Source organism: Vipera berus (assembly GCF_964194415.1).
Source record: "Vipera berus genome assembly, chromosome: 1".
Lineage (NCBI taxonomy): Eukaryota > Metazoa > Chordata > Lepidosauria > Squamata > Viperidae > Vipera > Vipera berus.
In genome coordinates this window covers 33,814,408-33,939,873 of record NC_138202.1, presented here as the reverse complement: position 1 = coordinate 33,939,873, position 125,466 = coordinate 33,814,408, and the positions used below count along the sequence as shown (strand labels likewise).

The window sequence follows — 125,466 nt, the reverse complement described above, 5'->3', positions numbered from 1 at the left end:
ACTCCGTCTCATGCACACTGCATGATTTTAGACTACTGCTTTTTAACCTGCACAACTGTATGGAGATTAACTCTCAGAATTCTGCAGCCAGCATGCTGGCTGGAGTGAAGGGCACATATCTTCATGTTACTCAGATTGAGACCAAGCACTCTCAGCCCAATCTACTTTACAGGATTATGGCATTTTTGGAACTAAACATTGCAATAAACAATTTTGGGGAATTTGCCGCCACCTGGTGGACACTGTAAGAGCAGACCCATGTTTGTTTATGGTAGCCAAAAAGTAGAGAATTTGGTATTTTTTTTACCCATCTTTATTAGTTTTATAAATAACCCAAGGCAATAACATACTCCTTTCTCCTATTTTTCCAACAACAATCCATGAGGTGGGTTGACCTAAGATTTTATGTCTGACAGATTGTATTATAAGTCCTTGTAATTTATTAGAAATAGTATAGGGTGTCAACGCTGCTAACATCGAATGTTCTTGCTTGACAAGAGATGAAGTAGCTATTTCATATGTTAAACTTGTGTATTGCTTTAAGAGATAGGGTTAAGGCTGGGAGGAGAGAGGAGGAAATTGTACCTCAAGGCCATATGAAATTAAAGAAGATAAGAACTTGGGTTGTCTAACAGAAGGGAAACCAATTCTTTAAATTAATTGGAGAATATGATTAATGACAAAATTAGAAAGGTGGAGAATTGTGTTTAATATATTGTGCAAGGGGATGGAGATTCCAGCTTCCTTCGAGCAAGCATTTGCCAGTGTATTAGGTTAAATAAAGGACTTTTAAGGTAAACAATGCCTCAGAGTCACTTGAAAAGCCCATACGTCGGAAACTCGACATAGGGTTTCCTGCCTGAGCAGGGGGTAGGACTAATGACCTCCAAGATCCCTTCCAACTTTATTATTATTAAATATTTTTTAATCTTAAAAGATGTTACCAGACTTTTTACTATACATGCGTATTCTTGTATTTACAATAATGCTCAAAAATATAATAACATGTGCTTCAACATTATTTTAAGGCATGTACTCTGATTTTTATTGCTGATGAACCACAGAGCAAAATTTGGAGTAGTTCATATGAGACATTTTGGTTTATATACTTGTTTGGGGGTATAAAATTGAGCAAATACACTGAAATGCACACTACACACATTTCTGTTTTACTCTTATTAAAATCTTTCATTCCTTTACAGGTAATATTGTGTTCAGTTCTAGCTGTATTTTTTAAAGAGGGATACTGATTACTACTAGTAGTATGCTTAGATAAGACATCCAGGTTGATAACTGATGTCTGGAAATCAATGCCTCCGAAGGACTGTTAAAACTGCTGGATGACTTTTGCCCGTCAAAGAGAATAATAAGGAGAAACCTTATTATCCAGAAATACGTTGGGCTGCTTGGAGAGCAGCATGCAAATTGTAATCCCAGATATTTGCAGCATGCCACGTTGGGGTGGTCAACATGACTGATGGCGCTGACTTTTTCTCTCACTTGAGAGAACTGGGGCTGAAGTACCAAAGTGGCAGTTGCAGGGAACCTGTTTTCAGGCTAAATATTTATGTCAAATTGCCAGTTTGTAAGAACTGTATGTTATAAAATCCTCTTATCTAAAGGTTGATATGTGCTATATAAATTAGATAGTCATTTGTTAAGGATGCTGTAGTTATGTTCTACAACCCCTGTTCTTATTTGAATAGATCACCTCCAGTGATCTTCTAAACCAGGCATGTCAAACTGCCTGTTGTGATTCAGGGCCAGCCTGTGGGTCCGGCAGCCGGCTCGGATGTCTCGGATGACTCAGACGAGGGGGAGGAGGGTGTTGAAGACGAACTTGCTGATGATGGCTTGGAGGCTTCGCAGAGCCCCCAGCCAGGGCCCTCTTCTCAGCTGCGCGAGCCCGACAGTGCGGATGATGATGACCCACAGCTGGCCCTGTTTAAGGACACTCGACGCAGGAGGCAGTCAAGCAGGAACAAGCAGAGAAAGGCTGTGGGACTCCTCGGAAGGAGGCACAGGGAGGCCACGCCCTGAACTCTAATAAAGGGAGTGTTTGGGGAAGGGCTGGTTGCTGAAAGCAACCGCTCCGTTTGAGGATCACAGTTCCGGTGTTTTGTTTCTTGTTCTGTTGTTTTGCTTGTGAATTAAACTTGGCAGACGCCTTCCAGCCTCAGTTGTTTTCCAGTCTCTACCGTTTGTACAGGGGTTGCCTTTCTGCAAGGCCGGTAGCAGGCTGGTACAGAACACTGCCAGCCCATGGGCCGGATGCGTCACGCTGAAACTGTGCCCACCCCATTGCCAGCAATGGGAAAAAAGTCAAGCTGTGTCACGTGACTGTTCTAAACTCTAGGAGGTGTTTGTTTTTTTAAGGTTAGAAATGTCCATCCTCACAATTATTCCAATGAGCTCTTTCATATCTAAGAAGTTATTTATTTGTCCTCGCTCTTCTGCCAAGAGAGGAACAGGCTGTGTTGCTTCTGTTCCGCCATTTAGAGGTATGTTGAACTTTCAAGGAAGTGCTGGAAGAATATTTTCAGTACTGCAATGCTAGAGGCTAGCGAGTCCAGCAAACCCAGTGGGTGCTGCCTCCTCCTCCTCCTCCTCTATGACTGTTGACAGGTCATTAACTTTAATGGTTTAAACTTAAACATTTACTTTTGTGTCTCTCTGTTGATTTTGTTGTACTCTGCCCAGAGTTCATTAGAACTGGAATAGGTAATACATTTTGTAAAATAAATTTCAAACAACTGCTTCCAGTCCCGAGGCCTTGAGGCAGTTTTGAAACATACCATGTTTGACAGACTGAGAGGTCTAGAATCATCAAGAAGGGCATACTTCTCTCACTCAGTTCCAAACAAGGTCGTGTGTTGGAATGACCAGTGCTGTTTCTATTTCATGTTTCAGTAAAGTAAAGGTAAAGGTTCCCCCGCACATGCGTGCTAGTCGTTTCTGACTCTAGGGGCCGGTGCTCATCTCCATTTCAAAGCCGAAGAGCCAGCACTCGTCCGAGGACGTCTCCATGGTCATGTGGCCGGCATGTCTAGACGCCAAAGGCGCACGGAGCGCTGTTACTTTCCCACTGTAGTGGTCCCTATTTTTCTACTTGCATTTTTACGTGCTTTCGAACTGCTAGGTTGGCAGAAGCTGGGACGAGTTAACAGGCGCTCACTCTGTTACGCGGCACTCGGGGTTCAAATATTCTGTATTTTCTAGGTTGCTTTCACAGATCCACCAACACCATTTGAACCACTTTCTCCAGAAAGGGAAAAACAGAGACTGCAACAGTTACCAAAATTAACTGGATAACTATTGCAGAATCTCCAGTATTCCCTTTCTAGAGAAAATTGCTGAAATTAACCAGATCCAAGGAAATGCTGTGCCACTGTTCCTTTGAAGGCTACCACAAACCCTTCTCCCAAAGTAAGGTGAGGCTAACTTTGAGATGACCATGTCCTCCTTGCCCTCCAAGAGAGTATTGGATTGAGCTTATGGGGCAGAAGGCTAAAAAGGGACACAGATGACATAGTCAGACTTTGTCCCAGTTTCCACATATAGCTGCTCATTAAAATCTGACTAAGTAATGGTAAAGTGCAGTACAAATTGTTCACAGTATGGCAGATAAACAAGGCTATTGGAGAGCGGCGTGCTGTTCCAGTAAGAGGAAAAGTAGCAGTGCTTCACCCTTGTGACCATTATACGGAGTCCTCAACTTAAAACCAATTGTTTAGCAACTGTTCAAAGTTAAAACGGCACTGAAAAACGTGACCTGATCGGTCCTTGTGCTTACGATTGTCATTAGCATCCCCATGGTTATGTGATCAAAATTCAGATGCTTGGCAACTGTCATATATATACAGTGATTACAGCATCCTGCGGTCATGTGATCACTATTTGCGACTTTCCCAGCCTGCTCCCAACAAGAAAAGTCAAAGGGGGAAGTTGGATCTGCTCAATGATCATGTGATTCACTTAGCAACCATGGCAACAAAAAGGTGTAAAATCAGATACAACTCTTAAACAACTACCTTGTTTAACAAACTAACCAAAGAGAGAAGCAACTTAGAACTAAAGAGAAATTTCTGACGGTCAGAACAATTAACCAGTGGAACAACCTGCCTCCAGAAGCGGTGAATGCTCCAACACTGGAAGTTTTTAAGAGACTGCACAGCCATTTGTCTGAAATGGTGTAGGGTTTCCTGCCTGAGCAGGGGTTTGGACTAGATGATCTCCAAGGTGCCTTCCAACTACTACTACTACTACTACTACTACTTATTATTATTATTATCATTATCATCAACATCATCATCATCATTATCACAACATTCTGGTCCCAGTTGTGGCTGTAACAACTACCTGTATATATAATTCAAATTGGCTTTTAATCTTGCCTGGCACTATATCAGAGAACCCTTTAACCACCAGGGACCGGTTGCATGGAGAGAGGTTTTTTCGTGGACCGGAGGGGGTGAGGTTTTGTGTGCTGCCTGTATCCTGAGGATGGGGCTTCGCTTGTTTGCACGGACCAATTTCTTGCATGCCGTGAACTGGTGCTGGTCCATGGGCCAAGGGTTGGGGACCCCTGCTCTAGATATTAGTTCTACAATTTCATCTGGAATTTTTTTTGTAAAATAAACAAAGGAGCCATCCAGGCTCAAGTCACCAAAAATTACATGGTTTGGGGCAGCTGGAACCGTTCTGCCTCTTCATAAGCACCTAAGAGCATGACAAGAAGTAATAGATGGAAGCTAGTCCAAGATCCAACCTTGAACTAAGGAGAAACTTCTTGATAATTAGAACAATTAGTCAATGGAACAGCTGGCCTGGAGCTGTGTGCTTCAACCCTAGTGGTTTTCATTTGTCCAAGGTAGAATAAGGACTACTGCCTTAGCAGGGAGTTGGACTAGAAGACCTCTAAGATCCCTTCCGGTTCTGATTCTATGATTCTATAATATTCCAGAAAAAATGGTCCAAGCCTCTAGGGAGCAATTGTGGCAAATGAAAACAAAAATGAAAGCAAACTAAAAGCCTTTCCAACAAAGATGGCAAGTTCACTTAATACTGATAAACGTGAAAGTCAGTTGTAGGAGAATTTTTCCTACCCTAGAGAAATCTGAGGAGATTATTCCTTGTCCATTTGCTCACATGCTGTCCGGAGCCACTTTGAGTTGGGCAGCCCTATAAATCTTATTAGGTACTTAAACGTAGCTAGAGTACAGTACATATATCCCACCTCAGGCACTGAAACATCTCAAATTGTTCCCTGAAAAAAATACGGAAGTGAAAAAGACAAAAGGTGTACAAACCATGGTTATTCTGTAGTTATTCCAAAGGAACGGTAGGTCAAGAGGTGGCTCTATTATGGAAAAGAAAACAACACCCCAGAGCGGAAGGAAGAGCTCTTATAAAAAATTACAAAAGTAATGATATATGTTTTGAGTGTTACTGGAACATATGGACTACTAGGTCTTCCTCTGTTAAAAGAACAACAAAATCCCAGAGCCCTTTAGAGAGCCAAATGCATTTTTTATTTTGATGCAGGCAACACGATACATTTGGATTTGAATGATGAATTTCAACGTGCTGTGATAATTGGGAAATTACTTTTCCGTTATTAGAAGATCAGACTCTTTAATTAAGGCATTTAAGAGGTCGCCATAAATGTTCACTGAATTTTTATATGCTGTTCATCAATATAAGAGCACGTAAGAGCCAAGCGCGGAGGTTTTCACACGCGCCCTTCAGAAAAGCTCTGGCTTTGCGGCATCTCTTCTGTCCTCGTCCAAACAAGAGATGTTGAACTTGGCAGTGGCGTAGCGTGGGTTGTCAGCACCCGGGGCAAGGCAAGTAATTTGCACCCCCTAACCCGTGGATTTTAGCACTCGAGTCTCTTCCACTAGATTAGTTAAAGAAACCCTTTCCCCCTAAGCACATGTATTGTTTGTTATGAAAATACTGATGTAATTAAAGTAAAATGCATCTAATGCGCCCCCCCAGATGTTGCGCCCGGTGCGGCCGGCCCCCCCTGCACCCCCCCACGCTACGGCCACTGGAACTCGGTATCGTTCTCTTGGTCTGACCCAGCAAGATACTTCTCCTTTCCCTTTGCTTTGAACTTCTTCATCCCTTTATGTTGATTTCGAAAACGTTAATAATTGAAACATCGACCAAAACTAAACAAAACAAAAAACAAAGAACCCCCAAGCGGGTGTTTGTCTTTGAGGCGGCTCAGGAAAGTTTTAAAGAGAGAGACCAGCTATCTGGCGCCTCTGCTGGTTTCGCGGGGCGGTGGGGGGGGGACCCCCCACTTTGTTTTCGATTCTTAGAGAAAAGTCGTACTTCGCCGGAGGGAGGTGGAACCGCCGGAGGGCAATGCAACCTCCCCAGGTCGGGCTGAATAAGACCTGCCCTCTCTGGGCACCGCCGCGCAACAAGCGGCTCAACGGGAGGAAGCTGGAGAGGGTCGTCCAGGTCTCTCTCCCCCCGCCATAGGGAGGTAGGACGAGGCCTGGCCAATGGGAGAGGGCGAGCCCGGAAAGGGGCGGCGCTAAGAGCCGGTATTTGGATGCCCAGCTTGCCCGAGTGGGGCATCCCTACCGCCGGCCCTTTATCTCCTACCGGCGAAGCCTCATGGCAGAGGAGGAGAAGCTGGGCAGAGCTCTCTCGTGCACCGAGCCGGCTCCGGCCCTGGACATTGGGTGCAGACCCATGGCCGAAGTGTGGGTGCTGGTGATCAACACCGGCGGGACTATCGGGATGGTGACCCAGTCCGAGGGTGAGTGAGTAAGAAGGCGATTGGTCAGGCTGAGTAACGAGCCGAGCACCTGAAAGAGAGGAGCGATCTTCCCTCTCCCACGGATCCTCCCTTGCCGCGCGCCTCTCGGGCGGGCAGAAATTCTACTCCCCCCCCGCACTCCCCCCCCGGATAAAGCGCTTATTGAATTCTAGCCCGATTGAGGCAGTCCTATACAACGGGGGTCCAATCTGGTGCTCTTCAAATGTGCTAGAGCAGTGTTTCCCAACCTTAGGAACTTGAAGATGCGTGGACTTCAACTCCCAGAATTCCCCAGCCAGCATAGCTGGCTGGGGAATTCTGGGAGTTGAAGTCCACGCATCTTCAAGTTCCTAAGGTTGTGCTAGAGTGCAGCCACCTATTGGCCAAAAGTAGTTTGGGAGGGATTTGTAATTCGGCGCTTGCTTGACCTCATTGGAAAAGGCACCTCAAGAGTTTTGATCTCATTTATTGAATGTCTTCTACCTGACTCTTCCTTGAGATCTTAGCCGATGGCTGCCACCCTGAAGCTGATCTTAGCTTAATTAGGTACATTCATAGGGAAATAGGTTTCATGAGTTCATTGGGTGAAGAAGGGGGAGGGGGCTAAGCATGATTGGGATTGTCGAAAGGTGAAGCCACCAGGAGTTGAACATGATTTGAAGGAGGTTTTTAATTCTTTGTTGGAACAGAATACTGTAATGTAAAGGAGACGGAGACTCCAGCATCTGTCAGCAAGATAATTCTAAATAAAGTTTGATTTAATGGGACAAAAGCAACAAAAGAAGGACCAGGTCTACAAATGGGCGGGGTCTAAGATGAGGCAATGGAGAAATTCTTTTCCCAAAATATTCTCCAAGGTATTCCTATGGGAGAAGCACTTGCACATTGGCTCAGAATGTTGCTGATATTTCTATTCTAAGCCTACCATGGGCTTCCTTTAGGGTCACATGATCCAGGGGTTGGAAATCTCCACTCCTCCATCCTTCCCAAATGCAGGACCCAGAGCTGAGGGAATGCAGCCTGCCTCATACTTTGCATACATAGACATAAGTGCAAAACAAGAGAGCAGACATATTTTTATTTATTTCCTACCTTTATTATTTTTATAAATAACTCAAGGTGGTGAACATACCTAATATTTCTTTCTCCTCCTATTTTCACCATATCAACAACCCTGTAAGGTGAGTTGGGCTGAGAGACAATGACAGACCCAAAATCAGCTGGCTGGCTTTCATGCCTAACGTAGAAGTAGAACTCATGGCCTCCTGACTCTTGAGGTCTTAACCACATTATACTTAGAAGTAATTTATATGTACTCGTCTCAATAGACCCTTTGCACATACACAGATAGTTATAACTGTTATGCAGAATTAACTGTTATAACACAAAGAGATAACTGTAAAACTGAAGTTTCCTGTAGCCAAAGCTATTAAAAAGTTTGGAAAGAACGCCAGAAACCATTCCCTACTTTTCCCTGACTTGTTATGCTCAGGATTGTTCCATACTAGTTGGAAGTAAATAACACCAAAATAAGTCCCTTTTCAGCATGAACCTTTGATATACATTCACATTACTTCACCCTCCGTGAATAACTTTGGATGCTTATGTGCTTTTGCCTAGGGATGTGTGTCAATTATTAATACACAATTTTCTTCTTGATCCAACTTTCATTTTCTCTCCTGACTTTTTGGAAATACAGGGCAGCTTGCAGAAGCATTCTTTGGCTCAAGTATCAGATACATCCAAATAAAATGATAACAAGAAATCTTAGTTGATGTTTTAGATTTTTTTTTCTTTCTTATAGACACAAGGAAGAAAACTTGGAGATTTAACTCTGGAAGTTTTAGTGTTGCTCTGCAGTTTGGCTAATTTATTGCAACAATGCAATTCGGTTAGCCTATTGCAACAGCTGCCTGAGTAATAGTGAAAGGGAGCCCTATTCTCAGTGAGTAATGTGTTCCTGAACATGACAAGCTCATCATGTAAAGGGCACTGCCTCCGTGGAAAGGACTAAAATGGAAAAATGTTTATTCTTGATATACTCGCATACCTGAAAACCTAATTTTTGAAACAAGATTTGTTCTATATAATATTGCAATGTTTTATTTCATTTAAACAGGGCTAATTTTTTAGGGGACGCGGTGGCTCAAAGGGGATGCAGTGGCTCAGTGGGTTAGGACGCTGAGCTTGTCGATCAGAAGGTCAGCAGTTTGGCGGGTTGAATCCCGAGTGCCGCATAACAGAGTGAGCGCCTGTTACTCATCCCAGCTTCTGCCAACCTAGCAGTTCGAAAGCACATAAAAATGCAAGTAGAAAAATAGGGACCACTACGGTGGGAAGGTAACAGCATTCCGTGCACCTTTGGCGTCTAGTCATGCCGGCCACATGACCACGGAGACGTCCTCGGACAAGCGCTGGCTCTTCGGCTTTGAAACAGAGATGAGCATCGGCCCCTAGAGTTGGAAACAACTAGCATGCATGTGCGGGGGAACCTTTACCTTTACCGTTACTTTAATTTTTTAGGAACTGGAAGACCTAGTTTCTTTTTCTGATTGTATGGCAAATTAAAACTGTTTAAGAGCAAGATTGGTAGTCCTATATTTATCACTGACCCCTCAAAAGGGACTTATGACAGAGTTTTGAAATTCCAATGTCATTCTCCCCACATGGTCACATGACTGCAACCAGCCCATAATTTAGGCCATTTCTAGCAGCCCATGGTCATATAGATGTAATTTATAGTGTTTTACTGCGGTATTTGCTTAATGACTACCACAAAAAAAGGTCACAAAAACAGGTCTGGTCATATGGTGACCCACTTTGCAACTTTCGTGACTTATGACCGTAATTGCCAAGCTCAATAATGATCGTAACTCGAGGACTACTTGTATTAATCTGGGCCATACTGTCAACAAGGAATGTGCATTAGATTAAACTGAAAGCTCACAGTAATCTGACAATGAAATGGGCTGATTCTAAACATTTCGGAATTCTTCTGATGTAATTTTAAATATGAGCCTGACTCTCTGTTGATTCAGTTGGGAGGGACCAAAGGTACAGGAACGGCATTCACATGTTGCACTAAGCAATAATGTGACGATGTAAAGTCTGTCACAGGCGATAGCCTTCCCTGTTTTATTTCACTTCTTGCCTGTTTTGAGTGTTAGACAAGCAGAATGCATTGCAGAGTTTTATGATTTCAGATACCAGTTTATGTGGAACAGCATAGTAAACCTTTGCAATTGATCCACTTTTGCTTATTATCATTGGAATGATAATTCAGGGTTTTAGGCAAGAATATGTTTAGCTTTAACTGGAGATGCAAGGAATGAACCTGGAATTCTCTTCATGCAAACCATGTTTCTACTACTGATCTACATCTCACTCTCAAAGTTCAGATAAACAGTCAGAGAACATTGTTTTATTCATGATTTCTTTTGTTTCTCAGGTCTTGTCCCTGAAGCCAAAAAGCTTGCAGAGGCGCTGAAGAAGATGACCATACTTCATGATGCAACATATGCCAAGGAAACCCAACTATATAATCGCCTTGGAGTTGACACTTTGGTACTTCCGTATGTATTTGGAATACTGGAATATTGTTGCTTAATGACCTTTTGAATTTCCTGTGAAGCATCCTGGATATTTTTTTAAAAAATATTTAAGATTGTGTCCAGAATAATGCTTGCCAGTCTGGGACTCTCCTGATCTATTGGGATTGGCTGCCCAAATCCTCAGCTAATCCCCTTGCAGTTCGAAAAAAATAAAATTGCAATTATCTAAATTAATTAAAATTAAATTGAATTGAATACTTTATTTGACCAAGTGTGATTAGACACCCAAGGAATTTGTCTCCATACATAAGCACTCAGGGTACACGCAAAGCAACATAATAATATTACCAATAAAAGGGGGCGTAAGGAAGATAATAAGAATAAATAATACTACAGCATACTACATGGGGTAGCAGACATTAGATGTTAGACAGAGAATTAAGTGTTCAGCAGAATGATAGCATGAGGATAAAAATTGCCCCCGTGTCTAGTTGTTTTGTCATACAATGCCCTATACTGTAATGCTGTCCTGAGGGAAGTTGTTGAAACAGTTTACGATCAGGATATGACATCTACCCAGTCCTTCTTCTGACCTGCTCAACGTACAGGCCTTCTATGGAAGGTAGGCTGGTTGCAGTTGTTCTATCTGTTGGAATTTGTACCTGTCCTGTTTGGTTGCTGTACCAAACCAGACAGTTATAGAATAGATAACTCTCAAATAGATGGAAAATGGTTGAATTTGTTTATATTAGTGCTGATTTTTATAAGGAAAACCTCACTATTTTTAGTACCCAAGCACTTTTTTTAAAAAAAAAGTTGGTACCTTGTGCACTTTGAGCAAAAGAAGATTTAGAGCTTTCTATTTTGTGGAGTTGGTAAAGCTGGAGGTTAAGGATGGGTGCAGAGAACTAAAAGATACCAGAATAATGTGTAGTAATGGAGAGTGAGGGAAAATAAATTTGCAGTGACAGAATAGTAGAGGTATGGGGGTTTAATTTAATTTTATTTATTTATTCAGTTTTGGTGCTGCCCAACTTCAGAGTGACTGTGGGTGTTGATGCTTACTTGCATCTGTATCATGTCAACCCCTCACAAGTTGCCAGGAATATCTTGCATGAAAGCCATTCTATTTGTAGATTTTCTCCTCAACTATAACTTGATACCTTTGTCCAGAGTGATCTGAAAAGCAGTATTGTTAAAACAAAATGTTCTTTTTATGACAGTTCTTCCAACCAGAATAAAAGAATTATCTACACCATCCTGGAACTTTCTCCTCTATTAGATTCTTCAAATATGACACCATCTGAATGGGACAAAATTGCCAGGTGCCTTGAGGTAATTTTTAAAGATAAATAATATGTTATTGGTCACCGATACATAATCACTCTGTGATCAGTAACTCAGCTATTATTTCTGATCAGTTGCCTAATATAGGACCAAAACTTCAGTTCTTTCAAATCCTCAGTTTATTTTAACTGAGATGATTACATAGTCACAACCAACCAATTATCTTAATTGGCAAGTTGTGTGATTCACATGGCTGCCTATTAAACTCATACTAATATATGCCATTTTCCCTATTTCCTTCATTACTGATTTCTTTTTTGAGAAATGACTTGGAGAAAACTAATGAGAATATCATTGGAACAACAATAGTGATGGCCCAGCATCTCTTAAACAATCCTTTTTTATATACAAATGTTCTTCTAAAAACTAGGATCCCGCTTCTAAGATTGTTTTAGTACAGTGTTACTTAAACGGTTTGTTCTGGGGACGCCTTCCCACTTCTAAAAATTATAGAGGACCAACCGCAAAAAAGCTGTGGTCTGTATGGGTTATATTAATCTAATTAAAAATTAAAATGGATGCATTTGTAGAATACTGAATCATTTAAAATAACATTATTAAACCCATTAGATATTGATTTAAATACAATATTTTTCATGAAAAAACTTTATTTTAACAGATTAAAAATAATGATAAGGAATAACATTGAGTTACGTGCAGGCAGTCCTCAAGTTACGACCACAATTGAACCCAAAATTTATGTTGCTAAGTGAAACAGTTAAGTGAGTTTGCTCCTTTTATGAGTTTTTTGTCACAGTTGTTAAGTGAATCATTGCATTTGTTAAGTTAGTAACATCGTTATTAAGTGAATCTGCATTCCCCATTGAGTTTACTTGTCAGAAGGTCACAAAAGCTAATCACATGACCCTGCAACACTGCAATCGTCACAAATATGAGTCAGTTGCCAAGCATCTGAATTTTGATCATATGACCATGGGATGCTGCAATGGTAATATGTGTGGAAAATGGTCATAAATCACTTTTTCAGTGCTGTTGTAACTTTGAATGGTCACTAAATGAATAGTTGTAAGTTGAGGACTACCTATATCTCCAATAACTGGCAAAAATGGTGATTTCATGGACCCGTGGAAGGGTCTTAGACTAGGACCTCCAGGATTACACTTAAGAAACACTGTTCTAGGAAAAGGAATGAGGAGAATGAAAGCTGATGTAACTTTAAGTGACTTCCAGTTTTATAATTCTATAATTCTATGACTCACTTAAAACATCAGTGCCTGCCTTGCATTTCCTGGACACATCCATTTTTTAAAAACCTTTCTGCTAAAATTCATATGACCACAAGATGGTGGTATATTGCTGCTTTTTGCTCTGCAAAATTTACAGATGGTATGCCAGGGAGAATTTGCAGAAGAATAAGCAATTTACAGAGCAATCTGGCATTATTGAAACACAATGACATTTTAAAAATAGAATTCAGTGAAAGGATGAGTGTCATACTCCATAACTTTGTTGATAAAGAACTTGTTCTCTGGACACAAAAGTATTTAATCACCGAAGTTTCTGTTCAATGGAGTTAATAGTAGCAGGTTTTGGAAAAAAGTTCTAAGGATTGGTAACTGCTTTGTTAGGATTGTTGCTTCCAGAATTCCCAGCCAGTTTGGTTCTATCTGAATTGTATAAGGCAGGGGTGTCAAACAGCTGGCGTCACGAGGAAACCGCGTTCACCCCATTGCTGGCAATGGGGAAAAGCTCTGATACATTGCGTGATGTCATGTGATGTCTCGAGTTTGATATGTCTGGTATAAGGTGTATAAAAGTGTTGTATTGAGCTGCATGGTTATTAGTTCTGCACTGCCGTTTCTGTTCTCTGGTATATGTTCAAGCTTCCAGAAGCTAGTATATTAGTGGCTTAGAAAAAGTCATTTTCATTTGTTACTGGAAATCAAAGATCTGTTATGCAGTAGTACAGTTTTGATGCATTGGTTAGGTATCATCAAGTTGCTATAAATTCTTAGTGACTACATAGATAGTTTTCCTCCATAACAGTCTGTTCTTAACGTGGTCTTTGGATCTTCAATAGTGACTCATTGTCTAGTAGCTGAGACTACCCATCTTTTGTTTGGTTGTCTTCTTCTTCCCTTTCCTTCCACCCTTTACAAGCACTAGAGTGTTCTTCAGAGAGGTCTGCTTTGCATAAGATATCTGAAGGTTAATTTCAGCCTAGTCATTTGTGCCTCAAGTGAGAACTTTGGGTTGATTTGTTCAATGATCTATTGGTTTGTTTTCTTGGCTGTCCGAGATGTTCTTAGGAGTCTTCTCCAACATCTTATTTCAAAAGCATCAACAAGGTAATTTTAAATACTGGATTTCATAATTATCTGGAAGCTCACTATTTATTTACTGTTGCATTTGAGGACAGTCCCCAAAAGTCCAACATGTGGGATCCTGGGTTTTTGTCTCCCAAGTCCTGACTCTCTACTCCTCTGGGGCCTCACTATGTTCCCTTTGCAAGAATGGTCCTTCCCTATGGCAGATTTTTTACGTGACTTTCTCTCAACTGCCCACACTTGAAATGTTGTACAATGTCACAAATCTCAATAGACTTGGTGCATAAGAAAGCAGACTTGTATGATAAATAAATGATCATTCACTTATTTATTTGATGATTAGCATCAGTGAAAGTGATAAAGGGCACTGGAGAGAAATTAAATATTAAAGGTTACAAAGACAAAGTGTGGCCATTGGGTATTCAGTGGGTCAGTGCTCCTTTCCTTTGTTCTGATTTTTCTCTCTCAACTAAAAGGGCTTTATTCCCAACTACATAGGATCATTCTATCAATCTGGCATTTACAAATTCCTGTGTAGATGTCTAGTTGCAGGTCCGGTAAGTTTTAATTCTTAGTCTGGACCCGTGCTGAAGGTGCGTGAAAACACCTCAGTTTTAAGAGACCACAGTAGGTCTAGAGAAGACGGCCATTGTGAACAATTGGTTTATGATTTCCATGTTTGAAATTGTTGTTTGATTAGTAAATGCCATGTGATATTTTATATTTATAAAATAAGGTAAGCTTCAATATATTTATATTATTTGGGCTTACGTACTGCTCCAATCATCCACTCACTCTGAGTGATTTACAATCCTATATGGACATACATGTTTAAAACAACAATAGAAAACAATAGAATATATACATACACATACAGTATAAATAAAATATTTGTATGAGAATCCTAACCCTAACTATAAATATATCCCTAATCATAAATATAACCCTAATTATAAATGGTCTAGTGATTAAGACACTAGACTAAAAACCAGGAGGCTGTGAATTCCAGTCCTGCCTTAGGCATGAGAGACACTAGGTAATTTTGAGACCATCATAGTCTCATCTCCCTCTCTCCCTCTCTCTCTCCCTCCCTCCCTCCCCCCCTCTCTCGGCTAAAACATATAAAAAGACTAAAACATATAAAGAACGGTTGCAGAGGAGGACCAACACCTTGAATTGGACCCAGGAGTGAACACCATTCAGTGCAGCTTGTGTATATAGTGAAATAATATGGGCCATCCTAGTGGTCCCAAGAACTGCATGCACACCTACATTCTGCACCAGCTGAAACAGAATTACAGAGTTGGAAGGGACCTTGTAGATCTTCTAGTCCAACTCCCTGCTCAGTCAGGAAACTCTATACAATTTCAAACAATCTCTTCTTAAAACTTACAATGTTAGAGCATTCACAACTTCTGGAGGCAAGTTGTTCCACTGATTAATTGTTTTCTCAGGATATTTCTCCTTTGTTCTAGGTTGATTTTTTCTGTTATGTACTGTGCTTGTGGTGATACACCATGTGCGTTGCTGGAGCAGCCAACGGCTCTCCAGCAACCCAGACTGGCTGTCTCCGGTCCTGCAATTGGCTAGCCCCAGGCGGCAAGAGTGGGTTCAAACCCATTGGCTGCCACCTAGGGGCTAGACTATATATTGTGGCTGGTTGCAGCCCAAGTTTCAGTACAGTTCCAGCAAGAATAAAGTATGAGTTATCCTGTACTCAGCCTCGTGTCGTCATTCCTGCACCCAAGAGCCCACGACTTAACATTTTCCTTGATTAGTTTCCATCTATTGCTTCTTGTCCTGCCTTCAGGTACTTTGGAGAATAGCTTGACTCCCTCTTCCTAGTCCTTCTTTTCATTAAACTAGACATACGCAATTCCAGCAACCATTTTTTATATATTATACAAAGATCATCTTACTCTTGGACTACTGCAATGCACTTTTCATTGGGCTATCCTTGAAAGTATCTAGAAGTTACTCTTATATTTAATATACTTTTATATAAAATTCTATAATAATATATATGATATAAGAGTAACTTCCAGATACTACTGCATTGCAGTAGTCCAAGTGTGAGATGATCAGTGCTTGAGTGACTGAGGACTGTTTGGGATAATGCAACACCCTCCAGAACTAAACATGTTAAAATCCTCCCTCCCTCCCTTCCCAATTTCAGTTTGCTCACTTTTAATTCAAAATCATGCTTGAACCAGTGAGTTACATTTTGGACGGGTTCCTTAAAGGATTGTTGATTCTGATTCTTTCTCAATGCAGAGTGGTATAAGCAAACTCCAATGGGAGCTAAATGCATAATAGTTACTCCTGGAGGTAAAATCATACCCAAGAGATTAGGTCAACAGAATGTCACAAATTATTACATTATAATGTATACAGACTGGCTGAGTTCACACATCCTGCTAAGCCATCGTGTGGGCTGTCTCATTTAGGCTGTGTAATGTATGAACGCAACCAGCGGTGGCTTATTCAGGAAGCCAAATATAAGTAAACTAATGGCTAATTGGGATGTGTGATTCCAATTACTGAATTAAATAAATTAGTCCATAGATCTGTACAAAGGCCTACTTGAAGGATACCATTTAATACTTACATTTTACAATAGAGGAACACTGAGAAAATTAAGCAATTAATGCCAGATAGTTAATGCAGATGGTTCTTTTTTAAAAAATAATAATTATACTGGTTATGACTTTTTAGCTAACTTTTGCTATATTAATGTTTCTGACTTTTGACTGCATGATTTTGTAATCTGCCCAGAGAACTCTGATTGTTGGACAGATAAAAAAATAGCAAATTAATATTTGCAAATATACTTGCCATTGTAAGCCAGAAATCCTTCTAATTTGAAAGTCTTCTGCAATTTGTTTTACTTTTGATCTACTTTCCTTTGCTTTATTGAAAATTTAATTATTTCAGGCATAAAAACAAAGATTGTTGCCAGTTCTACCTCAGAAAAAAATAATTAGATATAAACAATGTTGTCTTCCACATTATGGGAGGTCAGATATCGTAGTACAATGGCAATGGACATGACATCTCTAATTTAAAAGAAGTCAGGTGATGAGAAGGGTTTGCTTGAAATCTTAGAAACCTATTGCCTGTCAGACAATTAGTCTTGGACCAAAAAAAATAAAAATCAATGATCTGATTCTGCATACCACTAATTGTATTATTTTAAGATTGACAAATGATAGCTTAGAATTTACCATTAGCCATCTGGGAGATAAAGTATATCCAAGTGTATATTCATTCTTTGACAATGTAAATTTCTAATTTTATTTAAAGAAAACATTGTGGGTATGTGTGCGTCTGTCTATTTTCTGTACTGTCTTATGAACAGACGAGGGCAGTCTTCCGTTAGCATTTGGCACATTTGGTGTCTGGTAAGGATGGCATTTTTTCTGTATCCACTATTACAATAGCTCCAGTTTGCTTAGTCTGCTCCCATAAATGGTATAATCCCCAAAGTAAAAGCAAGAACAAGGAATCAGACCATATGATTCATTTACATATGTTAACATTCCTGTTTTAAAGCTACTGCTAAGCTTTTCTTAATTAGCAGTCTTCCTCTGGTTAAGGACATATCATTAATATTTATACACCAAAGAACAAGTCTTTGAATGTTGTCATAATTAGTGACTGAAAAAAAACCTCTCACTAGATTTTATGTTGTCTGTATTCTTTAAGAATTAATTATTTTCTTAGAAGCTAGACAGGCATACTCAAATAAATAAGGGATTATTGATCATATTTTCTTGTATTGGTCAGACATAAGGGCTGTCCTCTGCTGGGGCTTTTCAAGTCCTTCCTTTGTTTTTATTTTTCAGTCTACGTTTTACCATCCATTTGTGTGAGGACAGGGAAAAAAATCTTTATCTATTCTGCAGGAACAGGCAGACCTGGCTGATAGAGATCAGATCATAAGTCTCCAACATTCAGTCATTCCTCCATCTTGAATGTTCTCTAACTCAGACATGTCAAACTCGCGATGTCACGTGATGTCGCACAACGTATCGGAGCTTTTTCTCCATTGTCGGCAATGGGGTGGGTGTGGCTTTCACGTGACGCATCCGGCCTATGGGCTGGCAGTTTGAACACCCCTGCTCTAACTGATGTGGACTCCTTTAGTCCCAGGCAACACATCCAACTCATCTAGTGGATGCCATGTTGGAATGTTTTGCCATGATAACTTTTTAAATGTACATTTGGAGAGACATTTTTTTCCTCTCTACCTGCTTTTTAGAGATCAGACAAACAAATTCTAATATCATCTGCACTGAAAGAACCTCTCTACTATAAATGAGAGGTCAGTTTTATTTTGTTGTGGTATTGAAAGCAAACTAAATTACATTGGTTTTAAATTACCTTGCCCTCTGCTATTTAATTCTAAATTAATAACTTTTTGCTTGGTTGGTGTTGATTTTATTGATATAAATGCAACAAGCATGACCTCTGTCCATCACCATTTTATATCCCACAATTCTCAAAAAGTCTGTATTATTTAAAAACTGATTATTTTGTCCCTTTGACTGTTTCTCTCACCACAATCAATTTGTTTTCAATTTGCAGGCAAACTATGAGAAGTATGATGGATTTGTGATTCTCCATGGCACAGATACAATGGCTTATACATCTTCAGCATTGTCCTTCATGTGTGAGAATCTGGGTAAAACCGTAATCTTGACAGGATCTCAGGTAAGAAATTTTCAGTTAAACAATATATTTGTATTGAAAAATATGTTTTGACTATAGAAGACATTTTTTAAATTCTTATTCATTACAATTTTTCCACCCCTATTTGCACATGGAATATAGTGATTGAGAAATGATGTGGACAATTCATAACCTTATATGGCTGTTGTGGCGAACCTATGGCATGCATGCCACAAATGGCACGCAGAGCCCTCTCTGTGGGCACGCGTGCTGTCACCCCAGTCCTAGGCCTTCAGCTGGATTTTATAAAACCTTTTCGGTTTAGGCCTCCACTGCCATGTGCAAAAAAAGGTTCAATCAATCATCAATTTCAACTTCTGGTGGGGAAAAAAAGATCTCGCAAAGTTGGAATTGATTGATTGAACTTTTTAATTCCCACCCAGTTTGCCATTAACACCACAGCCATGCCCACCCAGTGGGCCACACCCACTGATTGGGCCATGCCCATCTGGCACCTGACAATACAAAAATGGGTTTTGGGTTGAAGTTTGGGCACTCAGTCTCTAAAAGGTTCGCCATCAGTGTTATGTGGTGATCTTTTTTAAATTGGAAATATCCTGAAAAACAGCTAGTTTGATTGAGATATTGGTAATGCTGAAGGTTTGTTTTATTTTTTAATCTTCTCCCTTTTCCTGATTCAAATTGTTCCTCCTTACCCTTGGCATTATTATTGCTGGACCTTGCAACAGTTTTAAAAGGATTATTTCTATCAGGGAACAATGTTTTTGGGAAGAAGTAATGAATCCCTTCCATTTAATCACCACTGCAAATCATCTTAGCTCTTTACGGTGGTTTTGCGAAGAAAGGACAATTAAAAGGGGATCCAGTAAAATACCTTACTTTTACAGACCATTTGCTATTTAATTGCTTGCTACAAGACTGTTCATGATTGTCATGAACCATTGGTGGAAATTTGACTTTTGCATTAGCTAAAGCTTTAAAATAAAATGCAAAGAAATAGGCTAAATTTTGGGGAGGATTGTAGTGATCCCTCTTCCACTTTGAATTATTTCCTCTCCCACCCCAACATGGAGAGTATGGTAAAATTCAAGGATAACTTCATGAGGTGTGGGAGAAAGTATTTTACATTCCAAACGAGAAATTCCACCATCTGCCATAGTTGAGATGAAGAAATACAACCATGTTCCAATAAATCATACATTAAGAGAATGCTTCATAAATAATGCATGGCTTTACACTCACTTTGTATTGTGTCGACTGGAGTTGCTCTCTCTCTTGTTGCTGAGTGCCTATGATTTCTTTTTTAACAGCAATTGGCTATCATTTCTCTCTTTTCTAGATACCAATATATGAACTGAGGAATGATGGCAGAGCCAACCTGTTGGGGGCGTTGTTGATTGCTGGACAGTTTGTAATTCCTGAGGTCTGTTCCTCCTTTTTTAAAAAAAATGCTTTTAGACTCTTTGTTCCCTGTAAGGGCTGCATTGTAGATCATGACTGGGGTGGTGGGCAGGTTGTTTCAGAAATATTTTGATTTATAAAAATAATATCAGAGCATGCAAACAGCAACAAAAGAGCAATTACACAGAACTTTAATTTATATATATATATATATATATATATATATATATATATATATATATATATATATATATATATATATATATATATATATATATATATATAATTTAAAAATACTTGATTCACTATTGATTCAATATTACTATATGGCAAGAAAAACTACACAGGTACAGAACAGGCAGTACCTGGCTCAGCAAAAGTAGTACCAGTGAGAGGAATTCAGGCCCTAGTTTGGGGGCAAGGTGCACCCCTAAAAATCAGGCTAGGGTGGGGCTGGGGGAGTGGAGTTGCCCCACGCGCCCCACACCTGCTATCATTGCAACCAGGCCTCCCATGAATCGACACCTGCCTCGCCTTGCTGGCCCACTTCTGCGGCGCCCCACGGCCTGCATTTTGCTGTCAATCTGTAGCTAGGTTCTCGGCTGCAGAGGCCTTTCCAGAAGGTCTCTGATGGCAAAATGGAGAATACCGTGCATGTCAATCCGGAGCGCCATTCTCAGCTGCAGAGGCATTTCTTTCTGCCACAGAAGAACTGGGCTGGCTGAGTGGGGCTGTCAGTGCCGCCGCTGTAAGGTGAGACTGTGGAAAAGACCCCCCCCAAAATAAGTTCCGGTGCCTCTTTTGGAGGCAAAAAAGAAAGAAAAAAAGAAAGACCGTGACTTATTCTTGGGGAAACACGGTAGTTGCCAAAAAGACCAATGTAGTCTTAGGCTGCATCATCACAGGGATAGCATCAAGATCACAGGAATTGATAGTACCACTCTATATTGCACTAGTAAGGTCACACCTGGTATACTGCATCCAGTTCTGCTTACCATGATACAAAAAAGAGGCTGAAGTTCTAAAGAGAGTACAGAGAAGAGCAACAAAGATAAGTGGTCCAGAGGCTAAACTGTATGAAGAATGACTAAGGGAACTAGATATGTTTAGTTTAGCCTAATGAAGAGAAGGCTTAGCATAATAGCAGTCTTCCAATACTTGAAGCGCTGCCACAGGGAAGAGGAGGTTGACTTATTCTCCAAAGCAGCTGAGAGCAGAACAAGAAGCAATGTGGGGAAGCTCATCAGAGGGCATCCAACCTGGAACTAAGGAGAAATTTCCTGACAGTGAAAACAGTTAGTGAAGCAGCTTGTCTCCTGGAGTTGTGGACACTCTGTTGCTGCTTTTTCTAGGAAAAGATTGATCCATGGTGGAATAAGGACTCCAAGGTCCTTCCAGCCCTATGATTCTACAAAAAAAGGATTCCCTGTAGACTTTACTCTGCTAGTTGTTGTTGACTGCAGGGGATGGTGCTCATCTCTGTTTCTATTGAGCCAGCATTGTCTGAAGACATTTCTGCAGTCATGTGGCCAGCATGACATCACGGAGCACTGTTACTTTCCCACCAAAGTGGTACCTATTTATCTATTTGCATTTTGCATGCTTTCAAACTGCTGGGTTGGCAGGAGCTAGAGTGAAAATGGGGGCTCACCCGATCGCATGGCGCTCAGGTCTCAGACCTGGACTGATGTCTTTCCAACCAACAAACCCAGCTTTTAAACCACTGAGCCACCACCCATTCTATATGACTGCTAAAAAGAGAAATGCACTTTTAGGCAGCCTCAATAGAGCTGGACTTTTCAAATCATGGGAAGTAATTGATTATGTGCCATCAAATTGGTCTTGACTCTTAATGACCATATACATAGATTTTATCCATGATTCTCTGTCCCCAACCTGATCCTTCATGTTTTCCAACAGTGCTGTAAAGTGCTGTAATTGAATCCATCCACCTTGCTATTTGTTATCTTCCTTCTTTTTATCTTTCCCATCAATAAAGCTTCTTCTGAAAGTTAGCACTTACATAATATGTTTAGAGTATGATAATCTAAGCCTGGTCATTTGTGCCTTCAGTGAGAACCCTGGGTTGATTTGTTCAGTGATCCATTTGTTCATTTTCTTAGCTATCAATGATCTCTCTGAAATCTCCAACACTAAAGTTCATAAGCATCAATATTTGTTATTTCACTTTTATAGAATGTCACGAAAATTTTTAATATATCAACATCAGGATATATTTTCCAAGACCTTCATTGCTACTCTACAACATTCAGCAGAGTGTTTTTTATAGAAAATTTTATTAAATGTACATTTAAAAACAAAAGTGGACATGATTCAACTTCCCTGGCTACAACACTACTATTAGTATTACCTTATGTTACAGAAAGAAATAACAAAAACTTAAAATACATTCTATGACAGGACAGAGTATAACAAACTGTACATATAACATCTGTAAATTTTTTAGTAAACTGTCTTTCAGTCGTCAGCATTATATTTACATATCTTTTCAGTTGTGTCCTGATATAGGTGCTAATAAGAAATCCTTACATTATCAACTAATCAAACAATAGTCATCTCAGCGATCCTCCTTATCTCTAACCAATTGTACAAATTTTGCCAAATTTCCTAATACTCCGTTTCAGTCTTATTTTTGATCTCTAGGGTTAACCTGTCCATTTCGGCACAGGATAAAATTTGATCTATTATTTCTTCTTCGGTGGGTGTTTCCTTTCTTTTCCATTTTTGGGCATATGCCAGTCTTATTCAGCAGAGTGTTTTGACTGCTGATTCTTTTACTGTTGATAAAGGTAAAGGTAAAGGTTCCCCCGCACATGGGTGCTAGTCGTTTCCAACTCTAGGGGCCGGTGCTCATCTCCGTTTCAAAGCCGAAGAGCCAGCGCTTGTCCGAGGACATCTCCGTGGTCATGTGGCCGGCATGACTAGACGCCAAAGGCGCACGGAACGCTGTTACCTTCCCACCAGAGTGGTTCCTATTTTTCTACTTGCATTTTTACATGCTTTCGAACTGCTAGGTTGGCAGAAGCTGGGACGAGTAACAGGCGCTCACTCTGTTACGCGGCACTCGGGATTCGACCCGCCAAACTGCCGACCTTCTGATCGACAAGCTCAGCGTCCTAACCCACTGAGCCTAAAAGGCAAACGCTATTCACCAGTTCAGTATCTTCATTGCCAATTTTAATGGGAAATAATAGCTTATCTATGTTTTGCATTGGTGAAGTTCCTACTTCTGTTGCCCAGAGGTATTGTCTAGGTCTTGGCACCACACTTTAAGAAACACTTAAAGAAATTACAGGAAAGCAGATTCTGCTTGAATGTTAGAGCTGATGAGTTCCAATATTACAAATAGTAGTTTCCTGCAGTACACATAAGAATATTGGATTTCCCAATCATTTTAATGGTTATATAGGTACTGCCTATTCTCGCAGTTAGTTTTTTTAAAAAAACAAAAGTTACTACTATAAGGTCCTTCTACTTCAGTGTGACATTGCTTAATATACAGCCTCAAACAATAAATGGCTGTCAAAAATCAACTTCATAAGGTTTGAAATTTACCAATTATTGGAATTAAATATGATTGGAAAATGCATAGATTATTTCAGATGTGATGAATCTATGGCCTTCCACATGTGTCTAGTATACAGCTTTTAGTATTCATCAACATTGACTCTGGTCTAGAGTGATTGGAAAATTACTTAGTAAAAAAAGGTTTCCCACTCTGAATTTCCATGGGGATTAATCTGTAGTGGCATAACAACCAATAGGCTGTGACAATCTGGACACAGGGAAACCCAGAAACCTGACTGATATCTAGGTAAACTCATTTTCTACTTGCCTTTCTAGTAACTCAATGTTGTCTGCTCTGTCAAGAATATCAACACTTCTGGAGGGACTTTGCACATTATTAAAAGCCCATTCCACCCCCTTTAAAAATAACTTCAGAGATCCATCACAAATCTTGAGAGCTGCCAAACCTGTTCTTGGAAGGAAATCTCACAAGGAGTTTACTTGTATTTTGTTGTCAAAATTCAAGAAAGACACAGCACTTTTCAAAGCAGCCAAGAGATAAAAACCCTCCTACATAATCTTAATTATATTTATAACTCTCTCTAAAGTAGTTTTCATTGTATAGAAAGAAAAGACAACTTTATGTGTGTGTATGTTTTAATCTGCTGGATATTTTAATTACAAGGCTTGCACACTGACATACTTCTTTTCTCATCCTTGTAGGTGTGCCTGTACTTTGATAATAAACTGTACAGGGGAAACCGGGTGACTAAGATGGATGCAGGGAGTTTCAGTGCCTTTTCCTCACCTAACCTGCCTCCGCTTGCAAATGCTGAGGTTGATATTATAAGTAAGGAATGATGTGATTTCAATTTTCAGGCTGTAGTTAATCTGTAACCCTTTCCTGGAGTGTGGCCACATGAGACCAGGTTGTTCAAGCATCTTTATCTTTTATTTATGAGGTTATCTTCATTTATTTGTTTGTTTGCCAGTACTAAAATAAGCACCTGAATTCTCTCTTTATTCATTACAGACATGATATGAAACCAGTGGTGGGATTCAAATATGTGAACAACCGGGTATCTGTGTGGATGCCACTTCCGGAAGTCTGTTCTGGGCCTGGGCAACAAAAAATTACTACCGGTTCTGCTGAAGTGGTGCGAATCGGCTGAATCCCACCACTGTATGAAACCTATTTCATATATGGATCCCTTTTGAATGATATGATTGACATAACTTATAGTTTATCGTACTTGCAACTGCTTGTCCAATTATTCCTCCTTATTGTCTCTTCAAATGTCCCTCTAAAAACACCATTGTCAAGGAATTTTTGACTCACTGGTTTTCAATTTCACTTGCTGGCAACCAGACAAACAAACCTGAAGCAATGTCTGGTTAATGAAAGTAGAAGTTGAAGGCAGGTGATAATGTCTGGTTAATGAAAGTAGAAGTTGAAGGCAGGCAACCTCAAGTGAGGTTGTTGGAGAGCAGTGTTTTCAGTACCTTGTGAGTTCTGCTTGTAACAGAGTACCGTATATAATCCCTGAAGAAGGATTGACTAATGTTCATTTTTGTTGACAAAATGCATACTTCTGTTGGTTAGAATAGGACATAACATATTCCCAAGGCCCTTGGAGAATAAAAGCACAACTGAATTCCACTTCAGTTAAAGTTATTTAAAACTGAACTGAATTCATATCTCCATGCCTCAATAACAGGGTTCACTAGCAGTTCTTGGTAATTCTGTATTGATGCCATGGTCCTTCTTCATCCAAGGAATACGATTAGGTAGCACATACAGTAAAGTGACATGCATGAAATTTACATTTTAAGTCTAAATGATTTATTGCATTAAAAGATTTTATAACCAAAGTGCTTAAATCTAGCAGTGAATATTTAGAAATTAAATGTCCAATAGAAGGGTAAACATTTTACCTGTCCTGTTCTCCTGGCAAAAATGCTCCTTGATTTTAAATAAGTGCTAATGATTCATTAGAGGGAGGACAAACATATCATTTTCACATATTGGACTAAAACAAGTCTGACTTGTTTAGTTTTGACTGACAGTGATAGCATAGATATAGATATAAACTTTACTTGTATTTAAGCATATATGGACCAACTTATTCAATGAGCCAGGTTTAGAACAAATATGACTTAGTGCAATGCTAAGTCCATATCACCTAGCTTAAGTTAAAGTCTCTGTTGATTTATTTTGACTTTTGGTAGCTGCTCAAAAATATCCATCTAGCTTTCTTGGCATCAATACAAAGTGGTTTGCTATCATTTTTTCTAGGATGATTTCTTAACTTCCCAGTTAGTCCCTGGAGATCTCCAATCCAAATATTACCAGGCCAATTCTGCTTGGGAGCCCAAACCAAGCAAGGGCAGTCAGATGCTGCCACTTGCTGAGACAGTTGGCAGAGATTTCATTAAAGCAGAAAGAGAATAACTTTCTTGGTAAAGAGAACATTGAGATTCCCAGAGCGAGAACTAACCCTATGTTCAATATGCCAAATATAAGTGCAAATTTGAATCCTGCTTGCTAGATGTTCTCTGTTGGAACAGTTATCTTTTGGCAGAAGCTGGACATCCCATCTGTGAGAGATGCTAGCTTTGCTACATAGAACAGTCTGGATGACCTTAAAGAAACCATTTAATATTCAGCTGCTGTAGGGAATACTATGTTGTCTTGCATGATAGTAAATCTAGATTTATGAGGCAGTAACAGGATGTGATAAACAAGGTGAAGTCCCATCCCTTTTTTATGTATCACATAAAAAAAGCAAAAGTTTGATCGCAGCATTGTGGCCCAGCACCCTGACTTTTTTAACCACACAACTTATTAGAGAGTTGTGACCAGTCTGAATTCACTGTTTAACATTCTTCTATAATTTACATATTTGTTTCATTAAACAACATAAATTTTTAAAAATCCAACTCAGAACCATTAAACTAGAATTTTTATGAACCAGTTCTAGGCAGTCCTATTCAGCTTAAATATCTCGAGCCCCTTGTGAACAGATAAGCAATGGGTATTTCCACCCCTGCCCAATAAATACAAGCATATTTATACATAACTATTGTTTGGATGGATTAGGCTACCTTTGCCTTTAAGAACTTGTGTCTATTATTTTCAGTAATAGCACATATATAATTTTGTTCTGGCCAGGAGAAGGTGGCTATATTTGTCTTGTATGTGTCCTCTCTTGTATGTTTCTTTGTCTTGTATTATTTGTATGTGTCTTGCCTTGCCAGTTCAGAACTTCCACTATTGGCTGTTCAGAGTTTTCTAGCTCCTTGTTGCCTCTCTGTACTAGGAATGAACATGCAAAGTTATGTAATTGAGGTTAAACTACTTTCAGCCTAGCAGGGGAAGGGATGAAAAAACAGTGTCAGGTCTTCCCAGCAGATTGGAACTAGCTGAAAGTTGCATTTCAGGTTTGATTTTGCAGATGGATTCCCCACTCCCTCCCTCTTAGGGAGGGGTCACTTTTCAAAGCTATTGTACTCCTTTAAAGGAAAGAATTCAAACCTGTATGGCAGCATGAATCCAGCTTTACTGCTTTCTAGAATACTGTATGAGTAGATTAGTTTGGTCTCTTCAGCTCTCAGATATGGTTTCTTTTATCGCATGCGACCTTGCTGGCAATACTTTATAGCGTGCTGGGTTTTCGCAGCTTGTCTGCTTGATCTCAGTAAGAGAGACCTGCTTCTTCTTGTTCTGTGTGTTTTGAAATGAAAGTCTTTCCAGATACTGAATAATGGAAGGCAGCCAGCATAAGTGCTTCTGCTTTTTTAAACCTCTCAAGTATACACTCCCAAGGACTGCAAAAGCCACCTAACTCGATTATGTAACCTGATGGGTAATATATCTTCACCACCTAGAGTGGGAGGAAATGAAGCAAGTGAAATTTTCCTCATCACTTTTTCTTCATCCCAGTACATGTTTAATTATTATACATGCTTAATTATTGCACATCAGACTGCTGTTAAAGGATTAGGAGCTCAGCCAAATCTACAAACGTGCATTTGGATGCCATCATTAATAGGGTGCACCTGCTGGTTATCTTGGACTTATGTTTTCTTGTAGTAGTCAAGGGATGGGCAACCTGTGGGCCAGGAAAAAAAGGGGGGTTATAACATTCTTCCCAGACACAGAAGATATAGATAGCACCCTTAGGGCTGCTCTTAGGTTACCAAGATTCAGTAGTCAAACAGGTTGGCTCACACATCTCCTGATTTAATTGCTGAATGCCAGATTAGTTCACAATAAAAGTATTTTATATCCATGATCTTCTTGTGGATCATCAGGCTGGTCTGGTTGTGTTGTAGTAGAGACCAGGATAGGAGAGATGTGTGGCCTGAATTTAACCTATATAAGCCTGCCTGGAGATGTTGTACAACATCAAGGTAGATTGTGTGGTAGAATTACAGTCATCTATAGGGAATACATTCCCTCTCCATTAATCAGATTCCTCAGAGACTATGTACTTTGTGGTAGGTTGAGGGAATAGAGTGCTTTGTTGCTAGTCCAACAGCTCATTGATTATGCTGGTGCTCTTCAATAGGGTCCTTAGAATCTTAGGATTTAGTGCTTGTGGATCTCAATGCCCATGCTGTTGATCCTGGAAATGGACTAACTGAGAACTTCATGGCCATTAAAAATACAACAGAAGCCAGATACACTATGCAGCAGTTGATCTGTTTTTTTTCTTTTGAGTTGCTGGAAAGTGAAGTGATAGTTAAAGAGGGAAAGTTACTCCTTTGTCATGATTGGATCACTTCCTGTTATGATTTAGATAGATTGCCATTCCTATCTTCAGGAGTAAGGATCTACTATGCTTCCTAAGACTTATGAAATTGTTTCAGTTCCTGAAAGCTATTACCACATCCCTCCTCCACTATAGAAACCTTAACCATAGAAGTAGTGAGAGTTCACAGGGCTCCTTGGTTTAGTGAAAAGCATATAGGAATGAAATGGGGGGTGGGGATATAATTGAAGCATAGATGTTAGAAATCTCAATGTGAATATACCGTATTTTCCGGCGTATAAGACGACTTTTTAACCCATGAAAATCACCTCAAAAGTTGGGGGGTCGTCTTATACGCCGGGTCGTCTTATACGCCCGAAAAAAAAACAAATCAGTCGAGCGTCCCTGTTCTTGCAAAGCCGGGCCGCCGCGCGCAACCGAGCTATCTCCGGCGCGGCTCCGGGACACGGCTGGGCGGGAGCGTCGGGCAGCTCTCCCCACGCGAAGGCGGCGCTGCCCGTCGGCTCTTGTCCGTCGCAGAGGAGGCGAAGGCCCAACTGGCCCCGCCGGCCCTCCCGCTGCTCCCGCGCTTCTGCCGGCCCCCGAGGCGCAGCGTTTCCTGGGCGGCAGGCAGCGCCGGAGGGCAGCCGCCACCCTGCCACAGCCGGCGCCCCTCCTGCTTCCCCCCCTAGGCCTTGAACTTCTCCCATTCAGCGCAGGGCGGGGCAGCTCCGCCCGCAGCCTCTTTTTCATGTGCCGCTTCCCTCTCACTGTCGGCCGAGGTGCGCTCGGCCCGGGCTCCCGGTCCCTCTTCCCGGCCGGCTTCCCGCCCTGCCCCTCATGGAGCTGGACTGGGTGTGCAGCCTCTCGGTGTGGCTGCTTTTCCTGGGCAGCCTGGCGGTGCGGCTCCTGCGCTCGGAGCTGTTGCTGAGCCGGCGGCTGCTGCTGCGCGTGGGGCTGCTGGCCGTCCTGCAGGCGCTGGGCCGTCCTGCCGCTGCCCCTCAGCGCCGCGCTCACGGCGGCTGCCTGCTGGCTCGTCTCGGCCAGCACTGCCCAGCGGAAGCGCATTCCCCGTGGGGGGGAGAGCGGTGCTGGTGACAGGTGAGTCTGGTGGACGCGAGGCTCTCCCCTCGGGCAGTGGCAGGACGGCCCAGCGCCTGCAGGACGGCCAGCAGCCCCACGCGCAGCAGCAGCCGCAGCGAGAGCTGCAAACGCAGGAATAATGTGGAACGTGTGGATGGTGCTCGCCGTCGCCTTATCGGCCTGCGTCTCGGGCGAGGCGGTAAAAGGTTGTTTTAATTTCATTTGGGGAGGGTGAAGCAGGGCAAGAAGCAGTTGCGAGGAGCGCTTGCGTGGATTCGGACGATTTCCATCCCCTTGGTCAGTGGTTGCCTCGCCTTTCCTGCTCTAACTCTTGGGGAACCTTTCCCGTCTTCTCCGTTCTGCATTAACCGGCAATTTAGCTCGATCCTGGGGCGCCTTGCACTGAACTCCCCTTTCTTGGTTCAGAAACTGGCTTCGGCCTCAAATTGGAGAAAGAGGGGCGGCGGGACGGGGATCAATCCGGAGCGGGAGGAAGGATGAGACGCCCCCGCTGTTCCCACATCTGCTGCGCAGAAGTTTTGCTAAGGTCATTTGCAAAGATCAAAACTTTTTAAACAGGAGGGGCATGGGGTTTTCGGCTCTGCTTAATGGTATGTGAAACGGGGGAAGGGAAAAGGAGAGAGCCATTATATTTTTATTTGACGGGTAGAAAATGTTTTTTTCCTCCTGGGATTTTTTTTTTTTTTTGGTGGGGGGAGCAGACTTCTGAACTCGAGGGGCCTTAGTTTTTTGTAAAGACTATCGATAACTCTTGGGATACGTTTTTTATTTAAACAAAAAGCTGTCCGAAAATTGCAGATGGAAAGAGATGGGATAAGAACATCGAAAGACAGGACCATAAAAACAATCCTTTGAAAGGGGGGGCGCGTGAGTGTTAGAGTGGTGATTTAACACTCCAGTTAAAACTGTCTAGCGTATTTTTCATTCAAACCTCTCCTTCATTACTTCAGTCTGTTGAATTCAATGGAGGACTCTAGGAGAACATGATACCATGGTGATTCTGAATGTGACAGTTTTGGATCTGTTTGCAAATCCAGTCAGGCATCACTGAGTTGTGTTTGATTGATCCAAACGGAATTTTGGATTATGACGGACAGGGAGGGCAGGGCATGTAAGTATTTTCCGGCGTATAAGACAAAAAACCTTGAAAAACTTCTTAAAAGTAGGGGGTTGTCTTATACGCCGGGTCGTCTTATACGCCGGAAAATACGGTAATTGCACTTACTATGTGGTACTTATGAAGTCAAAGACAACACTTGTGTTCACAGCACTAATTATGGTGTCAAAGAGCCCACTGTATCCCACTGAATTACCCAGCTGAACTTTTCCAAAGATTGTCAATGTGACATTTTGTCAAGTTTTAGCTGGCAGAAGCAAAACAATAAGTTTGTCATGCACTTTATTGGCAAAGTTGCTGAAGTCTGCCAAAACTAGGAGAGGTTGTCAGCACACCATCTGATTATTTGCTATAGAATCACTTTTGCCAGTGAGACTTGAATAGATTGACAAAGTTCTTCAAGATATTTTCTTGATTATCTGTCCTTTTGATTTTTGTTCTTAGTGGGTCTCAGAAGCAAGCTGGTTAAGAATATGAGAATGGGTTAAGAGAGTAATGGATGTCACATTAATGGAAGGAAAGATGACAACAGATTTGAAGATATCCAGGAATATCTCTTGTTGTCGGGACCCACCTCAATCCACATCTTAGGAAATAAGAACTCTTGGATGCAAGTTTAGTCCAAAAGGAAAATGTTTACTAGGATGGAATCGATTGTGGCAATACAAGACGGAATCTAACAAAGTTACATTTCAATCCTATATAAAGCATTCCCATTTCAGCCCCTCCCCTCATCCATTTGGTCAGGCTCTCATCATTTGCTTAAGTGTCAGGTCCTTCCATGGGAAAGGGAACTCTCCTTGGTTTTATGGTTATTGCTTTCCTTTTTAGTTGTAAATGAAGATGCAATCCAGATCTGTCTCTCCCCCTCCCTCCCCCAGTTCAAATGTTCCCTGTTGTTTGAAGATCGCCTAAAGTCTATCCTCTCCCCCCCCCCTTCGGAGAGATGGCAGAATCCCCAGAATAAGCACATTGTTCTACCTATACATTTATGAAATGTGATATAAATGGATTCTGACATTTGGCTCTCCTTTCAGAAAAAAGATGAGTCCATCTGTGGGGAAAGAAAACATATAAATGTTAGCCTGGTTTGTTCGGATATTCTGTATGAAACCTCTTAAGCAACTTAGGTGCTTTAACATGGAGTTTGTTAACCCACTCATTTTCTGAGGAGGGGAGGTGTTTCCATGCCACTAAATATTGTATCGTTCCATGGTGTTTTCTGGAATCTAAGATTTCTTTCACTTCAAAATGTTGTTCTCCTTCCACCATGATGGGGGGTGGTGGTGGTGGGATTTTTGCTCGTAGTGGTGATTGTTGTTCTCTCTTTAATAGACTGCAGTGGAAGGTTGGGTGTATTCGTCTAAGATTTTTGGGTAGTTCTAATTCAACTGTTACTGGGTTTATGATTCTTTTAATTGGAAAGGGTCCAATATATTTTGGTCCTAGTTTTTTACAGGGTTGGAGTGATTTCAGGTATTTTGTGGATAAATATACCATCTCTCCTACCCTAAATGGTGTGGGATCGGTTCTTTTTTTGTCTGCCTGTGTCTTGTATGCTTTTCTGGCATCTTCCAACGCTTTCCTAACGATTGGCCATGTATTTTGTAATTGAGCAATCCATTCCTTCAGATCAGGGATAACCGGTTCTTTTGGGGTTAGTTCTGGTATTGGGTTGAAACTCTGGCCTGTAGCTACTTGAAAAGGAGTGTAACCTGTGCTTGAGTGGACTGCATTATTATATGCTACTTCTGCGAAAGGCAGTAGGTCCGTCCAGTCGGACTGCTGAAAATTAATAAAGCATCTCAGATATTGTTCAAGTATATTATTAAGTCTTTCAGAAGCTCCGTCTCTCTGAGGATGGTGACTAGATGACAGTCCTTGGGTGGTTCCTAAGAGGGATAAAAATTCTTTCCAAAATGCCGACGTAAATTGCACCCCTCTGTCAGATATGATGCGTTGTGGTACCCCGTGCAATCTGTAAATATGCTGTACAAAAAGTTTTGCTAATGCTTTTGTGGTCGGGATTTTTTGGCAAGGTATGAAATGTACTTGCTTAGAGAACAGATCTGTGACAGTCCAGACTACGGTGTTTCCATTACTTTCTGGCAGTTCTACGATAAAATCCATGGCTATTTCTTTCCATGGGGCTGAGGGGTTTGCCACCGGTTGTAACAGACCTGGCGGTTTCCCTTGCAGTCTTTTGGCCATCGCGCAAATTTGACAGCTACCCACATAGCTTTCTATGTCCTTTTTCATAGATGGCCACCAAAATTGCCTTTTAGTTAAGTGTAAGGTTTTTACAGGGGACGCGGTGGCTCAGTGGGTTAGGACGCTGAGCTTGTCGATCAGAAGGTCGGCAGTTTGGCGGGTCAAATCCCGAGTGCCGCGTAACAGAGTGAGCGCCTGTTACTCGTCCCAGCTTCTGCCAACCTAGCAGTTCGAAAGCACATAAAAATGCAAGTAGAAAAATAGGGACCACTCCGGTGGGAAGGTAACAGCGTTCCGTGCGCCTTTGGCGTCTAGTCATGCCGGCCACATGACCACGGAGATGTCCTCGGACAAGCGCTGGCTCTTCGGCTTTGAAACGGAGATGAGCACCGGCCCCTAGAGTCGGAAACGACTAGCACGCATGTGCGGGGGAACCTTTACCTTTACCTTAAGGTTTTTACAAAGCCAAAGTGTCCTGCTGATTTTGTATCATGGCACAGTTGCATGAAATTGATTCTCTGTGTGGCCGGTATATATAGCTTCTCCCCCACCCATGGCAGTCCATCTTTAATTGTGCACACATGTTTATTTTTCTGGAACCATTCATCACTTTCCAAAGATTTCCTGAATTCTATTCCAGTTTGGCTATCTACCTTCGGCTTCATTTTTTCTTGTGCCCTGGTGGTGACTGGTGCTGCCAGTTGTTGTTCCGGTACAAGTGGTTTAAAGTCAGTAACTCTTGTGCTGTTATATTGGGGCATGCGGGATAATGCATCTGCCAGGAAGTTCTTTCCCCCCGGTAAGTGTTTGAGAGTGAAATTGAATCGGTGAAAATGTTGGGACCAGCGGGCTTGCTTAGGAGTGAGCTTCCTGGGCGTTTTTAGTGCTTCCAAATTCTTGTGGTCTGTCTAGACCTGGAAAGGTATTTTATTTCTTTCTAAAAATTGGCGCCATGTTAGTAATGCCCACCTCAATGAGAATGCCTCTTTTTCCCATATTGGCCAGCGTTCTGTTTCTGTGAGTTTTCTGGATGTGTATGCGCATGGTTGCAACGTCCCCTCATCATTTTCTTGTAATAGTACGGCTCCTACCACTACATCACTCGCATCTGCCTGTATTACAAAAGGTTTGTCGGGATCTGGGTGTTTTAGGACAGGTTCAGCAGAAAAAAGTCTCTTTAGCCTCTCAAATGCTGCTTGACATTCCATTGACCATTTTAGAGGCTGGCTGGGTTTCACAGGTTACCCCCCCCCCTTCATTTTCAACAAATTTGTGAGGGGCATGGCTATTTGGCCAAATGTGGGGATGAATTGGCGGTAGAAATTTGCAAACCCCAGGAAACTTTGCAATTGCTTCCGTGTGCAGGGGGGGTGCCCACTCTAGTACTGCCCTGACCTTCTCAGGGTCCATTTCGATGCCCTCTGGAGATATGCGATATCCCAGGTAGTCGATTTTTTCCTGATGGAATTCACACTTCGATAATTTAGCATATAAATGGGCAGCTCGCAACTTCTTCAGGACTGCTCTGACTAGTTTGATATGTTCCTCTTTGGTTTTTGTGAAGATAAGGATGTCATCGAGGTAAACCAGGACCCCCTTATATAGGTGCTCTCTCAGCACGTCATTAATTAATTGCATAAAGACTGCGGGGGCCCCTTGCAGTCTGAATGGCAATACTTTGAATTGATAGCACCCCATTGGGCAGTTGAATGCAGTCTTCCATTCGTCTCCTTCCTTAATCCTAATACGGTAGTATGCTTCCCTCAGGTCTAGTTTGGTAAAAATCTTTCCTTTCGATAGGTGGGATAGCATATCCTTCATTAGGGGAAGGGGGTACAGATTACATTCACTAATTGTATTTAGGTTCCGGTAATCCACGCACAAGCGGAAAGAACAATCCTTCTTCTCCCTGAACAGAACCGAGGCGGCCACTTTGGGTTTGGCAGGCTCAATAAATCCTCTTTCTAAGTTTTTCTTTATGAATCTTTCCATTTCTGCCATTTCCCTTGGGCTCATGGCATACATCCTGGGTTTTGGGAGTTTTGCCCCAGGTTTGAATTCTATGGTGCAGTCTGTGGGGTGGTGGGGGGGAAGCTCATCTGCTCTTTCCTCACTGAAAACCTCAGCCAGGTCCCTGTATTCCTCCGGTATCTCTGGTAACCCCTTCTCTTTCCCCACTGCTGCTGTCTCCTCCCTCTGGGTTGGGGGTGTGTGCTTTTGGAGTCTAAGTTCTTCTGCCCCCCCTTTGGGAAATTGAGTTCTGCTGTCCTCCAGTTTATCCCGGGGTTCCATTTCTTCAGCCATTCCAGTCCTAGAATCATTGGGCATTCCATGCCTGGGGCCACTATAAACGTTATGTCCTCCTCATGGGGCCCCAGTGATAGGTGGATTGGTAAAGTGGCTAGGGTGGCTGGTCCTCCCCCTGCTATTGTCCCATCTAATTGACTAAAAGAGATTGGTTGTTTTAGCCTCCTCACTGGGATGCTCAATCTCTCCACCAGCGTTGGGCTGATAAGGCAGCGGATGCACCCAGAGTCTATCAGAGCTTTTATTTTGGCTGCTTCAGGCATAGGGGAAGCTAATATAGTCACTGTCTTAAGTATGGGTGGAAGGGGTCCACTTACCAATGGTTCTCCCTCTGAGCTGTCTTCCGAGTTGTCCACCGTCCCTGCGGTGCAGGCCGGAGTCCAATCCCAGTTCCTGGCAGGAATTGTGGACTCTACAGCCTCTGTCCCCTTCATGGAAGATTCTTTTGTGTTGCCTTGGGGCTTCCCTGGCTTCTTGGAGGATGATGCCTCTGGTTTTCGTGGGGGGGCTTTTGAACGACATTCTGCAGCACGGTGGCCCTCTCTCCCGCAGTTGAAACAACCCGTTGATTTTTTGGCTGTGGCTGGTGGTTTTTCCCCCTCGCGTGTTTGCTCGGGTGGCAGGCGGCCCCATGGTTTTCCTCTGCGGTGTCTCTTCAGTAGGTCTATTTCCACTTCCTCCGCCAGGATGTACCAGTCGTCGAGATGGGGTGGGTCTCCTCGAGGCAGACAAGCGTCATTCAGGTCATAGTTTAGACCGTCTTTGAAGTGGCTAAGGAGTATGTCTTCTGGCCAGTTCAGCTTGCTGGCAATGGCTTGGAATTCTTGGGTATAATCAGCCACTGCTCGCCTGCCCTGCCTCACCGTTTTGATTCTCTCCTGGGCCTTACGGTCAGCCAAAGGATCCTCGAACCGCCGCCTCAAAGATGACATGAATCGGTTGAAGTCATTGAGTTCTGGGGCATTGGAGTCATGCAAGTTCACCACCCAGTCTGCAGCCGTCCCGTCCAGGGCAGATTGCACAATTCGGATGCGTGTTTTGTCACTGGGGATGTCCCGTCCGTACTCTTCCATGTAGCTGAGGACTTGGGTTAGGAAAAATCCCAGTCGTGATGGCTCCCCCTTGAATTTGACTTCCAGGGGCGGGAGTCTTTGGCTGGAGCGTTGTCTGCGCCGTGGCCGGTATCGCTCCTCATCCTGGTCCCCGCCTGTGGTTCTGGGGTGGGTGGGTACTGCTGAGGCAGCAATTCCTGTTCCATTGGACGGCCCCGGGATTTCAGGTGCTGGATCCCCTCCGTTACCTTTCCAGTTGCGTCCCCAGGTGCTGCCTCGGTTGCGATTTTCAGCTCTCTCCCCCCTCAGTGAGCTCAGGGTTGCTTTCATCAGATCAATGGCCTTTTCCAGGATCCGGTCCTCCTCGCTGGCGTGCAGGGAACTCTCCATCTCTTGCCTCCATTCCGGTTGGTGGTTACTCCGCCTCAGGGTCGCTTCTCCCGAAGCCTTTTCCCACTCACTTTTCCTTCCAACGCCCATCAACCACCGGGGTTTTCGGTCGTACTGCTCCACCGCTTCTTCCCCGGGGGAATATGCCGCTTCAGCTTCCCATCGTCTCTGGGATTCCATTTGGGGGGAAGACTCCCCCTCCATGGGGCTTCCCTCCTCTCTTGCTTCGTCGCCAGACATTGTATTTGTTGCAAAGTCCCCCGGTAAGGTTTTCCCTTCCAGGTTGACTCTTAAAGCAGATTCCGTCTACTGTCAGGACCCACCTCAATCCACATCTTAGGAAATAAGAACTCTTGGATGCAAGTTTAGTCCAAAAGGAAAATGTTTACTAGGATGGAATCGATTGTGGCAATACAAGACGGAATCTAACAAAGTTACATTTCAATCCTATATAAAGCATTCCCATTTCAGCCCCTCCCCTCATCCATTTGGTCAGGCTCTCATCATTTGCTTAAGTGTCAGGTCCTTCCATGGGAAAGGGAACTCTCCTTGGTTTTATGGTTATTGCTTTCCTTTTTAGTTGTAAATGAAGATGCAATCCAGATCTGTCTCTCCCCCTCCCTCCCCCAGTTCAAATGTTCCCTGTTGTTTGAAGATCGCCTAAAGTCTATCCTCTCCCCCCCCCTTCGGAGAGATGGCAGAATCCCCAGAATAAGCACATTGTTCTACCTATACATTTATGAAATGTGATATAAATGGATTCTGACACTTGTCAACATTCCCTTTTGGGGTAGGATTTGGTGAACTGATAACTGGTGAATTGTGATAATAATAGATGTTATAGATTTTTCTGGACCCATCACAGACCAGCACAGAATGTAGCTTGGTTACTTTGGTAATTAACCTTATATAGGAGTAAGGCAGGGACGTATCATCCTGTTGATTCTTCTATTTAGCAGTTTTTGATGCTGTTGATATAGAATCATACTGAGGCATCTCTGTGAGTTGAAAATTGAAGGCATTGTTTCATAGTGGTTCCATTCCTACCCGTGGTGCTGTTTCTAAATAAGGGGTTGTTGGTGGGTGACTTTTGTAAAGCCTTGTAACAGTTGTGGTGTGTACTTCCACAAGGTTCATCTTGCCCGGCATTCTTGAATATCTATATGAAGCTGCTAGTAGAAATCCTTCAGGCATTTGGAATGAAGTTTCATCAGTAAATAGATTACAGTAAACATTTTGCAAACCTAATTTTCACTTGAGGCACAGTGACCTAAGTGTCCAGTATGCACAACTAGTTAACTTTGTCCATCTCTGAGTGTAGATAGCTGCACATCAGTAGTATACGCAATAGCAATCTTAATTAGATTGTTGCAATGTACTCTGTTCAGCTGCCATCTTATATATGGCAGTCAAGGTAGTATGGGGACTCAGAAGATGGCTGAACTTTACTCCATCTCTTCAAACACTACTCTGGCTGCCAATAATATACTACAATAGTATACTTGCTACTACTTAAGGTAGTGACATCTATGAATTTCTAAAAATGGCTGTGGACATGGAAGCTGAGAGACCAGCTCATCTGATATTGAGAATATCACAATATTTTCAAAGTGTTTATATGTTTAATAATATTTTAAGTTTATTTTAACGTCTGGAGAATTAATATTCTAAGCATGATTCTGTTGTTAAGCCATCCTATACTCGAAAAGGTGGTAGCTGATTTAAGGAAGAAGCATATTCTTGATGGAAAATGTTCCCAAACTCTACGGGCCTGATACAGCTTTCTAATCCCTTATTGTACTATACAATAATTCTCAGGTGACTAAAAAATACAAGAAGAAAAAGCTAAAAGGCAAACAGCTTGTGTAATTATTAATGTCCACATCTACATTTCATCACTTGTTGAGTGCAACATGAAGTGGCTTGTATCACAGATCTAAATCAAAACAGAAATGCCATGATGTTATAACATTACCTCAAATGCAATATAATTAAGATGTCAGATTGCATGTCATTAATGTGTGTAGGTGTATGTTGGGCCTTTGTTGCCTCTTCAAAAAACTATGTTCATTCCAGCCCACTACTATAGTTTTATTTGGAGTGCTCAGTTGGGCCAGTGACAAGTCCAGTCTTCCAGAGTTGATACTTCTTAATGTGCTGGACTACAACAGCCACATTCCCTAGCCATCAGATTACTGGGTTAGGCAAGTATGGCCTAGACCACTCGATAATGCTTCTTCCAAATCTGAAAAGGACTCAAGAGATATAATAAGCACATTGGTCATTCTTAAGGAGAACTTTTATCCAGCTCTCACTCTAGTGTTTTAGGGATCAAACACTGCAACTTTGAATGGGCTCATCTAATAAATAGCTTAGATTGAAGTAAGGAATCATGAGCTGAAGAAGCTTCTTGAATGAGAAGTGAAATGTTTTCAAACAAAAGAATCAAGAAAGTCCAATTGCTTTTTGGAAAAAGCACCTTTGAGACAATCATGACACGGATGATTTAAATATCCATAGACATTAAGGATTCATTTTTTTTCTGTTTCCAAATATATCTTTTGCTAATGAAAAAGTGTCTTGAGTTGCTTCAACTATAATCCCTTGTTTATGTCCAAGCACTGGCAACAACTACTAGAAGAAACAGCACCTGTTAGTAGAGTTGCCATTGCTAGAATATATCCTGGGGTTTGTTTCTCCATTTGAAGAAAACTATGTTTACTGTAGATTGCCACAAAGATTTTTTTTTGGAGGGGGAGCTCTTGAGGTAGTATGGCCCAAAACTTGTAAAATACCATTCTATGGATTAAAACAATCTTTGTTGGTGGTATAATCCCCCTCTCTTTTTTGTACTGGAAGGAATCCAATATGAAGTAATGGTTAAGGTATTGCAACCAGATGGAGAGCCCAGTTGTAAGAACCCATTCAACCTCTGAATTTACTAAGGAATTATATTCACTGTCAAGCCAGCCTACCTCATAAATTTTATTATTTATTATTTATGTATTTATCCTTATTTTAAGGATAAAATTATGAGACACCCCCGTTTGTAAGTCCTCTTGAGTTAAGATGGGATATAAATTCAGCAAATGAATGAATGAATGAAAGAAATGGAAGTAATTGGTTACATTCAAGTTCAGAAACAGATATGAAAAAATTCATTGCCATGGCTTTTCCCAATTGTGTGTTTTCATCTTGTCATCTTGTGTTTTTTCATTCGAAGTGAATATGGCTAATGTATGTCATCTCAAAAATGTTGTTTCTGATTAAATACACACACAGTTTCTAACACTAAATCAGATACATTCAGAAGGAGAACCTGGCAATACTTTTTTCATATCTTCTGAGAAAGAAAGTCTTTCTGGGAAAGTTGATGCCAGCCACACTGATGCCAGAAAACAAATTCATCTACAATTGCTGCAAACATTTGACTCAGATATAATGATACTTTCATGAAATATGATGCTGTATCTTTTGCTTTCAAAACTGAAATCAGGTCTTGTTCTTTCCATTATAGGGCTTAACTGATAACAGAAACTTGCTGAAATACAGACTTACGTGCTACTTTTAATTGTCTTAGTATCTCTTCTAAGTCACATTCCAGTAGTTGTAAGACTTGTATCCTCATCTGAAATCTTTTGAAGAGGCCTAATTCAAATAGTTCCTTGAAGTTAAAGATAAAAAGATTTTTAAATATTCACTGCATAGATAAGATACTGCCAATGCAACTGTGATAGAATAATATCATTTTAGGACATCTCTGTTCTCTAGAGGAGCATTCTGATTTGGCCATCAACAATCCCTGTTTGTGTTATTTTTTATTTTTAATGCTCATTTTTATTTAATTTTGCATTTATTTACAGGTATGTAATGACCCTATCCAATTTTCCATCCTAGGTGCTTCATAAAATATATGTTGTTGTTGTTAGTTGCGAAGTTGTGTCTGACTCATAGCGACCCTATGGACAACGTTCTTCCAGGCCTTCTTGTCCTCTACCGTCTTCTGGAGTCCATTTAAGCTCACGCCTACTGCTTCAGTGACTCCATCCAGCCACCTCATTCTCTGTCGTCCCCTTCTTCTATTGCCCTCAATCTTTCCTAGCATTAGGCTCTTCTCCAGTGAGTCCTTCCTTCTCATTAGTTTTAGTTTAGTTTAGTTTATTAGACTTATATACCGCCCTTCTCCCGTAGGACTCAGGGCGGTTCACAAGGTTTTTTAAAAGAAAACAATACCACAATTACAAAAATTAAAACAATTAAAATGATTATATTAACCTTGAATATAAAAATCCTAATTAAAATCAAATTAAAACCCCAATTAATACCCTCAGTCCAGGCCAGAAAGCTCAAAGAGCCAGGTCTTCAGGTCCCGGCGGAACAAGCGGAGGTCAGGGGCAGTCCTAAGCTCTACAGGCAGCTGGTTCCAAAGGGCTGGCGCACTCACAGAGAAGGCCCTCCCCCTGGGTATTGTCCGCTGGCAATCTTTTACCAGCGGTACCCTGAGAAGACCCTCCCTGTGGGAGTGCACAGGACGAAGGGACCTTGATGCCAGCAGCAGGTGCTCCCTCAAATATCCCGGACCTAAGCCATTTAGGGCTTTATAGGTCATCACCAGCACCTTGAATCTCACCCGGAGGGCAACCAGAAGCCAATGCAGTTCGCGGAGCAGAGGTGTTATGTGGGAGTATTGGGAAACCCCCATCACAACCCGCACGGCTGCATTCTGCGCCAGCTGAAGCCTCCGGGTGGTCCTCAAGGGCAACCCCATGTAGAGAGCGTTGCAGTAGTCCAATCGGGCAGTCACGAGCGCATGAGTGACTGTGCGTAGGGCATCTCGGTCCAGGTAGGGCTGCAACTGGCGCACCAGGCGAACCTGGGCAAAGGCCCCCCTGGTCACGGCTCCTATATGGTCTTCAAAACTGAGCCGCGAATCCAGGAGGATGCCCAAGTTGCGTGCCCTATTGACGGGGGGCAACACCTCACCCCCCATCATTAAAGATGGAATAGGCTGGTTAGTCCGAGATGCTGGTATGCACAGCCACTCAGTCTTGGCAGGATTGAGACGAAGCCTGTTTCTTCCCATCCAGACCCGGACCGCCTCCAGGCAATGGGACATTAGGTGGCCAAAGTATAAAATATATAATACAGTGCAAACGAATATCTGCTTTACCAGACTTCTTAACTAGGTATTATCTTGGATAGTCCACGAATGTGCATTTTGTGGATGCAGCTTTCTTCAAATCTTGCTTACATTTCATTGTCTGCTAGACAGGGATAGTGAGAATTCTCAGAATTAATAATGAATGTTTTGGCATTTCAGCAATGGCACTGAAGCATGACTATTAGTTAAACAGCTGGCATCTGGCTTGCAATGTATAATCACACTTAATTGAATCATTGCCATTTTATTTAATCACTAGTAACTGCATTATAAACTCTGTAGATGTTTAGTGGTAAGAGTAACAACATCTGTCTTTTAAAGACGTGTGAAATATGTGTCACATTGCAGACGGCTGGCAAGGTGGCCTTGCTTTGCTCCACTCCTCCCCCCAGGCACATGTTGGTACTGTTGCCCTGGGTATGTAAAATGAAACTGGAATTAGAGAAGCAGAATATATCAATTATGTTTAAGCATCTTCACATCTTTGTAATAACAGAGCACTTGAAAATTATTATTCAGACAATTTGGAATGTGTTGACATATTGATTTTCAACTTGGGCTGTTATAAACAGGTGTGGTGCAAAAACCCAGTGGCTTCTCCAGTTCTAGTTGGGTGAGACTTTTGTGCATTAACCAGAATGCATTGCGTAGTGTTTCTCCAGATCAATTTTTGGATACTTCATTTCCATGGATAATAATGGCAGTCCACTTTCCACCACTCAGTATATGCCTATTTTCCCTGATTACTGAGCAAAAATAGATAATAAGATTTTAATCATTGCACTGGTAAAATTGTTCTTTAATACCCATGAACTACCTCTGATAGCTCCCCCCTGAGATCATAAATGTCCTGTTTATCAGTTATTTATTTTTTTTTGCAAAATTCAGCATGTTAAATTTCACAGGATCTTCTAATTGCATGTTACGCTTTAAAAACAGTTCTTCATTTTAATTTTGCACTATTCATTGAAATAAAGAATGGCTTTTAATGTTTATGATTAAATGAAAAATACCATAAAAATGGTATTTAAAATCTTTAAAATCTTTTCTTTGAAAACATATAGGGTAAAGATTAGTAGTATTTTACATCATTATGGCTGCTGTTATTATTAAAAAGTGCATACGTATGATCTCTTATTGGCCTTCTGAAACCTGAAATTCCTAGGAGAAATTAAGTCCAGAACAGGACCCAGTATTGGATCTAATGTATAACTGGGCAGAACACAAGGAAATTATTTTCCTTTATGTAAAAGTCATGCTGTGCTACTGATACTCACAGAACTTTACAGAGTAACATAAGGCAAATTCTCTCCCCATTGGGTTACATTGTAAATTTTAGATGATACCTACCTAAGAGAAGAGGTTTACAAGAGATGAATGCAAGAAAATTTAGAATTTTGCACTTACTTTTCCTTACCAGATGTATGAAGCCTGAATTGTATTAAATTACCCACTTTTATTGATGGAATGGTTCTCATTGGTAGAATGAAGATAAAATCCCACCTACAACCCTGTTGAATGCTCAATATTTGCTAGAGAAAAAAAATGGGAAGGGAATGGGAGGGTGCAAAGCAGATTTGCAGGGCCATAGAGAATGTTAGAGGAGAGGGGAAAAAATACCTTGCTGTGTGACTGAAAGCTCAATTGTAAGATACTAGATTTTATTGATGTATTGATGTATTATTTATTAAATTTATGTGCTGCTCATCTCACTCTTGGAGTGACTCTAGTCTTACGTATGTTCTCTTGTATATATAAGGTGGTAGTTATTTTTGTGTAAATATTAATCAGATTTCCTGTAAGGCAGATTTTGAACACAATAGGAAAGAATATTCCTTGAATGAATGATTTTTTGTGTTTTTCCCCCCACAGTCAATTGGGAGACAATATGGAGAGCTAATACTATGAAGAAATTTGAGATCCATATGAACATGAACACCAATGTTGGACTACTAAGACTGTTCCCTGGAATTACTGCTACAGCGGTCAGCCTCCCACTTCCTCAGAACATCTCAGAGCAAGTTTGAAGTGTTGATTCCATATAATTAATATGCAATGAGAAAAGATACTTGGTATTATCCAGGTTCATTGCTGGTATTTAAATACTTTCAGAGAATTAGTATTGAACTAATTATCTTTCAATACATGCTTAGATCCGGTCAACACTTCCAAGAACACCGTTATGCTAGTATTTGTAATAGGAAGTTACCACATTTTGGAGGCTTCTGTGGCCAAAAGAATCTTCTGAATTTTTGACACTTGAGAAACACTTTTATATTATTTATGGCTTGAGGTCGTTGAAGTATGAAAAGGGTAATTTGCATTGGAGAAGTAGGCTGAGCCCTTTATACTGTGGTTTTCTCTCACAAAAATGACGCTGAGGATGCAGAAGTTGGACATCTCTGTCCTGACTGCCATTGTATGCCTAAGGCATGAGTTTAGAGGCATGGTTCTTCTGGTCCAGAAGCAGAATTGGTCTTCCAGGCTTCCATCTTCAAGATGGGCCTGATCTCCATGAACCTATTTTTTTTTATATTCTTCCCACTATAATCAAAAAACTCTAGGCAGGTTCTTCAAATGTTTCTAAAACAACTACAGGATAAAATCAGATAAAACATTTTGATTTAATTAAATCAAAATAAAAAATAGGCAACTATGATACAAGAGCTTAAAAATCAGAAAACCAGACCTCAAACTCAACCAATAAATAGATGATGACATTTGTAATTCAAAAGCTCTCTCAAATAACTTTGTTTTAAATAATTTCCAAATAGTTAATAAAGTGGAGGAGCTGATAAAATTTATCCTTTTCTGTTTTAAAGACATCCATGTTAGGAATCATTTGTGCATCTTTTGGTAATAAAAATGCTCAATTTAAAGAGCTATTTTTTTTACTCTTCTAAATTTTCTCCTGATCAGCATCATTATATACAGTAAGCCCCAATTTTCATATTTTAAGAAGGAGGAAAAAAATCTCCATTCCCATTTCTCCATGCCATGCATGTTTTATATGTCTCACTCACTAGTTTTCCAAACTAAAGAAAATGTTTGAATCTGCTATTTGTTTCGATAATCATTTTCTGCACTTTTTCTAACTCTGTATATTCTCTTTAAAATGGGGTGACCAGAATTGTGTATAGTATTACAAATGGGGATGTAGCATAGATTTGTATAAAGCCATTACAAATTTGGCAGTCTTATTCTCAATTGCTTTCCTAATGATCTCTAGCATAGAATTTAATTTTTTCATAGTTGTACACTATCAACATCTTCACTGAGCTAATCACAAGATGTATTTAAGATCTGTTCCTTGGTTTGTTACAGATAGCTCAAACCCTATCAGCGCATAAATTAGGTACAGCTTGTTGCCCAATGTGCAACATTTCACACTTAGTTAAACTGAACCTCTATAGTCATTTGGTTGACCATTCATCAAGTTTTTTTTTAAAAAAAAACCTTTTTAGGCTTTTCAAAATCATTTTCTATATCATTACTCCGAATAATTTTATATCATCCGCAAACTTGGCCAGTTCATTCCTTACTCTTAAATCAGGATATATATTTTTTGAAAAGTTAAAATCCCTAGTCCTAATATAGGGTCTTGAAGAATTTCATTTCTTGGCTTCCTCTGTTGATAAATGGCTCATTTATTCCTATGCTTTGCTTTCTGTTGTTTAGTCATTCAAAGACAAGTCTTCTGATCTCCTGACCACTGTGTTTACTCAACAGTATTTAGTGAGGAACATTGTACCTACTGGTGGTCAATGTAACTGAAAAATACCACAGAGGATATATACTAAATAAAAATAGAGATATTCAAGAAAGAGGGTGGAAGTCACATTAAATCCTGTACATTAGGACATGATATAAAATATGTATCTCTTTGTCTGACAGTGTGAAGAAAGATAGACTGTATAGGTCATTCTGAGAGTTCATTAAAAATCCAAGTACACAGTGTTGACAGAGCCTTGCATGTGCCATTTACAATCCCACTGAACTCTAGAAGATTGGTAAGGAAGAATTCTTGGATGGATCCCATCAACAGAGATTTGTTACTCTAAACCACTCAAGATATCCTAGAATATTTCCCCTTTTTTTCTCAGTTTGCTTTATTTATCCTGATCATTTCCCTGAAAAAGCCAGTACAGCTTCAGATATATGTCCCATATCTTCTGTTCTTTATATGCATTTTATAGCTAGGAATTATTCTAGCCCATTAATCCTCTTCATTCCAGCAGGTTTATGTTATATTGTACATAAGTATTTATGACCTTGTTTGCAACAAAGTACTCTAATTTTCCATTCTTGGCTTGTATACTTCTAGCATTGGCACAGAAACACCTATACTATACACACGATCCCTTTGCACATCTTGCCTTTTTGTTTCCTGACTTGTCATGTTCACTGATTAACTCACAATACTGTCCCTATTCCTTATATTATTTTCTAAAATTTGTATACCCTTCCACCTGGATGCTGCTTCCTATCTGTTGATTTTTCCTTAGGGATCAGTGGAAAAGCTGCTCTACAGCTTTTTTTTAATGATATGCCAGCAGCCTAGTTCCATTTTGGTTCAGGTGGAGCTTGTCTATCTTGTACATGGTTGTTTTGTTCCAAATCTTTTCTTGGTGTCTAAGGAATTTAGTCACAAATCTGACATAACTCTGTATTGAGATCTCCTAGTTTTGCTTGCTTAGTTGACCCTAGTAGATATTAGGCAATATATTACAATATGAGAATGCTACCTGGGCAATTGCAAAATTAAAGCTCCTAATTCATAGCCTAAATTTGGCTTCCAGGACTAGCTAAATACATTTTCTAATATGCCAGGGATCAAAATTATTTGCAGAACAACTAGTAAATACAGATATTTAAAGCCTTGGGAAAAAGGGCATATCTATTTAAAATTTATTTAATATATTTATGTGGCCATCTAACTCAACCAAAGTGTCTTTGTCCAGCTCACAAAATTGAACAAAACCTAATAAGGAGAACATAAAACCATATATTTTAAAGTGACAATAATAAAACAATAAAATGGTGATCCAAACAGAAATAATACCATCATCTAATCACGGTTCCAACATATCATGATTCCAGAGAAACAACCTGTCTTGACAGCAAAGTCAAGGCCAACTATATGGTGGGAGAAAGGTTGTTCCATAAAACAGGAGTTGCCACTATAAAGGTCCATTTCCTGGGTCCCACACAATAACATAATTTCAATTAATGGATCCAGAGTGCATATGGGGCAGGCATATACCTTGATCAGAAGGTGGCCTCTCAAGTATACTGGTCCTATGCCATGTAGAACTTTAAAGATGATAAGCAGCATCTTAAATTGTAGCCAGAATCCAATGGGGAGCCAGTGTGGCTTGTAAAGTATATATGGTCCTTGGTTAAGAACTATTCATTCAACAACCATTCAAACTTGCAATGGAATTGAATGAATGGTACTTAAGATTGATCCTCAAAGTTTTGGATGTTCTGCAGTCACATTGGCAACCACAAGCAAAGTGATTGGGGAAAATGGCAGGAAGCCAGAAGTTACACTTACATCAGGTCCTTTCTTAACAAACCAGAGACTGCCAAAATTGCCATTGCTAAATGGCATGGTGACATAATGTCTCGCTTTATCACCATATCTCTTATTGATAGAAAACTGCTCCTAATTACTACCATTAAATGAGGACTACTGTAGTGGTGCCACATGGGCATAGTGAGAGAAATCCATAATTGCTTGCGCTGTTGGATTCTGGAGCAAATGTAGCTTTAGGAACGTCTAGAAATGAAGGGCCATTTAGTTATGTGACAAATTCAATTGGGAGATGATTAAATGAAGATTTTCACTGTTAAGTAAGAAATCACACAGACAAATATCTTAATTAAGAATTGGAGAAAATGATATGAAAGAAGAAATGAAACTTGGAAGATCAGAGGAGAAGAAGAAAAGAAAATTTTTATTAAGATAGGATTATTCATGAGTTGTCATGGAAGAGATTTGATTCATGTAAATGAGGTTTAAAAAGATGAAGTATATTGTGACTTAGAGATATTTGCAGAGAGAATATATATTCAGAAATCAATTCCATTAGAAAGTGGGATACAATAAAACAGTTGTCAGGTAGAAAAGCACTGGATGCTTATGAAATATCTTTGTAACTATTTAAAGCTAGAGGACAAGATATAGTTAAAATCAAAACAGCTCCATGTCAAAAAATAAGAAACAAGACTGCTGAGCTAGAGACTGGAAAAGTTTTCTGCATGTACTTATTGTATCCCAAAGAAGAGAGATGTAAGAGAATATGCAAATTAAAACATTGCACTAATTGCTTGCACAAAGTCTAGCTTATGGATCTACAAAGAACAGAACCATACAGTCCATGAAAACTGGAGTGACAAATAAACAGAGTTTTCAGGAAAAGCAGTAGAGGTACCCAACATCAGATGATTAATGTAGCACAAAAAATGGACTGAACAAGAAAAATAGAAGAAGAATTCTATATTTCTACACTGATTACTGTATAGCAAGACCATTGATTGGCCTTAATATATGTTGGAGTTTAAAAGGGTAACTGATCATTCTTTAGAGAACCTTTTACAATGAACAAAAAGCAATAGCAAGCACTGGGTGTGGAGAAACAGAGTGGTGCTGAATAGGGAAATGAAAAAGACAAAGATGTGTATTCTATTTAACTTAAACAGTGAATATAATATGAGATTGACAGCAATTGACAAGATACATAGATGGAATCAAAATAGACAGTTTGAAGTCTAGGAATTGTTTGAGCACTGCAGCTTTTACAGGTGTGTAGTGCCCATTTTGCTCCTTAATAACCTCCAAAATACCTAAAGAACCTGAAAAAATTGGCCATTTTTTTTGGCTTCATCTATACTGGAGGGTTCCAGGGGCCACAAAATGGGAGCTGCTGGGCTTCGCATTTTGTACACAGGATCTGTTAATTTATACATACTTTTTATTCACAAATATAGCAGAATGAAAACTTTTAGATGACAGTAATGATAAAATGGATTCCATTCTATCATTACGCTTGCTAATTGGTGGTTAAATTCTTTTTTTCTTCATGATGAAGGCAGTGGCTTACATTGAACAGAAAGTTCAAAATTTATACATAACACAAGGATGCTGTAATTTAGGTTTCACAGTCTTTAGAGGCCTCTTAAAATTTCAGATTTTTTTTTTAAATATAGGAAATTAAATTAAGCGTTTCAGTATGTTCACATGGCCGTCGATAATAGATTAATGCATGCTTTGTTTCTGCATGCACTAACACCTCTTGTTCAAAAAGGGCCCATCCCCACCCCACCGCAGGTTTGCTATGTATCTTGGCAGCAGTCTTGCCAAGTTCAGTTGTTACACAGCTTTTTCTCTGCTGGTACTTGTCAGGTAGAGCCTTTACAACTTCTCATAGCTTGGGGCCTCACCATGTCTAAACCTGGCCCCACCTCCAGCCGAAGACTAGAGCTACAGTTCTTGTGCCCTACCAACTGCCCCCCATATAGCTTCAGTCCCATCCACAAGCATGCTGCTCTTGCTAGGAAATGAGGCTAGTCTGCAAACGTACATTAAAGAAAGGAAAGGTCTCCTAATTTTCTGCTGTAACACTGTTACATTTAACCATTTAATTTTTTTATCTTTCATTTTCTTCTACTCTCTCAGACTTCAAGTAGCATATTTTCCTGCATTGTGTAATTAAGGTTTAGTGATTAGAAACAGGCGATCCTAGCAGATGGCCTTCAAGGTCTGTATTAGACGTCTATAATTCTAAGTGCAAAAGTAAATGCAAGCTGTTCACTCTGGAGTCATATATTAATGTCCTTATTTAAGTAGATTATTTTAACACATCATAATTAAAATAGGCAGATTACCTGCATCTTTCTGAATCATCATATTTTTCTCATTTTTGAGTATAGCCTGTCTTTGCTTACTCAACATTTCTTGGTACACAGGGCAGTGCTGTATATATTAGCTAAACTTTTCCCCACCCTTGATTAGCCTAGAAACACTCAGAAACTCTAGCCAGCCATAGCCAGTGGTGTGACATACTATAAACCATCGATTCTTGTACAAGCATTTGCATCTGTGTGAGAGTGTGTGTTTATTATATACACATGTATGTTTGTAACATCCATCTTTAATATTTAGCACTTCTGTTGCTTTTTGAAATTTTGTTTATTAAGGGATCTATGCTACTCCAGTCAAAAGACAACACTGAGTTAGTTATTTTCCTCATTACAGAACTAATATGATTATTCATACATTTTGAATTGATCTGAGAAGAAATAAAATTGTATTGCATGAGTCAAATGAGTTGGATGCTTGAACTGTAATTTCTCATGCAGTTTTCCTCTTCCAAGCAGGTAAGGGCATTTCTTCAGAGCTCTATGGAAGGCATTGTACTTGAGACCTATGGGAGTGGAAATGCTCCAAATAATTGTCCAGGATTACTAGATTTGCTGAGGAAAGCTACTGATTCCAATGTTGTGATTTTGAATTGCACCCAATGTCTACGAGGATCTGTGTCATCAGTCTATGCCACAGGAAAGGTGAGAGGAATTCTGCAATCTAAATCACTCTTCCTAACCTGGTGACTTTCAAATATTCCCATGATCCTAAATGCACTTGTAAGATGCAGATTTAAATAATATGCTTAGCTAGCGAATATACTTGCTTTTCTTCTCTTACAGACCATTCTATTCCAAAGATTACAAATGACTTCCATACAATTAAAACATAAGTATCACTAACATGAGCATAATGACAAGAAGGCTCAGATGTATCAGGCAGCAAAATCTTCACTTTGAACAGCTCTTTCAAATATAACATGGGTCACATAGCCCAAATTACTGGGGGTATGCTGTTCTAGGAAACTAGAGCCATCAGTTAGATATCCGTGTAGGTAGTACTTCCTTAGAGTTGGCATCCTTAGCACTGGATTTGACTGGATGGGCAAATTCAACTTGCGGAATGGGACTTTAGAGGTATCCAGGCTTTCAGCCATGTAGAGCTTTAAAGGGGACCATCATCACCTTGAATTGTATACTGAAATTGATTGGCAGCCAATACAGCTCCCTTAGTAGACATAGTATATGGTTGACGCTAGGCATTCCCAATAATAGCTCAGGCCACTGCCTGCTGAACCAGCTGAAAGTTCTGAATGCTTCTCAAGGGAAGTGTTATCTAGAACACATTGCAATGTTTCAGCCACAAGGTGACAAGAATATGAGTGGTCAAGAGCAAAGCTCCCTGTTCTAGAAATGACTGCAACTGCTGTACAAGATGTCATTGTACAAAAGCCTTTTTTGGCCACAACCATCACGTGCTATTCAAGCTGGAGCTGTAAGTCCAAACCAGCTCTAAGCAGTGCAGTCTTACTGAAAGTCAGGGTAGACTGTGTCTGGAAACTCTTGATTCAGAATTTACAGGATAATACTTGGGTTTGAGCTGATTGGCACATTCTGGATTGAGAAAAAAATATATAGATATCAGCTTGGTGGGGGGAATTACTATTTGTCTAGTCCAGGGGTGTCAAACTGCTGACTTGCAGGCCAGTTGCATCATATGGAGGCCGCGCCCACCCCAACTCTGGCAATGCAAAAAAAAGTCATGATACGTCGTGACATGTCACATGACGTGGTAAGTTTGACACCTGTGTTCTAGTCCTTTTCTCTTTGTTTGGAGCATACCTTTATTTAGATTATTCAGAGTGATGTTTAGTAAGATTGGTGGAGGGCCTCATTTTCCATCCAGAAGGTTTGATGAGTGGTATTCAAATTCCAAAGTTGATGACTTCAAAATATGACTATACAAATGGAATAATAAAGTCAGAAGGAACTGTTAGGGCTACAGTTTGCCACTTATACACTATTACCAAGCAATGATTTGAAGCACCATATTTTAGCAGTGCTTCCAAAAAGAGCTGAACTGATAAAGTTCCTGATTCAAACAGTGTCCCATCTTTGAACAAATGTATTTGAGGGTTTTAATTAGTTCAACATTTTAACTCATATTTTAAATATTTAATATTTTAATTATTAGTGAAATAGTTTTAAAAATATGGGGACCATATTCAGCAAAGGAAATGTGCTGTTCTGAAACAGCATGGAATGTTAAGCTATTTATTATTTTCAAAACTTGACATTTTTATTATTAGATTCTTCTTAAAGATTGTTTCATTTTTTTCATTAAGAAGTTATTGTAAATGAGAGATAAATATTGAAGTTTGTCTTTTAATCTTTTGAAAAATATCTGGAGGTGTCTTTTTCTTGCATCATATGGCCAAACATTTGTATTTAATGAACCCTTATTTGAAAATAATTCTATGCCAATTCCATGCTAATAATTCCATATTATTTTGTATCTAACCATTTATAGGGACTATTGTATACATTTTGGAATAATACACTGGAGTGAAAATATAGGAGGTTTTTAGGATTAAAAGTAAATGCTAAAAGAAAGTCAAAACTTTGTTTTGGAGATGTTTTCCTTCATTGTCCCTGGTTAGCCAAGACAGGATACCTCCAAGAGGTATAGCATGGATGGCAGATTGTATCCAAGGTAGATGTGATTTGAAAAGTAGGATAGGACCAGGTTTAACTGGTTGTGCCAATTAATAGAATTATGTCAGATCTGACACTTGGAACTTTTTAATTTCTTTTTCTACAACCTCCATTGTATCCCAAAAGTGACTAGTTCTTCCACCAATCACTTCTAAGGTTGTGGTTTTTATGCCTAATTCACCTTAGCAGATAAAGACTGTCATGTACAAAGATGTATGTATTTATTTTTAGTATTTAATTAAAAAGCCTGGTTTAGGATTGTATATTTACTGCTTATAATAGCTGCTTTTCTTTGGTTTTAAAATGGCTTTGCTTTTCCAGGAAGTATTTTGGCTCAAAGGCTTGCCGTTAGCAAATGGTTGTGAGTCTGTCATTGAGGTAATGAAAAAGAAGGAATGTTAGGTTATGAGAGACATATACTGAATACAATTTGTGTTTGAGTGAAACTACCCTGTGGGACTGTTCTACAAACATGCTCATCTATTTTAATTTAGCATGTATCTTGAGAAGATTCCAAGTTCAGTGGATTTCCTTCAAGGTTGAATAAGATAGTTGTTGTTATAAAAACTCAATTCTGGACATTCCAATTGCTGTATTACTATAATGCAGTGATGGCGAACCTTTTAGAGACCGAGTGCCCAAACTGCAACCCAAAACCCACTTATTTATCGCCGGGTGCCAGGTGGGCGTGGCTGTGGTGGTCATGGCAGATTGGGTAGGTGTGGCCAAGGTGGGCATGGGCACCTCAATGTTGCTCATGGGGAGGGATGCCTGTGAGGGGTGGGTAGGGTTAAGGGAGATCCAGGGGGTCTCTGGTAGGGGCGGTAGGCAGGAGGTTCATCCTGTGGGGTGAGGCGTGGCAGGGTGGGGGTGTCATTGCCATAGGGCAATGCAAGGGCTGGGGTGGCTGCTGCCTGACACCATCGCCCCCCCTCCCCACACACATAGAGGCCAGCGAGTGCATGGGGGCCAACGGTGTCCTTCAGCATGTGCCATGTCTGTAGAAGTAAGCAAATGAAATCAATTTTTTAAAAATAGATATAAGTTACCAACGGTTCATTACCCAGCAAAATAATATTGACATCTAAATCAAAGGAATAATAAAATTAAAATCTTGTTTAAATACTCAAATTTTACTCTAGGCATTCACACATTTACCAGAACTTAGTAAATAATGATAACAAATATTAAATTGTATTGACTGGTGCAATAGCAGAAAGCATGTTCATTAATGCATGGAGAGAGATTCTGTGTTCACTAATTCCTTCAGAAACAAGCTGGCCCTAAAAAATTCTTCCTGAGATTTGTAGCATTGGAAAAATATTGGTTGAGCAGATGACTGTATTCAGTACAGGTAGGCTTACAACCATTCATTTAGTGACCATTTGAAGTTATAACAGCACTGAAAACAGTCAGTTATGACCGTTTTCATGCTTATGACTGTTGTAGCATCCCCATGATCACATGAGCAAAATTCGGATGCTTGGCAATTGGTTCATATTTATAAAGGTTGCAGTGTCCCAGGGTCATGTGATCATGTTTTGCAACCTTCTGAGAAGCAAAGTCAATGGGGAAGCCAGAAGCCAGAAAGGTCATAAAATGGGGCAAAACTCACTTAACACATGTCTCCTGAGCAACAGAAATGTTGGGCTCAATTGTGGTTGCAAGTCAAGGTCTACCTGTATTTGCCCCAGAGCTGTTTTTTTCAAACTAGTTATATTAGAAAGCAGTGCATTAATTCAAGTTGCATTTTTTCCCCATGGCATTGAATATAGACTCTCATGGATGCCGGGGTAATTCCAGGAGGGGATATGACGCCAGAAGCTGCCCTTGCCAAGTTGTCCTATGTCCTGAGCAAACCTGGACTTACTTTTGATCAAAAGAAAAAGGTAAAATGACTTTTTCCTTTGAGTTTTTAAATGTCTACTTTCTTCACCTTTCTTGCATATAGGATCCAACAAACTGCATAACTTGTAGCTCGTGGCCAAGAGAAGTCTCTGTCTGTATTATTTAAAGAACAGCCTGCTCCTGATGCTGGCTAAGTTCTCACAACAAAATAAGCTACACACACATACAAAAAACAACAACAACAACTAAGCAGGATCAAAACATATAGAGATAATTTGTTTGATTATTAATGTGTGTGAAAATACACCCAGTGGAGTCAGTGTGCATGGGTAAGTCCATTCAAGATTCATATTAATACGAATAAATAGGAATTGGAAAGCAACAGCAAGGTTAATATTGACAATTTAATGATGATGACGATGATGATAATCATCATGATCATGATATTGACATAATCTCATCCTCTCTCAAATATGATGATGATGATGATGATATTGACATAATATTTCCCTCTATCAAAAATCAAAAGTTAGCCTTGGCCCCAAAATAAAAAATAAGCGGAGCAGTTCACTTCCATTTTCTTGAGTGATCCTCAGAACCAGTTGTTGCCTGCTGAACTTCAGAGACAAAACAGTGAAAAATCCTGCTGAACTTTTTTTTAAAGTTCTATGCCATGGTCAAAGAAAGTCTTTAATATTCAATTGCTGCCCATTCATTATGTTTCTTGTAGCTCCCAGAGGCTGAAAAAATAGTACATACAGTACAATATAGGTAAAAAAAATATTACCTATTCTTAATTTAGCTGCTCCTAATGGGAGAGAAGAAGGGACGTGGTGGCTCAGTGGGTTAGGACGCTGGGCTTGTCGATCAGAAGGTCGGCAGTTTGGCGGGTCGAATCCCGAGTGCCGTGTAACAGAGTGAACTCGTCCCAGCTTCTGTCAACCTAGCAGTTCGAAAGCACGTAAAAATACAAGTAGAAAAATAGGGACCACTATGGTGGGAAGGTAACAGCGCTCCGTGCGCCTTTGGTGTCTAGTCATGCTGGCCACATGACCCCGGAGACGTCCTCGGACAAGCTCTGGCTCTTCGGCTTTGAAACAGAGATGAGCACCGGCCCCTAGAGTTGGAAATGCCTAGCATGCCTAATGGGAGAGAGAGGCCCATTTTAATAAAGAACCTTCCCCAGTATGCCCACAGTGTGGTTTATGGTGTACATAGAGGCTTGTAGGTCAGTTTAGTATAAAAAATAGCAAACAAAGAAAATACTGCAGACTTTTTACCCATGAAGCAATAGAATTCTACATATTCTACTGCAAGGTGTTTCCTATAACCTATGGAAAAATCTGTATGTTTTTAGTAGCTAGAGTTAGGAATGCTGCTAGCTCAATGATAGTTGAAAGATGGTATAGAGAGAACAGCTACACATGTCCCTTGCTAAAAGTTATCCTGTTGCTTGGGAAGAATCCTTGTATATATTTAAAAAAGGGGCCTAACTTCCCTGGAATTAAACTTCCCTTTAATTCCCTGGAATTAAAAAATTCTCACACCTACAGTGTTTTTTTATTTTATTCTTTTTCAGACATGCCTAAACAGTATTAAAAGTGAGATAGTCTTTCCCACAGTGCTCTTGCTTTCTTTAACTTTGTACAGCCATGCTTCTAGATAGATAGGCATCATTAGGCATGTATATTTCCATATTCTCTCTAATCAGGGAACAATTCTGCATTACACAAGCATTCTGCATGTATGTGCAGCACTGTTTTAATTTTGTTTTAAGTCTTTCCCCAATATGATCCCAGAATCTCTCCTCTTCCTCTCTTTCTAAATAATTATCAGTGTTATTGTCAGAACCAGACTGGGCTTAGCTATGTCATCTTTCAGGTTAAAGGCTCTCAGATCACAGTGGTTGACAGTGGCCTTTTGTCTTTATTAGGGTTAGATTCTTAAGACAAATTGACATGGAACCTTAATTCATGCTCAACAAATATGTATACTTCACACATACTTGGGTCATTTCATACAATACAGGTAGTCCTTGGTTGAGGACTGCTGTGTTTAGTAACCATTTGAACTTTCAACAGCATTGAAAAAGTAGTTTTACCAACTGGTCTTTGAACTTAACTCTAGTCAGTTGGGTTAATGGAACAAAATAATAGAGTTGGAAGGGACCTTGGAGGTCTTCTAGTCCAACCTGCTGCTCAGGCAGGAAACCTATACCATTGCAGACAAGTGGTTGTCCAATCTCTTAAAAACTTCCAATGTTGGAGCAGGGAATTTCTTCTTAGTTCTAAGTTGCTTCTCTCCTTGATTAGTTTCCATCCATCTCTCCTTTGTCCTGCCTTCAGGTGCTTTGGAGAATAGCTTGACTCCCTCTTCTTTGTGGCAACCTCTGAGATATTGGAACACTGCTATCATGTTACCCCTAGTCCTTCTCTTCATTAAACTAGACATACCCAATTCCAGCAACTGTTCTTTATATGTTTCAGCCTCCAGTCCTCTGATCATCTTTGTTGCTCTTCTCTGTACTCTTTCTAGAGTCTCAACATCTTTTTTACATCGTGGTGACCAGAACTGGGTACAGTATTCCAAGTGTGGCCTTACCAAGGCATTGTAAAATGGTATTAACACTCCACATGATCTTGATTCTGTCCCTCTGTTAATGCAGCCTAGAACTGTGCTGGCTTTTTTGTCAGCTGCAGCACACTGCTGGATCATATTTACCACTAGGAGTCCAAGATCCCTAGCACAGTTACTACTGTTGAGCCAGGTACCAACTATACTGTACCTGTACATTTGGTTTTTCTTGCCTAAATGTAGAACTTTACTTTTTTCACCATTGAATTTCATTTTGTTAGCACCCAATTTTCAAAATCCTTCTGTATCTTAAGCCTATCTTCTGGACTGTTGGCTATTTCTGCCAGATTGGTGTCATCTGCAAAAGTGATGAGTTTCCCATCTATCCCCTCATCCAAATCTTTGATGAAGATGTTAAAGAGTATTGGGAGTACCCCATTACATACTTCCCTCCATGTAGATGCAGTTCCATTGAGGACTACACTTTGAGTGCGGTTGGTTAGCAGTTACTAATCCATCTGGGGGTGATTCTGTCTAACCCACATTTTCCTATCTTATCAAGTAGTAGGTTCTGCCTTACTTTATCAAATGCCTTACTGAAATTCAAGTAAATTATATCCAAAGCATTCCTCTGGTCCACTAAGTTGCCAGCATTAAGTCTCAAGTTGATGTCAGACTTAATGACTATGAATGATTTGATTAACATCTGCAGCTGAAATGACATTGTAATTCTAGCATTGTTACATGATGTTTTACTTAACTACCATGTTGCTTAGTGATGGAGTTGCCAGTCCAAATTGTGATTATTAAGTAAGGACTACTTGAAATCCAAATAAGCGAATTAGGAGAAAACTCTGCACTTACCAAATCCATATCAGAACTACTAATTCATGTCTATTATGTTAGCAAGAACTAGCAAGAAGGAGATTGAGTAACCTTTCTAACATTGCTAACCTTGCTAACTTTTCAAGGTGATTAAGTATGAATGATGTTCCTGAAAAATCTTATGAAGAGCAGATCAGGAAGCAGGATATCAAGGCCCCTGATCATATATGAATTTCCATCCAAACACAGACCTTAGTACTTTTTTATTTTATCCATAATATCTTTCTCATATGGTCTGTGATACATCCAGTCCATAGGTCCAGCACACATGTAAATTACTTACCATTTTGTGTGCTTTTAAGGATTCAGATTTATATACCTGCTTGGAAACTTAAGGATTATCATGTATTATAAATTTTGTACATTTCTACAGGCTTCTGTAGGATTCAGTAAGGTTCTGAGAATTTGTTGTGATGCAAACTTGGCTTTCTATGCCTTAGTGTCTCATTCTTTATTATCTCTGATATTTCATAGTCCTCCTCTTGGCCTCTTAACATGTCATCCTCTCCTCTTCTCGGGAAACCATTTGTCCCTTCTATCTTTCCAGAAGAAGGAGATTTGACCTCAGCTGCAAAGAGGTACTTGTTCAAATGGCACTTGCATCATTAGTCTTCCTTCAACATACCCCTGAAACTTCTTGATTGTGAGCACAGTGCACAGTGTACATTCAGGCAGTTCCTTCATGCCCATAATGCCATCTCTCTATGTTTAACCCACATTCTCCCATATTTCTTACTCTTCTGGATTCTTCCTGCAGTAGCTAACTTAATAGTAGCAAGCTATTTAACGTGGTTTTTATCCTTCTATGAATGAGTTTATGGATATAAGACAGGCAATAGTATCTACAGGTTTTGAGGAAAGGAATCTTTCAAATTAGTATTAACACATAAAAAATGAACAGCTGTTGTGAGTGTTCACATTGTGCACATTAAATAAACCAGGTAACATAATCTTAATATTTAATACTATGTATAAAAGATGAAATAAGTTTGAGTAGTATGACTTTGCTTCATCTCTTTTTTATATTCTTTCTTAATTTCACTTTCTTAAAGTTTCCTTGTTGCATAAAATCTAGGGATTGTAATTTAATTCATTATACACAAACAGATTGACTAGAACTCAGTCTCAGCATTCCCACCATCACCACACAAACCGTGGCACCACAAAGAACTTCTCCTGGGAGGATCTTCTTAAATAGTCAACTCGGATTGGAGTAGATGGTCCTTCAGTTATCTTAGATTTATTTATTTGGATTTCAGACTTGCTTTTCTTTATGCAGATGCTGAATAAGAATCTGAGAGGAGAAATGACTGTTGTGCCCATTGGAACTCAGATAACTCTCAAAGATTGCAAGTTTATACAAGAGATTGCAAAATATCTGTTGATCAGCTGCAAAGAGGTACTTGTTCAAATGACACTTGTTTAAGCAAAGAGGACACTTGCAGAACAGTTTAACCAGTTGCAAAATAAATACCATGGTGAAAAGATTCCCTTCCCCATTACTACTTTCTTTTACCAAGGAAGGGTACACATTTTAGAAAATAATAGCAACCAATCCAATAACATTATCTTGGAATTTAGCTTCAGTACAGTAAACAAATATTAACTCTAAAATGATGAATATAACCACAGTAGATTTAAAATAATGCCACAGAATAAAGCTGAATGTATGTACATCCACAATCATTTTTAAAAGGTACTAATCTAGAACTTTCAGATAGAGTGGAACAAGCAGATTAACCCACTGATTAAATAATTTAATATTTAAACCCCTTTAAGGGTATCTGATTTCCACAGACATAAAGGGAGGAAGGAAGCAGGCCCCAAGTCAATGGGACCACATCCTGAAACCCGAAACTGCACCCCTGAAGTAAGAAAGCAAAATAAGACCCTGCTGTTTGGAACATGACCAACAAACAAGTCTGTAAGAGGAAATAAATGCAGACTGATACTGGAGAGTTTGTGACTGGAGGGCTTTAAATAAAAGTAGTATTAATTTAAACTTAAGACTGCTTTCACTTGGCAGCCAGTGAAGAACCCTATATGGTAGTAAAATATGACAATGATATGAAAGGTTCAGAACAAGCTCAAATGGCACTGTTATGCTCTATGAAGATAAAAACATTCCAGGGTGGTTGACCACACATCATCAAGAGCCATAAAAGATTGATAGAGTTCGGTATCATCAATGTAAACATTCATATTGGAAACCGTGATTCATAATTACCCAAAGGGAAAGATAAACAAAATAGCGTCCATATTTGATCCCTGAGGGTCAACCCCCTCCTAGGACTTTAATTCACTGTGTAATACTGTCAAAGAACAAGGAAACAAAACAAAACGAAACCCTTTTAAACCAGTCAAGAACATTGACAATGATGTCCAAAGACTATATCCTAGACAACAATATCCAATGCTCAAGTGTGCCAAATGAGACTGTCAGGTCCAAATGAAACAGGCCCAGTTCAGCTTTGGAACGCAACAAGTAGAAAGAAGAGAGATATTTCTCACCTGTATCAGACCAAAAGTCTATCTAGTCTAGATGTCTCTTCCCAAATAGATCGACCAGATATTGAATGGAAATAGATAGCTATTTATGTGTGCAATACATCCCCTCTTGTTTGTACTCACCAACTGTTGCCTCTGACGCTAGAAGAGAGGGCCATCATCTTTTCTTCTAATCAGTTGTATATTCAGCACATTAAGACAATCTGCAATTTCTATTACCTATGTCAGGCTCTTTCATTCATGTCTTTTATTTAATTTCATTTTTATAGCTCTTCTCTAACAGATTAAAGAAAGATATAATAATTATAATGCTTGATAAAAATATGTTTGAAGATTGCTGGAGTGGCTGAAGTGCAGAACTGATGGAGAGGAAACTGCAATTTCATAAAAGTTTAAAAATAAAAAGGGTCATCTTGTCCATATGCTCATTTTGCACAGACAGTATTGAATCCCAGACCTCTGTGTACTAGAAGGAGAAAGCTGGCATTGTTCAGAAAGCGATTCCCCAAACAAGCATCTCTGATCAAGCGCGGTTGGAGGAAGTACATATAACTAATACTTTTATTTCTTTTTCTCAGGAACTAGCAGCTGTAAGGGATGCTTTGACTCCTTCTTTGGCATGCGTGGCTGCAAAAAATGGTGATTTAACTGCCCTAAAAGTCTTACAGGATTTGGTAACTGCCTCTTATTTCATTTCTTTTTATATGACTCTTGGATTTTGAAACAATTTTTGCTCACCAGTTAATTTGAATGGTGTTTTCCCAAGAGGTTATTACATGGTCTCCAGAATTTGGATTTAGAAGGAAAATGAAAATCCAGACATGTTAGATTATCTATAATAATTTCAGGAAGTCTTGTGCATTTATTAGAAAGAACCCCAAAGTTACAGCTGATTAAAACTGGAAGCAGTTTAAGAAAACAGCTATACTTTTATATTTTTGAATAGAAAGCAGCAAACTTCCTCTTTTGCTCCTTGCAGTCTAATTAAAATTCCATTAACTCTTAGTACATCCCTCAGGTAATCTTAATATTTCACAATTGCAGATGGGAAATTCTTATCTTATTCTTCCTGCATCCCACATTTTTGCTTAATAATGCAGTTGTTCTGGAAAATTCAGAAGTGAGTTTGCCCCAATTGTTAATATATTACCTCTAATCATTAGATTGTTACATGAAATTGTATTAATGGATAAAGGGTTTATATTGATGAATGTACAATGAATGTAAGAGAGGGTGAGCAGGATTCAGTTACTAATAATTCTCCATGTGAATACACACACACACACACACACACACACACACACACACACACACACACACACACAGGTTCTGGATTGATATTCAGATCGTAGTTTTAGATAAGTCTTCTCCATTGGTCCTAAAGTTCATGAGAATGAATGAAATAATACTAAACAAATGAATAATACAGTGATAGAAACATTTCTTGTTTGTGATAAACCAGAAAAAGATATGGATATACATTAAATACTGTATTTTAAGAAGACATTAAAGACAGATACAATATCATATACATTTTAAACAACTTTGTTGTAGGGTGGAAACCTGAGCTCTGGTGATTATGATGGTCGTACTCCACTTCATGTTGCATCCTGTGAAGGTAATTTGAAGATAGTCATGCATCTGTTGAAGTCCGGTGCAACTGTATATGCAAAAGACAGATTAGGAGCTACTCCACTGATGAATGCTATCAAGTTCAGGTATCTTATTAAAATGCATTTTAAATCAAGCACCCTGAAAGATTTAAGACATAAGCAGCTGAATGAATTGAAGTCCAGTTTTATTGTTATATATTGGTTTTGGGACAGATAAGTATTATATGCTGAAGGGCTGGTCTCGGCCACAGTTTATTCCTTTACAAAACTTGTCTTTTCCAAATCAACTTTCATGGTTGGAAATGAAAGAGATGTTTTTAGTCATGTGCCGTAGCCCAAGCAATAAAGATGGAAAACTTTCTAATAGTATAGTATAGTAAAAGATCAGTAAATATAAAGCACTGATTGTTCTTGTTCACTCTTCAGTCTTGTTACACATTGTATGTATTGCTATTGCTATAGAGAAGAACACAATGAGTAAAGAGACTTCATATGTTTATTATTAATTTCTATGTGGTGAAAACAATAGTGTCTATTGGGAAGATGTTTTGGCAAATACACTGTTGTATGAAAGTTCACTCATCAGGGGCTGTTTATAACTTTGAAATCAATTTCAAAAATATATTTTAGAATGTGCATGCAAATGAACATAGTATCTATATGCAGTTCTTTAAAGTAACCATATCTTTTCCTGGCTTGACTAACATCTGCAACTATCACTTGACAGGTGCAACAAATTTTTGTTAACTCAAAATCAGAAAGGGACTTTTTCTGAGCATTTTAATGGATTTTAGCACTTTGTACATGTTATGGCCCTCTCTGTAAACTACAATTTTTTCTCCTTTTAATTCTGATTGGCTTAACTATTTATTTCATTGTCCCTATCCTAGTAATTGAAGTAGCCGAAGGACCACTCGGGACGACAGGCTAATAACAACAGATTTATTTAAGAGCAAGGCAAACAAAGAATAACTTGTCCGGCTTTTATAGCCGGCAGCTGGTAGCGAGGACCAATCAGCGGTGTCCATTTTGGCGCCCTGTCAGGCAGGGACCAATCCGCGTCGTCTTTTGTTGACAGCTCCGGCTTCCGCGTGTCTTAGTGTTTTGACAGCCGCGAGCTGTCAGTGGTTGCGCCTGCGCTGTACGGTGGACGCTTTGACAGCTCAGGCTTCTTCGTAGTCCGGCGTTTGACAGCCGCGAGCTGTCAGTGGTGGCGCCTGCGCGGTGCGGGGAACTTTGACAGCTGTCAAAGTTCCCGCGTGTTTTCCTGTCAGGCTGCGTTTAGTCTATACGCTTGCTGCTGCCGCTTTGATTGAACAGTTAACATATATACATCATATCAAGGGATTGTTTACATATATAACACACCCCTTACCCCTCCCCTGGTGCGTTTCTGCCGTCTTGGATGTTTGAACCTGCCCACTGATAGTCTTTTAGGTAGGTGGGTGGTCTCCGATTCCTGGTTGAGCGGCGAAGGGGTGGAGGGTGCTCAGGTTCCGGGTCTTCGTTTTGGTGTTCTTCTTCCTGGTTTGGAATAGGCAGCATTTCCGGTGGGAGCTGTATGCTGGCATTGGTTGGTTGCCCAGAAGTGTGTGGTGGTTGTCTGGGTCTGAGCTGATCAATATGGCGGCGTATGTTGCCGTGTGCTTGCGTAGCTATAAGGTATGAGATGGGCCCCGTTTGTTTTATTACTGTCCCTTGGACCCACTTGTTTTTATCTGTGTATGATCGCGCCCAAATTAATTGACCTGGGTTGAGTGTGCGGGCGGGGTGGGGGTGCGGTTCTTCTTCTGGATACGTGTCAGGGTGCAGTCTGTCCAGACGTGTTATTAGTCTTCTCCCCCATCTTAATTCGGCTGGTGATTTGCCGGTCGTGGAACAAGGTGTTGTGTGTTGTGCTAAGAGGAACTGGCTGATGCGCCTCTGCCAGTTTCCTTTAACGAATTTTTTTAATGCTTCTTTTGTGGATCGTACCATAATTTCAGCCATCCCGTTTGACGATGGGTGGAACGGCGCCGACGTGACCAACCTAATACAATTCTTCGTAGCGAAGATCTGAAATTCACGAGAGGTGAATTGAGGTCCGTTGTCAGAAACTATGGTGTCAGGTAGGCCGTGCGTAGCGAATATTTTTCGTAAAGCTTGTATAGTGGCTTGGGACGTTGTTTTTCTAAGGGGAGTGACTTCCAGCCATTTTGAGTGGCTGTCTACTACAATTAAGAAACTTTGGCCTTGGATGGGTCCCGCAAAATCTATATGTATACGTGACCAAGGGTTCCTTGTTGTTTCCCATTTATGGATTGGAGCCTGGGGTGGTTCATTCCTGGTCCCTTGACAGGTATAACACCCACCCACGTACTTTTCTATTTGTTTATCTATGCCTGGCCACCACACATAACTTCTAGCCATCGCCTTCATTTTTACAATTCCAGGGTGTCCTTCGTGTAAGATTTGTAATGTTTGGTCTATGTTTCTTTCTGGTATGATGACCCTATTTCCCCACAGCAGGCATCCTCTATGTGTTGAGATCTCATTTTTTCTGTTATAATAGGGTTGGAATTGAGGTTGTGGATTTTGAGCTGGCCATCCTGTTGTGGCCCATTTGTGGATTCTGGCAAGTATTTTATCTTTGGCAGAATTAGTAGCTATGATGTTTGCAGTCAGGGGGCATTCTGGAAGTTGGGAGATTGCTAAAATCTGGCTGGCTGGGGCTGGGTCTGGGTCCCTGGTTTGTATGGGCAGTCTGCTGAGGCAGTCAGCATGACCCAATTCTTTACCTGGTTTATGTATTAGTTGATAGGAATAGGCTGCTAAGAAGGTTGACCATCTTAGCATTCTCGGGGAGAGAATTTGTGGAGTAGTTTTGTTCCACGTGAATATGCCTAGCAGGGGTTTGTGATCTGTAATTATAGTGAATGGTCTTCCATATAGGTAATCATGAAATTTTTTTGACCCCTGCTACTATTGCTAGGGCTTCCCTGTCGATTTGGGCGTAGTTTCTTTCAGCTTTGGTTAGAGTGCGTGAATAGAAGGCTATGGGTCTTTGTGTGCCGTCCTTGAATATGTGACTTAAAACAGCCCCGATTCCATAGGGAGAGGCATCGCAAGCGATGCATATTGGGGTGTCCTCCCTGAAAAGGGTGATAGTTGAACTGTGACAGATAATCTTTTTTAATGAATGGAAGCTATTCTCATGTTCTTTGGTCCAGGACCAAGTTGTACCCTTGTCTAGGAGTCTATGCAGAGGCTCCGCAATAGTGGCCTTATGGGGGATGAAGGCATGGTAAAAATTTAACAATCCTAAAAAGGATTGCAGCTCTTGCTTATTCCTAGGACTGGGTGCGGTTTGAATAGCCTGTAGTTTTTCTGAGGTGGGGTGAATGCCCTGGCTATCTATTTTGTACCCTAGGAATTCAGTGGAGGTGACTCCAATAGAGCACTTTTCCCGCTTAAGTTTGAGGCCGGCTTCTCTGAGCCGGCTTAGCACAGCTGACAGCCTGTCAGCTAAGTTCGCTTCGTTTTCTCCGGCGATGAGAACATCGTCAAAGTAGGGGCAGACCCCGGGTATTCCTTTCAGGGTCTTCTCCATGATACCCTGAAATATACCCGGGGCCGCCGATATGCCAAATTGGAGCCTCTTTACCTTAAAGGCGCCGCGGTGGGTAACAATTGTCTGGGCCTCCGCAGTGTCCTCAGTGACAGGTAGCTGTAAGTACGCCTGTGAGAGATCGAGCTTGGCGAAAAGGGTGCCAGAGCGGATGGAAGCAAATACGTCCCTTACCGCTGGCACTGGGTAGGCATGGGGGCTGAGGGCTAAGTTGACTGTCGCCTTATAATCAGCGCACAGTCTCACCTCCCCATTAGGTTTGATTGGGGTGACGATTGGGGTCTCCCAGGTTCCCCCTTCTGTTGGCTCAAGCACCCCTAGTCCTACGAGGCGATCAAGTTCGTTTTCGATTTTTTCTTTAAGGGCAAAAGGTACCCTCCTGGCTCTTATCTTAACTGGTTGGATTGCAGGGTTTAACTGTAAGGAGATGGGGGGACCCGTGTATTTCCCTAAAGTGCCATCGAAAACGTCGGCGAACTTATCACAAACGGCTTCTAGGCTGGGTGTTAGGATGGTGTTAACCCCTGTTAAAGCGATACCTAGTGGACTGAACCAGTTTAGTCCTATCAAATTGGTGCGGTTCCCTGGCGTAACTAAAACCTCCAGGGGACCCTTGAACCCCTTGTACTGCACTACGACCTTGGCTTTTCCTTCCACCGGAATGGGGGTTTTCTGGAAGTCCGCTAGGTGTACCTGAGTTCGTTTCAGGGAAATTTGTCCTCGGCCCTTCTGACAGATCTCCTGATAGGTTGTTAGAGAAATTAAGGAAACTGCCGACCCGGAATCTACTTCCATGTGGCAGGGCACCCCCTGAATTCTGACCCAGATCTTAACCTTGGAGCTTATGCTGTTTACCCTGTCCACAGTCTCTACCAGGGGCCCTGGGTGGGGTTCTCTGCTGGCCTGGGCGGCTGGCCTACCTGGGGGTTTTGCCTCCACCTCATTGATGTTGTCCCGGCCTTTGCTGCGGCACACCGGCTTGATGTGGCCAGTCTTCCCGCAATTGTGGCATTTCGCGTTCCTAAAACGGCAACTTCCTCGGGCATGATTGCCTCCGCAGCTGGCACAGGCGGCTCGTTGCTCGTAACGCGGTGGTGGCGGTGGAGGGTTCCTGGACCCCCGGCGGTCCGACGTCTTTCCCCTTCTTGGCTGTCTGTGCTCCATTCGGCGTTGTAGGGCTTCTCCGTCGGTGAAATCTACCGACTCTCCGCTGTCGCTGAAGGCTGCGCTTTCCTGGTAGACTGTCGCGGGGGTCTCTGGGGTCGTGTTGGTCGGCTTCTTCTTGTGGCTGTGTTCGTATGCCATGATCTCCCTGGTCAGCTCGGCCAGGTTCATGTCGGGTTTGGACGTCAGTTTTTTTTGTAGCTTCTCGTCCCTCAGACCGATCACCACCTGGTCTCTGATGCGATCTTCCAGGTCGGGGAAGCAGCAGTTCCTTGCGGCATGTCTGACCCCGGCGATGAATTCGTTGGCGGGCTCGTCCTGCCGTTGTTTCTTTTGCGCGAATTGCACCCGCCAGTATAGTTCTGATCGAGCCGGCATGTAGTATTTGCTCAGCTGGTCCACCAAGTCCGCGTATGAGACTTCAGTGATGGGCACTGGGCTGAACAACCCGACGGCTGCATCGTACACCGGGGGCCCGCTGATGTACAGCAGAGCGGCGGCCTTTGCTCGGTCGTCAGTGATCTTACTGACGAGGAGGAATCCCTCGACTTGGCCGAGGTGTGATTGCCATCTCTCGGGATGGCGTGTATCAAACTCCCTCACACGGCCGAAGTTTGCCATGTCGTCCGGTCCTGGGTTGCTCCGATGGAAGTTAAAACTTCCGTGACAGCTCTTGCCGGGAACTCCCTTCCTCGGCCGTGACTTCAGCTCCGGAGCGATCCCATCCTCGTCGCCAGTGAAGTAGCCGAAGGACCACTCGGGACGACAGGCTAATAACAACAGATTTATTTAAGAGCAAGGCAAACAAAGAATAACTTGTCCGGCTTTTATAGCCGGCAGCTGGTAGCGAGGACCAATCAGCGGTGTCCATTTTGGCGCCCTGTCAGGCAGGGACCAATCCGCGTCGTCTTTTGTTGACAGCTCCGGCTTCCGCGTGTCTTAGTGTTTTGACAGCCGCGAGCTGTCAGTGGTTGCGCCTGCGCTGTACGGTGGACGCTTTGACAGCTCAGGCTTCTTCGTAGTCCGGCGTTTGACAGCCGCGAGCTGTCAGTGGTGGCGCCTGCGCGGTGCGGGGAACTTTGACAGCTGTCAAAGTTCCCGCGTGTTTTCCTGTCAGGCTGCGTTTAGTCTATACGCTTGCTGCTGCCGCTTTGATTGAACAGTTAACATATATACATCATATCAAGGGATTGTTTACATATATAACACAGTAATCGAACAAGAAAGTCCAGTCTTTGCAGATACTGTATATATTTCTATATATATTTCTATATAAAGTATATATTTCTATACTTTATTAAGTATAAGTATGCAGCGCATGCCTCTTCACATCTATGGAAAGAGTTTGATGTAATAGATCTAAATGTTTGCTTATAGCAGCTTTCCCCATGGCTCATCGTATAACACTCACTAGTAAAGCTTTTTCTTTAAGGATTCAGAAAAAAATGCCTGCTGTAGTGTAGCTTTCTGATGAGTTCCAGAATTGTTGGATGACAGTTTCCATCATTACCAGTCCACAAGGCTAAAACTGGTCAGTACCTCACACTTTTGGCTTAGTATTTTCCTAAGATATTTGGCATCTGTTCCAAATGACCTGGGACCATACGATGGCTAACCAGGTCCTACAAATACCAGAACACAGGAGAGGAATTTCCTAAGAGTTTCTAGTGCAAGTGAAAAACACTTACAACTGAGCAAAGATAGCACTTGCTCAGCACGCCTGTGCAAAATGTTCTTTAAAGTAACAGCAATGTGCCTGTGTGTGTTTTAACCACACCCAGGGCTGCCTGAGGAATTTCACATGAGTTTGTTATTCAGATTCTTTTGCTTTACCACTCCCATAAGGAGGGAGCTTGATCTTTTGAAAGCTGCCAAAAGGGGGACTGGTAGAACAGAATGAATTTGGGTTCAAGATTATGCTCTTGTTAGAAGGGACTTACTAGTCATCATTTTGTAGAGTCTGGAATGATTGCTTTAGGCTCCTTTATGCTGGAAGACTTTGCAGCACATCTTAAAATGGCAGGGGGTTATTTAAGCCTGGTAGCATTACATATTATTACTGCAACTGGAGCAAAAATAATGTTGTACAGAGATGTTGCTTTCATTCAACAGAAGTGTTCTGATAGTTTTAAGATTTTATGTGAGAAAATTACTTGCATACTAATATGCAGCCCCACATATGTGCCCAGTCACTCATAAAGCATGTTTATTTTGTGTTCAATTTCCCACAACATTTTCTTCTCAAATAAGTAAATAAATAAACTTTAGTAATAAAAAGGAATTGTGAGATTTAAAGTACAACTGTGTATTGCTTTTTGTGTTCATCAGTGTGATAGAAACAGCTTGTGAGGGCCTTAAACATCAATATTCCTGTTTGAAATGTTGGATATTTTATGGGGAAGCAAAATAAACATCTGACAATATTTATGCCTTCTATGATTTCTTAACCCTAACTGGGCAAAGAAAAATGGTAAAGCTATTAGTTATCTGCAAATAGGCATTTTGTTCTGGCTCTTTTAAGGGCAGAGTTTTCTTGCTCTGTTGCTTCCTGTGTTTGAACTTTGTCAAGACTATGTAAAAGGTCAATTCATTATTTCTTACCAGAGAACAAAATTAAAGAATTAAATAAACTCCATCATGTTGAGGCCTTGGTTTAACATTTGCATGTCTTTAAATTCCTGAAGGAAAGGAAATATCCTTGCTATTCTCATTCCTATAAAGATTTGCTTGCATTTCAAATTCCAAGTAAGCCTACAAAAAACATTTAAAAACATATGTAAAAATAAGAATGTCAGCTGTCAGCATTAGGAAATCTTTACACTTGCTCACAGCATAATAACTATAATCATCTTTATCATGTATAATAATGCTTTGGAGTGTTTAAGGTGAGGTTATAGCTTTGCATGTAAAAGATTTCTGATTTATTCTCTGGCTTAGTGAGTGAGAAGGATTTCCGATAGCATTTCTTAAGTGGATCAATCTATGACTAATGTAAAGTATCTCTGTTCTATTTTTATTCTGCTCTGAGGAGCAACATCCAGGGGGATTCCAACAACCTCCCATTTATGGGCTAAACCCATACTTTTTACTTTATTTTTTTTGTTCATTCCCATAATGTAGATGAGAAGCTGAGACTGAAGTTGATATTTTGCCTAAAGTCCTGCCTACTAGTTCTCATCTGAAACAATCCAGGATCTAGGCCAAGAACGTGTGCTGAAATCAATGGGACATATTGTGATTACCTCAGAAAATTCAGCATTTGTGTTAGAATGAGACAGGGCTTGCAGTTTACCTATTCAAGGCACTGAGTTACCTGTATATAGTAATTATCTGCAACTCAGTAAGAATTCCACCCAGTCATTAGACATTTCTGTGTTGGGTGAGTTGTCTGTCTGCTTCTGATTTTCACTTGAATATTAAATAAGTTATTTGTAGCCCTTGATGTCTTCAAAAGAGTTTTCGGATACTCAAGGAGTGTAATCAGTGGTTCCACATTGTCTTCAGCTATGCAGGTGCATTACAAAGTAACTTGATGGTACAGAAAGGCGCCTATGAGCTTGTGCAATTTGAGGCATTTAGAACTGACAGTGTAAAAAGTCACATGGATGTTTCCTCAGGAAAAAGTTGTGGCATTCATTAGGATTTACACCTGGATGAAATTCAGAGAATTTTATTCCAAGTACTTAGGAACCCACAAAGATGACTCCTGCAGTTTAGTGTGATTCACAATTCATTCGCTTCTACCCTCCCCCCAAAATGGTATGACCTAATTCATGCATAGGTTATCTTCAATTTCCACAAATATTTATTCATATAAATGGTACATTTGAAAAGTTACCTACTAACTGAAAAGGGGAAAAATATCTGAGGTGATATTTTGTTTCTCATGGAATATTTGCAATAAAGTATTTAAGATAATAAGCAAACGTAATCTGTAATTGTTATAGTTAATAATACATCTGTGCTGAGCAATGAGGACTTAATAATATTGCTTTGCAGGAGAAGGGCAATTACTTTGATAGTGTGATTTTAATAGTACAATAAATGAGACGTAAAAATATTTTGAAAAAAAATGTGTGTAGCTTATTGCGAAACAATAAATCTAAGAAAAAAAATCCAGTTCCTCCCTTAGAGATATATCTAATAACCTAAGCTAGGTAGAGGGTGCTTTAAACTTTTTTACCCCTAATATCTTGCTTTCTAATCTACTTGAGATACAGAAGGAATCCCTGTTTCATTCTTCAGAGATTTGGTCCTACTATTAGACAGAAATGCAGGTGTTATATCCCCTTTAGGAGTGGGCCACTAGATTACCTTACTCATGAAAAAGCCCAAACCTGTGTCTGAAGTGCTTTTCAAGGGTCTCTGATGAGTGGAAAAGTGTGGAAGAGAGAGAGCTGGAATATGCATGGAAGATCACTTAGCAAGGTTCTCAAACCACAAATGGTAGTTTTAACAAAATGAAATGCTTGCTAATTTTTAGAATTAAAAATATCCAATGAAGCCTAATTGGGGAGGGGAGGGATGCTCTATTTTGATTTGTGATTTATTATTTTTAGTTTTGTTAATATTGATTAAAAAGTTCAAAAGCTGGAAGTGTCCTCCAGCTTTCAAATCCTATTCAAAATAGGATTGGCACTGAAATGCTTTGGCCCATGAGCCATTGGAAAACAAATGACAGTCTAAGCAGGCAGCAATGACTTTGTTTCAGCAGTTTCTAAAGAAGAGCTGAGTTGAAATAGTCTTATTCATGAGCATGGAAATAGTCTCTGAATTATGATAGCATTTCCATACAAATATTTACTGTGTTAATGTTGGCTCCCTGCTATATTTTCTTTCTCTTCCTCTGGCTTCCTAATTTATCTAGCTTTTTCTGCCACATTACTGATCAATTATATGGGCTAATTTAACTTTTGTGATTTTTTTAAAAAACATCTGAGGTGACTTAAAACTATCCATTGCTTTGGACTGGCTACCAAAAAAGATATTGCAACATGCAAGAGTGGGAACGTAGCATGTGTTTTCAAACCTTTAAAACATCCACATGTTCTTCTGGGATCATACCCTGATCTCTGCAACTGCCACAGGACCATGGGAAAAGATGTGGTTGCTTTGCAGACAGGTGCTATGATTGTACATCTTTTGGGAATTGCATCCAAAGCATTGCAGAGCTCGAAGGGGAGGCTGTAACAAATAATTGAGAACAAGGTACAGTTGGAAGAAATGGTGATGTGTGTAATAAGGCAGACTGTGAAGGTAAAAATGAAGACGACTTTAGTGCATAACAGAATTAGCCAGAAGAATAAAGGCTGCAAAACTACTAAAGTCTAGGTGATACAAGAAAACAGGACTTGATTCCCTGTTTGGACTATAAAATCTTTTGAAGGATTGCTCTTGATGATATGTGGAAATATGGTATTAAATACCACATAATCTTTCAACAAAGTGTTTTGGGTTTGCACTAGTCATGTATCTCTGTGAGCATCTTTGATGCTGTTTTTAGATTAATGGTGATTGAAACCTGGATATTTTGAGTTGAAAATTCTCAGTTTGGTTGTGGTAGTTTAACATGGAGGCATGGATGTAAATCAGCCTCCCAGTGGTACTGGAGCTGCAACTCCCAGAATTCTTATTTTATTTATATAGATTTATATGGCTCCTAATGTCATAACAGGGCAGCCAACAAAGATTAAAACAATAGTTATAAGCAACAATAGTTGCCTATAGTTATAAGAAACAATAGTTATAAATAAACAGTAGTTATAAGTAAACAATACATCCCAGTCATAAAAATCACAACACAACAGTGCTCACCTGATCTTCTGGTCCAGGTGGCTAGGGAAACAGCCATTAGTCACCATGATCTTCAGAAATCCAAGAAGGTGCCATTCCAGCACAGTTTTCAATTTTTTCCCCTTAGTTTTCCCTTTAGTTATATTTAGTTAGATGTGATTTGCAGGGTCCCATTGTGAAGGAAATCCAACGTGGGAAATCCTGCTTATCAACGGATTGAAGGTGGTGTAGATGCTCTTATTAAAGCACAAATAGGATGGAGAATAAAACTTTTTCCTTCCCCTCTTTTCTAAAGGAATCACAAAGTGATTGAGTTACTCCGCAAAACTGGAGCTCACCTTTCCAGCCAAGAACTTATGAATGTTGGGACAGAACTCTGCAGGCAAGTATAACTCTGAGCTAAGCAAATATATATCTCCATCAACTGATTTAACTCCATTGAAGAACTGTACATTTGGTAACTAACAGCTGAATGTGTGATTTTTTTAAAAATTTCAAATATTGGTTTTTATGAGTAAGACTGCTCTTTTATGACCCCTGATATGCCTTCCCAGAGGTTTTGGCATACATTTAATCACTGCTCAGTTATTTGGAGGTGTAAGAGAATTCTCTCCCAGACAGTGGCAAAACTTTGAGATCAGAGAAGAGAGCTAGGAGCATTTCAAATGTTTTGGCGGATATGCCAGGAGAGTCACTGTATACAGAAATTTACTGATCCTCTAAATCGGTAACAGATCTGTAGTAATCCAGAAACTAGGGCAAATAAATATAGTTCTTTCCTGTGCAATAGCTGGCAAAGAAAAACGAAATGCTGTATCTTCATCCTGTTCAGTCCTAACAAATAATGAGTTTTGCAGAACTTTAAATGAAACACTTCCTGTGGACTCAGATCTTCCTGTCAATAGTGGAAGAATTATAGGAATTAGAAATAATGCTCTGGATTCAGCATTAAACACCAATATAATTTGTTTTCTCATTCTTCATCTGACATTTTCTATTGTTTCATATTTTTCCGGTTGAACTTTATTTTGCCCGAGACAGAATTCTTTCCAACTTCCTATCAATCAAACAATCTGAAAAAGGGCAGAATCTTATTTTAATAGTAAATAATAAAATTGTGATACCGAGCCAGTTTGGTGCAGCAGTTAAAGGCAGTGGGTTAGAAATCAGAAGACTCTGAATTCTACTCCTGCTTTAGGTAGAAAGCCAGCTGGTTGACCTTGGATCAGTCACTCTTTCTCAGCTTTAGGAAGAAGACAGTGACAAACTACTTCTGAAAATCTTAACAAGAAAACAGCAAGGATTTGTTCAGGCAGTTGCCAGGAATTAAGACTTACTTGAAATTATATAAAATAAATAAAATGGTAGCAAGTGCAGTGTTCATATATTAACATTGTAAAGGAATTTCTTAATTCTCATTTTACTGATTCACTGACATATTTATTTTATAAGCTACCCTATTGTCATGTTCAGATCCCAAATTGTTTTAGTTTTGAGGAAAAGTCACTGATGACTTCCATGGGACAGCAGGATCAGCTTGGAGTTCTTGGGGAGTTTACTGGTTCCTTAGTAGGTGATCTGGTTCAGAACTTGACAACTTGAAGCAAGTTAGGCACTGGACTCTTTTGTCTCTATACAGCGTTTTTTCTGGGTGACAGTTCAGATTGACGTAATGGTTTATTGAGGGGTACTGGAAAATGAAACACCTGAAACAATGCCTGGAGCCCTGGTGGAAGAAGACTAAAAATGAATCCAATCAAGCACAGGTACATGCTTATGCTTGAGCCTACACCAGGGGTAGGCAACCTTGGCTGTTTTATGACTCTTGGACTTCAACTCCCAGAATTCCTGAGCCAAATGGCTCAGGAATTCTGGGAGTTGAAGTCCATGAGTCATAAAACAGCCAAGGTTGCCTACCCCTGGCCTACACTATGTGATGCAGGAGGCAAACCTGGCTGACTTCTCTGTTACTGTGTTGATGAGGTGTTATCCAGTGACTTTGTATATCCCACCCAACCACTGTGATCCACTTATTACACAGCATTTTTGCTGGCAAAGTTGCTCAGATTTGCTAAAATATTGACTCTTAATAGTCAAGAAGACTTTTATCTGAGATTCCTTTTGGCCCATGACCTCCATGGAAGGGGTTAGATTGTCCTCTGACATGTGTAGATTGGATCTCTGACCACCTTTCCTGTAAAGGTGGAGAAGTGACCACCTGGATCCATGAGACCGTTAAGGGGGAGCTATTATAGAAGGAGGCAGTAGTTTCTCATTTTTAAAATGGCTGACTAATAGTAATAACAGAAAGTGAGACTTACACTCTGAATTAGAGCAATGACATCCTCATACATCTGGTTCTGAATGATTACATTAGATCAGGCAATTGTGCATGCAAGAGAATATTGGTAACAAAACAACTGAGTGAGTTATTAAATTTGCACATTTAAGAGTTGGAGGGATGGTGGGGAATGCTGGGAGTTGAGGTCCATACATTTTTAAGTTGTCAAATTTGAAAATCGCTGCATTAATATATGTACTGCTTTGATTCCAGACTTTTTGCTGCTTGAGACAAAAATGAAAGTAGCATCCACCTATAGTTTGCAAATCTCCAATATCTACTGCATGGCTAAATCTTATTCATTAGCATCAGTATACCCAGTGTTCGTCACTGTTTCCTTGCTCCTCTATCTTATACCAGATCATTGCCCACTAAAAGAAGAAGTGCATTACCAACACACATCTTGTAAACAAAGCTAGGTTCAAAAGGTTACTTCTCTGTCTGCTTATGACCCTTCTTGTGACAGCCATTTTCTGTGAATATTTGTAAAAGAGTGCTGTCAAAATTCCTGATGTGCTCATTGACCTAATTTTTTCCCCTTACCTTATGTGTCATGCATCAGCCTTTTTAAAACTTGCCATATGTGATATTGATAATCAAAATGCCAAGGACAAACAAGTATTTTGCAAGTGGGTTACAGTTAAGTTAATGCTATGAGGTGATTGGTTGCACAGTGTGCTAAAAGAAGACTGATCAGCGCAGCAGATAAGGAGTTATTGAGTAGTTCTTCCACTTATTTCCTTGACTTCACAGCTGAGGGAATTTGAAATACAGGGAAACTTCCAAGTGTCGCTCAGTTGATATTCTGCTCACAGAAACACATATTTTACTTCTAATCTAGCAGTTTCCAAAATCTGCCCATGTTTTACCAGAGGAAGTCTGTATTGGCTCATTATATGTAGTCTGGAACAATTATTTCTAAAATTGGTTTCTAAGCCTACACAAAGTTGTATTCAAAAGCAACAAATTCATTGGGAAGCAGAATTAATTTAACCAAAGAATCTCCATAGAAATTTAACCAAATCCTACTAAAAGGATATTTAGAGGTAATTAATTTGTACAGTATTTGGACTACCAAAGAAGAGAACTCATTTTTACCTTCTATTAAACTAGTCAAAAATTCTTGGTCTGAACTATTGCAAAATGATATATGATCCCAGTTACCTTCTGCCATCTCTGGCTTAGATGACCAAGTTGCTGAAGATTAAAAAAAAGAACTTAGAGAAAAGCTAGTTAGCTACTGTTAACTTTCAAAAATACCGCCCGGCTGCCCTGTTTAGGGTAACCCGCTCCCTCCTTAATCAGGAGGTGAGGGAGGAACCCTTGCAGGGTCGTGCCGAGGAGTTTAGTCAACATCTGTCGGACAAAATCGCTCGGATTCGGACCGGTCTGGACTCCGACTGGGCAGAGTCTGACGATCAGGACACGGGCGGTCTTGTCGATATTATCTGGGAGCAGTTTGATTCTGTGACTCCGGAGGAAGTGGACAGGATTATGGGGAGGTTGAGCTCCACCACATGTTTATTGGACCCGTGCCCTTCCTGGCTGGTTTATGCGGCTCGGGAGGGGACACGAGGCTGGTTCCAGGCGGTTATATCTGCCTTTTTGAGTGAGGGCAGTTTCCCCGCCGTCTTGAAGGAGGCGGTGGTAAGACCTCTCCTCAAGAAGCCTGCCTTGGACCCAGCTGTGTTAAACAACTTTCGTCCGGTCTCCAACCTTCGCTTTCTTGCGAAGGTTGTTGAGAGTGTGGTGGCGCATCAGCTCCCTCTGGTCCTGGATGAAGCAGATTATCTAGACCCGCACCAATCGGGTTTCAGGCCCGGGTACAGCACGGAGACGGCATTGGTCGCTCTGGTGAATGATCTCTGGAGGGCCCGGGACAGGGGACATTCCTCTGTCCTAGTCCTATTAGACCTCTCAGCGGCGTTCAATACCATCGACCATGGTATCCTGCTGCGGCGTCTCAGGGGATTGGGAGTGGGAGGCACAGTTTTTCAGTGGTTCTCCTCCTATCTCCTGGGACGTTCGCAGTCGGTGTTGGCAGGGGGGCAGAGGTCGACCTCGAGGCCTCTCGCTTGTGGAGTTCCTCAGGGGTCGGTCCTCTCGCCTCTCCTGTTCAACATCTACATGAAACCGCTGGGTGAGATCATTCGTGGTTTTGGAGTTGGGTATCATCAGTACGCTGATGATACCCAGCTTTTTATTTCGACCCCAAACCACCCCAGTGATGCCCTCGACGTGATGTCCCGTTGCCTGGAAGCGGTTCGGGTCTGGATGGGGAGGAACAGATTTCAACTCAACCCCGACAAGACTGAGTGGCTGTGCATACCGGCATCCCAGGATATTCAGAATATTCCATCTCTTTCTATGGGGGGGTGAGCTATTACCCCCCATAGATAGGGCTCGCAACTTGGGAGTCCTCCTAGATTCACGGCTTACTTTGGAAGATCACATAGTGGCTGTGACTAGGGGGGCCTTCGACCAGGTTCGCCTGGTGCGCCAGTTGCGGCCCTATCTAGACCGGGATGCCCTGCGTACGGTCACTCATGCGCTCGTGACCTCTCGTTTAGACTACTGCAATGCTCTCTACATGGGGCTGCCCTTGAAGACCACTCGGAGGCTCCAACTGGTACAGAATGCAGCCGCAAGAGTTGTGTTGGGAGTCTCCCGATACTCCCATGTTACACCTCTGCTCCGTGAGCTGCATTGGCTCCCAGTTGTCTTTTGGGTGAGGTTCAAGGTGCTGGTATTGACCTACAAAGCCCTACATGGCATGGGTCCGGAATACCTTGGGGAGCACCTGCGGCCGGCATCAACTTCCCTCCGCCCAGTACGCTCCCACAGAGAGGTTCTCCTCAGGGTGCCACCGGTCAAAGAATGCCGACTGGTGGCCCCCAGGGGGAGGGCGTTCTCTGTGGGCGCGCCGGATTTATGGAACCGTCTTCCGGTTGAGCTCCGGATGGCGCCCGACCTGCGCTCCTTCCGGCGCGATCTAAAGACGTATCTCTTCGAACAAGCTGGCCTGGCCTGATGGGATGGGGTTGGGTTTTTATTATTTTTAATGTGTTTTAATCTATTGTAAGAGTTGTGGGCATTTGTTTAATCTTTTTTAATTTTTGTATTTTATCTTTTAACATGTATTGCCCTGTTCACCGCCCTGAGTCCTTCGGGAGAAGGGCGGTATACAAATAAAATTATTAATAATAATAATAATAATACTGCGGCATAGGAGTGACATAATCTTTGAATATAAGACTACTTCTGTTTTGTGCTTTCCAAACAGCAATTCCATAAAGCCAATTAATGTAGTATTAATTCCAAAGAATGAGAGGCTTGAAATCTGCTTTGTAAAATCTTGTTTAGTTGTCAAGATTATTAAGAGGAGTGGCTTAAAAAAACCTTTATATTATTTAGGAAATAGATTAATCCACTTAGCCTTTTCTGCATGGGAAAATCCAGTTTAACAGGTTAGTCACAGATGACAGCAAAGTGCTTTGGGGCTGCATTCAACAATCAGAAAAACAATAACTGCATAAAATTTTTTTATTGAGACATTTTGTTTGCTTAGATTGCTTTTCTAACCAAATCATTGTTTCATTTCTCCGTGAAGGCTTTTATTTATTATGGTTCGTTGCACAGTCAGCCAGAAGTTCAGACTGGATTTGGCATTTTTATCTTCCTATCAAGTTCTTCCCAAGGACCTGGGATAGTTAGATGTTATAGTTGGATGGTGTAAAAGGTATCACTGCAGGAAGTAAGCTGTTCTAGATAAAGCTGCCTTCTGCAATTGATGCTGATGGTGTTCAAACTGTGCTCCTGTAGCTTTGGAATTGTACCTTGCTTTGATACTACCTTTCTTTTCTTTTGCCACAGTCATTCTACTTCTGTTTGCAGATTTTTGTATTTTGTGATTTTCTCCATTTCTTTCTCTTTCCTCCTGCTGTCTCCAGGTATTGCAACATCCACTATCTGGACTTTTTTCTTTGTTATCAGTAATGTTTAACTCTGGAATGTTATGTAGCAGATGCTTGTTTGACTGAATTCTAAAATTACACAGCACTTTAGCGTCTTCATTTTCTATTACTTTTCCTTAGTCCCACATCTGCAAACAAATGATATTTCTTGCAGATGTTCCAATGCACCATTGTTGTTACTTTATTATGCTGTTGTTTGTAGTAAGTTCATGTGATGTTCTTACAGCAGCAAGCTAGGTGGCCCACTGTTTTTTCAGCTTCTTTGCAGAGGTGGCATTCACTGTCTGTTGCTGTCTTCTCATTTCTGGCTTTATATGTTCTTAAGGTCTGGTTTTTTACTGCCCAAATTAGCTCTTTATCTGTTTCTTCAACTGTCCTTCTCTTAACTATTGCCAGGCCTTGTTGTTTTCTGCTTTACCTACTATTGGCTGTGTAATATTTTGCCTTGTCATATCTTTTCAGTTCTTCATTTGGTCTTTCTTGTAGGCCAAATTGAAAACAGGGGATTTTTGCAATAGATTTATGTTGCTTTTGTTGATGCCGATGGTAACCTTAAAATTTAAGACTGAAGAACTGAAAATCATGCAGATATTCTTCTAATGTCCTTTTATCTGTACTTGCAAATTCCATGGTCACCTGTTTTTCTTAGTCTGTCAACATTGCTGCATGGATGAAGGGCATGACTTGTGATTATTTTTCTGGTCTCCCTATCCAGACTTTTAATTTTGCTTGAGTCTAGTCCACTCTTCCAGCTGTCTATCTAATAATTGGAATTGCCAAGATGTTGCCTTGATGAAATTTCCTCCACTGAGTTTGTACTAAGATCTCTTCACTGTCATGATGTATTCACTTCTAACCGTCTTTGGTATGCGTGATGTTGTCAGTTTGAAGTATGCCCAGGAATTTGTAGTGATATTACTCATCCATATTTTTGATGTTATTCTAAAGAGAATCAATATTCATTCAGTTTTCACTATTTTACTCCTGTTGATAGTAAGGGCGACATATTTGTCCAGTCCAAACTCCATTGCGATATCTTGTTTCTGTATACAGAAAATTTTGAGCAGTGATTCTATCTCACATGGTATTTTTCCATACAGTTCAGTTTGTCTATGTAAGGAAGGTGGGATAACCTGGCAAGTATGTTAAACGTATGTTAAAATGTGGCTATTTCACTTGAATACATATATAGGAGTAGCCCCCAAAATTGCCTATACAGTATCTGACTATACTTTCATAAAAAAAACATAATTAAGTCAAAATCTATCAGTTTCAATCATATAACATGCTAAATGTGATTGGTTAAGAGTTCTTACCATGTATGGATTCAGGTCATGTGGTCAATATATTGTTCACTGCATTAGTATCTATAAGTGCTTGTTGCTTTTGTCAAAACAGACAAAAAGCAGGGGTATCTGCAGGGAAAGGTCAGCAACACCAAGATGGCAGTCATAATCATGTAATTGAAGCACACCCCTATTTATGTGCACCATTTGAGCATTATTTGTGAAAAGATGTGGGGTCTTAGTCATGCAGTTGAGGTCACCATCTTGAAATCTTCTCTCATTCCTCTACATGGATGCCCTTGGCTGCTGGAAGGGCAATGTGTGTGCATGCTCATACACATTCCTGTTTCTGAGAATTATTTATCTGTGAGAGAACAGTTGGTATGTGCAGATGGGGGAATCAATTTTATCAAATGGAGTACTTAATTAATTTGAATCAGTAGTTTACAGTGTCTCTCTGTGTTTGTATATATCTGGGTGACTTCACCCTTCTGGTCCCTGAAGGATTATATCTGGCAGGTGCATATGCACAAGTATTATCTCTGTACACGTTTATTATAACTAAGGTTGGAAATTTAGTTTGCAAAGGTGAGGAAAGTTGGATCTTATATTGGATTCTTATCTCTATATAATTTTTTTTATCCTTCAAATTCTTCCTTTTGGACTAAGCAGGATCACTAACTTTAGTGTAATTAACTTCAGTATACATTTACTTAAATACATTTAATATGTTTATATGTTGTGCATTTAATAATTTCTCCTGATTTCACATTAAAAATAATTTTGGTTTACAATTTTTATAGTGGCTTTTATAGCCAAACACTTCCATAGACTGACTTCTGCAATCTGGTGCTTTCTAAATTTATGCTTCAATTTCTGCAATTTTTAGATGCCTTGCAGTCACAGCTTTTGAAATTCTCTGTCCTATTTGGGCCCAACCACATTGGAAGGACCATGCCACCTAATTCCTCTGGGAAAAGGAGGAATTCTGCACTATTATTTCAAAGGGGAACTTTGTCATTAATAATTGCACCATATTTGTCTGCTTTTCCAGTAAAGTTTGGTTCAGAGATCAGAAGAGTAATACTATAGTAATCCTATTTCCCATCATTAAGCATTAATGGTAGATATCTTTCTTTAAAAAAAAAAAACGGTAGGGAATATTCAGAGGTAATTCTGCAAATGGTATTTCTGCAATGTGTGTGAGGAAATTTTTTTTTGAAATGCTCTAATGAGGTGTTTTGGGACCCAAAGCATCATTTGGCTATCCCTATATATTTTGCATATCTATAGATTCCATTTGTGAAAAACAAGTATTGAAAAAAATCTTTGGACAGAATTTAAATTTGTGACCTCCTTAATATTGTTGTTGTTAGTTGCGAAGTCATGTCCGACCCATCGCAACCCCATGGACAATGTTCCTCTGGGCCTTCCTGTCCTCTACCATCTTCTGGAGTCCATTTAAGGTCACGCCTACTGCTTCAGTGACTCCATCCAGCTACCTTATTCTGTCGTCCCCTTCTTCTATTGCCCTCAATCTTTCCCAGCATTAGGCTCTTCTCCAGTGAGTCCTTCCTTCTCATTAGGTGGCCAAAGTATTTGAGTTTCATTCGGGATCTGGCCTTCTAAAGAGCAGTCAGGGTTGATCTCCTCTAGGACTGACCGGTTTGATCGCCTTGCAGTCCAGGGGACTCGCAGGACTCCTTAGCATTGCTAAGGTGTCATGTGAGCTGACTCACAGTTGTTCTCATCTCAACTGCCAAACCAGATTTAATGTTTTAGGAAAGAAAGTATATAGCAGGAACATAAGTATCCATTTAAAAAATGACTATGCAATAACATATTTGACCAGAGATCAGATTTAACTGACATCCCTGTTTCCATACTTAGGAAAAAAGAAGGTGAGCCTTGACCTTTTCATCTCTGGGTTGCTTCTCTGAATAAAATGTGAAAACATAAGAATATTTTAAAATGCTGTTCATTTATGATTATAGCTGTTAGGAAAAAAAATAGGCTTCTGACAGAACTTTGACCATGCCTCTTATACCAGATTATCTTTCTCATAAAATAAAATAAAATATGGAGTATATTTTTATAGTCTGAATCTGTACTAGGTTTTATAGGAAATGCATAAAAAGATATAGGCAGGCAGACTCATTGCATGAATGTGCTCCAGGTGGAATTACTTTCCCTGCATGTAAAATCTCTACTTTGCTTATCAAGGTTTTTCACCAACTCAGAAGGATAATATCTTCACTATCTGGGAGATAGTTTTCAGCTGTAAACAACTGAATTGCCCATCAAGATTTAATGTACTTGTTGGGAGGATTTAAGGTGGGAAGGTATGCAAGAGTTCCTGGAAAAAGTGAGTCAGCTACTAAGCCACCACCAGGTATGGTATCTTGCAAGGTGTTTACATCTACTTGGTTTTCCAAGCCTAGGTAGGCAACAAAGTCCTATGACAAAGCTTTTGATGGACAGTGATAGAAACGATGGGCTATGTTTCAATTGGTAGATCACAAACTGTACTTCTTTTAACAGACACCAGCCATGGCTGGCTTCTTAAACTTAGCTGGCCTTCAGATGACTGGACTTCCACTTCCAGAATTATCAGTAATGACTATGTTGTCCATGGTGTTAATCTATGTTATAGAAACATAGAAAACTGATGGCAGAAAAAGATCTAGTGGTTCATCAAGTCTGCCCTTTGAGTTCTTCGTTTTCTGGTTTTTTATTAATTTATTACTTCAAAAAAATATTTTATTTTTTATTTATTTTAATTTTTGCTGGATCTCAAAAGCCCTAATAAGCAGGCATATACATAGAATGAAGGCTATTGCTAAGCACATTGATTTGTGCTTAGATTGTAAGCCGCCCTGAGTCTTCGGAGAAGGGCGGGATATAAATGGGATTAAAAAAAAATAGCAATAGCACTTAGTATTATATAGCACTTAATAGTGCTTTACAACCTTTTGGGCACCAGGGACCAGTTCTGTGGAGATAGGTTTTTCCATGGACCAGAATGTGTGTGGTTTTGTGTGCTGCCTGCATCTCATGGATGGGGCTTTGCTTGCTATGGCCCGGTACTGGTCCACTGACTGGGGGTTGGGGACCCCAGCTTTACAGCCCTCTCTAAGCAGAGGAACAAAAGATCAACTCCTAATAGACAAAATGATCTTGGAAAAGTGCAAGAAAAAGAAGACCAACCTGAATGTGGCATGGATTGACTACAAAAAGGCATTTGACTCTCTGCCACATGACTGGATAATCAAGTGTCTAGAAATAACAGGAGTCAGTAGAAACATCAGAAAATTTGTGCAAAGATCAATGGCACAATGGAAGACACAGTTGCAGGTCAATGGTGAAAGACTGGGAGAGGTTAATATCAAGAGAGGAATATTTCAAGGAGATTCATTGTCACCACTAGTATTTGTTATTGCACTGTTTCCTCTGTTAACAATACTGAATAACTCAGGACATGGCTATCAAACATCAAAAATATCTGCCAGACTATCCCACCTCCTTTACATGGATGATCTGGCTGTATGGAAAAACATCATCTGAAATAGAATCGCTGCTGAACACTGTCCGTATATATAGCCAAGATATTGCAATGGAGTTTGGCTCGGACAAATGTGCCACACTTATTCTCAAACAAGGAAAAATAGTGAAAACTGAAGGAAAAAAAGATGCCCCATGAAAATAACACTAAGAGTCTGGATGAGGAAGATTACTACAAATACTTGGGTATCCTTCAAGCTGACAACATCAAGCACACTGAAGTCAACAAAACGATTAGAGGTGAATACATTAAGAGAGTGAAAAAGATCTTAAAATCCAAACTCAATGGAGGAAATATCGTGAAGGCAATCATCTCCTGGGCAATTCCAGTCATTAGATACACAGCTGTAATAGTGGACTGGACACAAGCAGAACTAAAAGCAATGGATAGGAAGACCAGAAAAATAATGACAATGAATCATGCCCTTCATCCACGCAGTGACGTTGACGGACTCTATCTACCAAGGCAAATAGGTGGACGTGGAATGCTGCAAGTACATCAGATGGTTGAAGAAGAAAAAATGGCTTTGGAAGAATATCTGAAGGACAATGATGAAGATGCACTGAAATTAGTATATCAGGAAGGCTTACTGACTACTGGAGAGACCAAACTGGCCTACAAGAAACACCAAATGAAGAACAGAATAGAGGCATGGGAAGACAAAGCACTACATGGCCAGTACATTAAAAAAAATAGCTGGGAAAGCAGATAATAACAAGACCTGGCAATGGCTAAGAGTAGGAAAGTTGAAGAAAGAGACCGAGGGACTAATTCTGGCTGCACAAGACCAAGCCTTAAGGACAAATGCATACAAAGTCAAAATTGAGAAGACAGCAACAGACAGTAAGTGCCGCCTATGCAAAGAAGCTGAAGAAACAGTGGACCACCTGGTAAGCTGCTGCAAGAAGATCGCACAGACTGACTACAAGCAGCGGCATGACAAAGTAGCAACGATGGTGCATTGGAAGATCTGCAAGAAATATCATTTGCCTCTAAGCAAGAACTGGTGGGATCATAAAATAGACAAAGTCATAGAAAATGATGAAGTTAAACTGCTCTGGGACTTCAGAATTCAAACAGACAAGCACCTGCAACATAACACCCCAGACTTAACAATTGTCGATAAGAAAGACAAGTCTGGATAGTGGATGTGGCAGTGCCTGGAGATAGCAGAATAGACAAGAAAGAACTGGAGAAGATAACAAAATACAAAGACCTACAAATAGAAATAGAAAGACTGTGGCAAAGGCAAGCAAGGGTAATACCAACAGTAATAGGCACTTTGGGTGCAATCCCAAAACAAGTGGAGCACCATTTGAACACCATTGGCATTGACAAATTCACCATTAGTCAATTGCAAAAGGCCTTACTAGGAACTGCTTCCAACCTGCAACGATATCTGTAATACCATCAAACATCCATATCTGCCTATCCCAGGTCCTTGGTAAGGACTCGATAGGTAGACAAAAATGCCAAATCCAGTCTGAACATCTGGCTGATTGTGAGATGATGATTAATAGTAATAATAGTAATAATAGTAATAATAATAATAATAATAATAATAATAATAATAATAATAATAATAATAATAATAATAATAATAATAATAATAATAATAATATAATGTTGGAAGGGACCTTGGAAGTCATCTAGTCCAACCCCCTGCTCAGGCAGGAAACACTATACCATTTCAAATGGCTGTCCAGTCTCTTCTTAAAAACTTCCAGTGTTGGAGCATTCACAGCTTCTGGAGGCAGGTGGTTCCACTGGTTAATTGTTCTAACTGTCATGGACAGCTCCCGCTCCAAAAAAACCCCCAAAGGCTTGTGATCCTATAGAAAGTGTGTCTTATTTTTTTCTTGGCCAAGACTATCATCCATCTAGCTTTGAATTGTGTAGAGCACTGCACTCCAAAAAGTAAGAGGTGAGAGTAGAAGAAAAACTAAATGTATTTACTTACAGTTAAATGCTATTGAATTTACTTTCTAGTCATGTAGTTTATATTTTTCTCTTTTATCTCATAAAACGAGCATTTGGAGCAGCATTTGTAGGACTCTGACTGCTACACTCCTTGGGATATGCCATATGGTTTAGGTCCCTAGGTTGTGCATTCTCTTGTGTTAAAACCTAAATAGAGCACTTCCCCGAGTCCCCTAAGTGTCTGCAAGTTTTTAGATTGTGTTTGATCAAACACAATACTGCTGCTATGCTATGTCTTTTAATCAAGCATAGATAATGATTTACATTTTGTCATTTTTGCTTTGAAATATTGATCCATAAAGGCCTTAGGTTTATAGATGAATTAATAAACTTCTATCTTAGCCTTTTTCTTAAATTTATTTAAAAACAGGTCTTTTGGATATCTGAAGTTTAGCTGAAGACTTATATCTTTCAGCATATTACTAATCTTATGTATATCTAAAACGGTGGAAAGGAGACAATTTGTGATACATCTGATGAAACAGTTTAAGTAAATTTCCTGACTCATAATGAAAGAAAGGGCTGAAATCTAAAAGGCAATTTTTCCATGCCTGGAACATCATTAACCCAATATGTGAACCATGAGGAGATTGGAATGGTTAAATAAATGACTTGTACTAATCAATTCCATTCTTTTTAATGGTGATATCTTGATGTGTAAGAAAATAGAAAAAAATTTAAATTATGAAGCCACAATTTAACTGTGAATGATGTAATCTTTTGGTATGGAAACTGTGTTATAAAACATCACACAGAATCATGAGAATATTTATGCTGCAAAATTGGATCCTTGTTTCTGCTTTCAACCAGGATAGGAGGACAGGAAGGAAATGTATAAGCTCCATTCACATATTGACCTTAGAAGTGATGATGCCCTTCTATGAGGATATTTTATTTATTATTTATTCATTTATTTATTTTTACAGTCATATCTCTACACCCCTACTTCCAACAACTCAAGGCAAGTTACAATAATATCGTTATGGTCAAAATAGACTGATAAATTCATAAAAATAATCTTCCCATAATAGCTCAGGTTCACTGTTTGCACCAGAAACCCTTTAGAGGAAGGCAATTTTGGCTGCTTTGTGAAAAACAAGAAAGGTAGGGGTCTCTTTGCACCTGAGAGGCAAGGCATGCCATAGTGTGAGGACCATTAATGTGAAGATGTGGCCCTGGGACATACTTCTTTCACCTCCCACAAATTGGGAGCACAGGCATCAGTAGGGATTTATAAATTAAAACAGAACCTTGGATTAGTCCTTGAAATCTGTCAGAAGTTGAGTCCCGGGGGACTGAGGCAATGCTTCTAAACCCATTGTGCTTTTCCCTCCAAGTAGCTGAGCTACTGCATATTGAACCAATTGCAGCTTTTGAGTTGCTTTCAAAGGTGCCTCATGTAAAGTAAATTGAAGGAGTCTAAAGACAAGGTGATGAAGATAGGAGGCACAGCAGCAAGAGCATCCTAGTTTGAGAAGGGCCATAACTTCTTAGACATAGAATGAATGTTATAGAAAACTAGTCAAACACTCATTGTAATTAATGATGTTAATGTGAAGAACATAAAGTATTCTCTATTTGGAAGCAGTCTCTATTTAGACATATTAAACTCTGTTTCCTTCCATTAGATGCTCAGATTTTTTTTGCATTCCTTCTTTGGAGTGAGTGGTACATAGTCCCTATTCTGAAGGGAAAGGTCTTCATGAACCACTAGGACTGCACCTACCTCTTCTTTGCTATCTTTCTGTAAGTTTTGCTTTTTCAACTGCTTAATTCCTATACTGACTTTGGATTTTTGATGACAGTGGAATATGTCAGAATCCTGTATCTCAGCAGTGCAGAACTTCTCTCTCTCTTGATATTACTGATGTATCTCTTCCAAAAGACTATAGATGGTCGTGAAGGCTGCTGGGAGTTGTAATTAAATAAGATTGGTGGGACCATGGAATCTTAGTTGTGTTGATGAAGATGGCAACAATCAAAAACTAGATACCAGTGTAGGACATAGAGCCTTGGTGGAGCAGTGGGCTGATGCCTCCTTAAGTAACACCAGCTGCCTGCAATTAGTGCAGGTTCGCATCCCACCAGGCTCAAGGTTGACTCAGCCTTCCATCCTTCCAAGGTAGGTAAAATGAGGACCCAGATTGTTGGGGGCAATAAGCTGACTTTGTAATAATGCCGCTTGGGGTGTGTGTGAAAGCCCTAACAAGCAGGCATATACATAGAATGAAGGCTACTGCTAAGCTTGTAAGCCGCCCTGAGTCTTCGGAGAAGGGCGGGATATAAATGTAATAAAAATAAATAAAATAAAATAAATAGTTTCAGACCTTTGGAAAGCAATTTGCTATTTTACAAGTCTAACACATTTTATGCCCAAGACAAAAACAAGATGACATTCTCTCTTTAATATCACTTGAGGGCAGCAGGCTAGCTTAGTGAGGTACAATGCAGGTTCCATGATACAGCTGTAGCCCTACTCTCACTACCTCCATGCTACAATCTTCCCTTGGTATCTAAGGTAAGGCAGCTGCTTTTCTTAGCCTAACATTGACTTTGTTTCTTCACTCATTGAAGTTGCAATCTCACCAATACAAAGTATGCAATTGTATGGTTGATCTATGGCCACTCCTTAATAATGGAGCATCTGCAAAAGAGTCCCATTATCTTAGCTAGATTCTACAGAGGCTCACTTTAAGTATCAGCCTTTCTTTCCATTTGGTTCAGAACAAACAATGGAGAAGAGGTATTAATTTACAGCTTTCCAATCACTCACTCACAAAGAGAATAAAAGTTTTTTTCTTAGTCTTGGTTCTCCAATTGAGCGTAGGTTTTCCTATCTAGTGCTAAAGAATATATATTAAAAATGGCAGGCATCCTTCCGTGAGTTTTACCAACTATGGATGTTATTCTTGGCCGTTATTTTCATTTCTGGGATGTTTCAGTAGGTTGATTCCACTATTTTCCAATGCTTGATGCTCCCAAAGGCTTACATATTTTTATGAGCTGTTCTGGATTGAGAAGTGACCTTAGAGGCAGGAAAGATATGAAATTGCTAGTTCTCTTTAATTCTTATGGGAAATCCTTGCTGCTTCTTGTGACATATCATTGACTTTTTCAAGTCTAAGGTGAGGTGACACATTCAACATAAAAAATAATAACTTTATTTTCTCTGTCTTATTTGATCTTTCTTCCAAGGTTAGTGTGTTAGTGTGAGGTGAGTTAGGTTGAAAATTCTCTAGAGCTATGTGAAGATTCAATTTAAAGTGGTGATTCAGTTATATTGTCTTAAAATCAAATCTTTGAATTAAATTGCCAAGTCAACTCCATGCATCAAATTGGGTGCTTTGTAATTGATTTGGCAATTTGATGAACTTTTGCATGTTTATACACCTTTTTATTCTGATTGATAAACTGATTGATAAAATTGTTATATCAACAGTTTAACAGTTTAGGTGATTACACATACCTAGAACTTGTGACTAATCAAATCTACTTTATAGTTTACTTGTAATGGTAATCTTAATAAACATTCATAATAAGTACTAAGTATCTGTAAAGCATGTCCAAGTGTTTAAAATATTTCACCTGCATTCTTGTACCACATATGTTACTGGGAATTATTCCCATATTGCACATAATGGTTTTGAGAAGAGGTTGGTCAAAAAGTACTTAGCAGAGGCAATGGTACTCTGTCAGCTTTCTGGTTTGTAGTTTAATCTTGTCCATTACAAACCTACCTTTTTTTAAATGAATGCCCTGAGTATATATACACTAATAATAATTTAAAATTAACCTAGAATTATTCTGGAATTATCAGCTATATAATGGTTAGAGTGGAACAACTAGAATTTATACTAATCCACAAAGTAAATAAAAATATTTAAAGGCCATCAGATTTCTATAAAGATGAAGGGAGCTGATTTCAGAGTCACAGGGCCAGACTCATAACTTGAAACCATAACCCTCTATGGAGGTATCACGATAAGGCTCTGCTCAGAGTAATATAATGAACAGAATTTTAGGGAGAAAAAAGGGCAGTAAATACTGAAGGATACAGAATCATAGGGCTAGAAATGATCTTGGAGATTTTCTAGTCCAACCCCATTTCTATGCAGGACTCTGTATTCTGTCCTAGAAAAATAGTTGTCTATTTTTTTCTTGAAAACTTCCAGTGACCTCCCAGAACTTCCTGAACTTTGGGAGTTAAGCTGTTCCATTGACTAATTGTTCTCACTGACAGAAAATTGCTCCTTAGTTCCAAATTGTTTCTTGTCCTACCCTGAAGTGCTTTAGAGAACAAATAAATCTATTCTGTGACAGCCCTTCAAGTATTGGAAGATGGCTATCATGTCACACCTAAGCCTTCTCTTTGTTAGGCTAAACATAGTTCCCTTAGTCTTTCATCAAATGGTTTAGCCTCCATACCCCTTTGTCATCTTTGTTGCTCTTCTATGCACTCTTTCTGGGGCCTCAGCATCTTTGTGTTGACCAGAACTGGATGCAATATTCCAAACGTGGACTTATTAGTGCAATATAGAGTGGTACTATAACTTCTTGTGATCTTGATGCTATACCTTTGGTGATGCAGCCTAGGACTGCATTGGCTTTTTTGGCAGCTACAGCAACACTGCTGGCTTATACTTATGTGGTCATCTACTAAAACACCAAGAATCCTTTGACAGGTACTACTGTTGAGTCAGGTATTGTCAATTCTGTATTGTACTGTATAGTCCTGGAAAGCTGTAAACATAATTACTAATAATTTATACTGGGCTCTGACCTGAATAGAGTGCCAGTGAGGAATCCTATATTGCACTAAGGCATGAGAATAACATGGAAGAGTCAAGATATCCCAAGCAATACTGTTAAGAACGAAGATCAGGGAGAGATAGAGGGATTGAGAAAAACTGCCAGATTACCACAGTAATCTAAGCATGAAGCAATGCCAATGATATCCAAAGAATATGGACAACAGTCCCTAATGGTCAAGTGTGCCTGATATTGCCGTAGAACCAAAGAGACTAAAACTGATATAAAACACTGAGACTTGGCCATTCAGAATGTTGTGAGAAACTGCTGGTTTATTTGTAGCCTGCTTAAAATTCTTAGGGCTATAGTTTGAAAAAAATATTAGAAGGCAAATGAAGAACAGAGGACATTCTGTCAAGGACTTTTGACAAATAAGGAAGCCGAGACATTGGCTGGTAACTTTAACATGAAAGTGATCCAAGGGATTTACAGGAACGGATGAAGAAAGGCAGTACAGTACAGAGTTCAGAAAACTATTGGTGGTTAAGGACCAGTTAACCAGTTGAGAAATACAGAACTTGAAAATGGATCCTAGGATAAAAAGAGAAAGGAATGTTTTGCCAAATTTTTTATTTTTATTTCAAATGATACCTATACTTAAAAAGGATTTAAATTTGGAGGAATGGCAAAAAGGAATTAATAAATGTTTGGGCAGGGAAAAAGCCACGAGTTAAATTTAAGATAATGCAAGATACGCGTGAAAGAGGTGGTCTTAAAATGCCTAATTTCAAATTATATTATGAGGCTGCTGCTTTGTCAGCGATAAGTGACTGGTTTAATTTAACACAAGCGAGATTATTAAATCTTGAGGGACATGATTTGTTATTTGGATGGCATGCATATTTATTGTATGACAAGAAGGTGGATAATGTGTTTAAGATACATATTTTAAGGTATGCTCTGTTGCGAGTTTGGAAAAAGTACAGACACAAGTTAAATTAGGTAAAGGTAAAGGTTCCCCCGCACATGGGTGCTAGTCGTTTCCGACTCTAGGGGCCGGTGCTCATCTCCGTTTCAAAGCCGAAGAGCCAGCGCTTGTCCGAGGACGTCTCTGTGGTCATGTGGCCGGCATGACTAGACGCCAAAGGCGCACGGAACGCTGTTACCTTCCCACCGGAGTGGTCCCTATTTTTCTACTTGCATTTTTACGTGCTTTCGAACTGCTAGGTTGGCAGAAGCTGGGACGAGTAACAGGCGCTCACTCTGCTACGCGGCACTCGGGATTCGACCCGCCAAACTGCCGACCTTCCAATCGACAAGCTCAGCGTCCTAACCCACTGAGCCACCGCGTCCCTTTAAATTAAAGTTAAATTATAAGATACCTATTTGGGCAATACCTAAACATGCAATAGAAAATATAAATGTTGGTTTTAAACATGATGTGACTACATATAAGGAAATTTTAAGTTTTGAGAGGAATGTATGGCAATTAAAGTCATATAATATTTTAAAAGAAGAAAAGATTGTACAAACCTGGTTTCAGTATGGGCAATTACAGGCTAGGTGGAAAGAGGACCAGAAAACTGGTTTTTCAATGATTGATGAAAATTTGGTAAAGCAAATTAGAGATCAAGGTCAAGCACATATAAAAAGGATATATCTTGCATTGATAGAAATTGATTCAGAGACGGAACTTGTTAAAGATTGTATGATAAAGTGGGCTCAGAATTTTCAAGAAGTTATTACAATGGATACTTGGGAAAAGATCTGGGTGAGAAATGTAAAATTTACACAGGCCCAAAACTTAAGAGAGAACTTTTATAAAATGTTTTATAGGTGGCACTTAGATCCTAAAAAATTAGCAAGTATGTATCCGAACTGCCAGCCCAAATGTGGGAGGTGTGGTTGTGAGGATGCAACGTATTTTCATATATGGTGGACTTGTAAAAGGGTTAAAGCTTTTTGGATTAAAATTTGGTGGAATATGCAAAAAATATTCAAGAAAAGGATAAAGTTTTGTCCGCAACTGTTTTTATTGGGTATTATCACAAATACTACCGTTGTGGACACTAAGTTGATGTTGAATTTAATTACGGCAGCGAGACTTTTAGTAGCGCAATATTGGAAGAAGGTAGAACTGCCGACTATAGAAGAATGGACTTTAAAAGTTTCCAATTTGGCGGAAATGGCAAAGATTTCAGCATATTTGAAAGACCAATCGCAACAGAGATATATTGTGGAGTGGAGAAGATGGATTGATTATATCCAGAATAAATATGGGACTAAAAAGTTTCACTTAGCATTTGAATAAGTAGTGGATTTATATGATGTATAACTAGCTTGTAGTTATTTTATTAAGAGTTAAAGTACGATAGAATTTAATATTTTATTGTTGTTTGCATATTCTAGATTATGTTTGTTTGTATTTTTATACCCTGTATTAGCTCTGGGAAGTCGGGGAGGGGGGGAGGGGAGGGGAGAGTTAGGGAGGTTTGGGGAGAGGGGAGGGGATGGGAGGGGTTTTGTATTCAAAAATGTACTGTAAAACTTTTCAATAAAAAAAAGAAAATGGATCCTAGGATTAAAAAGAGAAAGGGGAAAAATCATCAGAAGAAATAGTATAAAAGAGACTCCCTCCTTGTTTTGTGAAAGATCATCCTCCAAAGGTGCTTTTTTCACGAGGCAATTCCCCACCATCCAATCAGAGCTGAAGAAGAATCTTGGATGAGAAGCAAAACGTCTTCAAAGAAAAACAAGAAAGTCCAGTTGCCTGTGAAAAAAGCACCTTTGGGGCAACCATGATTGACTGACTGAGAATCTCCATAGACATCATCCTCCAAAATATAGTAGTGGCCAAAATTGTGGAAACCTTTTGGGGAAAGTGTATTTTTGAGGTTTAATGGCTAATAACACCACTTTTTTTGGAGTTGTACCATAAAATTATATATCAATGGAAAGATAATTTAATCAAGAATGTAATGCAACAAAGTTTGTTCAATTATCTGTACTGTATTCTATGAAAAGTGATAGCCAAATAACCAGAAAAAGGAAGCACAACTTGCTTAGGTTGATATCAGGTAGCTTTCCTTCATCTGATTGTAGCCAATGAGCATGAGTGTTTAGAGAGCCAATCAGGTGTCATCTTGTTTTGGCAACGAGCCAATCAGATCACAGTAGGATTCAGTTATTGATGTCATGTATTGGAGCTGAGAGGAGGACATTTGTCAGTGTGTTATGTGATCGCTATCGAGTTGGTTGGGTTTAATTAAAGTAATGGTGCAAAGAGTTGACTGGTTGCCCAGAAAGTGATGTAAAATAAATTAAATGAACAAGGCTTACAGTTATAAAGAAATTAGAAGAAAAACTGGTGGAAACTTAACCAAAGGTGGCATTTCTACTGTACACTTTTCCCAAAAGGTTGCCAGAATTTTGGCCACTACTGTAAGGATAATACAAAGGCAGAAGTTGTAGAAGAAAATAGACAAGAGGGTGGATGAAAGCTAACAGAGGAAAAAAAAATACCTGAGACCCCCAGTAGAAAGAAAACAATAGGGAGGCACCATCTCCCCAGATTCAGTGGATGATATGCTGATGAATGAAAAGTGAAGGAAAGGAGGACTGGTGAGAACTTCTGTCCTGGATTAGATTGTAGCTTGAAGTGCTAAGAGTCTGCTTTGCCTCTTGCTTTGTGTTCATGTTGTGACTCAGGGCCAGCCTGTGGGTCCGGCAGCCGGCTCAGATGTCTCGGATGACTCAGATGAGGGGGAGGAGGAGTGTGTGGAAGACGAACCGGCTGATGATGGCTTGGAGGCTTCGCAGAGCCCCCAGCCGGGGCCCTCTTCTCAGCTGCGTGAGCCCGATAGTGCGGAGGATGATGACCCACAGCTGGCCCTGTTCAAGGACGCCCGACGCAGGAGGCAGTCGAGCAGGACCAAACAGAGAAAGGCTGTGGGACTCCTCGGGAGGAGGCACAGGGAGGCCACGCCCTGAACTCTAAATAAAAGGAGTGTTTGGGGAAGGGCTGGTTGCTGAAAGCAACCCTTCCGTTTGAGGATTCAAGTTCCAGTGTTTTTGTTTCTTGTTCTGTTATTTGAGTAATAAATCTTGGCAGACGCTTTCCAGCCTTAGACGCTCTCCAGTCTCTACTGTTTGAACAGGGGTTTGCCTTATTGCAAGGCCGGTAGCAGGCTGGTTCAGAACAGTTCATTGGAATTTGCTTCCATGCATCTTTGCACAGGATTGGTGCTTCAGACCTTTTGTAAGCTCCAGCTTCTACAATATTATATTAGTTGCGTCTTTCAAAAGAGCATTCTAAGCTACTGCATGAAGCTAGAACTCCAACTTACTACCACATCTCTGCCCGTTGAATGTTGACTGAAGGAAAGATCCCACGATGTTTGTAGAAAATACATTTATTTATTTTATTATATTGTTTAAAACATTGTTTAAAACAAAAAGAAATTGTACTTTTCTAGTTATGGGTAACCACTCTAAATTCTTATTTTATTTGACCCAGGATAGATATGTGGTATGTTAAACTCCATCAAGGGTTTAGCTGAACTGGCTAGGGGACAGGGCTTCCCTTGTCCTCCAGAATCTCTTGCCTTAGGTGGCTGCTTCACTCTGCCTAATAATAGGAGCAGCCCTTAAGTGAGGTGTAGCACGTAAGGCACCTTACATGTCTGACTTGCCTGCTCTTTTGCAACACCTCCTTAGCCTCTAGTTTGGAAACTTGAGGAGGCAAGTGTCTTTCAGGAGACTGGAGATTATATGACTGTTTTTAATATTAAATAATAACACATCTGACAGCTTTGTTCTCATATTGAATTTGAGTATTGAATTTTGAAGCAAAAACATGAAATATGAAGCAACCTCAGTGCAGGACATCCCCTTTAAACTATATTTTATGGGATAGCTGTGATGTTGTGAAATATGAAACTGCCTGTGCCTCTTTCCCTTTGGTCATGGGCACACCTTCTGGGTGAAACCAGCCTGTCGAAAACTTCTTCCCAAACGCCCTTGTTAATTTATGCAGCTGATTCATCAAGCAGCATTGCTTGTTCAGCTATTTGGGCTTTTGTAATCTTGTCTTCCTTTTTCTGGCATCTTTTCCAAGCCTTTTGTTTCTCACTCTTTTAAGAAATGTGTTGTTCTCCAAAAAAAATTGTAGGCATTAATTTTAATATTTTGAGGAATAGGGTTCCATATTTGGGCATATCTGGATGGCCACTAGATAGCTGCCAAGGGGGTAGGTCTATGGAAATAACTCTTTGTTGCCCTCTAGTGATGGTCCAGATTTTTTAAAGCTCAAATATTATAGCCTTAACAGGGTACAGGGAACAAGGATATTTTGGCCCTATTATCATATCATGCAAGAGGGATAAGCATGAATAGTAAAATATGTGAGTGAAGGGCCCAACTGATGCAATCACAAGAAACTATTGCTAAAATCCATCCAGGAGTGAAGTATTTTAGGTTTATGCTTCCTTTGAAGATAATAATGTTCCTCCTCAGAAGGAAAAAATTGCCATGTCATATTTAAATACATTCTTACCCATAACCCTATTCTTTATTAGGACTAGCATTATTAAGCAAAGTACAGAAAAGGGTTTCACTGGAGAAAGCAATCATGCTTGTTTGGAAGGATGAGCAGTAAAAGAAAGCCAGGCTGTCAAAGAACACGATGGGTGGGCATTATCAAAGCTGACACCAGCCAGAGCAAAGAAATAGTTCAAGATTGGAAGATGTGAGGAGACCTGGTCCATAGAACGGCCAAGAGGTGGACTTGATTAAATGGATAACATCATCATTATCATCACCATAGAAAAGGAGTAAGAAATAGTAAGCCAAAGAAATTAAACTCATATACTCAAAAGGTAAAGATAATTTATGCTAACCTTATTCACTGCCCCTCTCCATTCCCTTTTATCCTAGTAAAGCATCCAGGCTTCCACCATGTCTACTCTGGGGACTAAGGCAAGAATGGCTAGGAGTACCTGAATCTGGGATGAATCTGGTTATTGATGATTATAATATTATAATCACTGATTATACCTTTTATTTTTGATATTATTTTAATATATTTATTGATTAGTGTATTGTCATTTATTGAACTTTATGGTCATAAGCTGATTAGAGACTGACATAAAAATGAATTAGCATAAAAGCATTTGTAATAAGTAAAATTAAAAAAATACTTTAATTAGAAATACAGAAAACAAATATATGGCAGAAATGAAAAGTGAACTATCATTCTTTAAAATCTTGGGTTTGTGTATATTTGTAAAGTAAGCTGCACTTTTCTGAACTTAGAATATTTAGAATAGTATTTTTTTTTTGCAGTCTTGCTTTTCATGGAGATCTTGATGGTCTGCTGGCATGGCATTTAGCTGGGGTAGATCTGAATCAAACTGGTTATGATGGAAACACTCCAGCTAACGTGGTAAGAAAGACTGTGTATGACTATACATCGTATTCAGATTTCAGTTCTAGATGCAGGGAATATTGCAAGGTCAGGCTCAAAGCCTATTAAGAGGCTTTTTCAGAAGTTTTAATGGGGAATCACATTGAGGGAGATTTTGCAAGACCAACTGTATACACATTACATCTGTTCCGCATAGTTAACTCTCATGGGCAACGGGCGAATTCAGTTTAATAGTGCTGCCTCCAAATAAAGAGAAGTAGCTGGGCCAGCAAGTAAGAATTACATTGCTCAAATGGGTAATTGCCACGAATTTTATGCAAATACCTATACAATTTCAGTGTATGTCTCTGTATGTGTGTAGTGTAGTGCATGCGTGTAGAGGGAAAGAACTGCTGTCTAGCCATAGCGTTAATGCAATTAATGGAATTAACACTTCTAATTAAGTGTGTTTAGTATATATAGCTTATTTATCAATTTTTCATGTGTTTCTTGCCAGCTCAGCTGAAAGAGGCTTCTTGCCCATTACTTAAAAATAGCATATTATGTAATAAAGTCTCAGAAGAAATAAACAGCTATAAAAATGAATAGAAAATCAGATTATCAAGAAAAATAAAACCACTCACTTTTTTTTCTTTCAAACAATGGGTATCTTTCAAGCAGTTCTTGACTCTTGGATAAGCAGTATAATTTTAAACTTTAGAAAGACTGATCCTATCTTTCTAAAGTTTCAAGAATGTCAAATTGTTCTTGGTAAGGTATTAAGTATTGAAGAATTTTGGAGCAGAGCCTTGACTGGACAGTAAAACAGGATGATGCTTATAGGAACATATTGTGATATGGGGGAGGCCTGGTGGTTCAGTGGTTAGAATGCAGTATAGCAGGCAAACTCTGCCCACAGCCTGAAGTTTGATCCTGACAGGGCTCAAAGTTGACTGAGCGTTCTGTCCCTCCCAGGTTGGTAAAATGAGGGTCCAGATTGTTGGGGGCAATATGCTGACATTGTAAACCACCCAGAGAGTGCTGTAAAGCACTATGGGGCAGTATATAAGTCTGAGTGTTATTGCCATTGCTATGTGTATGGAAGATATACTGTATATATCCATTTTGCACCAAGGTGCTTCTGAGTGGAAAGGATTAGCTAGTGACATCACCATTGCCTTGGGGACACCCAGTTGTGGGTTCCTTTCATGTCCCCAGCAGGAGCTGGAGTGAAGGAGAAGAGCTCAACCCCGCCCCATGGCAGCTCTTGGTCTTGAACCCAGGCTTGCTAACCTTCTGCCCAAAGTTCCAAACCTTTTAGCCATTGTGCTCCTTAGTATATGTAAATGTGTTGGTGCTTACTGGCATTGCAATCTTTTTTTCTAATAGGCCAAGGCTGCAGGGCATGCAAAAGTCATCGAGTTTTTCAATAAGTTGACATCCTGAATGTGGTAAGTTTTTTTAAAAAATGAGCATTCATCGTTGTACCTCATTTGGTCATGCAGCACAATGTGGAAAATGGGATGAGCGAGGTCATGGTCCTCTGGCTTGAGTTTGTCATTTTGCCACTGATTTTTACAGTAACCATCAGCAAATATACTTGTTTCTCTGCTTGAAGAGTGATTTGAGTGCAAAACTGGCTGAAAGTTGAGGCACTTGAACCAGCAGAATGTTTTAGGCATCTTTCAGTTTCAGTAACAAATGTAATATAAATACAACTCATAGTACATTATTTGGCTAACCTGCAAGCGCTTCATAGTTTCAATTACAGACATGTGCATAAATGAATTAATAGCAACTAGTTTGTTTCTCAGTCTTGCCTTTCTCAAATCTTCAGGCTTTGTTTAATTACTTCCAAACGTTTCATATAACTTTCTACTTTTATCTGTACTTTACTTTTTCCTCCTGTTTCACAGCCCATCTCTAGAAAGGACATTTATGTTTGCATTGAACTCCATGAGGACACTTTCAGACTAGTCTTATTGCTCTGAGATATTATCCTTTATATCTTCACAAATTAAAGGACTGAAAAAATTCAGTCATGAGACAAAGTATTTATAAGAACAGTTGATTTTTAGTTGAGTCCTTCGGGAGAAGGACGGTATACAAATAAAATAAAATAAATAAATAAATAGTTGAGCAGTAGGATCTTCAAAGTTAACCATGTTCCAGGATTTATTTCTTTGTAATAAATAGCTCAGAAATCATTGGTATCTGTGGTCAATTTATAAGCAGAATAAACTTTTGAGTGAGAACAGATTCCTAAATTAAGTAGCCAGGATTTAACTGTATAGATGCACCACATATTTGCAGTTTCTTTTATACAAGCACACACTTTTTCTATTCTTCATTCCCAAATCCCATGTGAAATTGCTGTTTTTTAACTTTTTTCCCAACCAAAGATCACAAGACTCTCTCTCTCCCTCCCCTCTGAATTGAATTGAATTGAATTTATTATATCTCTCTGTCCCATCCATCCATCCATCCATCCATCCGTTTCTAAATCAATAATAATAATAATAATAATAATAATAATAATAATAATAATAATAATAATAATAATAATAATAATAATAATAATAAAGTTGTAAAGGACCTTGGAGGTCATCTAGTCCAACCCCCTGCTCAGGCAGGAAACCCTATACCATTTCAGACAAATGGCTGTCCAGTCTCTTCTTAAAAACTTCCAGTGTTGGAGCTCAAATTTGTATGCTCCAGATTTGCTGGCACTAGAGCTATTGGAATTGACTGTGTTGGGTGGGAGTTCTGTACATTGCATTCTTCAAACAATAATGGGTGGGAAAAACTATTCCTGAGCATTATCTGGAAACAGACAATTTGGGGATAGCATGGGGGTTTAAAACATTTTGGAATAATCTAGTTTGCTTTATTATATCAAGGATTAGTCTCCTTCTTGAAACAGACTTTGGGATACTTCTTTTTTTTTCTTTTCTTTTTTCTAATCTGTACAAAATAATACACGTAGTTACTTTCCCATTTGCAGCTCTGGATCCTAGTATAGCATATGTATTGTCCCAGTTGCCCAAGATGGTCAGTTTGGAAATTATCAATTTCAGAGATGAGTTTCAGACAGGAGGTCCCTAGAATCAAATCAACTATACTCATCAGCTTTTTAGAAGGGCAACCATGGGCATCATGTTTGTTTTCCTAGGTATTAGTTAAACTTTCTAATAATGTACCCAAACAGATTTAAATTCTGAATAAAATGAAATGAACAGGGATTTTAAAAAGTGTATTGTGCTGGTACTCATGCTGTGGATCTTTGATTGGCTGAAACTCCCTCTTCAGGGCACACTTGCTGACAACTCTCTTTTTCTTTACAGCCATTTAACAAAGTCTGCAAAATACCCATTGGGGTTTCAGGTTATTAGAAAAATGGCTCCTTCCATAATGTGGAACAAGTTTCACATTGCTTCAGATGAAATGATGAAATGCTTTCTAATGTTCTCTGGATACGAAATAGTCTTCAAGCCCTCATGCACAAAGTCCCTAGCATATATGTTTGTACAGTGCAAGATATTATGTTGATATATACATAAATATCAGCATTTTAATAGCTGTCTATTCCAGCAACCAAATTGTCAGCAACATTTTTTACACTGGAATTATTTTGCACAGATATTTTGACAGCAGTTGTGAAATATGAAACAATCAAGGAAGGCTTTATATATATATATATATATATAATTTCCATTGCTAAGCAAGGCAGTTGTTAATTGAGTTTTGCCCCATTTTACAAACTTTCTTGCCACAGTTGTAAAGCGAATCACTGCAATTGTTAAATGAATCATGTGCTCATTAAGCGAATCTGGCTTCTGCCATTGACGTTGCTTGTCAGAAGTTGACTGGGAAAATTGCAAATAGTGATCACCTGATCCTGGGACAGGGCAACTGTCAAAAATACATGCCAGTTGCTACGCACCTGAATTTTGATCACATGACTAAAAGGATTTGGCAACGGTTGTAAGTATGTCACTTTTTTCAGTCATTAAATGTATGGTTGTAAATCAAAGATTATCTGTAGCTACTTTTAGGCAGATATTAAGGTTAGGGAGGTGTTGTTTTATAGTAATACTCAAGGCAACTAACCTTCTCTCTCTCCCTCTCGTCATTTTTTTAAAAAAACCTGTTTTTTGTTTTTTGTTTTAGATACATGATGTTCCTTGATGACTGTGAGGAAGAAAGGCACTGTTCATGCAAACTCTGCTACAATGGAATGCTTATAATGTTTAGGATTAACTTAGAATGGAAATTTATTTTTTATATCTGTCCTTTTTTAAAAGAAACAAACAAAGAAACATATCCTTATTAAAAGAAATATAATGCCTATAATGTACAAGGGTATCATAGATCCAATCTGTACTCCCATAGTAGCCTGTCAGATTGCATTTTGCTTTCAGGAAGTAATGAATCAAACTGTAGTACCCACTGTTAAAACTAGGGCTTGAAACCTTTGCTGCTGCTGCTGCTCTTCAATTTTGATTACTGCAATATACAGGGCTATTGTTCCCATAATCCCTAGTCACCATGGGCAGTATTGGCTGGGAATGATGGGAGGACACCAGACTCAGAGGGGCTATTCTGCACTCAGAGCAATGCTCCTTGCCACTGAGATCTCTTGAGCTCTTTGCTGTAATTCAGTGATAGTATGGATAAAATAAAATTTAGAATTACTTAAAGTGCATAACTCCACCTTTAGCATTCTAAGAAACAACACGATCAAGTATTTGCCATTGCATTAGAAACTGAATAGTAGATTTCCCAACAAATAACCTTTTTGATATGTGAACTGAAGATGGCTGCCAAGAGGACTGGAATTTCTGTAAAGATCACCTAGAAATAATGGGGAAAGATATAAGCAAGTCTGGAAAAACTCAGAGGTTTTAACAAAGAGGGGGAAAAATGGTGGTGGTGGCGGCGGGAGGGGGGGAAAGAGGGGAATCTTAATTTCATTCAGGTCCCAGGTGAGTAAGAACTGAGAACATCCTCACTACCCCTGAAACATTGGGAAAAAAGTTGAAAAACTGGTTGGTTATGAAATGGCCTATCTTGGAAAAAAAATCTGTCTATCTGGAATGCAGCACAAGAAATCTCATACTGTGGGTGAGGATATTCTGTGGCGTTTTGTGGCATGTTCAGTTTGATTCATGTAAAGCAAATCTTAGCATAAATTTAGAGATTTCTACAGCAGGAGATGAGGGGAAACCTAGATAATTCAGAAATCAAAAGTATATCAGAATGTTAAGCAGATGAGTAAATTTGCAAGTTTCTATAGGTAGTGAAGTGAAAATTAATCAGCCTTTTAGAGAATCTGTTATGGTGGTGTAACTATATGAATTTGAAAACAACGTAATAAATTTTTGGTAAAATTTCTCATGTTTCTCAAGTAAGCATTGCATGTTCCTGTTTCAAATGCCTTAGTCTGTTAAGTACTTACAGGCCAAATACAGTAGAACTATGTGCTTATTACCTTTAAAATGTCCTGACTTGCTGCTATGGTGTTCAATAAAATATTTGGAAATTATTTGTTCAGCATGAAGTGTGTGTGTCTGTGTGTGTGTGTGTCATCTGAGACAATGTGGCATTTTACTTACAAGCAACCATAGCTGCCTGGAGCAGTGGCTTTTCACACTATTGATTTCATGCAACATACTCATCTGAATCTCTTGTTTTCCACTGAATAATCTGTTGAGTGCTTTGCAATTTTGGTGGCTTCTCACAAGATCACTCAATCCAAACAAAAGATATCAAGAAAGAAACTTTTTTATTGGGCATTTGGAGATTTGAATACGTAGACAGCAGAGGAGGATGTTAAAAGATACATTGTTAGAAACACTAACAATAACTCTCTGCATACTTTCAACCAAGAAAATACACTCAGACATGGTTTTTTTCCTGGTGTTTTATCAATACAGGTTGGTTTTGAAATTTTCTTTAGAACTGACCTTACTACTCACTATCTAAATAGTAAAATGATGCTGCAAAGATTGTGATAACAAATAACAGTAACCAAAGTCTTGCTGTAATCTGGATTGACTACATGGTTTTACAGAGAAATCTACTCATATGCAAGAATCTAACAGACTTGATAATCCTGAATTTTATTTCACAGACTTGTTTTGTCCTGAATAAGGCTTGGCTTTTTCCATGTTTTTGTCTGAACATACATTAAAGTCCTGCTTGCTCTTTGAGCTTGATTATTTCATTCCCTGACTAGGTAATATGATCAGTGCTAGTGAGTGTAGGGTTTGCTTCAAACAGCCTATTCAACCCTGTACAAACCTGAGCGACATACTAGTATACATTCTCTTCTATTGAACATACATTATAACTTATAGATTGAGCTCCAAATCATGCAAATAAACCAAGTTCAGGTGGGATATCAACTCTCTAATAACTTTAGTATCAAACCCCCCAAAGCCTGATCTGCTACATTTTCAACATCCATTAATTGGCTAGTCTTAGTCGAGAAAGTATGGCAAAGGCCAGATTGGTCTAGTTGTTAAGGCACCAGGCTAGCAAAGCGGGAAACCGTAAGTTCAAATCCTGTCTGTTATTATGAAGAAAATGAGGAGGAGGATGTATTGGATATTCTTGCTGCTTTGAGTTATTTATTAAAAAAATATGTTATATATAAAAATATGAATTATACATAATATACTCTACGTAGCAAATTATACAAATAAAATCTTAAGATAGTTTCAAAAGAAAGCCAAATGAGGTGTCTTTCAAGACACAATTTAAACTGTCCAGGACAGTGATGGTTTATAACTGAAAATAGCAAAGTAAACAATATATGGGTGCAGTCTCAATTATTGAAAATTTGTGCATAATTTTGCTTGCATAAGGTAGTGCCTCACCTGTATTTCTCTTCTTAATATGTGTTTCTTGAACTATTATTCCACTTTCGTTTACTTGACACTCTCCAGATATTTTGGAGCTACAGCTCCCAATATTCTCTGCTAACATGGGGGTTATCATCTCAGCATATCTAAGGCCATCAAGTGAAGAAGGCAGTCTGGGAATTTAGCATGAAGAATCTCAAGTCATTTTTCTCTTACTCAGCCACTCTAATTGGCTGCTTAGTATAACTAATAGTAGCACCAGATGTAGAATTTTTTTTTTTTGCTAAACTGGAAAAAACTGGCTTGATAGAGTCATAGAATCATAGGACTGGGAAGGACCTTGGAGATCCAAGAAGAGATCGGAGTATTTCCTAATTCAGAGATGGGACACCTGGTGCCCATGACAGTCAATGTCTCACTAACAAATCCTCTGCCATCGCCTAAATTCCCTCTCCCATCTGACTTTTTAAATAGATTATTTTAATTAAAAATAAAATTAGGTGGAATCTGGCCATGCTGCAAACAAAGTGCCAACTTCTAGTGTGAACTTTATTTACAAGTACAATATACCTCTAGGTCTCTTATGCATTTTTAGAAAATAATAATAATAAAAAACTTTGATGGCTCCAGTCTAATGTTTTAAAAGGAAATCTGCCCACCTCAGAAAAAAAGCCAAATATACAGTAGGACAGAAAAGAGAACCTTCCAAGGGAAATAAGAGTGGATTGGGGTGTGACCTTGATTGCTTGCCTTTTGGAGAAAGAGTGTTTTGTCACTGTAACAATGACCCTGGCATTTTATAATTGGATACGTTGCCCTTTGGTGGAGCACCCTCCAAATGCTCCCATAATCCAGATTTGACTATTGGCTAAAAGAGTTAAGTAATTCTATCACTATTACATTATCTTGGGGTATATCAGGCATCCCATCAACACATCTTTACAAGCTGAAGACCAGATATTGGGGCAATTATTTTAAAATATCAGTTCAAAGAGCTATAGTAATTTTTTAAGGATAAGCCACAGGAGTCGGGACTATTGGCTATGATGAATGGTTACTTAACTTACTTTATGAAGCCGGAGCTGCTGTAGCCAACAGGCAAACCCAAAGGCCCCGGAGTGATAATTCTGCACAACTCCTCTTGCAAATACACACACACACACACACACACACACACACACCCCTTTGGATTAAGTTAAACTTTGCAGACTAGAGAATCCCAAGACAGCATTTTCTTTTGTCTTTTGATATACAGTATGTACAACTTAGTTTACTAGACACAGTGAATTCTATGTAGCAAAGTGATGTCTGTAAAGAGTTTAGAAAGGGGGGGGGGAGAGACTATATATACTGCCCAAAGCTATAAATCCAAGACAGATATTTTCCTGATGTATGTCCAAAACCTACTTTATTTAATTTAAACCTACTCTTTCCCATCTTGTCTGAGTAGATGGGAAACTAAAAGTACTTTCACACTACTTTACAAAGGATTTATTTTATGTTCTGTTGCCATTCCACTTCAAGGTTATTGTTGGAGCCAGTAGGGATTTATGATCACAAAATAGTTGCTGCCATGGCAATGGTCAGCCACAATAATATATTCTCAAAAGCGACTTTGCACATTGGTTGATTAAAAGTATGGGTAATATGGACTTGTCCAGGCAATCTCTGAGAATTGGGCATTGAGGGAATAATAAAAAAATTATAATAGGCTATAGAAAATCCAGAAGTAGTAAGTTTCATTAGCATCTATAGTTTTATTGGCAAAGGGTGCCCTGAATGAAGCAGCATTGTCAGACTAGGGCAGACAAAGTAATAAGATTAAGAATTTCCAGGCCTGAATAGCACCTATTGGAACTTCAATGGTATCTTGAAGACCTGAATTGGTAGCTATAAGACTCTTCCTACTATAATGCCTATAAGGTAGACCTTAAATGGTCAGGACAACAACTTATTTTACGTCTACCATGATGCTGGTATAAAAGCATGAGTTGGTTATTATTTAATTTAATTTAATTTAATTTATTATCATTTCTATACCGCCCTTCTCCCGAAGGACTCAGGGCGGTGTACAGGGCAAGAATAAAACACAGAAATTTACAAAAATTAAAAGATAATTAAATGCATGCCCGATTAAAATACAATTGATACATAGTAAAAACCCCAATAAGAATGATAAAAAAAACCCCCACCAATCCCCCCTCAGGCCAGGCCGGCTTGCTCGAACAAGTATGTTTTCAGATCGCGGCGAAAGGAGCGCAGATCGGGTGCCGTCCGGAGCTCAACCGGCAGTTGGTTCCATAAAGCCGGAGCGCCCACAGAGAAGGATCTCCCCCTGGGGGCCACCAGACGGCATTCTCTGACCGGTGGCACCCTGAGGAGGCCCTCTCTGTGGGAACGCACAGGGCGCAGGGAGCTTGATGCCGGCAGCAGATGTTCCCTGAGGTACTCCGGCCCCATGCCATGGAGAATGAGAATAATATCACAGTATGACTTACCACACTCTTGGGATTCACAGTGCACACTTTAACCTCTCCTCCTGAACCTCTTTCCCATTAGAAACATCTTTTCTCTGAGTATACTTACAATGCTTCCATGTATTACTGAGAATAAGGTGCTTCCAATCTGAAATATTGTCAGTTTTATTTGTGCTCAAAAGCATTAGAAATGTGCTCCTGCTTACATAAATAGGGACATTCAAGCTCAGCGGCCCTCTATAAAACTAAATGGAATGGAGGGAAACCAACTGGACAAGATTGTGTTCACTGATGTTTGGGGGCTGTCAAATTAACTAGAGAACTCAGCTAGAATGGAATTAACAAAAGAGGATGAAAATGTTGATCTCTGCTTCCCAGAAACTGATAATAGGGAAATTATTAATTTCATTTTTAAAATCTGGATCAGGTATGCCATATTGAAAGCAAGGCCATTCAATCCTGTGCACATTTGCAGACAAAATTGCATTTAGAAACTCCAACATACACTGTAACAACCAAACTCTACAACTGCAATGCCTACTATTCAAATGTCATTTTGCAGTCAAAACTCAGATGATATTCTTGTCCTTTTCATTGTATGCCTAGTGAGCAGCAGTTCTATCACTGCCACTATGGTTCATTTAGTGAAGACTGTAGACTAAATGTGAGCGTCTACCCAGAATTTTTCTAGAAAATATTCATGGAGACAGACTCATCCTGAGATGACATAACCTACCTTTAATATATGATCATGCTGGACTTATTTAAATCATCTATAGAAATGGGGAACAGGCTGACCCACTGGCTTATCAAATGAGAATAGAATGATGTTCTATCATGAAATACTCATCTTTATGCTTTTCCATTTATCCTTTTAAGGCACAGCGATTCCTTGCCTTCCAAACCAAGTCAGAATTGTTAATCTGAGCCTGGCATAACATTTTATAAGCAACTATCCTATCCTATTCCATCCCATCCCCTCCTGTCCCACCCCACCCCATCCTCATAGCAACCATCTGCTCAGGCTTTGTTGCACTTAGCAAAACTCCAAGTAATATTTTGTGCTTCCATTTGATTGAAACTTGCCACCATTCTTCCCATCTCAGATCTTTTCCTTGACTGCCCAATCAGTGCTTGAGTACCACTGACCCCATAATCTCCCCACTCATCCATAGGGCTGTGTTGGTATGTAATCACAACGGTCAGATTGCAAGAACCATTCTGAGTCCAGGACAGATCTATTGATTGCTAAATCCAATATTCTCCCTAAATTGAATGTTCTCCCTCCATCATCTCCCCCCCACTTCTCCATCAAGACATTTTTATGCACGTAATATTCTTCTAAAAAAATTCTTGTTTTACACTTCTCATTTTAAATGTGCCAGTTGTATCAAAACTTCAGCAGAATGGCAATTCCAGGCCAGAAACTCATAGAAGGTTTTAATCTGGGATGAGTTACCACCATCCCATCCTGTCTCTGGTGAATGAATCTGTTCATTCCCTGTCCTGGATTCAGGTTTTGCCCAGGGAACACAACCATAAAAATTCCTCTAACCCAGTTAGAGGTTCTCTGCCATCTCCACTTTATTTACTTTTACCTAACCTACCTGTGCATCTTCCCCAGCTGTGCTTTTAAGAGGTACCAGGAATAAAATTTTCATCTGCAAAACAGGAAATGCTGTATAACACAAACTACCTCTTTCCCTCAGTTGTTTGCTTATAATTTTGTAATTTGTGTAAATGCCAATTTTTCTGCCTAAGGGAGAACACATGATTCTCCATCCTCCTTCTAACTTCAAGGGGCATTATAACCAAGGGTAGTTAAATTAGTTTGGTGGCTGAATAAAAAAAAAATAAAGGCCCTTTTCTATGATAGCAACAGATTACAACAATTGAGTCTTTTGTCTTTTCATAACACACATCTTCTGCCTTTCTCTGGATTTAGGTTCTCTGGATAGTGCCAGTTTCAGGCAGGTGCGGAGCTAACCAAAGTGAACACAAAAACCAATCAACCTAGTCTCTGTGTTCAGGAAACAGGTCAATTATTCAAGACATGCCTATGGTATTACCAAAAGCTTTGGCAAAAAATCATTACTCATAGTCTGATTGTGTTGCCCTATAGGGAATTTCCTAAAGAGATGTCTCCATTGTCATGCTATGTGTTGGATCATTATATCTGTAGTATAGTAATTACTCCAAAACAGTTTCAGTGTCAGGAAGAGGAACTATAAAATGCTTAAAAATGCATGATAATGTTTTATAAATCTTGCATGTAGGATGAACAAAGAAAGATGTGGAAATTGAGAGAAGTTTCATTTACCATATTGGATCATTCTCAAATCCAATGTGCTAATCAGCCCTCTACTGATCACAATCCGGTTATGTCAGCTGCCTTTTCATGCATTCAGTACAATTGTCCATGTGAGAAAGTCTTTGTGCTCCTGATAGAATGGGACTCCGTAGAATTCTGGTTCATACTGAAGACAATTCATGTTCAGCTGCTGAAAGTATTATTTTCTGCAAGAGCATGTTATTATTTGAGTGCTGGCTAAGCAGGGGGTCAATGCTTATAGGATGAACTATATCCTGGCTTGACAGCTAGGTTGTTTTTTTTTTTACACCAGCCACATTTTGAACCCAGGAAGGGCTGAATGACTCTTAATGCTTGTTCCACCCACTGAGTCACTTCCAGAAGAGTTGAAATGCCTGCATGACTTGAAATGCTCTCAACCTTCTCTGGCCCAGTGAAACTAATAGAAAGACTGCTTGAGTGGCTCAGGCTAGCTGTATCATACTGAATTACAAACCGATCAACACCTTTAACCTTGTATGTTATGAAAATCTAGCCCATGTCATGACTCTGTGTTGATGTGAATGCACATGTTAAGTTGCCATCATTTTTCAAAAACAGTGACTTGCCTGAAGTTACCTAGTAATTTCCATGGTCAAGTGCAGATTTATTCTGGGCTCTCCCTATTTACCTGCCTGACTTTTATATACATGTATGGATTCAAGATGGTAAGATATGGATGTTTTTGTACACTAGACAACACTGCTAATTTTGTTTCCAACATCTTCAGGGCTGCCACCTGTCCTTTTGTAGCACTGTAATGGCAGAAAAAGGGATTCCGGCATACAAGGTTCCCAATCAGCTATTTGTCACAAATTACACCTTTCCAGAGTGAGCGCCTGTTACTCGTCCCAGCTTCTGCCAACCTAGCAGTTCGAAAACATGTAAAAATGCAAGTAGAAAAATAGGGACCACTATGGTGGAAAGGTAACAGCGTTCCGTGTGCCTTTGGCGTCTAGTCATGCCGGCCACATGACCACGGAGACGTCCTCAGACAAGCGCTGGCTCTTCGGCTTTGAAACGGAGATGAGCACCGGCCCCTAGAGTTGGAAACGACTAGCACAAACCTTTACACCTTTACCTTTACACCTTTACCTTTACACCTTTCCACCATATTGACAATAGAAGAAAGGATCCAGGAAGGTGGCTAGCTTTGGCTTGATTAGCTAACTCATTCCCCACATAAACTGCTCATTTGTGGAGGAAGCTAACACTGGACCTATGGAGAAGGCTCCATTCTGCATACATCATTGTGCACTACTAGTCCAGGCAGAGTGGGGTGAAGATTTTCTCATATTAGGAGGGAGAAGCAGCTGCTGGAAAACTGTGCAAGCTGCATTCATAAGTGATTTGCCAACTGCGACTTTTCTACTTACCAGTGGGACTTGGGCTGAGCCAGGCAGGCCCTTTCCCAGATCACGATACTGCAGGCCACCAAACTGCAAGTTTCATCAATTGGCCAGTCTCCGTGGAACTGCTGTGATCTTCCCATTAAGTCTCTTCCCCCCCTTCCCCCTCCCCGAACACTCCTGAGCCTGGCTTGAGCGTTTTATTTATCACGTTCTCACCCCAGCCAAAGCGCTCCACGCGGTCTTGGAAAAGGGATTCTCGCTCTCCGGCATACTGGCAAGACCTCTCCACTGGCGCGGGCGAGATACCCAAGGCGGAGGGAGCCTGGCTTTTCTGCGGAACTCGCCGTTCCGCCCCTTCTTTCCCTGCTTCCCCTATGATTTAAGGCGGCCTCGGCCCAACCTGTTGAGCGGTTTTGCGTTTTTTTTTTGTTTGTTCTTGTCGTTGTTGCTCCTTTCCCAATGACGAGGCTTTTCGGAGCGCACCTGGGTGAGGGCAGGAGGCGCCCAAACGCGCCACAGAACAGGTTTGCCTCCGGCCCGTTCTCTGCTTACGTTTAACGCCGACCCAGATGAGCGCTGTGAGGGGGAAGGAAAAAAAAAAACACACCACACGCGCGCGCGCACACACACGCACAAACACACACCCCGTCAGCACCCTTCCACACCTCCCCGCCACCCCCACCCCGCTTGCTGTCGTTGCAAAGGCCGCCTGGAAAAACTGGTCGCGGCAGGGGCGCGGGCCGCATTCTTGCTTGCCCCTGCAGGCGACGGCGAAGGAGTCGGGCGGGTATATAAGAGGAGCAGGTCGAGGCACCTCGAGCGCAGCTCGGGACGGCGAGGAGGGAGCGAGAAGAGCCGGCTGGGCGCGCACCTACCTCTCCTTGCCTTTGCAGGGTTGGCCAGCCTCGCCTTCGACGCTCTCGCAAGGATATTTAAAGAAGCTCCGCCGGGCTCGCACCCGGCATCCCCCCTGCTTGGCCTTGGCGCGGGAATGGGGCGGAGGGGCAGAGGGCGCGCGCCTCCGGCCCGGATCTTCTTGGCACTTTGTAAGTGGCGCTGCTTGCGCGGAGTTGGGTCCGGGGCAGGCTTCGGTCTGGCTTAGCAGGTCGTGGAAGCGCAGAAACGTGAACCACGGTTTGGGAGAGACGCGGAATTTTTGTTTGGCGGCGGGAGGAGGGGTGGGTCGGCCGGCGGGCGGCAGATCGCTCCCCCTTTCTTCAGCCCAGCCCAGCCCAGCCAACTCCGACTTCTCTCAGCCTGCTGGGTGCAGTGGTTCTTAACAGTTCAACAGTTCTGTAGCATAATTGTGAAATGTTTAGGACCACTTGATCCGGACGGCCTGTGCGTCGCGGGATGGAAAGGAAGTGACCCTGTGGATTTAGGGCAAGGGGAATAAAGCCCGAGAGAAAAACGACGAACTCGGCACGGACTTCAAATGCTGTCACTGAAGAAAGAATCTGTCTTTTGCAAGGGCGAGGGAAGGTTTAAAGCCACTTTCTGAAAGTCCCTGTCTAGATCCATCTGCAGGGACCCCGGCAATCCTGAACATGAGTCAATGAAAGTCTGAATGAGACAGAAAGAAAAAAAGAGAGAGATAATTTCTGAATAACTTCTCCTCTCAAAAATGTTGAGTCAAAGGAGCAAACAAACAAAAAAAGAATATAACTAGAAAATTTAAAAACAGAGAATGTCAAATTCAACTTTTTTTTTTAAAAAAAGCAACTTTATAGTTCCCAGGAGGACTGCAAGTTCTGAAGAACAAGAGAAAGCAAAAATAATACAACAGGCGAATAAAGAAAATGAAATAGAAAGCACTTTGTTCATTAAACAGTGCTAGAAAAATAACTGCAGGGAAATAAATTTAATAATTATAAATTGCAGTCACAATGGTCAGAGAAGTTCAATAGAAGGAATAGATGGGACCATTTATTTCATGTGTAAAATGTGATTTCATGTTACCGACAACTCTTTGCTATTCTAAATCAAAACTAAAACAATTCTCACTATATGAAAAGCCAGGTTAGCAAACTGTGGCAATAGAATGAGATCACCAGTACCTTTCAGTGTGCCAGCAAGTTAGCTATACAAGTCAAGGTAAGGATAGCAGTCAAAATTTAAAAAACAACAACAGATCAGTGGACGGACTTTGAGGAATAAGATTATTTTTTTTGTAGATTCTGATGCTGAAGGTAGAAATCTAAGGTTTAGCTTCTGGTGTCACCCATGCTATTGTAGAATAAAGCCTCTGTTGATTTCAGTGGAATAAATATATAGAAACACCAGAAATATCAGGCATTCACTTTGGAGGTGTACTTTTGCGGGTGCCTAAATAATTTTCATTGTGTTCTTAAAATGATATAATTACTTACTCCAGAACATTGCCACTGCAGAATAAATGATTTGGAATCCAAGAGTTTACTCTCTGAGAATTCAACTCAAAACTTGTTTTCTTAGATTTTGATCGGATATATTCCCAGGTAAGAGAATTCTTCAGATTACAACTTTTAAGTGAATTGGCCTATTATCCCAATCCACTCCTTCCCACAAAAGAGAAGAAGAAAAGTATACATTGTAATAAATATAGGGAAAGTTATTTTCCCTTTTTGGGGGGAGGGGTATGGGGAAAGAAATGTGTAGAAGGTTGCTGAACAAAAAACTAGTCAACATATTTCAGTTTAGCATGTACAAACCCAGAAAATTGAGTTAAAATTTCAAAAGTTTCTGAGAGTTGAGTAGCACATAAATTTAATATATTGCTATTAATTCATAATATTTGGGATTCTGTAATTAGAACAATGAATAATTTTGATGAATTGCAATGTATTTATCTCCACATTTAAAGCCAGAAAAATGATGTTCTTGATTTTGACTGCAGGGTGTTAAAAAGTGAATCAGGGAGAGAAAGAAGGTTGTACTGAGTTGCACTTTCCCACTCTGTGGCTGCTCCCAGTTTCATAGCTGGGTACAATGGTGTGGTGACATTTTCTTTATATCTTGGCAAAACATCACAAGGACGAAAGGGTTACCCAATCCCTTTTTTCCCATTCAATGTGAGGTGAAATTTTTACAACTTGAGGCTAGTCACATCAAACATTAATTGTACCTCCTGTTCAACTGGCCTGACCAGGAATGCTAGGGGTTTTCATCAGTCATTTTCTCAAGTTACAATAAATGTGTGTCAAAGCAGGAAAGCCATGTTTGTCTTGTGATAGCCAAAATTTAGAATGGATTTGGTATAACCTGTTCTAGCTAACATATTTTGTTAAAAGGCATGAGTTTTTTCAGCTGTAGCACTCATCAGAGTGGAAGATCTGTCTCGGCTATTTTGACACAATACTCTGAAACAAGTCACAGATACATTTGTATAATATGCTAGTTTAGTTAGGCTTAATCTTGGTTAGGTGTTTTTTCCCCCAGTAACTTTTGAACCCTATGTATTTGGTTAATTTTTGGTTCAATGTATACTGCAAACCCAGAAAATCAGTTAATTCATTAACCAGATTTCATAGCACCCTTACAGCATAAATATACAAGACATGCATCATTCACATAATGGACTCTTTAGCACTTTGTTCCCCTTAGAAAATCCAGCATTCAGTTCGAGAAGAGGGCACTAGCAGAATTTCTGGGAGAACTGTACCCATAATGGAATAGTCATTTGATTAGGACTACCAGGTGAAAATATCCAGTCAACCGTTAGATGACCGAAAAAGGTCATGGGTTTTCTGCATCTCCTTGCTTTCCTCTAGAGGTTGCCTGGATTATTATTTTTTTGCCCTAGTTATGATGGCCTTTTATTAGATAATAATTCACAGGACTGGAATAGGCAAAAGAATAAATTAACCTTCCCTAGAATTGTGTCATTCAGATACGTTAGACTTCAAGTCTCATGATTCCAATCACCATTACTGAAACAGGATAAGAATTAAAATCCAACCACATTTGCAGGGCACTTGGTTGGGAGAGGTTGGAACCAGGGGTGGGATTCAAATATGTGAACAACCGGTTCTCTATGTGGATGCCACTTCCGGAAGTCCCTTCTGGGCCTAGACAACAAAAAAAATTAGCTACTAGTTCTGCCAAAGTGGTGCGAACTGGCTGAATCCCACCACTGGTTGGAACTAATGGTCAAAAGTATTATAATGCATTTTGTAAATAAATCAGGAAATGGAAAATTGTACATGAATGAATTAGAGGGAAAAACTGCTGTCTTATATCCATTATAAAACTGATAAATCCAATGGAATCAGGTAGAGTGGGAATCTGATTAGGAATGCTCTGTAAATTCATGAACAGAAAACTTCAACTGTTAAAATGGCATTTTGAATGTGTTATTAACTGAGAAGCTGCTATGAAAGAAGAGATTATTATTCTGCAACATAAACTTTGTCACTTTCTCCTTTGTGTCTTTTTTCACAATTCATAACTTTAATAAACAAATAAATGTATTGTCCTTTAAACACTTTGCATTTGATTATACTATTTCCATTGGTTTTAGTGGATATGATTTGGAAAGGTATTCTCCACCTTTTCACTATATATTTCATTTTTAAAGTTTTTAATGTTATTTTGCCTAAACATCTCACAGAACTTTCATATGGATTCATGGCTGAACATATATACCACCCACCTTCTAAACTGTTATGTGGGAACCATGTAGCATGAATCTCATTCAGAATAAATTAAGTGAAATGACTTAGTGAATTAAGGGAAATAATTCCATGAATTATTTAGTGAAAACTGAGAATTAAGTGTGTCAGCACATCCAGCACTGCAGCCTAATCTTACAGAAAACAAATTAAACCAATTGCACCAATGGTGACCTGTGCCAGCCAGTCCGTCCAGTGGATCAGTCTGTCAAACAAGCTGCTTGGAACAGGTATTACAACTCTGCTGTCTCAAATCAAAAACAGGTTAGGTGAGATTAACTGACATAATAAGTTTAATTTTGCTGGGAGTCACCATAGGGTGGCCCTCTAGCAGTGTTTCTCAAGCTCTGCAGCAGGCCAAAACAAGCCCAACAAAATTTAGAAAAACATGTGCATTTTGTCTGGGGCTTGGCTGGGAAGGAGCACTCCTATATTATCATTGCTGACAGCTTCTTAATTGTCCATAATGAATGTAGAAACGACCATGCATGGGAAGAAGACAATCCGCTTACTGTAAGAATCACATCATATGACTGGCTGATTCATAGAGTATCTTTGATTGCATGCCTCTTACTTAATATTTTCCAAATTTCAAAAAGCAAAATCTTTATTTACACACTTAAACTCTAGATGCCATGCAAAAGGGAGTAAAGAGGGGGCAGGGGAAAAAACAAGAAGAATGCATACCCATTCAGGTATTAATTCCTATCTTACCTGATGAAGGTCAAGATGAACTGAGATTCACCTGAGAAGAGATAAGGATCCATTTTGAAAGAATGGCTGCTAATAATGTGGAAAGTATTGATATATGCACTATAAACTTTCTAGGTTTCCATATTTCAGGGATATGAAACATATTTGGACTGAACAAAGAAGTCATTTTAGAAAGAAATTTAAATCTAATCTTAAATGAGCTAACTCAGAATGCTCCTATGCGGCATTTTTGTAAAGGCTATATTTCAGAAACTCTACTCCAAAAGTGGAATGCAAAGTTCTGATGGAGTTATCAGTCAACACCAAATCCAGTGACTATTGAGATGAAGAGCTTCAGCTGTAGCTTTTCAGAAGGATCTTCCACTTTATTTAATCAGTTCAGCTACATTTTGTACCATCCAATCCTGTGTACAGGATTGGAAACTTACGTCAAAATGACAAAAGCAATCTCTGCTGTTGTGACACAAGCTCCATTCTTTTTTGTACATGTGTGCAACTTCACACATATATACAAAAACGGTGGAGCTTATGTCACAATTGTGTCATGTTGCTTTTAGAATTTGGACCTCCCTAACGTAAGCCTTCGTAGGAGAGTTTGGATCTTGACCTGATTAAAATTCACCCGTGTTTCTCAAAATACTACTGAATTACAACTGTTAGCAGCATTCCTCAATTGTATATTATTTATTGGTGCTGCTTGGAGCTGTGGCTAACAGCTTCTGAAAGATCACAGATTTCTAATTGCCTAGTCCACAATCTGAGGATTATTCTAACATTAGGATATGTGAAGCAGACCTCCTCATGAAAGGAACTGCGGTTAAGTGTGGGGATAAGGTATATAGTGCCCACAGACATCATTCTGCTCCCAGATATTTCCTTTTGGATACAGCAGGCTAGCTACCCCATCTGACTATTTTGTTTAAAAAAATAAATCTTATAATTAAAAATAGAAAGCTGGAATACTGCCAGTAATTATTTGCAACAATGGCTTTGGAACCAACAAAAGTTCTACTGGATTCATAGACAGCACAAAGAGGCCAAATTCATCTTCTGTTAAATGGCTATCTTGTAAGTCTTTGCTTACTGGAGCTTCTATTCTGTGAAGAGGCAAATTGCCCATAGCAGCCATTTTTAAGTGCTCCTAAATTCCAAGTACCCTTTCTCCTTGCCCAGTTTCTTATAACTGTAATAGATAATGATTTCATGATATTAAAAAACAACACACACCCAACATTATATGTATCAATGAAAAGCATCAGTGTCTACAAACGGGTGTCTGGATGGACAGAACTTGTGGCATAATTCCCCAACACTGCAGTTGTCATCTTGAACGAAAGCAATGTGGTCCTGCTTGAAGAGAAACTATATTAATTTTCCTGATTTTCTGAAGTGAAACACTCAGTGGCTACCTATAAGCCAACCCAAAGTAGTCTGGTATCCCCAGATGTGTTGTATTTTAATTCTTATAATCCTTATACAAAGTAATCCTCATCCAACTTTGACTCAAACCAATCATTCATCAGCCTTTATTGTTTTAACATATGGTGCTTCTCCAGCATTGGATTGCTTTGAATTTATTATCCCCCTTTAAAAAGAGGAAGGAAAAAAAAGCCAGGAGACTTCTTTTAGCCTGATGGTAAAATTAGAAATAATTCCATGACATTTTTATAGCAGGCATGAGCAGAAATCTTCTTTCTTTTTCCATAACCAGTTTAACCTTCACAGTACTGTAAAGTAGCTCTGGACTCATTGGGTTGACAAGATGAAATAAATCTAAAAATAACTCTTAGTAACTGCATTTCATACACTGGATAACATATTGTGCATTGAATTGGGGGGGGGGAGAAACAATTTCATCAGGTATTATACATATCTCCTCTGGGCTACAATTTCTTTCTGAAAGTATTTTGAGTTAGAACAACATTGCTAAATTATAGTATAAACGCTAATGCCAAGGCTTTTCTATAGACATAGATTTGCCTTATTGGACCTTTGCCTTACTAGCTAGAACATAAAACAGAAAAAGCCCTACTAGATTAGAAACCAAATATCATTGGAAAATTCATTGGACCATTTTGGAGAAGCAAAACAGTAGAGGTAATTCTCTGTTCCCAATCCATGGAGTATGGTTCAATATGGCTCAGAATTTGAAATGATCAGGGAGACTAGCAGTTTTTACTTATATACTTTTAAGCTTGTGGAACTTAGAGAAGTAGATAAGGTTCTTTGCAGTACAAGCTCTGCAACGTATGGGCTGGTTCCATGTCCATCTATTCCTTGTTGACTAACTGAATGGGGGAGATTTGTTGGATACCACTTTTGTTGGATACCACTTTTAAGGAAGGTGAAATGTCATTGGTTTCTCATACAATTATAAAGTAGGGCATAACCCTAGAGATTATCTAGTACAACTCTTGTTTAGTGTAGAAACCACTAGGGAATTTCTGAGAGACCACTATTGAATCTTTGAAGACCTCTAACAAAGGAGAATTCATTATTTCACTTGACAGCCTATTCCAGTGATGGCAAACCTTTTAGAGACCGAGTGCCTAAACTGCAACCCAAAACCCACTTATGTATCGTTGGGTGCCGAGTGGGCATGGCCCATTGGGTGGGTGTGGCTCATTGGGTGGGCATGGCTTCGGTGGTAACAGCAGACTGGGTGGGACTAAAAAGTTCAATCAATCAACTCCAACTTTGCGAGATCTTTTTTTCCCCACGAGAAGTTGAAATTGATTGATTGATTGATTGAACCTTTTTTTTTGCACACGGTGGTGGAGGCCTAAAGCAAAAAGGTTTTATAAAACCTAGCTGAAGGCCTAGGACTTGGGCGATGGTGTGCGTGCCCACAGAGAGTGCTCTGTGTGCCACCTGTGGCACGTGTGCCATGGGTTCACCACCATGGGCCTATTCTATCACTTGATAGTTTGTACAGTCAGGAAATATACCCTGTTGTCTAACCTGAACCTTCTACATTTAGTTTTAACCCCAAAAAGTTTGTAACATAATTTTATGTTACAACCCCACTGATATTTCAAAACTACTCTTATATTTCCCTTCAGTTGCCTTTTGAAGGCTCTCCAGATCCTTCAGTCATTCCCATTAAGGGTTTAATTTCCAGACCTCTTAGCATCTTGGTAGCCCTTTTCTAAACTCACTCAAATTTGTCAATGTCTTTTTTTAACACTAGTATCCAGAATTGGACATAGTAATTTAAGGGGTTCTGACCAGGACAGAGTAGAATGGAACAATTACTTCCTGTGACATTAATTTTATGCTCCTGTTAATGCACTTTAAGTTGCGGTTCCTTTAATTGCTAACCAATAACTAAATCTATGGGATCTAGCCCTGCTTTCTAGGGCAGTAGAGTAAATAATTGCTCTCTTCTGCATGATAGCTACAGTAGATGACAAAAAAACCCCACCTTAGCTGGCTTCAATAAAGCAGCTGAAAGCCAGTTTCATACTTTGATGGGTTTCTATTAAAAAAGCAAAGGATTGTAGGGTAGACTGGGAAATAAACACACATGGACACCCTCTATCACACATAAATACATAAAACAAAAACATATTAAGGACAGTTGCAGGAATTGCGCATGTCTAGTTTAATGAAAAAAAGAACTAGGGGTGACATGATAGCAGTGTTCCAATATTTAAGGGGCTGCCACAAAGAAGAGGGAATCAAGCTATTCTCCAAAGCACCTGAAGACAGGAAAAGAAGCAACGGATGGAAACTAATCAAGGAGAGAAGCAACCTAGAACTAAGGAGAAACTTCCTGACAGTTAGAACAATTAACCAGTGGAACAACCTGCCTCCAGAAGCTGTGAATGCTCCAACACTGGAAGTTTTGAAGAAGAGACTGGACAGCCATTTGTATGAGCAGGGGGTTGGATTAGAAGATTTCCAAGGTCCCTTCCAACTCTGTTATTCTGTTATAACTAGCATTCCCAGAAGAAGGAAATGACAACCAGCTTCCATACTGCTGCAAGAAAACTACTAGGTCATGTCCATCTGTCATTGGAATCAACCTTAAATCATGGGAGACATTGTATTTAACATGAAAGTCCTTCAAATGAGCAGCGTTTTCATATCCAGTCATCCAGTTTCTTTAAGCATTTCATAAGCGATTGTATTTCCTGCTTGCCTCTAAACTTCTTCCTATTTCTCACAATATCATTTTTATGTCTTTGTGGCTTGGAAATTTAGGTTCTGTTAATTTCCCTCACTTTCTTTCTGCAGCTGCACCATACTGCTTTGTGATCTATCTTGCAATCACTTATTTATATACTAGGATATGCTCAGACATTTTTTCTTTACACAAAATCTTTTCCGACTTTTAAGCCCATTTTTCTACAGTGCATGTCATGCTCCAGCATGGCTGTATAGTGCCACCTGCTGCTATATGAGAGACACTCTGTAATAAAACTTTGAAAGAAGCAGCTGGAAGACTGATCGCGCTGATGTGTGCTTTTGCTTTTCTAGTGCATCTTGTCTCGGAAGACGTCTTTCCAGCTAATTTTTCACTATTTCCACTATCACCACATCTTATTTTTCCTCCTCCTCTTTCCAAAAGAGAATTTTTGGAGTTGCTATTTTTGGAAGTGTTAGCGTTTTTCATTCAGGAATTTTTTAGATATGTCCAGACTACAACCCCCAGGACTCACAATCTACAGACGTGTTGACTGATTCTGTGAAAAAGAGTTCTTGATAGCCTCAGGTTAGGAACGCCTAGGTTATTTTGAGGAAGAAGCATAACTACAGAAAGATGAAATGAGTCTGCTTGTGGAGGGCACTAAGTATGTTCAGTCTTCAGTACAGAGTTGATTAACTTAGATGTTAATCATGCAATTACAATAATATGACACACACACAAATTCACACACATAGACATATCATTGGTTTTGATTAGTATATGGGAATTTGTATTCTTATGCAATTTCCGCTTTCCTTTCCCTTTCTGTCCAAAAAAAATAAAAATAGCTGGCAATTACATGTTCATTTTTGCCTTTATGATAAGACAATTTAAGGAATAGCAGGCTATCTAAGGAGATGCAGGCAAGGTTTCAAGAGAGAAAATCATCCACAGGGCTGCTGTCTTTTCTTCTGTTACCATTCAATACCTCCCATCTGAGCTGAATGCCTCATTCTGCTTAATCTGATAGGACTGGTCCTAAATAAAAGACAGATAGAGACTTGGTGCTGAGAAACTGCCAATGTTATTATGCCTTGGAAACTGGATATATTTACTTTAGTGCTCCATTTATCTGTAAATTAAGGTTGGAGGGTCTTTGATTTTCCTGCTGACTGCTTTTGATCCAGTGGGGAGGTTGCTACTCAGTTCCCTGGTATGAGAGGAATGTGCAGATGTTTTGTCCCTGTAATAATGCAAATGGACATCCTGTTTCATAGGCTCTGAGAATTCCATTACACTTTGAACTCATCCCCTTGCTCAGTGCAAGAATCCAAATTAAAGTATCCCCGACAGATGGCTCTGCCTAGTCTCTGCTTAAGCACATCCAGTAGGGATAGCCCATCATTCTTGGGGGAATTGATTCTATTGCCTGACAGCTCTTATCACTCAGCCTCCCCCCCATATTAAATAAGAATTTGCTTTTCTATAACTTAAAATCCATTAGGATTCTGTCCAGTTCTATTTTCAGTTTTGGTTTGCAAAGTTCCAAGTATCACATAGTGCGCACTATGGATGGTTTGGTTGTTCTCTACCTTTATCGCTTGTATACGGTGCATTGTTTTATTCTTTTGTTGTGAGCTTCCCAGAGTTTGGTTTTAAGATTGGAGGCCATGCAAATGTTTTTAATGAATAAATGAATGAGCAAACAAACCAAAAAATGTCTCTCATAACATGTACTGTGGAATGGAAAGAGTTATTGGGAAAATATCCATCACTGTTGCTGTTGTCCACCTTCTCTGTCTGCAGGTTTTGTAAATAATCAACTCTGCACAGGATGTGAAGGTTTAATTGGCTGTAGTAATTCTGGCCTCTCTGGGTTATGGAGTTGGAGACTATGAATATCATTAATTGTTCAGCTGATAATGCAACCTAATCAATTTTGTGAAGGGCAGTAGGTCCAAAGATACACAGAAACTCATGGAGCTCTCCAAAGTCCTAAAAATTCTTCAACACCTTAATTAGGACACTTGACTCTATCTGCCAATAGCAGACAGTAGGGGGCAGCTCTTCAATATGCTTGTAACTTCCTTCTTCATTTCTTAGTGATAATTGCTTTATTTTATATACATACATAAAAAACTACACTCCCATAACTTGCTTAAGAAAAGTTAATTATCCTATCATCACATCACAGATTCCTCTGCACATGCTTACAACATATAGATAATTTTCTTCATTAACATGGTCTGGTTATACAGCAAGAGCCTTCCTATGCCCATATTTACAGGTATGGATGTGCATAGTTTCAGACAAAATAACTATGTTTTTAAAAAAATCATATTTGTAAGAAACTAGGAGACAGTGAATTCTAGTCTCACCTGGTGCACAGAAATCAGCTGAGTGACTTTGGGCCTGTCACTCTCTCTCAGCCTAACCCAATATCAAATAAATGAATTGTACCAAATCAGTTTACATGCAACTGATGTGTAAGTTATATCAGAAAATGAAATGGTAAAATTTGTCTGGCAGAATATCCTTCAAAGCTTTTAATATTTTGCTAGCTTAACATTGCCTAGATGTTATGTGTCCAAATGTGGTTAGTATCAAATCAATTTTTACATTATTGCCATAGTTGTGGATAAAGCAATTTCAAGTGTCTGAATATGAATAATTAGACATTTTGTTTTTCTTGCATACTGGTTCTAGACTGCAACTCACAGCCAAGTTGTTCAGAAATAATTGAGGCTGCAGCATTTTTATTTTCTTTTTCTTAGACTGCAAAGAGAACGTAATAATATCTAATGCACCAATTGAGAAGGTGCTACATTTTCAGGAGAAGGCAGTGGATCAACTGAGCATGCAAAGCAATCAAGCAAACAAGTGAGGGTTAAACTGGCATGATTAGGGTGACAAGAAATTAAATGGAAGCTCCGGGATCACAAATGGCTTCTCTTTTTATGACTTGCAAATTAGAATGGAAATTAGAAAAGCTTCTGTGCAGGGAACTCTACGCCTCCCAGCTATGGACAACTGAGCAAATGATTGCCAGCAACTGTCTTTCATTAGGAACATGTCAGGTGCTTTTCCGCCCCCGACCTTCAACAACTGTCCGCAGTAAGGATTTTTCAATTAGTTGTCCAAGACATCAGAGCTGGGTGAATCCACTCAAATTCACATTTCGATGTGCCTGGACCAAAATCAAAGTCTTACTTACTGCTGATAGGCATTGGCTTATAATTGTCAGAAATAATCTACATCTTTGGGGAACTGAGTTGGAATTGAGGATTAGCCTTTCTGCTGATTTTGATGAATATCTCAGATACTAATCTGAGCTAATCTGTTGTTTTCCCTCCCTGTGCTCTGATATCCCTAGCATGAATGGTCTTTGTCTTTTCCATTACCCAACAGGAACTTGTCTTTTTTGAGGAATTTCTCCCTGTGCAACAAAATGCAATTAAAGCATGAAGCCTATGGATTCTTCCTCCCATCTGGACTTCCTCTATTATTCCTTAGCCTTCCAAGGTTTCTCAATCTTGACAACAATGTGTGGACTTCAACTCCTAGAATTTCCAGCTAGCATGCTTTCTGGGTAAAACTAACATCACTGTGGATATATAATTTCCTGCCTGAGCAGGGGGTTGGACTAGATGACCTCCAAGGTCCGTTCCAACTTTATTATTATTGTTATTAAATGCACATTTAAAACTTACTTTCAGAAGGAACTTTACTTGTTTTTTTTATTTCCAACTGTTTTTCAAGATTTAATTATTTCACTATTGATAGGTAAAGGTAAAGGTTCCCCCGCACATGTGTGCTAGTCGTTTCCAACTCTAGGGGCCGGTGCTCATCTCTGTTTCAAAGCCGAAGAGCCAGCGCTTGTCCGAGGATGTCTCCATGGTCATGTGGCCGGCATGACTAGACGCCAAAGGCGCACGGAACGCTGTTACCTTCCCACCGTAGTGGTCCCTATTTTAAAATTCAAAGAAGAGCCACAAACTGGGCATATGAGCCCTGTAATCACATTGCCTAGAAATTAGCTCAAGAAGCCGACATAAACTTCTTTAACTTGAGCTAATTTCTAGGCAATGTGATTACAGGGCTCATATGCCCAGTTTGTCCTTCTTGCTGTAAGTGCTAAGAAAAATGGATTCTTAGCTTTTGCCGTTTAAGTGTGGCTCTTTGAATTTTAAGCCTCATAATGGGAATCAAAGCCCAATAGAATCTTGGATGGGTATGCTCAGCTGCAGAATTGAAGTTAGGCACCCTTGAATGCTCTAGAATCCAAATACTGTATACCCCTCTAATTTTGTATATACATTATTATCACTAGGACTTTTAATAGCCTAGTTTAGAAGGAGGCAGGTTGATAGAGAAGGATTGTGGTTGACATCAGATGTTATCTCCTCTCTTCTTTAGAAGAGGAAGGTAGATTGAAATCTGTTGGTAAATTAAGGGTGATCTGCACTGAAACCTCTGAATGTCCAATAAGAACATTAATTTATAAGCAAGTTCCAATCTACCTTCTGCCTTACCAACTCTTAGAAGATTAAATGAATATTAAGTTTCCACTAGAATACATTTAATATTATAGCTCCATTCATATCATATTCATATCTTTTTTCTACATCCACCTTGTAGTGTACGGTTCATTGATAAATCCAGTGGAGGGAAGTTTGCAGTGGGGTGCCCCAGTGCTCTGTTCTGGGCCCAATGCTTTTCAACTTCTTCATCAATGATTTGGATGAGGGGATAGATGGGGAACTAATCAAATTTGCAGTTGATACCAAGCTGGCAGGAATAACCAGCACTCCAGAAGATAGGCTTAAGATACAGAAGGATCTAGACAGACTTGAACATTGGGCGCTATCTAACAAAATGAAATTTAATGGTTAAAAAATGTAAGGTTCTATATTTAGGGAAGAAAAACCAAAATGCACAGGTACAGTAGAGATGGTACCTTGCTCAATAGTAGTAACTGTGAACGTTTTGGAAGCGTAAATAATGGGCAGCCTTTTCTGCTTCCAGAAAGATGACTGTTGTTTCTAACTCCTTATTAGCCTGAAGGAGTGTTTCATTTAAATCATCTACTCTCTTTTCCTCTTTTTCCATTCTAGCTTCCATATCTTGAAGTCTTTGTTCATTTTTGACTAATTGTTGTTGAATCCCTTCAAACTTATCATCTATCGCTTGGATTTTCCCCTTTAATTCACCAGTGTCGTTTCTTATTTGGCCTATTTCTCTCTTCATCTCCTCGTGATTTTTGGCCATTGCCTCGTGTAGGTTTTGCAAAAGGGCATGTAAATCTTTAAAGGAATTCGAGTTAGATCTTTCCCTTTGTAGCATGTCCTCTATAGATTTCTGATTGGAGGGGCTTGAGGCCATCCCCTGTCCCTGTGCTGCCGCCTTTTTACCAGCGCTAGGCTTAGTTGCTCCCGAGATACTTGTCATGTTTCCCCAATTATAACACGCGTTTTATCAATGTGTAATACCCTGAGTCTTATATAAACCTTTTAACTCTATGACAAAAGATATATAAAACAGTTACCACCAGATACTTATTACCAACTAAGCAATTTATATAATAAAATTCTATAGTATGAATATATTCAAAGTCACGTTCTTCTTCTTCTTTTTTTTTTTTCCCCCGTTTCCGGCGCAGAAATTGGCACCTTTTCCGTCTTCCTCTGCTGTCAAAGACCAGTAGGTGTCCCACTAAACAAACCTCCAGTTACTAAATTGCTATATCAAATGGCCGCCCGTGACAAGTAGAGTAGAATTTCAAAAGTTCCAAAAGTTCACAAATTCAAAATTTACCAGGATAGACCAGACTAGACCAAGCTGATCGCTTTCCACGCCCGACAATCCAGAGTTCAGTCTCTATGGCTCCAAAGCTCAGATTTTGACCTGTTGTAGCTTATCTCCAGCTAGTATACAGTCATATAGCCTTCGGCTTTCTTTCCCTTGCTGTTTTTGCCAAACGCCTCCCTCAAGGCTTCTCTCGCCGCTTATTCCCTCTCCGTGAGGCTCCCACTTCGAACCAGTACCTCTTTCTCAAGCGCTTCCTATTAAATATTCGGATACACTCTCCGTCAGCTCCGCTCTACCGTTGTCCCGCTGCTTACGTGCTAGCTCCGTCCCTCTGTCAGATCTTCATGTCGGCCATTACTGGCCTCCTTCTCCCCGGTTCGCTCGCATCAGACTTTCTCCGGATCTTCAACACGAACCGCCGCTCATGAAGGTTCTCCAGGCTGTCTGCAACTTCGGATGTCCCTACAGGACCTCCTGAAGCTCCGAAAAGCCCCCGCGAACACTGGGTGAGAGGTTGTGCGTGGAGAGAGCTCCGTTCACACAGCCGCCCGCTCTGACAGTTGGCTTCC

General features: G+C 40.0%; 1 protein-coding gene and 1 long non-coding RNA gene across 2 annotated transcripts; one reads left to right on the top strand and one right to left on the bottom strand.

The window, feature by feature from the left end:
* The first annotated feature begins 6,655 nt into the window (after positions 1 to 6,655).
* On the top strand, positions 6,656 to 100,944 carry ASPG (asparaginase). The gene is made up of 16 exons (XM_081312865.1): positions 6,656 to 6,778; positions 10,227 to 10,350; positions 11,553 to 11,664; positions 18,552 to 18,677; positions 19,996 to 20,079; positions 24,309 to 24,435; positions 43,554 to 43,666; positions 50,064 to 50,249; positions 54,038 to 54,151; positions 58,849 to 58,968; positions 60,656 to 60,751; positions 61,632 to 61,795; positions 72,550 to 72,636; positions 96,489 to 96,588; positions 97,939 to 98,000; positions 100,720 to 100,944. The coding sequence occupies exons 1-15, from the start codon at positions 6,712 to 6,714 to the stop codon at positions 97,993 to 97,995; spliced, it is 1,677 nt and encodes a 558-aa protein (XP_081168991.1). The 5' UTR covers positions 6,656 to 6,711; the 3' UTR covers positions 97,996 to 98,000; positions 100,720 to 100,944.
* Positions 61,633 to 109,911, bottom strand: LOC308659345. Its single transcript, XR_014024504.1, has 3 exons — positions 109,811 to 109,911; positions 71,491 to 71,645; positions 61,633 to 61,737 (listed from the first exon to the last, which is right to left on the bottom strand). It is a non-coding gene; the product is annotated as an uncharacterized lncRNA (long non-coding RNA).
* Positions 109,912 to 125,466: the final 15,555 nt, after the last annotated feature.

Coding starts and splice junctions, on each gene's coding strand:
- ASPG (XM_081312865.1), top strand. CDS start 6,712: ATGGCCGAAGTGTGGGTGCTGGTGATCAACACCGGCGGGACTATCGGG. Junction 20,080..24,308: donor GACAGTTTGTAATTCCTGAG/GTCTGTTCCTCC, acceptor TCATCCTTGTAG/GTGTGCCTGTACTTTGATAA. Junction 72,637..96,488: donor GTTGGGACAGAACTCTGCAG/GCAAGTATAACT, acceptor TTTTTTTTGCAG/TCTTGCTTTTCATGGAGATC.